Below are 144,179 nucleotides of genomic sequence, written 5' to 3' on the forward strand. Positions count from 1 at the left end.
GCAATCTTATAATCATTTAGTTCCGCAGCGGTGTGAAATGACTAATTCTTAGCTCCAATCGGTTTATACTAGACAGAGTCCAGCCAGAACCTTTACAGACATAGTCCACCTCTTCTTGACAGAGTTTCTGGATACCGTTTTCAACAGTTTGCTTGATATCGTTAGAACTGTAAATTACTGCAGCCGATGTCTTGAATGCACACTTCTTCACTTTGTCATCGAACGGATAAGGCTTTCCATATATACAGTCCAACCACAAGTTATATTTCAAAGGTCCGTTTGTTGCTACATCATCAGTAAGCTGATTGATTATGTCCTCTCTGATATCATCAAGAAAATTACAAATGTCCTTTGACTCACTTAACGTACTTGGATAATAGTAGTCTTTCAATGTTCCACGAAATGCAGACTGCGCCAAGTAGAACCCATTATCGTTCACTTGTAATGCTCCGAACACAGTCTTAGGTTTATTTTCCTGTTCAGACGTCATACCAATCGGTTGCTGCACATCGGTTTTCTTGCTTGTACTCTCACGAGCCTTCAACCTAAACCGAGGAGTCGAAATTTCTGCAGGTAGTTCAGCAGTAGGCACACGGACTTCACCTTTACAGTTTTTCGCATGTCGTCGCAAATTATCAATTCGAGTAAACCATTCATGACACTCATCACATCGAAACTTCATGCGAGATGGATTCTTCGTGCATTTGCTCCGCTCATGTCTTCGTGCATCATGGGAAAATGCGAACGACGTATCACAGTAGCTGCAAGGATACCGTGGTGATGAAGACGATCCTTTCAGACCCGATCCAGATACAGGCGTTACAACAGTAGTACCATTTCCAGGCATTCTCTTATGCACATCGATGCATCGTTGTTGCGACGAAACCTTTACTTTCTGCCGAACAGCAGGGCCTTTGCATGCCTTCATGTGCGTTTTCATATTATCTTTTCCTGCAAACTGCTTATGACATTTCTCACAAACAAACATTTTACGATATAGGTTCTTGACACATTCGCTCCTCTCGTGTCGCCGAGCATTGCTGCTGTTTGAGAAAATCTTGTCGCAATAACAGCACCGATGTTCGCTAGTTGTCAAATCAGCATCCATTGAAGTCTCCATCGAGGTCGTATCGTCGATCGTCGTGGTTTCCTGCACATCCAGCTCAGTAGTCATTAAGCTATCTTCTGCTGGTGGTATCACATCTGTTGAAATCTCCTCCAGTGTTGACATCGACGTTGTCAACGGAATCTGCTCCTTCTCCGTCGTAGCTGTCGTCAAGGTTCCCGTAGACGATGGTACAACCTCCATCGAGTTCGTCCTTAAAGTCGGTAAAGATGCCATCGAGTTCGCAAGAACAGGTAATTACATGATTAATGCACCAGAAGAAACAAACTAGGTGATCCTTACACCGACGACGTCAGTAACAAACTGAGCGTCCTGTTGTCTAGGACTCGCTTATATACATGCACCGTATGGAATAAAACGCTAGTCAAATCAAGAACCATTTACAATAATACTAGAGTCAAAACAACATTAAAATAGAAGGACCATCAACGAAAAGGCAGCACATTTGGAAGCACCGACAACGAAACGGCAGCACATTTGGAAGCACCGACAACGAAAAGACAGCACATTTGGAAGCACCGACAACGAAAAGGCAGCACATTTGGAAGCACCGAAAACGAAACGGCAGCACATTTGGAAGCACCGACAACGAAAAGGCAGCACATTTGGAAGCACCGACAACGAAAAGGCAGCACATTTGGAAGCACCGACAACGAAAAGGCAGCACATTTGAAAGCACCGACAACGAAATGGCAGCACATTTGGAAGCACCGACAACGAAAAGGCAGCACATTTGGAAGCACCGACAACGAAACGGCAGCACATTTGGAAGCACCGACAACGAAAAGGCAGCACATTTGGAAGCAGCGACAACGAAACGGCAGCACATTTGGAAGCACCGACAAAGAAACGGCAGCACATTTGGAAGCACCGACAACGAAACGGCAGCACATTTGGAAGCACCGACAACGAAACGGCAGCACATTTGGAAGCACCGACAACGAAACGGCAGCACATTTGGAAGCACCGACAACGAAACGGCAGCACATTTGGAAGCACCGTTAACGAAAAGGCAGCACATTTGGAAGCACCGACAACGAAAAGGCAGCTCATTTGGAAGCACCGACAACGAAACGGCAGCACATTTGGAAGCACCGACAACGAAACGGCAGCACATTTGGAAGCACCGACAACGAAACGGCAGCACATTTGGAAGCACCGACAACGAAAAGGCAGCACATTTGGAAGCACCGACAACGAAAAGGCAGCACATTTGGAAGCACCGACAACGAAACGGCAGCACATTTGGAAGCACCGGCAACGAAAAGGCAGCACATTTGGAAGCACCGACAACGAAAAGGCAGCGCATTTGGAAGCACCGACAACGAAAAGGCAGCACCATCATCAAAAAGGCCGCACATTTGTCATTGGCTCCAATATTCATTGGCTCCAATATTCATTGGCTCCATTATTCATTGATTCCATCAGTCTATTGATTCCATCAGTCTAGTGACTCCATCTGTCATTGGCTCCTACAGTCATTGGCTCCTACAGTCATTGGCTCCAACAACTGACTTTTGTCTCACCAACTCCAAATATATATATTTGGCTAGAATTCTACGAGTCTAAGAGACTATGAGACCACATGGCTACGAGTCTAAAATGATCTAGCTGGTTACGAGTTATACATGGCTTGCGAGGCTACAGAGCTACGAAGTTTCTAGTACACAGGTTTACATGACTGCGAGGATACAGGACCACAAGTCTGCAAGAGTACTTGACTACGAAGGTACTCGTCTACATGACTCCAGTTACCGCATCTGTCTTCGACGGAATTTTCTCTTTTGCTCCAACTGCTCCATCAGCATTATGTTATAAGATTACAAGGCCTCTTGCTTTCGTAGCTTTAAGTCTACAAGCCTCCAATGCATCATGACTGCGAGACTACGATCAATGAGGTTACGAGTCTACGCGATTGCGAGTCTTCTAGGTTACATGATCGCGAGGCTATAGGACTACGAAGCTTCTAGAACGCATGGTTACGAGACTGCGAGGCTACAATTCTACGAGGTCCCAAGACATCCAGGCTACGCGACTACGAGCCATGAGGTTACGAGACTACGTGACTACGAATCTTCAAGTTTACGAGACTGCGAGGCTACAGAGCTACGAAGCCTCTAGAAAACGAGTTTACGTGACTGCGTGGATACAGGAATACAAGTCTGCATGAGTTCTTGACTACGAAGCTACTCGTCTACAAGGCTCCAATTGACACATCTGTCTTCGATGGAATTTTCTCTTTTGCTACATCTACACCATCAGCATTATGTTATAAGATTACAGAGCTACTTGCTTACGTAGCTTCAAGTCTACGAGGCTCCAATACATCATGACTACGAGACTACGAGCCATGAGGTTACGAGACTATGCGATTGCAAGTCTTCAAGGTTACGTCATCGCGAGGCTATAGGACTACGAAGCTTCCAGAACGCATGGTTACGAGAATGCATGACTAATTGGCCGCATGGCTACGAAACTTTATGTCTCTAACTGACTACAATAGCACTATTCAGTGGTGAGAGTTAATTTATTTCATGCAAAGGTACTTGCTGCAAGCAGTTCCACTTTTCAACATCAGATGACGTCACGTTTTGCTTGCAGGTAAAATAATATTTATTTATTTTATGCGGGATGCGGGTTGTTCACTATCGATCGCATAAGAAGAATGGCATCGATAGTCTTCAAGGAGAAGGAAGTTCGTCCTTCCTGCTAGTGCTTCTCAGATTTCTCACGGTCCGCCATCTTGGATTGTGACGTCACGGCTGCCATCTTAGATGGGTGTGACTTTGACCTTTGACCGAAACCGCAGGAATGATCGCAAGCACACGGATTAACCATCAAAATATATATAAGAATTATCAGGAGCACACGGAGAAAACCATCATAATATTGGCAAGAATAATCAGGAGCACACGGAGAAAAACGACACATGTTTTCTTTGATATCATAAAATTACAGAAAAAAAATATTTAGAAATAAAAAAATTAATAAAAAAATTTAAAATAAAAACCAAAAATACATAAATAGATTCTGCTAGCTTGTAAACTTATCATTGCTGAGCAAAGATAGAGTTCTAGTACAAGCCAGAATCTATTTATGTATTTTTTGTTTTTATTTTAAATTTTTTTATTAATTTTTTTTATTTCTAAATATTTTTTTTCTGTAATTTTATGATATCAAAGAAAACATGTGTCGTTTTTCTCCGTGTGCTCCTGATTATTCTTGCCAATATTATGATGGTTTTCTCCGTGTGCTCCTGATAATTCTTATATATATTTTGATGGTTAATCCGTGTGCTTGCGATCATTCCTGCGGTTTCGGTCAAAGGTCAAAGTCACACCCATCTAAGATGGCAGCCGTGACGTCACAATCCAAGATGGCGGACCGTGAGAAATCTGAGAAGCACTAGCAGGAAGGACGAACTTCCTTCTCCTTGAAGACTATCGATGCCATTCTTCTTATGCGATCGATAGTGAACAACCCGCATCCCGCATAAAATAAATAAATATTATTTTACCTGCAAGCAAAACGTGACGTCATCTGATGTTGAAAAGTGGAACTGCTTGCAGCAAGTACCTTTGCATGAAATAAATTAACTCTCACCACTGAATAGTGCTATTGTAGTCAGTTAGAGACATAAAGTTTCGTAGCCATGCGGCCAATTAGTCATGCATTCTCGTAACCATGCGTTCTGGAAGCTTCGTAGTCCTATAGCCTCGCGATGACGTAACCTTGAAGACTTGCAATCGCATAGTCTCGTAACCTCATGGCTCGTAGTCTCGTAGTCATGATGTATTGGAGCCTCGTAGACTTGAAGCTACGTAAGCAAGTAGCTTTGTAATCTTATAACATAATGCTGATGGTGTAGATGTAGCAAAAGAGAAAATTCCATCGAAGACAGATGTGTCAATTGGAGCCTTGTAGACGAGTAGCTTCGTAGTCAAGAACTCATGCAGACTTGTATTCCTGTATCCACGCAGTCACGTAAACTCGTTTTCTAGAGGCTTCGTAGCTCTGTAGCCTCGCAGACTCGTAAACATGAAGATTCGTAGTCACGTAATCTCGTAACCTTATGGCTCGAAGTCGCGTAGTCCTGAATCCTCGCAGTCACGTAAACCTGTGTACTAGAGGCTTCGTAGCTCTGTAGCCTCGCAGTCTCGTAAACTTGAAGATTCGTAGTCACGTAGTCTCGTAACCTCATGGCTCGTAGTCGCGTAGCCTGGATGTCTTGGGACCTCGTAGAATTGTAGCCTCGCATTCTCGTAACCATGCGTTCTAGAAGCTTCGTAGTCCTATAGCCTCGCGATCATGTAACCTAGAAGACTCGCAATCGCGTAGACTCGTAACCTCATTGATCGTAGTCTCGCAGTCATGATGCATTGGAGGCTTGTAGACTTGAAGCTACGTAAGCAAGAGGCCTTGTAATCTTATAACATAATGCTGATGGAGCAGTTGGAGCAAAAGAGAAAATTCCGTCGAAGACAGATGCGGTAACTGGAGTCATGTAGACGAGTACCTTCGTAGTCAAGTACTCTTGCAGACTTGTGGTCCTGTATCCTCGCAGTCATGTAAACCTGTGTACTAGAAACTTCGTAGCTCTGTAGCCTCGCAAGCCATGTATAACTCGTAACCAGCTAGATCATTTTAGACTCGTAGCCATGTGGTCTCATAGTCTCTTAGACTCGTAGAATTCTAGCCAAATATATATATTTGGAGTTGGTGAGACAAAAGTCAGTTGTTGGAGCCAATGACTGTAGGAGCCAATGACTGTAGGAGCCAATGACAGATGGAGTCACTAGACTGATGGAATCAATAGACTGATGGAATCAATGAATAATGGAGCCAATGAATATTGGAGCCAATGAATATTGGAGCCAATGACAAATGTGCGGCCTTTTTGATGATGGTGCTGCCTTTTCGTTGTCGGTGCTTCCAATTGCGCTGCCTTTTCGTTGTCGGTGCTTCCAAATGTGCTGCCTTTTCGTTGCCGGTGCTTCCAAATGTGCTGCCGTTTCGTTGTCGGTGCTTCCAAATGTGTTGCCTTTTCGTTGTCGGTGCTTCCAAATGTGCTGCCTTTTCGTTGTCGGTGCTTCCAAATGTGCTGCCGTTTCGTTGTCGGTGCTTCCAAATGTGCTGCCGTTTCGTTGTCGGTGCTTCCAAATGTGCTGCCGTTTCGTTGTCGGTGCTTCCAAATGTGCTGCCGTTTCGTTGTCGGTGCTTCCAAATGTGCTGCCGTTTCGTTGTCGGTGCTTCCAAATGTGCTGTCGTTTCGTTGTCGGTGCTTCCAAATGTGCTGCCGTTTCGTTGTCGGTGCTTCCAAATGTGCTGCCTTTTCGTTGTCGGTGCTTCCAAATGTGCTGCCGTTTCGTTGTCGGTGCTTCCAAATGTGCTGCCTTTTCGTTGTCGGTGCTTCCAAATGTGCTGCCATTTCGTTGTCGGTGCTTCCAAATGTGCTGCCTTTTCGTTGTCGGTGCTTCCAAATGTGCTGCCTTTTCGTTGTCGGTGCTTCCAAATGTGCTGTCTTTTCGTTGTCGGTGCTTCCAAATGTGCTGCCTTTTCGTTGTCGGTGCTTCCAAATGTGCTGCCGTTTCGTTGCCGGTGCTTCCAAAATGTGCTGCCGTTTCGTTGTCGGTGCTTCCAAATGTGCTGCCTTTTCGTTGTCGGTGCTTCCAAATGTGCTGCCTTTTCGTTGTCGGTGCTTCCAAATGTGCTGCCTTTTCGTTGTCGGTGCTTCTAAATGTGCTGCCTTTTCGTTGTCGGTGCTTCAAAATGTGCTGCCTTTTCGTTGTCGGTGCTTCCAAATGTGCTGCCGTTTCGTTTTCGGTGCTTCCAAATGTGCTGCCTTTTCGTTGACGGTGCTTCCAAATGTGCTGTCTTTTCGTTGTCGGTGCTTCCAAATGTGCTGCCGTTTCGTTGTCGGTGCTTCCAAATGTGCTGCCTTTTCGTTGATGGTCCTTCTATTTTAATGTTGTTTTGACTCTAGTATTATTGTAAATGGTTCTTGATTTGACTAGCGTTTTATTCCATACGGTGCATGTATATAAGTGAGTCCTAGACAACAGGACGCTCAGTTTGTTACTGACGTCGTCGGTGTAAGGATCACCTAGTTTGTTTCTTCTGGTGCATTAATCATGTAATTACCTGTTCTTGCGAACTCGATGGCATCTTTACCGACTTTAACGACGAACTCGATGGAGGTTGTACCATCGTCTACGGGAACCTTGACGACAGCTACGACGGAGAAGGAGCAGATTCCGTTGACAACGTCGATGTCAACACTGGAGGAGATTTCAACAGATGTTATACCACCAGCAGAAGATAGCTTAATGACTACTGAGCTGGATGTGCAGGAAACCACGACGATCGACGATACGACCTCGATGGAGACTTCAATGGATGCTGATTTGACAACTAGCGAACATCGGTGCTGTTATTGCGACAAGATTTTCTCAAACAGCAGCAATGCTCGGCGACACGAGAGGAGCGAATGTGTCAAGAACCTATATCGTAAAATGTTTGTTTGTGAGAAATGTCATAAGCGGTTTGCCAGAAAAGATAATATGAAAACGCACATGAAGGCATGCAAAGGCCCTGCTGTTCGGCAGAAAGTAAAGGTTTCGTCGCAACAACGATGCATCGATGTGCATAAGAGAATGCCTGGAAATGGTACTACTGTTGTAACGCCTGTATCTGGATCGGGTCTGAAAGGATCGTCTTCATCACCACGGTATCCTTGCAGCTACTGTGATACGTCGTTCGCATTTTCCCATGATGCACGAAGACATGAGCGGAGCAAATGCACGAAGAATCCATCTCGCATGAAGTTTCGATGTGATGAGTGTCATGAATGGTTTACTCGAATTGATAATTTGCGACGACATGCGAAAAACTGTAAAGGTGAAGTCCGTGTGCCTACTGCTGAACTACCTGCAGAAATTTCGACTCCTCGGTTTAGGTTGAAGGCTCGTGAGCGTACAAGCAAGAAAACCGATGTGCAGCAACCGATTGGTATGACGTCTGAACAGGAAAATAAACCTAAGACTGTGTTCGGAGCATTACAAGTGAATGATAATGGCTTCTACTTGGCGCAGTCTGCATTTCGTGGAACATTGAAGGACTATTATTATTTAAATACGTTAGGTGAGTCGAAAGACATTTGTAATTTTCTTGATGATATCAGAGAGGACATAATCAATCAGCTTACTGATGATGTAGCAACAAACGGACCTTTGAAATATAACTTGTGGTTGGACTGTATATATGGAAAGCCATATCCGTTCGATGACAAAGTGAAGAAGTGTGCATTCAAGACATCGGCTGCAGTAATTTACAGTTCTAACGATGTGAAGCAAACTGTTAAAAACGGTATCCAGAAACTCTGTCAAGAAGAGGTGGACTATGTCTGTAAAGGTTCTGGCTGGACTCTGTCTAGTATAAACCGATTGGAGCTAATAATTAGTCATTTCACACCGCTGCGGAACTAAATGATTATAAGATTGCTGGCTTTCTCAAATGATCCTGTAGTAGAATAGAAATTATGTAATAAATATTATGTTTGTAAAAGAACTTGCAGTGTTTAATTCCTCGAACCTGTTACTATTATGTTAAATTGATGTTATATTTAATTTTTTTTTGCATCATCCAAGATCGAACCGAGGACGGGAATCGATCGAATCAATATGTAAATTAATGAGTGATTTATTTAATGAATTTTGAAAGTTTTCCCGAATTTCTAGCTAAATAATTACGGATTTTCAAGATGGCGGCCAAATGACAAGATGGCGGGTGTCACAGTAATAAATTATAACTGCACTCTAGCGGATACGAACTAAACTAACATGTCATCGGCGCACTCTAGCCGACGATACAATGATGATGGCTTCCAGCATCGAAGACAAGATGGCGGACATGACATCATACTACCTGACGATATATATGCTTTGAAAAAAAAAGTGGTGGGAGTCAGTATGCCTGCGTCCACTGTGAGGGAAGGATCGGTCATCATTTTTAATTTTTTTGCACTCGTCGGTTTCGAACCGAGGACTCCGAGCTCCGTGTCGTAAATGTTTTTTTTAAATATATTTATATTAAAAATATTATTTAATTTTTTTTATAATTTTAAAATTTTTTTCATTAAAATCGGATAATAAATTTAAAGATGGCGGCCGTAACGGAAATTGCAGCGATGACGTCATAATTCAAAATGGCGGATAACACAATGCTGGAATGTTCGAGAAAACGAAATGATGTCATCCAAAATGGTGGATCCAAGATGGCCGTCGGGGTCAAGGTCAAAGGTCAAGGTCACATCCTGATAGAGGCTTAACTGAGGCTTGAGTTAAGGATGCTTAAGCCTCTATCAGGACATTTCTAGCCGCTGGGATTTTTAAGGACTAAAACGGGAAATTTTCCCTCGAAACGGGATTTTTTCCCTCGAAAACGGGAAATTTTTTCTTAAAACGGGAAATTTTGAGTCATTTTGAGGCATTTTTGAGGAATTTTGAGGAATTTTTGCCGCCGTGACGTCACAAATCCAAGATGGCGGACACCGGCACCGGCACCACGCGCCAGCGCCAGATCTAGTACCGGCTATTATATACTACTCCCGCGAATTTTTCCTATCCCTACCTATAAATGTATCTACTTCTCACTAATTCCAAGAAAAAGCCGCTCAGGAGTTCGTCCTAAAAGACGCTGGCGGTAACGAAATTTTCCCAATAAGAAATTTTCCTTAAAAGCGTTGACATTCATCATTTTCCTTAAAGAGTTTTGGCCTAAACGATATTCGTTCTAAAGGTTTTGTCATCAAACATCGTTTATCCCAAACGTAAACTGCTCTAATGGAATTGTCTCTATGCATCGTTTTCCTTACAGACGTTGCGCTAAATTTCATATTCGTTTGTCATACAGACGTTTACCTTAAATGTTTTGTCTCTTAACATCGTTTGCCTTGAAGACTCTCTAATCATTTTTTTGTGGAAAGGCATCATTCCTTATTTATTGAAACGCCTTTAGCGCAAACTACGTGTGTACGGGCAAAGAAGAAAAAAATATTATATAGGTATAATAAAAAAGCTTATAAAAAATTATTTTATTTTTAGTGCTTTTATGGTTTTAATTACAAAAACGATATATTAATTAAGCGTCCAGATAGTGTAACCATTAAAGGTCATATCTTCTTTTAATCACATCAATAACTTTTAATAGCTATGCCCTTAACTTTCACCTAAAACGTTAGTTATTTACAATGCCGTTCACAAGTGTTGATTAAATTTGCATTGAAGTCCTCGGGGCCGTAAATTGTACAATCACTACTCTCGTGTAGCGAGGGTTGGGTTCGATCCCATTCTTCGGAATGACTCAGATTAATGCATAGCGAGTTGGTAACCCAGTGATCTGGAGTCTGATCCTGTCGAGCCTCTGTGAACGTTCATGCGACATAAAGACCTATATTTTTATACTTTCAGTTATGTGTTTCCCTAATGTCAGACATCTCTACGTGCCTTACTAACATACTTTGCTTTCTTACATGAAACATATTTCTGAAGACAATAGAATTAGGCAAAAAAAATTTTCTGTGAATTTCCAAAAAACATTTTTCACAGTCAAAAACTGTTTCATTTTTAAATATGGATACCTATGTCATTGAACTATCATTTAGTTCTATCGGAAAGATCTTAAAGATAAAGAGCCTGTAGATCTCCACCATTTTAAAGTTATTTTTATCGTCTGATTTTCAACAGTAAAACGATCCCTGTATGTCCAGTCTTTTTAGCACCTATGGGACAACCACAGACATGTTCCAGTGGAATAGAGCCATTGGTATTTATTTTGTACTACAATGTTTCGAATTTTACTTGTCAAATAATAAAACGTATATTTTTTCTTTAATTTTCTTAAATATTGCAATTTCAAATATAAAAATATTAATAGGCAAAAAAAGTTTCATTTTTTACTGAAATAATTTCAACGTTATCGTGAAATATTTTCGTGCATAAGATATTTAACTAACAAACCTCTGGGTATGTTTTGCCTACAAGCCATATTATGGTGTAAAGAGTCTTCGTTTGAATTACTTACAGGTATTTTGTTTTTAATTCTTGCGTAACGCATGAAGGTAAACAAATGATAAATTCTTCCCCGTTGGCGTGCTTCTCAGCGTGAGAAGAGAAAGTTAAAACACGCCAGCCTTGTACGAGGGTCATTCCAAAAGGGAAGACCTAAGATGCACAATTTTTTTTGCCTAACCTAACTAAAACTAAGTGTATTTTGGAGGGGTCCGGGTTAGGGAGGGACCTAGGTGCGTCTCAGGCCGAAGCCTATACGCCTAGTCATGCTGGGATTAGCCATGCAGGGAGAGGGTCACATGCATCATGTGCTAGGAGGGGATTAGCCAGCCATGGCAGCGATTGGCGCCATGACTAACTCCCCTCACTCTTAAATCGAGACTATAACTAGAGATAGGTTGGGCCCAGGTAAAACCTGCATAGTAACAGGGAAAACCCTGGACACATTCATGCGGGATGCAAATTGGCATGCATTACGTGTAGGAATTTACTGGAGACAGAGGATGGTCTGGATGAAGTGTTGGACAGAGTAGAAAAGAGTTTACCATGCGGGGGTTGGGCACTTGGACTCGTGGTCCGCTTTTCTATTTGTCCAGTACTGGATTTAGTGACCAGGGACGCAAGCGCCCCTGGTGGTGAGTGGTTGCTAAGATGCACATAAAGTTCTGCCATTCCCGATTACACCCGAAAAATTCACCTTCGTCCAACTTCGGGGTTTGTTTTATTTTTGGCGCAGGAAAAATGAATTCAAATATTAAAAGTGGTCGGTTAGGTTAGCTACATTAAAACACTTTAAAACACTATGGACGGTTAGTTAGGTTAGTATAGCTACATTAAAATAAACAGAGAAATATAAATATATATAAATAAACCCGAGTTTGGCCGAAGGTGAATATTCGGGCGAGTTCGGGCAGGGACAGAACTTGATGGACATCTTAGGCTTCCATTCCAAAAGTAAGGAAAGTGTTGCTGTGAGGAGCCGTGCAGTTCTGCCAACACCCCCACCGCCGCATCATGGACCCGCCCGTTCCTTCACCAGTCCGACGCCAACAGCGAGCCGCAGAGGTCGTCTACTGTTCACAGCGCGGCTTGGAACTACAGAGCCCGCCAAGTGCGAAGTTCGTAGTGTGAAAGGGTTTTTGAATGGGAAAAAAATTGTTTGTCTGTAAAGTCTGTTTACGGACGAAAGTTTAACGTGACAACGTCATAACAAAACATTGATGAAATGATTGCATACTTTTATTAATAAAATTGAATCATTTTTATTGAATTATCACTATTTTGTATGGATACAAAGAAGGAGTGAAATTAAATCTACAATTTAATTGATAAATTTACTTTTATATGCACTCATTAATTCAAATATGTTTATTATTTTAATGAAGAGATTATTTTAAATACTACTTTTATACATTTTTGCTATTAAGCTTCTTCCAATCTGTGTTATTCTGTTAAGGACGTTGACTGGTTGCCAAGAACTCTAGTAAAATATGAAAAATTGCCTATCTAAATGCACGGATGTATGACAAGTAGCATCTTCTGAATTTTCAGGCGAATTTGACCGTATAATCCACCTTTGTCCCTCCAGGGTAATGACACGCCTTGTCGACCCTCGTCAACACAGCTGGGTGCTTCACTAATGGGGATTATCGTAATCCCTTGTTTGAAAAGAGGAAAGGAAGCATCTCATGCTGCTTGTCCTGGGGCGGGTCGGGGTGTTATGGGGAGCTCAGGAAAAACAAATGGTGGAATTTGTGAGTACAATAATTTAATTCAATAAGTTATAGATATCAAAATGCTACACAGAATTTAAAAATAAATACTTTGATATTGCGAACTCTGCAAAGTGGTACATATAATTAAGTTTTCACAGTGCCATATGTGTTTATTTTCTCTTGCTTGTTTGATAAACTTCTCCGTTGAACATGCATGTAAAAGGCGTCGTACACATTAGTAGTATATAATAGGGGTTCCGACGGCTGGCGCCGGCGCGTGGATTGTGATTGTCGGTCCGCCATCTTGGATTGTGACGTCACGGCGGCCATCTTGGATGACCTTGACCTTGACCTTTGACCTTTACCCCGGCGGCCATTTTTGATCCGCCATCTTAGATCCGCCATTTTGGATGACGTCATTTTGTTTTCTCGAACTTTCCGGTGATGTGTTTTCCGCCATTTTGAATGACGTCACCGTTGCAATTTTCGTTACGTCCGCCATCTTTAACTTTTTTATTTATTATCCGATTTTAACGAAAAAAAATTTAAAAATTATAAAAAAATTCAAATAATAAAATTTTAATAAAAGATTTATAAAAAATATATTTTTACGACACGGAGTTCGGAGTCCTCGGTTCGAACCCGGTGAGGGCAAAGAAAAATAAAAATGGCGACCGATCCTTCCCCCCGTGGTGAGTGCTAGCAGACTGACTCCCACCACTTTTTTTAAAGCATATAGATCGTCATCTAGTATGACGTCATGTCCGCCATCTTGTCCTTGATGCTGGAAGCCATCATCAATGTATCGTCGGCGAGAGTGCGCTGACGCCATGTTAGTTTAGTTCTTATCGGCTAGAGTGCAGTAATCATTTATTACTGTGACACCCGCCATCTTGAAATTTGGCCGCCATCTTGAAAATCCGTAATTATTTAGCTAGAAATTCGGGAAAAGTTCCAAAATTCATTAAATAATTCACTCATTAATTTACATATTGATTCGATCGATTCCCGTCCTCGGTTCGATACCCGATCGATGCAATAATGTTTAATCTTATGTAAAAAAATAATAATTTCAATAAACCATGTTAAACTTTCGTAAAGAGACTTTAAATCCTCTACTACCATCATCCTATCAGACGTCAAGACTACCATATTGGAAATTCGTAATTTTAATGCTAGAGATTCGGGAAAAAGTTCAAAATTCATTAAATAAATTTGTAATCTATATACTGATTGATTGTATCGACTAAGGTCCTTGGTTCGACCCCTTGTCGATACAAAACAAAATTAATATTTTAAAAAAGTACCACTAAAGTGTAAGGTTTGAGAAAATAAAAAAACACCGCAAGTTCTTTTACAAACATAATATTTATTACATACATACTACACTACTACAAGTACAAAAAAAACACTGACAAATTACTAAAGTTTTTTGGATTCCTCGATTTCCGCATCAGCCACCCACGAATTAAAGCGAGGTGGAAAGCCCCACCACTTGACGTAGGACCGTCCATTTCTTCGTTTTATAATCTTCTCCACCAAGTACGTATCGGGATACAACGTAGGCTGAATCTCTTCGGCATAGAAGCCTCCATGGATAGGTTTGTGGTCCAAATCTTCGAGGTAGTAGGTCCTAGGCTCTGATTCACGAACATGTGTCACACGGAAAAGTTCGGGACTCCAGTTTTCAGTGAAACCTTTCTCGAAGATACCTTTCTGCTTGGAGATTCGCACAATGTCACCGACGTTAGCTTTACGCTTTCAAGGATCTTTCTTCTTCGTCTTGGAAAACACTGTTTGAAGCAAGCGATTGTCCGTTACGTCCTTTGGCTTCATTTTCGTGGTAGAGTGCACCGTGGAATTATACTCGCTTATTAGTTTCGGCAAGATGTCAAACCACTTTTAATTTCCGTTAGCCGTGAACTGCAGCCACATCTTGGAACGCAAAGTTCTGTTAAACCTTTCGACAACGGAGGCTTTGACGTTACTAAATGTAGAGTAGTGTTTGATGACATACTTCTTCATCAAAGCCTTGAAGGTTGCATTGTAGAATTCTTTCCCAAGGTCCGTTTGCAGGTGCGACGGTACACGTCCATCACGCAAAATATTGTTCATGGCCTTGGCTACGTCAGTTGCAGTCTTTGATTTGACAGGTCTAGCCCAAGCGAACTTGCTATAAACATCGATGACTGTCAACATGTACTTGAAACCTTTATTCAATCGGGAATACGGTATCATCTCAACAAGGTCCGCCTGGAATAAATCGTCAATTCCACGAACTATGACTTTGCGACGAAGGTATTTCCGTCTAGCAGGAGCATGAAGTTCGCGAGCGATTCCGGTTCGACTCATTGTATGTAGCCGGCTTCCCTCAGTTCTTCAAGTATGGAGACTATTTCGTTGATGTGCAAATAGTTTCCTACGCTAAGCGAAGCATGTAGAATTCTAAGGCGATCAACTAATTCATTAGGGTCATCCCAATATACATAGTCAAATATCTGACCACTTTCTAGCTTTTTTAAACTTTCGCCATGTATTGTAAGTTCACTGAAGAGATTAGCGAGAATGTCGATTTTTTCATGATCTACGTCTTTATATACACCACTATCTGGATCGTTATCACGAAAATGTGCATTGGTTAGCTCTAGCAGTTTTTTGTACTCTTGTAAGTCTTTGTGAGAATATCCTTTAGGCTCCCTGCGAAACAGCAATTCGTACAGACCCGGAGTCCCGCGCGTTTTGTACTCTGCTACGCGTACGATGTTTCCTGGTAGAAAGTCTATTTCTTTAGCACCGAGGTACCACTTATTATATTTTCTGTACACTCCGTAGGTCGTGTCATTATTCCGGCTCGTAAACGATATCAGGTATGGTCGGACCATTGCATTAATTTGATGTCCCTTTTTCGGTATTTTTTTCTTGTGCATCGACTCTGTACTTGTTAAGTCCTCTTCTTCTCGATCCGGTTCATACTTTCTCTTCTTTACAGTCGGCATTTCATCTTCAACTTCCGTCTTCACAATGATGGCTGGTTCTTCCTTGTTTTTAAGTTCGTCGAGGCGACTAGTGATTGGTTTAAATATCTCCTCATTTTCCATCTCACGTGCAAGTCTGGTTCGTCTAGCAAGTAAATATTTTTCACGAACAGACTGTATAGCTCGATGAAGGTCGCTGGCCAGGTCCGACATTGTACTGGCTGAAAACTTATTGCAAGACCTCCTTATATACTTTTTTATTCGATCGCAGAAACTTCTTTCTTGTGTTTGGCTAAATCTGAATTTGTTGGCAAGTGAGATAGTGATGCTTTCAGACTACTTTGAAAAGTTCTCAGATCGTCACGTCTTTGTGCATTCGATACTTCGATCATGTCGCGAATGCGAGAATCCGAGGCTTCCACACGCTGGTCGATGGCAACGAGATACTCTAGTAATTCGTTTTTCACACTTTCCACCTTTTGAGCCAGTAGCGAAATGTATTTGCGGATATCGCTGTCATGAGACTTGAGAGCAGTACGTAAGTCTCGACTGCTGCGTCCAAATTTAGAAATGCTATGACTCATGTTTGGCGATAAACTGATCGAAACCTCGTCTGTACCTGCCCTTATATAGCGGCCAGTCCTTTACAATGACTAGAAATCCGTGCTCGTGTTTCCAACACAAGGAGCACATGTCTTTGAATTCCTGGAACATCATGTCGGTGTTTACGTGATCGTCATAAGCGTGGCGTAAATTAAGTTCGTCCATGCGAAAAAGTACTATGACATTCGCGTTGTCTCGTAGGAGATGTTTTGGTATTCTACTGTACGTCTGACACAGGTAAACGCAGTCTACCTTGGAGTGTCTGCCCATGGAAAAGTACTCTTGTATTTTGCCTTGTTTCTCGCACATTACATCGTCGAAAACAAACACGGAATTGGCTTTTGCTTCGCTTGGAGGTACAACATCGGTATTATCGCTAAACGGAAAATACTCCAGACCATCCACCGAGCGTAGAACAGTTGCTAGGCGCTGGTACTTTGGCTGTTGCAACGACTTGGAATACAAGTAAACGTTCTCGAACCGAAGACCGTTTGGCTCTTCCAGTAAACTCAGTAAAACACACGTCTTGCCGCAGTTTGACGGACCCTCCATTATGCAACGTACGGTGGAAGGTAATAATATACCATGTCGTGATTCACGCGCACTAAATACATCGTCTTGCGTAATGCGTACGGGCAAACACACGTCTTGCTTGACGACCTGCATTGTACTAAAGTAATTGTATAAAATCAAACACATTTATACTTTCTGCTCAGTTGTGCGTAATGACTCGAAGAGGTAAGAACAAAAAAAAACGTCGGCGCGGGACTCGTGAACTCGCTGATAAACAACCTACCATTCGAGCTACACATTCCCGGCTACAGATTCTGCGGCCCCGGCACTAAACTAGCGAAAAGGTTAGCTCACGGTGACGTGGGCATTAATTCACTCGACGAAAAGTGCAAGCAGCACGATATCGCATATTCATTAAGCAAGGATCTGGAATCCAGACACCGGGCCGACGAGATATTGGCACAGGAAGCCGAAGATATAAGTAAATAGTCGAACGCGGGACTCGGAGAGAAAATCGCAGCGTGGGGCGTATCTAAGATCATGAAGGCAAAGACGAAATTAGGACTGGGTGCTCGTCAAGCCAGCTCTATCAAGTCAAAGACTAACTCACGCAAGACCAAGAAGCGCAAGACTGGTGCAGGCGTGCAAAAAGCCAAGCAAAAATTACAGACTCTCGACAAGAAGATTATAGGAGGATTTCTTCCTTTGCTTTTGCCTGCATTGGGTGCTCTCGGCGGCCTCATCGGTGCAACGAGCGGTATAGTGCGGGCAGTCAACACTTCGAAGAATGAGCGCAAGCAGTTAAAAGAAGCACAGCGACACAATGCCAGCATGGAAGCCATTGCCATCGGTAAAAAAAAAAAACGGCGCAGGACTCCACTTGCAACCTCACAAGACAGGACGAGGCATGAGGAAGAAACGAATGAAAAAATCCTAAGTTCATTGCCGAAACGTCCGCTCACCAATATAGATTTAATAAAGTACACACGCAAACTGAAAATACCAAATTTCCGCGGCGTGTTTATGCGAGATACTTTGCCCAGCAAGCCAAAGACACGTGAGCGCGCCATAATTAATTTAGACACGTCGTCGGGTCGAGGCACGCACTGGGTGGCGTACATAAAGTCCGGAAAAAAAGCTACTTACTACGACAGTTTTGGAAATTTACGGCCTCCGCCTGAACTGCGACAGTACCTGGGCCGGTCCACTACGTTGTTTTACAATTACGAAACGGAACAGAGGCCTAATCAAACAAACTGCGGACACTTGTGTCTTCGCTTTTTAAGAAACAAAAATTAGCTGACAAATATAAATTGCTACTTAAAGGTTGTGCAGTGATGTTAATTTATTAGTCATGTCGATAACACTTACCTTGACAGGTCACGCATCTGAACTGCGGGCGGTTCATTTCCCGCCTCTGGATTTAGACGGAGAATGGTGTATCGGACTCGTAGACTTTCAAACGTATAATGCTATACCTAATATCGACGAGGAAAACTGCAAGATTTGCTTCCTGAAAAGCGGTGGGTCCGCTCATGAAATACAGTTACCTGTTGGCTCTTATGAAATTGACGACATTGCAAATTACATCAGGGATATGTTACCACAGGATGTAGACTTTCAACTGCGTGGAAATCCAAACACTCAAAAAAGTATTCTAACATGCAGTGAAAATGTCGACTTTACGAAACCTGGCACCATAGGTACCATGCTCGGATTCGAATCTAAGGTGTATGATACAGGAAGAACGTACGAATCTACGCGCGCAGTAAACATTTTGCCTGTGAATGTCATAAGAATAAACTGTAATTTGGCAAGTGGAACGTATCTCAACGGAAGACTAAGCAACATGCTGCACGAGTTTTCGCCGATGGTCCCACCAGGATATAAACTGGTAGAAGTACCGCAAAGTATCATTTACGTTCCAGTCGTCGTGAAGTGCGCACACGAAGTGGTCGTCCGAATCGTTGACCAGCGAGGACGATTGGTGAATTTTCAAGACGAAGAAATTACATTACGTCTACACTTGAAGCGATGGGCATAAAGTTCGTAACACCGAACAGTTATAAAAGAAATCGTATTGCCGTGAATAAGAACAGTTCTCTACCAGACATCGGTGCATTAACACCTGACAACATAAAGTATCTTCTCAGTATTGGACAAGTGCCGAATAAATATGGAAGACGAAATCCTCAACGTGGAAGATCCGGTCATTTTTGAAGACAGCATTACGAAAATGGAATTGCACGAGTACCAGCCTTTCCTGCTCGGACCGTACGCACTACCATCGGAAGTACGCATTGCAGTACAACACCAAGATATTTGTACTTTACCTTCGCAGTCATTTCTACGTATAAGAGGCACGCTTACAAAAGCGGATGGTACGCACCCGACAACGACATCAATATCCTGCAATGGTATTCTTCACCTAATTGAGCGCATTACATATGTTCTCAATGGCGTCGAGGTAGACCAGACGAGAGATGTAGGCATAACATCTGCTATGAAAAATTACCTTTCGCTCACTCCAAATGAACTGTCTGCTGCAAAGATGGCCGGTTGGGCTCTCGAGGATGAATATAAGCTTCCGGTTTATGCCGAAGGGAAGTTCGAAGTTTGTGTTCCTCTGTCCATGCTTCTCGGATTCGCTGAGGACTACAAGCATATAATCATTAATTCGAAACAAGAGCTCGTACTGCTTCTAGCCAACACGCACATTAATGCAATTGTCGCCGCTGCAGAAAACCCTCAAGATGTCTCGCTAACACTACAGTCTATCGAGTGGATGCTGCCCCACATCCAAGTGAGCACCGTTGAACGAGTCAAGATGTTGAAGAACATAGAAAATGGCAAGAACTTCGATGTGCCATTCCGATCCTGGAGCCTGGAAACTTATCCTGGCTTGCCTCATAGTCAGCGTATCAATTGGATAGTAAAGTCCAACTTCGCTACGGAAAAACCACGATACATCATCGTTGGGCTTCAGACCGGAAGACAGCTCAATGCAGGAGTAAGTCGCTCCGTATTCGATAACTGTCAAATACGCAATGTAAAAATATTTTTAAACAGCGAAAGTTATCCGTACGTTGACATGAACATGGATTTTGAAAGTGGAAGATTTCTTCTAGCATATCAAATGTATGCCAAGTTTCAGCAAGCTTACTACGGGCGGAGACAGTCACCGATACTAAGTCCCGACAGTTTCAAGAACAAGGCTCCGTTAATGGTGTTTGACGTTTCCAAACAGGATGATCGAATAAATTCAAACATCATCGACTGTAGGATCGAGATAACGACTAGCGGAAATATTCCACCAAACACCTATGCTTTTTGTCTGATACTTCACGATCGGCTTTCATCGTACAATTGTAGAGACAAACTTGTGAAAATTCTGACATAAATACCGTTTCGTTTTCGATATTAATTTAGTTACGACCAACCGTTGCTAGCGACAAGATGTACTGCAACCTGCAGGGTTTCCAGAGCCAAAATGGATTCGTGCTCAAGGAAATTGCCGTCACTCACGACGGCCGGACTCGAACCCGCAGTTTCCGACCCCCGTATCCGTGGAAACTACTAGACGAAAAAAGTAAACGGTCGAACGAATGGTTATGTAAATATTATCACGGACTAGAGTGGGACGAAGGAAAAATTCCGTACCACCAAGTGAAAAACACACTTCAAGATTTACTACTGCAAAATCCGCGTGGTATAATCTACGTTGCCGGACCCGAACAGAAGAAATGGCTACGAGAACTGTGTGACGACGGAGCAGCTGAAATCGTGGATATACAGACCGACTACGGCTGTCCTTCCCTGCGCAAACTCTGTTCAATGTACGACGTTAAGCATCCAAACGACAAGTTTGAACATGTCTGTGCCTGCACAAACTCGCAGTTATTGCAGAAATGGCACACACAGTGTTAGTAGGAGCCTGCATATATAAATGGTGTACATCCGTACGTGCCTTCAGTTGACGTTCGACCTGCAAGAAGATGTTTACGTTTCATCCTGCTAACGTGTACGTGAGCGCAAGACCTAGCTTCAGCAGTGTCGAGTACAGCTACTGGGATTCCGGGTATCTACGTACATATACAGAAACCTGTGATGGAGGCGCTCAGCATTGGCGGTTTGCACACTTACCTGTGTCCTACGAACCGACTCAGCAGCTGGTAGATTGTTGTGAACCTGGAAACTGTGCCGTCTATCACATGAGACCACACACAATCCTTCCTGCTAGCATCGCTGAGGTAGTCGCCTCGTCTGCATGTGCAACACCAAACATGGACGTGTTGCAACCTGTTGCGACCTGTGATGCTTCTACGCAGACGTCCAAACGGCGTGCATCTCGTCGTCGCAGTTCAGGCAGTGAATCTGTCCCAACTATCACTGAGCCTAAGCCCAGGCGTAGACGTGGTCACAGACGTCACCGACCATGTCTTGTCGGAGTTGTCGACGTCGCAGAAGATGACCAGCTGGAAACCTGTGTTCCTGATCGCGTGACCGGAAAACCGGTTGGAACCGGAATCAACGAACCAGTTGGAACCGGAGTCGACGAGTCAGTTCGTGCGGCAATAAAGACTTTGCTTGTGAAAATGCTTGATTCCTTAACCTAATATGTATTTGTGTACTCTTTATAAATAAATGTGTAAAACTTGAACTCGTGTGTTTTTATTTCTACAATTTTTAGGTACCTAATAAAAAAAATTTAAATGCAGACAATATTTTGACTCATGCAGTATACCAGTAGACCACGGTTATATAAGCGAGGTTCGGACGACTGGACCCACAGTTCACCTCTGGCCGCGGTGCAGTACGGACGTGCTCTCTCCATTAAGTTTCGTGAGATTTAGTTATGTCGACCGGAATAGACTGTTTACCGACAGCAGCGGGGACCTCGATGACAGCAACGATAATGGAGTCGGAGATCCCGATACCGACTGCAGAGGAGACCACGACAGCGGTGGAGATCCCGATACCGACTGCAGAGGAGACAACGATAAGTGCTGTTCCATCATCAGCTGAAGTTTCACCATCTGCATTCCAGACTTCAATTCATGAAGAGCGTGCATCGCATCAATGCAAATATTGTGACGCATCATTTACTAGAACTTCAAATGCGCGCAGACATGAAAGGAGCAGCTGTCAGAATAATGCTCAAAGAATACTGTTTCAGTGTATAAAATGTAATAAACTAATTTCACGTCTCGACAGCTTACATCATCATTATAAAAAATGCTCCGAGAAAGTTTAGTTCACGTTTAATGAACATGGTTGCTGATCCGACTCATGTGTTGTACCGGCTAATGAGACTATATAAGTGATATGAACTTCAGTCCGTCTCTGGCTGCGGTGATGACTGGATCGGATAGACATTTAAAGTCATGTAAAAGGCTTAGTCCGTACAATAAGAAGACTGTTTCAATCAAGAAATCCACAAAACTTTAGTAATTTGTCAGTATTTTTTTTTTACTTGTAGTAGTGTAGTATGTATGTAATAAATATTATGTTTGTAAAAGAACTTGCGGTGTTTTTTTATTTTCTCAAACCTTACACTTTAGTGGTACTTTTTTAAAATATTAATTTTGTTTTGTATCAACAAGGGGTCGAACCAAGGACCTTAGTCGATACAATCAATCAGTATATAGATTACAAATTTATTTAATGAATTTTGAACTTTTTCCCGAATCTCTAGCATTAAAATTACGAATTTCCAATATGGTAGTCTTGACGTCTGATAGGATGATGGTAGTAGAGGATTTAAAGTCTCTTTACGAAAGTTTAACATGGTTTATTGAAATTATTATTTTTTACATAAGATTAAACATTATTGCATCGATCGGGTATCGAACCGAGGACGGGAATCGATCGAATCAATATGTAAATTAATGAGTGAATTATTTAATGAATTTTGGAACTTTTCCCGAATTTATAGCTAAATAATTACGGATTTTCAAGATGGCGGCCAAATTTCAAGATGGCGGGTGTCACAGTAATAAATGATTACTGCACTCTAGCGGATAAGAACTAAACTAACATGGCGTCAGCGCACTCTCGCCGACGATACATTGATTATGGCTTCCAGCATCAAAGACAAGATGGCGGACATGACGTACTAGACATGACGTACGACATACTAGATGACGATCTATATGCTTTGAAAAAAAGTGGTGGGAGTCAGTCTGCTAGCACCCACCACGGGGGAAGGATCGGTCGCCATTTTTAATTTTTCTTTGCCCTCACCGGGTTCGAACCGAGGACTCCGAACTCCGTGTCGTAAAAATATATTTTTTTATAAATCTTTTATTAAAATTTTATTATTTGAATTTTTTTATAATTTTTAAAAAATTTTCTTTAAAATCGGATAATAAATAAAAAAGTTAAAGATGGCGGACGTAACGAAAATTGCAACGGTGACGTCATTCAAAATGGCGGAAAACACATCACCGGAAAGTTCGAGAAAACAAAATGACATCATCCAAAATGGCGGATCTAAGATGGCGGATCCAAAATGGCCGCCGGGGTCAAGGTCAAGGTCAAAGGTCAAGGTCACAACCATCCAAGATGGCCGCCGTGACGTCACAATCCAAGATGGCGGACCGACAATCACAATCCACGCGCCGGCGCCAGCCGTCGGAACCCCTATTATATACTACTCACATTCTATGTGCGACATCATTTGAAACTAGAAGGTCTTTTAAAAATAACACCGAAAGTTCACGCAGCAACATTTAGGCCCTACATAGTCTGCCTGCCGATGTTGCAGTAAAATAAATCATAAATAGTAATGTAAAGCAACGTATACGTGTATTTATTTATGTAGGGCCTATATCTACGCGTATCTACAATTCACCTTCGGTATTTCTAGAATTACTGAGTTGTCTCCGTGTATATCTCTGACAAAAACAAGTTATTGTTTGAACGCAGAATCAAGGCTTGATCCCTGTGCGTAGTCGGGAAGCTTACAAAGTCACGTGGAGTACACATTTGTACCACAAAAAAAAATTAAAGAAAGGGGTTGGGATTTATAATTAATGAATGCATCACAGTTGCTTATAATAAAAGCGTCGTTTTTAAGGCCACGCTAATTGAACTTTTAAATTAGCAGTTTTTTCGTTTATGCAAAACTTAAACAAAATTGCTTACATGAAAAGTTTATTCAATTAGTGGGGTTTTTCTTTCGGTCTCCATTCGATTTATATGAATAATGTAGTTGCCTTGAGTAAGATATACCTAGGTTTTTTTTTTTGCTTTGTGGCATAATTAATTTTGTATGTCTTGCTATTTTGTGTGACATCCACTTTATCAGTTTTTATGCCACGCAGGTGGCATGGATTTATCCCCTAATTTCCTGTCTGGTTTCTTAGCATCTTTCGCACTTGACCAATCATACTGCAGTTCTCTATCTAAGGCGCTTCCGTGATCACTATAATACTGTACTCGTACTTTTAACAAAATGCAATACATGTCACATTTTCAGCGTCTGTGAGATTGAAAGTAATGAATGTGGCATTAAGGTATGTCAATACTAAACTACCACATATAATTATGTAATATTTGGTGTAATACACAACAAAAATTATTGAAAATCATTTTGAATTTTATTTGACTTTAAATGTAAATATGTCGCACGACTGTGGTATTACAGTTGTTTATAGGTGCCGCAATGTAACCTCAACTTTTTTGTAAGATCTACTTCTGGCTTAGATCTACTTAATGCGTATTATGCATCTTCCGATTGAAAACATTTTCTTGTGGTAGTCACATGGCATTTCCTGCATGGCAATACTATTGTTAACATTTGGCGGAATTATACATCATGACCTGAAAAAATGTCTAAACCAGAAGCAGATATACCACAAAGGCTGAAATTGCCATGTGGTATGTAAAGCGTGAGTGAATATTCCACCACTGGATTTTTATAAGTTATTACTGGTGAAATAATCGTGTGTGTAAATAAATATTCAAACACTTCCCCTATATTTTTAGTCCGTAGGCTGACTTTGTAGAGGGAATGAGGATGGCTTAGTAATAAAACAACATCAACCTGACATTAAACACTCCCATCACGCTCATGCATGTCTCACGAGAAACTCGAACCCATGACCCCACCCTCCGCAAGCTGGTGAGTCTTCTACAGCGAAACGTATTTCAGCACTGTAATGATCCTTCTGACACTAGCAGAGATGACTAAAATATCCGTAATTTTCTGTACCTGAACCAAAATCTACTTCGTACAAATTCCCACCAAACGTCACTTTAGATGAGCACGTACGTACTGTGCTGTAAATGTTATATTATTTACTATATTTTTCATAACTGGTCATCCAGATATTTTTCGTAAGCCTATCTGTAAATAATAAGCGTGTGTAAGTATCGTTTGAGAATAAAAGTAAAGATCAGTACTCCACTAGTCCCTATATATATATATATATATATATATATATATATATATATATATATATATATATATAATACTTGAATAGTTGAAGTCGTTTACGTTTTATTGCACATTATAGGCAATTAACTTACGAAATTTCGATTTGAATTCGAAGTGAAGACATTGAACAATGAAGCCTCCCTTTAATCCACAGTCAAGTGAATGACATCGTAGTTGGTTTGGTTACATCTTGTTGTTGTATGTACTTGAACGTGGGGAAGGATACAAATGGCCAGGGACGCACTAACTTTCTTGAAGACTTACGACGAGCGAGCTACATATCAATATCCTACTATTAAAACGGCATTGTTCATGTTATAATTTGCTATTTGAATTTGTAAAAACATTGTTTTCTAACTTCTATTAATCCAATAATGACTATTAAATTAGTGAAAATACACAAATTAAGTGAGGATTTTTTTTTGTCTCGTGAAAAACAGTTTTAAATATTTAATACAATAAATTATTCAGAAATGAGCTGCCCTAAAATTTTATACGGACGGAATTGCGATTATGCAATAGCACGGTGCATTTCAAAACCACATATAATAAATATGGGCAACTGTGTTATCATTGCATGTTTCAGGAGAGTAAAAAAATAATTTGCAAGCTGAATAAAATATACAGTATGCAGCATACATATAATCATTGCAATATTTTTTTAACCTTTTATCATGATTATAATTTCACAAATATATATAAATATATATATATAATTATGTAATTCTAATAAATTTGCATTTATACTGATATTGTAGATACACACATTTATTATACGAGCATACTTCAAAACGGTTTCGAAGGTCACCATAATGAGCAATAAATTTCTTCGCTAGAAAATTTTCATTTCGGTAAAATTCTTATTCCTTCGAAACAAAATTAAATACGCCAACGTATTACAAAGTGTATTAAAGTAATTTTGAATTTTCTTTTCATTAATTTTTCTGTTAAAAAATTACTGTTCATTCCTGCAAGAAACATAAATCCTTTCTCTTACCACAGACATAATCTGAAACACTTGCACGACCTAAGACAAATCTTTGTACCTAGTAATCGTTATTCCGAAGGCGGCAAAGCATGAAGAAATCTACTTATAATTTATATAAGCAAATAAATTATTATTTTATATGTTATTTAGAAGTCATTACGTTAGTGTGTAGTTATTATTAATTCAGCAACAAGCCACAACATGTTGAAAATTATTTTTCACATAAATTTTTTTTACAGAAGCTGATCAGAGAATGTGCGATGTAAAAAGGAGAGAGAGAGAGAGAGAAACATGTAGGCTTTTAAATTGCGTTATTAGGTACTTTATCTGTTGATAACCTTTTTTAGGCATTCAAAAACAAACATACCTACAATATCTACAATAGGCCTACATATCTGTACATACAGTACACGCATATCTAAGCTACACATTACCTCCCAGATCACATCAAATACTTTTTTTTCTTGTTTTATGTTTGTCAAGCTGCAGTTTCTTCTTTGCATCTTGAATGTATGGCGGATCTTTGATGCTCAGCCCTCGAGCTCTCCGCGAATCTATTATTTCAGGCAGAAGACACTCCTTGTAAAATGTCTGAAGTTTTGGGAGCATTTTACTCAACCAAAATTCTCTACTTATTCTAACTTCGTCGATCAGTAAACCTGTAAAATAATCCATATTTTTAATATGAAGATGACTTGTGTTATGAGTGCAACTGAAACATACACAGTACTTGTAATTTATCAGAATAATAGCTGTTAATTGTGATTAACCAAAAAAATTCAAATATAATAATTTCATACTATATATTGGCCTACTATAAATTGGGTAAGCACTATTATTTTTAGATTAAGAAATATGAATTAAAGTTTAAGTGAGTTGTTTTATTATTTGTATGGCGTTATGTCCAAAAGACTTCACTGAATCAAGATTCCCCACTGCATCAAACATTCAAAGAACGTATTATTTGTGTAGATTAATAACTTTTGTCTAATTAGATATTCACTTATTTTAATAATAATAATAATAATGTTTGTGATTAGTTTCGTGAAGTAAATGCAACATTAATTCAAATATAACAACTCGCGTATAAATTATATAACTATAACTTGTTCTACGTCCTCAGATATATTATGCTAATGTATGTATATACTGTAGGCATGTGTGTATTCAGTAGCGTAAACTTATATTGCCGAAATGAAGAGCGATGCGACGCACATATGGTCCCGGTCCTACATTTTACTGTACACTATAATTCTACACTCTTCGCAATGCTGCAAAATATTTACAGCAATATAAGTTATTGTATATTAATATTTATATTTATAATATACAGACAACTGGAGCAATGTAACATATACGTTTAACGTTTAATTTTGTATGGGTATACTTTTTTCCTCCTTTTTTTAAATATGAACGCAACTGAGCGTAATAGATAATTACGTAGTATTCTGGCTGATTTACCAACAATACTTGCTTTGCGCAAATAAGGTGAAATCATTCATACATTGCAAAATAGTTTTCTCACTGGCCCTACAATAACTGTTATGTATATGTTGTCAGATAACACGCAGGCCCAATGTATCAATGGTTTGTAAGCAAATTTTTATTTGTCTGTACGCTCTCTCGCCGAGATTGCGTGCGTAATCACACTTAATCTGCTAAATATAATAAATATTTCATTTCTAAATAAGTATACGAATTCGATAGAGGTATTTTAATGAATACTACTTACTATGTTGAAGTTTGGAAAAAATATCCAACTTTACCGGTCCCTAGTTAAAAGCTATGACTATATTTTTCTTCTCCAGATATTGAACATTTTGTTTACCATATAATATTAATGATACATGTTTTCAATCATATTTAAGTCCGCGACGTGTATATAAAGCAGTTAACGAATGTTATGCTGAAGTTGTAATAACTTTGGCTATTCATTATAACTGGTTTATAATCAGTGTCACACAAATTGCACACATAGTAAACGACATAATTTTATTTGCATCGTCAGTAACATGGTAATATACACATATAATTTGGTGGCCCACACTGAGGTGATATGGTAAACCAGTTTGCAAAATCTGTTTTAGGGTCTAGGATTCAAACTGAGTATTGTCAAGAACGAAGGGGGAAAATATACCAGAGTTTCGATGTCGTGGTGAGTCACGACCTACAAACTGTAAACAGCTCTAGGAAGGCATTAGTACCGCCCCCCCTCCAGGCACCAAGGCAGCTACCTGACAGCTTGCCTCCCTTCCTGCCCCCCTCACCCAGCTAGCCATCGCTCATCAGAGATATTTGCCCCTGCCAAATTATTTCAATACAACAAATATAATATTATAGCTTTCCTATTACAGATAGATAAATGCGGTCTGAAATTTTTTTGATATAAATAATTTGCAGAATATGCCTTAATATTCATTTTATATATAAACCGGGCAGCCTGTTTACAATAGAGTATTGAAAAATGAACAAGTCGTTTAAAAACTATGTGAAAATGTTATTTAAATAGTGGGTATTAACGCAAGTGTATACCTGCATTATCTGCATTTTGGTTTTTATTTCACCTTTTTATCTTATTTAGTGCCTACATAAAATGTTATTTAGTTAACATTGATTTTCCTATACTGGCAAGATGCCAGCGCCCGACAATCCAACAGCCTTAAGGATAGGACGATAATAGGAAAAGTAGGAAACGAATGGGAGTGTTTCAAGTTTAATGTGCCTCGAAAAAGTCAAATCGATGGTTTTTCCAATCGAGTGGAAGAGAGATAGATGCGGCGCAAGCGTACAATGTGCGTAACGGGACACTTTTTCGTGCGTGCAGCCGGCGTTCATAGATTTATTAGACGTTGTCATGTCAAAAACGTCCTCCCTATCGAAATTTACAGACAGAATACCAAGGTTAGTTTCAAAAATGATTATCCACGTGCATCTTAAAGTAACATTTATCGCTGAAAACTGCAAACGTCTTCCCTCTTATACATAGTTTGATTGTTTATTATAAATTATCCAAGGAAACCTTTTTTCTTGACTAGTATAAAACGCAACGTGGCCATATATAGCAATGATATGGTGCTATCATGTTAACATATTGTTTTAGAAATATATAATATTTAATTCGCATTAATAGTTTTTTTTTATTTTGAAGCAACAGTCTGCCTGCTCGTCGTTTATAATAACATTTAATGTAACTCGCGGTGATGATAGACATGACCTGAGATAATATAGGGGACCTCAGCAGCAGTGAGTCTTACGTGGCAATGCACAATGTCAGGTTCAACTCCGAGTTAAATAGGGCAGATAGTGAATATCAACCACGTGTTGGGTGCCTGTCTCGAGTTGGTTAAGAGATCGGTTATCAGTCGACTATTGATTCGAAGTGCAACGCTACATTATTTTCGTGCACTCTTGTAAGCTACCGTTTCCAGTACCAAATAGGTATGTTAGTATTAGCAATTAGTAATTTGCATATAGCCCAATTTAAATATTTTATTGCTGCCTCTTATTTTTAATCACATGCATTGAAGCATAGTTTTTGTAATATATGTAACTTATTTCGTAAAATATGTATGTATTAGTTGTTTTCATATTTTTAACGGTAGTTGTTTTATCGATACTCGTTCTTTTTATCTCGAATTCAGAAAATCAAATAATTTAAGTATGTACGTTCGGTATTGAACTTGTGTTATTGAAATTATGTTTTAGAGTTCACCAAAGTAAATACGCATGCCATCAAATGCAAGAGTCCAGGCTTGTGAACTTTGGTTCGGGCCATCCGCTACAGATGGCAGCACTGTGGTTTCACTTTCCCGTTCCATTCACGAGGCTACTCCCTCCAAATGCCGTACACCGCGATCTCATATGTTGCACGTCGAAAAGAAGATGATTGTTATTAATCCCTACTTCCCTACTAATATTATAAATGTGAATTTAAGTTTGTTTGTTACGTTTTAACGCGAAAATTACTGAACCGATCATCATGAAACTTTGTACACATTTTCTTGGAGGTATTAGAAGTAACATAGGATACTTTTTAATGAGAAAAAAAAATTTTTACGAAATATAAAAAAATGTTTGTCAAAAAAAACTCAAAATCTAGCTACTTTAACGCCATTAAGCATTCCAGTTATGAAGTTCCAACCCTGAGTACTGTAATACCGTTGCACTGTATTATCGAAGGTCAAAATTCAAAATTCAAAATTATTTATTTTTGTTACAGAGAAATATACTCTATTGATTAATTTCTATTGTAATGATCTCCGATACTTATATAATGGCTTCAGAGCGAGCGAAGCCGCGGGTGAAAGCTAGTGTTGCTATAAGCATGGTAGTGGCCCACGGGGCAGATGGCAGATGCAGGTCCCTCGCGGCGCGGCCGTGTGACGTGGCAGGTCGCGCGGGGCAGACTGCGGCCCACACAGGGGTCATCTGTATTCCGGACGGGTCAAAGGGATCCGTGGACCAAGGAGGAGGGAGGGGGGTGTGGTTGGATCCCAGCCAGGAATGGGGAGGGGGGTGCAGGGGGGTGAGACGTGACAGAACGGTCGCGCGAAGGGGCCGGTGAGGAATGAATAATGGAGAGACAGACGCGACATATGAAAGCGGAGGGTCGAGCGAAAGGACAAAAACTCACAATTGAATTAAACAGATGTCTTGTTTTCGGAAATGGGGTCATGAGGGGAGATTTATGCCCCTGAGGAAATTGAAATTTTACCCCGCTCCGCCGGTGCGCTCCTGCTGCTTGGTGGGCCGGCGGGCCGGTGGGCTGAAGTGGACCGCAGACGTGGACACGTGTCCGGGGCCGCAGGAGCCGTTATCGTGGAAGTGTTGTATTATCCGGACCGGCGAGGCAAAACCCGCACCGCAGTGAACCCGAGGGTCGCTCTATGGGCAAAGAACGACTGTTTCTCTATCTGACATTGTGAAACAAAAAAATATTTTACAACACACACTATATTTCGACTATTTTCTACGTAGCCACCATGCAGACATAAACAGTAGTCATAGCGTAACACCAGCTTTTCTTTGCCTTCTGCATACTCAGTCACCGCCAAGTTGTCGGAACAGTCAATACCGTTTTCTTTCAGTTCGTTGTCTCTTCCATAGTGGTTCCTGGCCAAAGATTCCTTCAATTTGGGAAATGATGGTGGTCACAACTGAATGTAGACCTCTTCATCATGAACATTCGTTTGCCCGCCACTAAACCATGATGCAACGTTTTCGAACTGAAACTACATTAATCACCATACATGTGTATGGTTGATGAGTTAAGCAAAAATGCATATGAGTTTTGCCATATTCCCTAATAACTACGAAAATATGTACTTTATCATTTTTTTTTCATAATAAATAATTTAAACATGCAGAAATTAAAATCGTTGATCTGATACTTTATAGAATTACTTTTTCTTTGCTTCCAATTTTTTTTAACGATATTTTTCCTTTTTTCCCTTTTTCAATATTCACTCAATAAATAAAAACCTTATATATTGATAACTCAAGAATCTTCTTGACGACTGATGTTATATGTTTTTTTTTACACTTCATATTATTCCAATCAGTTAAATGTATGTGTTTTACTTGAGTTATTTCAAACATTATGAAAGATGAGCAAAATATATACAACAACCATTTATAAAAATTACAAATCAAACATGGTTTTTGAAACAAGTAATCATTAATTTAAATTGCATATTCTTTAACAAATTATCTTAAAATATTACAATTCCGTTTGTTTAAATTATAATATGACTTATCTTTACGATAAAAATATCAAAAATTCTTCTGACGTTCAATATAATACATTATTTTAACAAATTAAATAATAGCTTTATATCATTTTATCTCGATAGTTATATGTTCTACAAAGTTTAAAAGTAGGCATTTCATTTTCATTTTCTCCGGATCAATTGAAATGTTTAGTTTAAGTACGTACTTACAGTTTCTAAGCTTTGGCGCTTGTATAGATAAATAAATATTACAAAGGTCAGTATTTAGAACACCAAATCCTTATGAGGATAATAATATGTCAGAATTTCCGTGTAGAATGCATACCAATAAACAAAGAATAAAATATTGTGATTTTTTTATTTTAGAACGGAAAAAAAATTGTGTCTTCGAAGTGAAATTCTAAAGTTTTAGTCATTCAAAATAGATTACTCTAATGTTCCGGCACTGAGTCAGAACAATTTCTTTGTGATTGATGTATTAATTTCATCTCTGCGTTTCATGCTTCCTAATAAAAATTTACATTTTTGTGTGACCATAAACCCGCCCCACATTAAAAACTCAGTGCTAATTTAAGATGTCTCCCTGAAACTTTCCTAGCAGACTGAATCTTAGCTTCATGCAAGAACGCAGAGTTAAAATCCCTCTTGTGAAATGAGATTCGGAAACATGTTACTTATGGCCTATCGTTTAAATTAAATATTTTATATTAAATCTTAAGATTTAATGTTTTATTAAATATGCAGAGAAAATTTGAATTTAAAAATCAAACTAATGAATAGTGGTGTTCTGAATTAATACCTGCGGATGATAAAAATTTTATCGGTAATATCATCATCATCTAGAAGCACACCATTTTAATATTAAGTACATTAAGAACATGGAATTCTGTGTTTTCATACTGGCAATGCCCAAGAAATTCAGGTCTAAATTCAAGGAAACTTAACTCCTTAATTGCATGTTTCAACTGAAGTTTCTTTTTTTTAATAAATAATATTAATTATTGTTCAAGCCAAATCCAACTTTTGTTTTTTACCTCACTTTCGTAAGAAAATCACAATTTTAAGTGTTAACCAAGGGATCATAATCAGCCTCTATTACCGCGTGAGACAATAAAGACAAAAAATTTAGGTCGTTAGTAATATATATTGTTAGGTCCGAGGGTAAGATCCAGGTTGAGGTTTTGGATTTCAATAATGAATGTTTTATTTCAAGAAAACTGATTTCTAACTAAGACTGAGTTCTAGTAATACAACTTATAAATCTAAAAATAATCATAAATGACTAACAAAATGGAGAGTAGTAATAGTCATTCCTGCAATCTGGGCATGCTCGATCAAAATGCAATTGAAATCAATTGGAGAAAATGCAATTGGAGCAGTTGGAATACTTGGAGGACTTGAAACATTTGAAGCACTTGAAACATTTGGAGAAATTGGAGCAATTGGAGCATTTGGAGCTTTGAAGTACTTGGAGATGTTGGATAAATTGGAGCATTTGGAGATTTTGAGCACTTGGAGCTGCTGGCCAATAAGAGAATTGGAGCATTGGATATCTTGGAGCAATTGTAGCTTTGGAGCTCTTGGAGTAATTGGAGCATTAGAGCAGTTTGATCTTTGGAGCACTTTGAGAGCATTGACATTTGGAGCCATAGAAAGTTGAAGCATTTAGAATTGTTGGAACCAAAGTTGGATCCAAAGACTGTTGGAGACAATGACTTTTGGAGTCAATGACGGTTGGAGCCACAGACTGTTGGAGCCACAGACTGTTGGAGCTAATGACTTTTGTAGCTAGTGACTTTTGTAGTCAATGACACTTGAAGCTAAAGACTGTTGGAGCCAATGACTATTGGAGCTAAAGACTGTTGGGGCCAAAGACTGTTGGAGCTAAAGACTGTTGGGGCCAAAGACAGTTGGAAGCAAAACATTTGGAGTCATTGCATCCTACCGCATCTTGCGACCGATCGTATCCTACTGTTGATTCTTGATCGTTATTTCTGTAGTCAGGTCGATTGGCCTCGTGTTTCGGAGACATCTGGTCTATAGCCTGACACTGTACATGGCCTGGCTTAGTGGTCCGAAGATATTTGTTCTAAACACCTAACATTGTACAAGACCTGGTTGGATGGTTTTCCATGTATCAAAAAATTAGGCATAACGACAACGTATTTATTTCGTTGGACAGGTTACTTTTTTGAGTCTTTTTCGTAGAGATAATTATTAATAAACTCCACAAAAGTTAATGGGAAACATTATTTAAAATTTATTTTAAGTTTTAGTTAATCTTATTGCTGACTGTGAATCGTACCAAGGACGGGAATCCATCGAATCAATAATTATTTTAATGATTAATTTTTTGAAGACTTTAGGATTTTCCCCACATTTTTAGCTTAATAATTACATAATTTATATATGACAGTAAATTTTTCATCATCGGCTTACTGTAAACTGAAAGATGAGGAATTTAAGCCTCTTTCATAACTTTCCACCATATTATTTGAAATTCATATTTTTTCCATAAAATTAATTTTGTATCGTTGAAGTATCGAACCAAGGACAGGAACAGATCGAATAATCAGTATATTAAGTGATATTTTTGATGAATTTTGGAATTTTTCCTAAGTTTCTAGCTAAATAATTACGAATTTACAAGATGGCGCCCAAAAGTCAAGATAGCGGGCGTCAAAGTAATAAATAATTACTGCACTCTAGTGGCTAAAAATTAAACTAGCATGGCGGTAGCGCACTCTAGCAGATGAAAACAAGATGGTGGCCACCAACAGACGAAAATAAGATGGTCGCCTCCAGCAGACAAGAACAAGAATGCGGACATGAAGTCATACTAGCTGACGATATATATATAGTTTTGCATTAGTGGTGAGGGGTCAGTCTGACGGTGGCTTCCATAGCGGATTTATCTGTTGCCATTTACTGCCCGGGCCTACCGCGCATATAACTCGCTGTCCGCCATTCTCCGCTCCCACAGCCCCTTACCAGACATGGATAGAGTGCGCCTCTTCAAGGCGTACATTGTACCTATCTTGCTTTACTCCTCAGTAATATTTCCACCAAATAAAAACATGCTTCAATAAATTACTCAGAGCAACACTCGGGAAATACAAATATGTAACTAACACACAGCTCCATGCCCTCGCAGACACACAACCACCACGCTCACTTGTAATACAATACGCAGACAGATTCTTTAAGAAAGCAGCACAACACCCGTCTACACTTGTACGAAACATCGGCAAACACAACATCACCAGACCTCACCCTCATAAACTCATCACAGAATACCACCCAGGCAGGCCACCCTGACTGGGCAGTTCTCAAGAATCTTAACATCGGTCAAGAAGATCAGTGCAGTGCAACGGACGCCCACCACAGTGCCGGTGCGACGCACTACCAATTAACGCCGCCCATAGCGACATTGCCAGAAATTGAGTGTATATATATTGAGTTATCTATCTACCTGTATGCTTTTATCTTTTCCTCCCTTTTCTCAAATTTAATTAATGTGTATAGTGTATATGAGTGAAGAATAACTTCCATACCCCAAACATAGAGCCCCGGGGCTCCAGACAAAACCAAAGGTTTTAAACTTTTCCTTTGTATATACCGCTTATATTTTTCTGTTAACCTCTGTGAATTTTGTATATACCAGCAAAGTGTAACTTGTATTTAATAATCATGTATTTTTAGGCAAAAGAGCACTGTGTGCTGGCGTGTCTTGTAAACCATTGTCAAAGAACTGTGAAGTGTAAAAATGTATAGTAAAAATATTTTGAATTGAATTGAATTGTTGCCATTTTTTAGTCGAATGACCTTGTCGGGTTCGAACCAAAGACTCCATGATTATTTTTTTTATTAAAATTTAGTTAGTTTATTTTTATCAATTTTAAAATTTTCGCCGTTAAAATCGTATAATAATAAAGAATTTTTAATTTGGCGGAAAATTTTCTAAATGGTGGAGGTTTTATATTAGAATTTTATTTTTTTTAATATTTTATAAATTTTTTTCCTTGATTTTCTAGCATAAAAATTACGGTTGTTCAAGAAGGCGGCCTTAACAAAAAAGTGCAACGTTCCAGAATCCAAGATGGTGGATGTGATGTAAGTAAGGTATATTTTTCTAATTTTAGTTAAATTGTAACTAAGATTTTTAATTTTCATTAATAAATTGCATGTTTACTCTCGCCGGGAATCGAACTGAGGACTGAAATCGATTAACTAAAAAATTTAAGTAAGCAATTTTTTTTCGGATTTTTTTAGTCGAAAATTAAAGATTTTATGTTTACGATCAAGGTTAAGGTCAAAGCTACCCACCTGGGGCTTATTGGAAGCTTGCCATGGAAAATTTAAGCCTAAATGGGTATTTAATTTCTTTCAAAGCAAAAGTATTTTTAGGCATTCCGAATTTAGAATTTTTGAATTTTTAAGGGATTTAAACAGGAAATTTTCTTTAACAATGGGAATATTTCCCTCGGAATAAAGAAATTTCTAGGAATTTTGAGTCATTTTTGAGTAATTTTGAGTCCAAGATGGCCGCCGTGACGTCATCCGAGATGTAGGTTCCAAGGCAGCAGACACCGCCACCACCACCACCACACCCAGAATCCAGTCCCCGGACATACACTTATATACTACTACTGTACGTATATCAAACTGCGCTTGATCACTCATTCGTAAGTTGCGGCTGTAGAACGTAGAACCGCCGTCAATACGTCCTCCGCCCGAGTGGGTGCGGTGACCCCGTGACCACATCTCTCAAGGATCACCGGCGGGTCAGGAACAGTGAGAAATTCTCGCTATAAAACACTTCAACGGAAATTAGAGATACGTGAGAAGGCCGTCGATAAAGGTCGTAAATCTCTTTTCTGATGGATGTTGGGCGGCGTAAGGCCGCCTAAACTAGCCGGTCATCAGACCGTTTACATGATCTATACAAACAAGAAACCTATCAACTACGGGGGGAACGACCTAGAAGTCGTACTAACTGTAGCGTCTTCTTGACAGTCTAACTTTAACCTGCGTTATTAACTTATTACTTTTTACCCTTTTGTAAAGCAAATTTCCTTTTTTGTTCTATCAAACATATTTATACCTTTTATTGAAATTAATATTTAAGCCAGCTAACGTTTCAAAATATTTTAAAATAATCAAATATTACTTAAAAACATTTTTAAATCATTAAAAACGCTTTTTTGTGTGGAAATTATTAATAAATCGAACGGAGGGAAAAATTATATTTAAATGGATTTGGCTTGTATTCAAACAAAATTTGATTTCTGTAGTTTCCTAGTTTCTATGAGTAGTTTTGTGATATGCTTTTAGTGTTGTTTGTACTACCAGTTGACAAATCCAATATTTACAATTAATTTATATTAACGTGATTCCAACTCTTGAACAAACTTATGACAGCTCCAGTTATTTAACTCGTTAGCAAGAGTTTAATAAAATGACTAGCATTTTAAAACTCATAAATAATATTGAATGTTCATGTGGTTAATAGTTCATTCATCTACACGGTTTGCTGAAATATAATTTAGTTTTAACGGTTATAAAATATATATATGTATATGTATATGTATAGGTATATATATTAGTGTAGGATTCTTGCATAACTATATGAAGCCAAAAAATTCTTGAATAAAGACAACATTTGAAACATTTTTAGAAAAATTTTCATGGTCGTCCCTTTCTGAAGACGTGAACGCTTGTCGTTCGGACTTTGCATGTCATTTAAAAAAAAAAAAATGTTCCTCTTTGGAAGTAAACGAACGTTTTCAGAGAGGCAATCGGTATGTTTGTGTAGAATATTTGGCCCGCCTCAGAGTCGGGTTCCTGGTGGAAGGAAGTGTTCGCCCGGAGCGCTACGGGAGCTGTGGATGTCGTGTGGCGCCCCTGGCGGCGCCAGAGCGAACCACTACCGCCCGACCAGCGAGGCCAGCCTAGGAGACTCTGGCCCGCCATCAGGCCCAATGGGATCACAACAGCGCGACGCGACGGCGTGATGCGAACATGGCGACGCGACAGCCAAAATATCGCGTTATTGCCTACATAAGATTTTTACCCGCGCGAAAACCAAAAATAAACTTCAGATATAAAATTTGTATTGCTGTTACATACGCACCAGTTATCAATGCTTGCAGTATTTTTTAAATATCGATATGTTGGAGAGAAACATATTTAATTCAAATATAACATTCAATTGTAAAAGACGCTATGTATAAGAACATTCAATAGATATAATTTAGAAAACAAAACTATATAAAAAAACTAGAAAAATTTAATTATTACCAATGCATCAGTGTTGCCATCTTTCGAAAACACAAATCTGACAAGCATTCAAGTATAGCCGCGAAGCCATTGAAACAGGAAGTAATCCAATCAGGAAGTCTGTCTTGTCCGTCATTTTTGACGCGTTGACGTCATAGATGTCAGACGTGATCGATTAGGAATTTTTTCGTCCCCGCCCGTCGCGCTGTTGCGATTCCAGCGCAAGTGTCGCTCGTGCGACTTCGCAGTGAGAACGTAAAATAAAATGCTAGGTTTTCACGACTTGTGTTTTGAAACGTCGTTACCCAACCCAACCAACTTTTTCCTCGAGGTGAAAAAAAAAAACGACCCTCCAAATAAACTTCGCGAGGATTGTATTTAAAAGACAGAGCGAACCTAACTTAACTCTTACAAAATACGAATGAGCACGAACGTGAATTATTCGGGCGTCTGATTCCAGGTTAGTGGACGGTTCGTTTCAAGACAGAAACGATGCCGCTACTGTGTTCCAGCTCCCATACACTATACGAGTAGTATAGTCGCACAAATGGCGTCATGGGCAGGCAGCTGCGACCACCTGCAGGTCGTGGAGACCCGTGTGCGCTCTTCCAGTACGGGTCGTCACCACAACGCCGAAATACCACAACGCCGAACGTACAATAACGCCGAATACCATAACGCCGGATGCCAAAGTGACCGTAACGCCGACAGCTAGAAAACTGCTGTGTACCACAACGCCGAAATACAGCAACGCCAAAAAATGTTGCTGCGGGGAGGGGGGGTCACAGGAGCAAAATGAAAAACAACTGAATGAATTTGTGTGTGGTTCTTATAATTTATCTTAATACCGAAATACCACAACCTAACCTAACATAACCTAGTCTAGCCTAACCTAGCCTAACCTAACCTAACCTTTATGGTAGTCCTGCAATGACATTTTTCGGCGTTAATGTATTTCGGCGTTATGGTAATTCGGCGTTGTCGTAATTCGAGTTGTGGTACACAGCAGTTTTCTATCTGTCGGCGTTGTAGTCAATTTGGCATTCGGCGTTATGGTTTTAGGCGTTATTGTACGTTCGGCGTTGTAGTCAATTTGGCATTCGGCGTTATGGTTTTAGGCGTTATTGTACGTTCGGCGATGTGGTGCGTCCCCTTCCAGTAGCGCGAGGCCGGCGCGCCTTGGCCGCCCGCTGTGGTAGTCTCTCTCCAGGCGCACCGCGAGTGAAGGCCCTCCCCGCTACAACCCCGGTCTGCTCCGGGGCGCGTCAATCATTCATGCGCGCGGCCAAATGAACATTCACGACTCGAAGCGTGGCACTTGGACAGTCCGTCTGTCTCTCTCTCTCTTTTTTCCTCCTTCCACTTCCCCCCCCCCCGCCCCCGAGTTCTATCACTCTGACTCCGGGACGGCAGTTCTGCCTGTGTATTATTAAGATACGCTGCCAAGTCCGTGTCACGTAGGCTATGTCGTCTCACATTCAACAGTTTTTTTTGACATGTATTCACGGTGGCCATATCCCAACTGTCATTTTCCTAAACTCACGTTGTGTTTGTTTACAAACACTGACAACAATCGCATGAAGTGGTTTAGAAACTCTGATTGTTGGAAAAGGAAGGGGGGCAGAAGGGTTAGTAGACCTTTGGAGCTTCTTTTGAGAACTATCAGAAAAAAAACAAGTTACATGGCATAGACTATATCTACTTCTAGTCTAGGCAGCTACAAAAACCGTTTTAACACACTTCATGTGGACGAAACAAGAGGCATGCCCAGTAACATGTTTCTACTCGCGTTTCACACGTCACGCGATGAAGACTCGTATCAAAGATCTCACGCGTAGAATAAATAATCAATCAGTGATCTGCGCCCCACACAGATAATTATAAATAAAAGAAATATAGCAAATTATTGATATAAAAGTTACAGAATTACACACTAATTAAAATTGTAAGATATAAATCTTCTAGCGCCTGCCGACGCTATAGCCAACCTTAGTTAAACAAAGGCACAAGGAAAGTGGTGGAATAAAATATTTAAGGTAAAATAAATCAAATTAAAACCGATAACCAAAGATTTTTTTTATAAAAACCAGGTAATTTAAAAAAATCGTTAAAATTAACACAACAGCATTAAAGAACACAGAAAAGATATGCCAGAGGTATGACGATGCCACAAACTAAACACCTGACGACGTCGCCAACATAGCGAGCATAGCGCCCTGTGCGAACGCAGCTTAAAGGAGGTGTCTGTGTTGTGCGCAGAGAGAGCTGTGACCGCAGTGTCAGTCGTCACGTCTAGCCAGCCCGACAGCTGAGCGAGACAGCACGGGTGCTACACAAGCAAGGAGGAAACTGCACCATCCCACCGTCTCAACACTGCGTCTAGTGAGTCTTCCTCTGTGTGGTGTTCAAGGAAGAAAAAACTTTGTCAAAGGAACATGAAGTTACTGTGACAAGCTAAGTGGTGTCAGCTAATTATTTGAGACTCCCGTCAACATAAGATTTAAAAAAAAAGTTGTACGGGTTCTAGTACCTGTATATTTTTTTTCTATTTTATGTGTCAAGGTTAAGTTCTTGAAAACTATTTAGCATAAAAAGAAATAATCTCAGATTTTGTTGATTTTTCCATGATCTAACCAATTCAGACCATTTTTTGTTTAAAAATGTTTTTAATAAAAAATACCTGACTGTTATTTTATGCGATTACTAGCAGAACCAGGTCAAAGTTGTCCTGACAGTATTTATTTATATTTAAAATGGATGTATGTTTGTATTTAATATATACCTAATTTTTATGTAATTTTACCACAGTCACAATTACTATTTTTTGTTATTGAGGATTAAGAACAGTAAAATTTAATGTACCTATTTTCATGGCGATCGGTTGAACAGTACAGAAGTTGATGCGCTGCAGCGCCATCTAGCGGCGAATTACAAAGAAATGGATAGCATTAAAACACCTCTTCATGAAAAATCTCTTCGGCGTGCCAACTTTCGGCCAATTTCATGGCGATCGGTCAAACTGTGTCTGAATTTATTGACGTCATGCATACCAACATCCTATTTTATATATATAATAATTGTTCCTATAGCTATATATTTTTTTGTAGTTTCATATTTTTACTGAAATCTCTTTGACAACATTGGAACAATATAAAAAATTTAATATTGGTTTCTAATTTAATTTTTTTTTTTTTTTTTCAGTTAATGACAAATTAGTTAGCTGGCTCCATAGGAGTGCTTGTGAAACCATTTTGGCTCAGTAATTCTCTTTTTTCATTTTCTCTCATACATTCGTTCTTTCAAACTTCTCGTTTTGAATAGTTCCATGTTAAGATTTCGTCCACATAGAGACCAGTTCGCCCGTCAATGGGAAGAGAAACCTCACTCAGAAGGAAATAAATTATAATGACCTCTGGAGCTACGATGCTAATGGTTTTTTTTCCCTCTTCAAAGGCCCATTCTGAAGTAGCAGAGAAAATATTTTCTTGTGAAAGAGAATATGGCTTAACTCTACCAAAATTTTACCTCTTTTCATGTTTTCTCGGATACCGGAATGTATGTAAATGTTTAAAAGGATCACCCTAGTCTTTTATCTTTCACAGCCCAAAATAATGAACCACTGAACTACTGAGGCAATTAGACGGTGTGCGGGGTATTAACTCGCTCGATCAAGACTCATTGAAATTTATATTTCTCGTTTATGGGCAAAGGCAGAAATATGGATGTACTTTTAAAAATTATAAATGAATGCGAGTCAAGAAAAAACATTAAAATTATTTTGCGTAAGCTACTGAAACGATTACAAATCACAGGATTGATAAAAGTAAGGTTAAGCAGCATTTCGTAAGCAAAAATTGTATAGTTTTAACTAATTACATCGATGAAACGTGTTTTTTTGTTTGTCAAGTGATTTCCTATAACTCCAGAAATTTTATTTAAGAGCAATTATTTTTTAATTCGTGCAAATTTATTAGCATTCTAAACACAATTTTTTTGAATGTGAAAATATTTAGGTAAATTTAAAAGAAAAACACGTTTTACTTGTTTTAAACGTTTATAAAATAACATCCATGTCTAAAATGAAACATATCATTATAATTTCAATATTCTATGTTTAGCCGGTTGGGCTGTAAGTGGAAAAGGCAAATGCTGAGATGGCCGCTCCTTCTTCAGTTTCACTGTTTTAATGTTCTGTCTCTAATGGCCTTGTCGTCAAAATAGACTATAACCAAATACGTTCAACACTTTGGTAAAATATTTTTTTGAAGTGAAACTTTTTTTGCTGAGAGGGATACAATTTCGAGCTATACGAAAATTCTAATTGCATGAGGGGAATTTGGGGGGGGGGGGGCGGTAGAGGAGGAGACGGCAGGGGAGACGTAGAAATGACGCAGTATACTTACACACTTGCATACCTGTACACTTGCATACCTGTACACTTGCATACCTGTACACTTGCACACTTGCACACTTGTAACCTCGCACACTTGTAAACTCGCACACTTGCACACTTGCACACTTTTAAACTCGCATACTTGCACACTTGCACACTTGCAAACTTTCAAACTTTCACAGATGCATACTTAAACACTTAATACTTACACACTTTCACAAATGGATACTTGATCACTTGCATACTTGCATGGGAAGCCTTCTTTTCACGGACGAGAGAGCCACACCCGAAGTTCCCCGAAGTTCATGCTCGCTTTTTTTTTCGTTCTATCTCATTGTATAAACCGGTCTGGCATTAAATTTTGCGATCGATTAGGATAGGTTAGCCAAGTAGTATACGAATGACGGTCCTGCGCCTGGCGCTGGCGCGTGGTGCCGGTGCCGGTGTCCGCCATATTGGATTCTAACATCTCGGCGGCCATTTGGATGGATGTGACCTTGACATTTGACCACACAGCGAAACGGGACACAACGTAACGGGGCACAACGTAACGGGACATAATGTAACGGGACAAGTAGATCACGGTGTCCATCTTGGATCCGCCATTTTGGATGACGTAATTGTGATCTCGAAACATTCCGGCGTTGCGTGTTCCGCCATTTTGAATGATGACGTCACCATTGCAATTTTCGTTATGGTCGCCATATTTAACTTTTTTATTTATTATCCGATTTTAATGAATTTTTTTAAAAATTATAAAAAAATTTAATTAATAAAATTTGAGTAAAAAATAATAAAAAAACATATATTTACGACACGAAGTTCGGAGTCCTCGGTTCAAACCCGACGAGTGCAAAAAAAATTAAAAATGGCGACAGGCTCCTTCCTCAATAGTGGTTGCAGGCAGACTGACTCCCACCACTTATTTTCAAAGCATACATATCGTCACCTAGTATGACGTCATGTCCGCCATCTTGTCTTCGTTGCTGGAAGTCATCATCATTGTATCGTCGGCGAGAGTGCGCTGACGCCATGTTAGTTTAATTCTTATCCGCTAGAGTGCAGTAATCATTTATTACTGTGACACCCGCCATCTTGAAATTTGGGCGCCATCTTGGAAATCCATAATTATTTAGATAGAAATTCGGGAAAAGTTCCAATATTCAATAAATAAATCACTCATTAATTTACATATTGATTCGATCGATTCCCGTCCTGGGTTCGATACCCGATCGATGCAATAATGTTTAATTTTATGTAAAAATAATAATTTCAATAAACCATGTTCAACATTCTTAAAGAGACTCTAAATCCTCTACTACCATCATCCTATCAGACATCAAGACCAACATATTGGTAATTCATAATTTTAATGCTAGAGATGCGGGAAAAAATTCAAAATTCATAAAATAAATTTGTAATCTATATAATGATTGAAAAGATTGACTAAGTTCCTTGGTTTGAACCCTGGCCGATACAAAACAACTTTAATATTTTAAAAAAGTACCACTAAAGTAGCAGGTATGAGAAAATAAAAACTCCGCAAGTTCTTTTAAAAAAAAAACTTTTATTACATACATACTACACTACTACAAGTACACAAAAACACTGACAAATTACTAAAGCCTTTTGGATTCCTCGATTCAAACAGTCTTCTTATTGTACGGACTAAGCCTTTTACATGACTTTAAATGTCTATCCGATCCGTTCATCACCGCAGCCAGAGACGGACTGAAGTTCATATCACTTATATAGTCTCATTAGCCGGTACAACACATGAGTCAAATCAATAACCATGTTCACTATACGTCTCGGAGCATTTTTTATAATGACGATGTAAGCTATCGAGACGTGAAATTAGTTTATTGCACTTATTGCACTGAAAGTGTATTCTTTGAACATTATTAGAACAACCGCTTCTTTCATGTCTGCGAGCATTTGAGGTGATAGTAAATGATGCACCACAGTATTTTCACTGATGCGAAGTACGCTCTTCATTAATTGAAGTATTCAATGCTGATGAAACTTCAGCTGATGGTGGGACAGCACATATCGAAGTCTCCTCCAGTGTTGTCAGAGGCGTTGCCAACGGGATCTGCTCCACCATCGTCGGCGCTGACGCCATGGTTCCTGTAGTCGATGGTACATCCTCCATCGAGTTCGACGTTAAAGTCGGTAAAGATGCCATCAAAGTCTCAAGAACAGGCAATTACACGACTTAGGCACTAGAAAAAAACAAACTAAATGATTCGTACACCGTCGACGGCAGTAACAAACTGAGCGTCCTGCTGTCTGGGACTCGTTTATATACATGAACCGGTTGGAATAATACGCTAGTCAAATCAAGAACAATTTACTAAAATACTAGAGTCAAAACAACATTAAAAAATAAGAAGCACCATCAACCAAAAAAAGGAAGCACATTTGGAAGCACCGTCAACGAAAAGGCAGCACATTTGGAAGCACCGTCAACGAAAAGGCAGCACATTTGGAAGCACCGACAACGAAAAGACAGCACCGCCATCGAAAAGGCAGCACATTTGGAAGCACCGACTACGAAAAGAAGCACATTTTGGAAGCACCGACAACGAAAAGGCAGCACATTTGGAAGCACCGACAACGAAAAGGCAGCACATTTGGAAGCACCGACAACGAAAAGGCAGCACATTTTGGATGCACCATCATAAAGGCAGCACATTTTGGATGCACCATCATAAAGGCAGCACATTTTGGAAGCACCATAGAATAAGGAAGCACATTTGGAAGCTCCTAAAACAACAAAAAAAAGGCAAAAAGGAAGCACAAGTTACGAGATCTAAGTCTTAGTTAGAAATCAGAATACAAGAAATAAAAACATTAAATTCTTATAATTTAAATTATTTATTTTATTTCTTTACATTATACAAAAGCAAGTAAAACAAGCCATTATTGTATGTAGCCAGCTTTCCTCAGTTCCTTGAGTATGAAGGATATTTCTTTGATGCACGAATAGTTTCCTGCACAAAGCGAACCATGTAGAAGTCTTAGCCGGTCAACCAATATGTTTGGATCTTTCCATGATGTGTAATCATTCTCTTCTACAACCATCTTCCTTGCACCTTTATAATAAATATTATGATCTCTGGTGCCTTCCGTTTTACCACCAACCGCAGGGTAACTTTCATGTTTGAGACGGTGATTATCACAAGCTTGATCAGATTTATTTAATATATCACGTCGTTTCCATCGTTTCGGTCTCAGGACACCGCCACATTCTTCGATCTTGTCTGCTTTAGGTGCTTCATCATAGTCTATGTCTTTGTCAACAGCCTCAGAGTCACTGTAACAATCACCGTAGAAGGAATCGTCTTCACCCAATTTACCGTAATACTACGATGTTGATGATGTCGAAGTGTCTTCATCGTCTTCATGCTTCCTTTTTAGGAGTCCATCATTTCTACGAAGTAGGAAAGATCTACTTGAATTCGGCTGGAATATATTCTCACTTTTCACGTTAAGGTTTCTTCCATTGTCTTCATTCTTCCGTAAATCATCAACCTCCTTCAATTTAAGTTCTTTGTCGAGATCGGAAGAGCCAAGAAAATTATTGTCGTAATGCAGATCACTCTTTCTTAGTCTAGTAGGTTCATCGTTGTCCTCTAGCTTGTACGCAGGCTTGGCGTTACAAGTTCTGCCATGTCTTTTTAAGCTCTCTCTCCGCGTAAACGACTTGCTACATCGAACACAACTTATCATATTGCGCAGTGGATTTTTAACACAGTCATTCTTCTCGTGTTATCTTTTATTCTTTCTCAAGATAAACTCTTTGCTACTAAACTTACACCTATGTTCTTTCGATACAGCGACAGATCCCAAATCGGAATTCATATTAGTTACTGAGACTAATGCCAGATACCAATTGAGTGTTTTTAATTAGATCCATTATTAAATAGAAATTTTTTCATATTTCATCAGCGAGAATTAATATATCTCATGCAAAAGTACTTTATGCATGTAGTTCTGCTTTTCAACAACAGATGTCGCCACATGTTGCTTGCAGGTAAATAATATTTAGTTATTTTATGCGGGATGCGGGATGCTCATTAGCGATCGCAAAAGAAGGATGGCTTCGCTAGACTCCAAAGAGAAGGAAGTCCGTCCTTTCTGTTAGTGCTTTTTAGATATCTCAGAGATTATTTGACTGAGAAATGATTTTTTTTTTAAATTTCCACCTAATAAAAATATTACAAAAGTTGATTAAGTAGCAGAAATTCACTAATTAAATATAACCTTAAATAAATTAACATGACTCATTAAATAGAAAAAATCCTTCATGAAGAGATCAATTGCTCATCTGTAACCAGAAGCACTTGCAGAAAACCATCAAAATTTTGTCAAGTATAATCAGGAGCACACGGAGAAAACCATCAAAATATTGACAAGAATACTCAGGTGCACACGGAGAAAACCACCATAGTATTGACAAGAATAATCGGAAGCACACGGAGAAAACCGCCACATGTTTTCTTTGTTATCATAAAATTACAGAAAAAAATTAATAAAAAAAAAAATAAATTCAACAACTGATTCTGGCTTGGACTAGAACTCTATCTTTGCTCAACTATGAGAAGTTCACATGCCGGCATAATAATTTTTTTAATTTGTTGTGTTTTTTTTTTATTAATTTTTTTCTGTAATTTTATGATAACAAAGAAAACTTGTGGTGGTTTTCTCCGTGTGCTTCCGATTATTCTTGTCAATATTATGGTGGTTTTCTCCGTGTGCTCCTGAATATTCTTGTCAATATTTTGATGGTTTTCTCCGTGTGCTCCTGATTATACTTGACAATATTTTGATGGTTTTCTGCAAGTGCTTCTGATTCCAGATGAGCAATTGATCTCTTTATGAAGGATTTTTCTATTTAATGAGTAAATAAATCTGAACAAGCTTGTGATGATCACCGTCTCAAAAATGAAAGTTACCCTCAGGTTGGTGGTAAAACGGAAGACACCAGAGATCATAATATTTATTATAAACGTGCAAGGAAGATGGTGGTAGAAGAGGATGATTACACATCATGGAAAGATCCAAACATATTGGTTGATCGGCTAAGACTTCTACATGGTTCGCTTTGTGCAGGAAACTATTCGTGCATCAAAGAAATATCCTTCATACTCAAGGAACTGAGGAAAGCTGGCTACATACAATAATGGCTTGTTTTACTTGCTTTGGTATAATGTAAAGAAATAAAATAAATAATTTAAATTATAAGAATTTAATGTTTTTATTTCTTGTATTCTGATTTCTAACTAAGACTTAGATCTCGTAACTTATGCTTCCTTTTTGCCTTTTTTTTGTTGATGGAGCTTCCAAATGTGCTTCCTTATTCAATGGTGCTTCCAAAATGTGCTGCCTTTTCGTTGTCGGTGCTTCCAATTGTGCTGCCTTTTCGTTGTCGGTGCTACCAAATGTGCTGCCTTTTCGTTTTCGGTGCTTCCAAATGTGCTGCCTTTTCGTTGTCGGTGCTTCCAAATGTGCTGCCTTTTCGTTGTCGGTGCTTCCAAATGTGCTGCCTTTTCGTTGTCGGTGCTTCCAAATGTTCTGCCTTTTCGTTGTCGGTGCTACCAAATGTGCTGCCCTTTCGTTTTCGGTGCTTCCAAATGTGCTGCCTTTTCGTTGTCGGTGCTTTCAAATGTGCTGCCTTTTCGTTGTCGGTGCTTCCAAATGTGCTGCCTTTTCGTTGTCGGTGCTACCAAATGTGCTGCCTTTTCGTTTTCGGTGCTTCCAAATGTGCTGCATTTTCGTTGTTGGTGCTTCCAAATGTGCTGCCTTTTCGTTTTCGGTGCTTCCAAATGTGCTGCCTTTTCGTTGTCGGTGCTTCCAAATGTGCTGCCTTTTCGTTGTCGGTGCTTCCAAATGTGCTGCCTTTTCGTTGTCGGTGCTTCAAAAATGTGCTTCTTTTCGTAGTCGGTGCTTCCGAATGTGCTGCCTTTTCGATGGCGGTGCTGTCTTTTCGTTGTCGGTGCTTCCAAATGTGCTGCCTTTTTGTTGACGGTGCTTCCAAATGTGCTTCTTTTTTTTTTTGTTGATGGTGCTTCTATTTTTTTAATGTTGTTTTGACTCTAGTATTTTAGTAAATTGTTCTTGATTTGAACAGCGTATTATTCCAACCGGTTCATGTATATAAACGAGTCCTAGACAGCAGGACGCTCAGTTTGTTACTGCCGTCGACGGTGTACGGATCACCTAGATTGTTTCTTCTGGTGCCTAAGTCGTGTAATTGCCTGTTCTTGAGACTTTGATGGCATCTTTACCGACTTTAACGTCGAACTCGATGGAGGATGTACCATCGACTACAGGAACCATGGCGTCAGCGCCGACGATGTTGGAGCAGATCCCGTTGGCAACGCCTCTGACAACACTGGAGGAGACTTTGATATGTGCTGTCCCACCATCAGCTGAAGTTTCATCAGCATTGAATACTTCAATTAATGAAGAGCGTACTTCGCATCAGTGAAAATACTGTGGTGCATCATTTACTATCACCTCAAATGCTCGCAGACATGAAAGAAGCGGTTGTTCTAATAATGTTCAAAGAATACACTTTCAGTGCAATAAGTGCAATAAACTAATTTCACGTCTCGATAGCTTACATCGTCATTATAAAAAATGCTCCGAGACGTATAGTGAACATGGTTATTGATTTGACTCATGTGTTGTACCGGCTAATGAGACTATATAAGTGATATGAACTTCAGTCCGTCTCTGGCTGCGGTGATGAACGGATCGGATAGACATTTAAAGTCATGTAAAAGGCTTAGTCCGTACAATAAGAAGACTGTTTGAATCGAGGAATCCAAAAGGCTTTAGTAATTTGTCAGTGTTTTTTTTTTGTTCTTGTAGTAGTGTAGTATGTATGTAATAAAAGTTTTTTTTTAAAAGAACTTGCGGCGTTTTTATTTTCAAACCTGCCAATTTAGTGTTACTTTTTTAAAATATTAAAGTTGTTTTGTATCGGCCAGGGTTCGAACCAAGGACCTTAGTCGATCTATTCAATCATTATATAGATTGCAAATTTATTTTATGAATTTTGAATTTTTTTCCGCATCTCTAGCATTATAATTATGAATTACCAATATGTTGGTCTTGATGTCTGATAGGATGATGGTAGTAGAGGATTTAGAGTCTCTTTAAGAATGTTGAACATGGTTTATTGAAATTATTATTTTACATAAAATTAAACATTTTTGCATCGATCGGGTATCGAACCCAGGACGGGAATCGATCGAATCAATATGTAAATTAATGAGTGATTTATTTATTGAATATTGGAACTTTTTCCGAATTTCTATCTAAATAATTATGGATTTCCAAGATGGCGCCCAAATTTCAAGATGGCGGGTGTCACAGTAATAAATGATTACTGCACTCTAGCGGATAAGAATTAAACGAACATGGCGTCAGCGCACTCTCGCCGACGATACAATGATGATGACTTCCAGCAACGAAGACAAGATGGCGGACATGACGTCATACTAGGTGACGATATGTATGCTTTGAAAATAAGTGGTGGGAGTTAGTCTGCCTGCAACCACTATTGAGGAAGGTGCCTGTCGCCATTTTTAATTTTTTTTGCACTCGTCGGGTTTGAACCGAGGACTCCGAACTTCGTGTCGTAAATATATGTTTTTTTATTATTTTTTACTCAAATTTTATTAATTAAATTTTTTTATAATTTTTAAAAAAATTCATTAAAATCGGATAATAAATAAAAAAGTTAAAGATGGCGACCATAACGAAAATTGCAATGGTGACGTCATCATTCAAAATGGCGGAACACGCAACGCCGGAATGTTCGAGAACACAATTACGTCATCCAAAATGGCGGATCCAAGATGGCCACCGTGATCTACTTGTCCCGTTACATTATGTCCCGTTATGTTGTGCCCCGTTACATTGTGTCCAGTTACGTTGTGTCCCGTTACGCTGTGTGTTCAAAGGTCAAGGTCACATTCATCCAAGATGGCCGCCGTGACGTCATAATCCAAGATGGCGGACACCGGCACCGGCACCACGCGCCAGCGCCAGGCGCAGGTCCGTCATTCTTATACTACTTAGCGACATTATAAATACTTTATAACATTTTGGATGGTTGGTTATATTAGGTAAGTATAGCTACATTAAAAATACTGTAAAATCATTTTATGGTTGCTTAGCTAATAACTTTTTAATATGTAGCTATCCAGGGCTAGGAAACCGTTTACATGATTTCACAGTATCTTTACTGTAGCTGTCCTAACAAAATTAACCGTCCACAATGTTTTAAATTATTTATAATGTAGCTAACCTAACCTTTTACAAGTAACAAAAAAAAAACCTAAAATGCACGATCGGAGGTTTGGCTCTCTCGTCTTTGAAGAGAAGGCTTCCCTACTTGCATACTTGAATACTTGCACACTTATATACTTTCACATTTACATTCTTGCGCAATAGCATAATTTAGCGCCCTCTCGCATACTTGCATATGTATTTTTTTTATCTGCGACCTTAGCCAAAAGAATTATTTTTTTCTATACTTAATAATATATATAATAAGCAAGAAGTTCACTTCATTTGCACGTGGACTCCATGCAAACATTTTTTTTTAATTTCTGTGCTTTGATAACCTACTGATGTATACAAGTTTGTATTGTTCTCAGGTTTCGTCCTAAAATTGTTTGTAGGTATAGATGCATTCCAAGCATTTAAATTTTTTTTTTCCCTACATCGTTGTAAAGCGCGACCTATAAGTCATATAAGAGATGACAAAATTATGACTTTAATTTTTACTCTAAACGGAGTACTAAGATTTTAGACATTCTTGTAAGTTATTGGACACAGTATGTATTAAAAAGGAAATTACTTTACAATTGGAGGTAAAATTTTGTATGGTACGGAAACATTGGAGCACGTATCATACTCGAAATTATGATTTTTTTTTTATTTTAGTTTCTACGTTATAGAATTTTTAAATAGTCAGACTACATAAGGTTCACTCGGAAACAAAAAATTAACAAGTTTTGTCACTTTGTATTTTCTTGAACGAAAATATTTTAGTAAATAATGGTCGTAAAACAAATTTTAGTCCACCCGATATCTAAATGAAATAATCCTGAATAATTTCAAACACATACATTGGAAAAAATATATAATTTTAAAAGAAGGCTTGGTTTTATATTTTTTCAAAATACTTATTTATAATACAAAGTACATCAATTTAAATCAAGAGTTAATTTCATTTGTAACGAATAATACTGACTTATATCAATTTTATTATTTATAATCGTTTATAACACTTAAACATCTAAATGAACTTATAATATCTATAACGAAATTACTTTAATCAAGTGATTGTAATGTAATGAAGGATTATAGATTTTATCAGTTGTGAACTATTGGAGTTCTTGCGGTGTAGATATTACGAAAGTCTACACTGCCAATAATTATTATAATACAATAAGAATATTCTCAGGGTTTTGTCGCCTATTCTCTCTGCAGTAAATCTCAGGAACGCTGCTGCTGGAGTGACTATCCAGACTGCTAATCCAGCTAGCACGTCACTGCATTGTATTACTGTCAAAAGAGTAATTGTTAAAAGGAAGTTTGGTAGTGTTGTGTAACGAGTGACAATTTGCATTACCTATGACCTGGTCTGTTTTAGACGTAATTTGACATGTATCATAAATAAAATATGAATAACTGGAAAACATGCGATTTTAATGTGTTCTTTGATATTGACGTGAAGTTACTTTCAATCATGCAATTCAGCTAGAGGAACAACCAAAATCATTTTCAGTGTATGTTAGCATTTTTGTCAGACCTATGTGTCAGTAACTAAATGTAAATGAGGTCACAGGAACACATCGACTACCATGCCGGGTCTAGCTAGAAGCTGTCGGAGGCTTGAGGCTCTCTTCCTAGGACCTTCAGGTGGTCTACCGCGACGCTGGAACACTGGACGCTGGAAGCTGAAATTGGCGAGCTACCAAAGATCTGATATCGCCGGAAGTCTGGCAGAAGAATCGGCTTCCCTCTCGTCCTAAAAAGTCTGTTTTAATTTGGATCGGTCTCACCAAACGTCGTGGCCGATCGTAGCTGGCGCTGACATCAGTCGTCCGGAACCACTACGGGGACGAACGGGACCGACGTGGATGTTGGCACTAGATGTCGCCGATACTCCCTATCTCAGACTTATTCAGTCCAGAACTATTCTCGCAAATCATAATAGGGAGAATTCTGTATAGCACACGACCGCGGATGATGCGAGTCTTCAATTCCTCGGGCGGCAACCAAGGCTTTGGTTCGCCCCAGCCCAAGAAACGTCTTCCCGCTGCAAGATGGCGATGGCGTCTCCCCTTTCTTCTTCCTTCTAACTATTTATTTTCCGTCCCTAGCAACCAAGGAGCTATATAAAAAATCAGCAAACCAAATTAACTGCATAGTGAAATAAAACTTGGATATTAGCGTGTAAGAGTGCTGAACTAAGGCAAATGAATAAAGTTTCCAAAGAATAATGCTTAGATGACCCTGAAGTTAAAAAGTGTGTTGTCTCTGGCAATTAGATGTGTTATATACTTAGGTTAACTTTGGTTGTCCTCTTTACAATAAAATAATTCAATACATAAGATCGGCTTATGAAATATACAATTAATATTACAATAATAATCAAAATAATAGTAATATAACTGTAAACAGTTGTACTGGTTACACAGTTAAATTAAAAACATAAATAAAACGTATAAAAATCCATGTTGGCATACATGTATTCATGTATTCTGGTATAATATTCTCTGGTAAGTGGGAATTTTGGTTATGGATATGAGTCTTCAGGTTTACTTACTACACACCACACTGACTGGGCTACGGCACAATTCACAAACATCGGGCGGCCTAACTCCTCGGGGAAGCCTTCTTTCCACAGAAAAGAGAGTCAAAACCCGAAGTTCATGCTCGCTTTTCTTTTTTCCGTATCTTTTATGTAGCTATCCTAACCAAATCAACCGTCCACAATGTTTTAAAGTAGTTATAATGTAGCTAACCTAACCTAATTGACCATTAGTATCCTTTCATCAACACATTTACAATGAACAGAAAAAAAAACCGAAGATGCACGATCGGCCGTTTGGCTCTCTCGTCTGTGGAAAGAAGGTTTTCCCATCTCCTCGAGGCACGTGCCACGCTGACGTCACGAGGCGACCGAGGACGGATACCAGTCGCCCGGCACGACTGCAGCTGTCGGAGGCAGTTTCCTCGCGCGGGGTCCGTGATGCTGTGCTTCTGCAGACCTGCGTGCTCAGCGATTCCACCGGTCCGACATGTCGACCATGCCGGACCGCTGCTAGGCCCGGCGTAATTCGATTTATGAGCGGAGAGCGCCGGGCAAGACGACCCGAATGCCAAGCAGCTGCTTCGGCCTTCTTCGGACCCTCTCTCTCTCTCCAAAGTCGGGACTGACGTCTGCCGGACGGGCATCTTGATTCATCTCGTCCATGGGGAGCACCTTCTGCCTCACCCCCCCCCCCCCCCCCTTTTCTCCTCCTCAACCATACCACCCCCACCACCACCCACGACCATTTCCAGTCATCCCCTTGCTTCCAGTTCTGACCGTTGTTCGTCCTTCACTCTGATTGACTCTGGACCGAATAAGTAAACCTCCTGAGATCTCTCCGTGTGATCAAAAGCTACCCATAAAGTCCTATGCCCCTTTTTTTTTTTTGTTATTCACTCTGATAAATTTAAAAAGGCTTGTTTTTAGTACATTCCCCACTTAGTGCAGGCTACAAGCTTATTTATCATCAAAAACAACCACACACTATTTTCACCCATATTTTCAAACAAAGTGCTTAAATCTGTTTTGTAATCGGCATATTTTGTAATGACTTTTTTTTTCTGAAGGCGAAATACGAGCGAGAACTTTAGAAAAAGAAGGGGAAAAAATGAATTGATTCACGAAAATCGTGAACATTAAATAACTTGTGGATGATTAGTTTATACCATAATTTTCATTCAATCCTTTGGTAATGTAAACAATCTTGTTTAGAGTATGAAATCAATTTTCAGTAATTTTTTAATTACTGAAAGTAAAGTATTTTGAATAATTTTTCCTAAGACTAAAATTATGTTTAAAGCAAAATGTTTATCATCATTTAAAAGTTTAAATGTTTGTGTGTTTGCAATTTCAAGCTCATTATTTTTTTTTTATTGGAATGAACTATTTAGCTTCGTACGATGTCTATTAATTTTCTTGATTTTTGGTATGTGAGATCACTAACGCGTGCCACTTCGGGTATGATTTCAATTATTAACTTTACATTATTATTCTAGTGATTCAGAGTCTACTATAGGTATAAAAATAAGATGTATTTAAGTTATAACGTATATATTCGGAATCGTTTCAGATATAATAAAATTAAAACTTTATCTACTTCATCTACTTGCTTTATCTACCCGAGCGAAGCTGGTTACCGGTTCTAATATTGAATAATTAGACAATCATAGACACTTCTATTTTAATTATGTGTCTTGATAATTTGATGCGCCTGATTACCATACACTCGATATTTTAAGATGATATTAAGTTGTTGTTTGCAAAAGATGGAAGTTCTGTCTGGCGTTATGAAAAAAAAATTCGTTACTTTTAAAGGTATGAGCCATCTACATAATTTTCAGAATTTGATATGCGTGTCTTGTAGAAGCGAGTTCACATACTTAGCAGAAAACGAGCTATGAATTGCTCGTTAGTGGCGTGTGTTGGCAGCACTGTACGAGGTTCAAAAACCGTTATGTTGGCAGTACTTAGTCTCACCTGTCGACTCCCTTTTCCATTCCGCTGAGAGGCTGTTTAAAAGCGCTCAGGAACTGAGTAAACTTTAAATGAAAGAAAGAAAGTATGTGACATGCATGGAATATGGGACTGTACGAATATAACACCCTATGTACGGCGTTGCTTGCGTATATCATTTTATTTTTCTCTCGTATCATAAGGAGAATTTTTTTATTACTTAAAAATTTTCGGATAAATTTAGTACATCTATTGTCTCAGAATGAGTAATGCGTAGTGTCTCCCGTGACTTTTCATTGGATGAGACATGTTGTTGCTACTGAACGCTCAATTGACTCCAGAATAAGCTAACTTTGTTAGGTTTTTTTATTCCGTATAAATCAGGTTTTTTCTATGCCAAGTGACCAAGTTATAATAGTTATTAAAAATAAAGGGGGTAAATAAGTCCAGTTTATTGATGAAAACCAAAACAATAGTATTAAACAAAAGTAATTTTTACGGTCGTAAATAAAAAAAATCGCATTACTTGAGTAAGAAATTTAAGTTTAGACAAAAATATATTCTATAATAAAGTTATATTTTTTAACAACGTGATTATTTTATTAAACTGTGGATAATTGATTTTAAAATACACTCTTATTTTTAGCATTGTTTTCATTAAAATACGTGTTTTATATTTTTGATCTTTAAACATCTTAGCTCTCGGTATATGTCATTAGGTAAGAGTAATCTCGTGGAAATGGAACGGACGTCGATGACCGGAAATGTGACACAAATATGGCGGACCCACGTGTAGCAACATAAAACGCTACATAGACAATTTCTTAAAAAATTAGGGTACACACCAAACGAATTGGTGTGCCAAATGAAACTTTATGATAGTACAACAACACTATAATATATTTGGTACACAAAAATAATCATACTAAAAATAAATCCCAAGTTTTAATAAACGTAAGAAATCTGGCATTACAATAATAGCAAAACTTATTGTGCCTACCTTTTTCTAGTAGTACTGGTGGTGCAGTGGTCTTGTGAGCGCTTGGTAATCTCAAGGAACATGATTCAAAATTCGTAACTGAAAATGGTGTATTATTTTTTAATAACTTTATAACATAATAATATTGTAAAATAATGTTGAATCACCTAAATTGGGTTAAGTATGTTTTGAAGGAATTTTTAACGGGCTGATTTCAGTTGTTTAAGCAAAAACAAATATAAAAAATATAATCAGTGATAAAGAATGTGTTTTAAAATGTTTCAGGTTGATATTTTTGTAATTTTATAGAAGTATAACTTATAACATGTACTGAAACTTTATAGTATTAATTTTTTCATTAATTTCAACAAGATAGGAACTAATTTAATAAAATTCCTGGTCGTAAATCAAGTCCAAAGCCGGGATCTACTGGACTGAAACTTTAAGTTTGAAAAGATGCCATGTTCGTAATGTTTTAGAGAACCAACAAAATGTTAAATATATTTGACTTCATGTTCATCCCAACACATTTTTTCTGGCTAATAAATTATAAGTATTTTTATAGTTATTATAGTCTATGTCTATTAAAGTTTACAAACTGTATTCCATGATAGTTTCACTAATATAAGGTTACTTTGGGATACAAATACGCTTAGTACATATCCTGATGTTCGCGAAACATGTAGCGGTGCATGTTACCACACGTGAGTCCGCCATTTTGACGACTTCAGCTCCTAGCATGCGCCTTGGACTTTGAACCTGTGAAATTTCCGTTGTGTAATGCGCGCTTATTTCATTGCATTTCTGGTGCATACTAAAATTTCACCCTCAACGTGTCTAAAGAAATGTAACCTCAAAAATGCCGGCAATGATAATTCCGATCTCGGGGGGTTAAATGTCACATGTTCAGCTTTGAGGGATTTACATGCGACACGTCTGGTAATCATGTTTTGTCGGCTAGCCCCGAGATATCAATAGCCCTGTGAAATATTGTAAAACAGAATTATAGTTAGGTTTAAAAAAGGGCGGGGGCAATGTTTACCGGTTTTCCTCAAACTTATCATCGCTGCATTAAACAATATGTTAAATTTGGTGTCAGAGTTTTATGTTATAAGTTTATTGGCAACATGAGAACACATAAATTTCCTCTTTACCGATGTTAGATTTTTACACATAACTGGAGATTACTGAAAGACTCGTTCACAGTTTTTTGAAGTAAAACTTTTTTGCTGAAGAGATAAAAAATTTCAAGCGTAACGAAAATTCCGATCTTATAAAGGGAAATAGCTAGGTTTATGGTGAGGGAACGGGGTGGGAGACAGCAGAGAAAGATTAATGACGCAGTATACTTGCGCTCTTATGCTCTTGCGCTCTTGTTCTCTCGCGCACTTGCTCACTTGCGAACTTTCATGTGCGCGGTTGTTTCTTGGGGGTGGACGTCGCGCTATCCCCACTCCGGGGCGGTTGGTGCGGGCGGTGATCGCTGGAGCAGCCTTGAGCGGGCTCCACGTGGCGGCGTGCGGCTCAGGTTGAACCCCGCCATGCTGCAGGGATAGGCGGGTAGCCTGCGCCTGACGCCACCCAGACTGTAGGGAGTATTAGGGCAGAGGGCAACACAACGGGGTCTGAGCTTATTGTTGTGAACCGCGCCACGGGCCATATTCTAAAGAAAATATTATACCTTCATGTATGTGTTATTTGTTTAATTACTTGTGTAAATCACTATTGTTAAACGTTATGTGAGTATTGTTTTAGCTGTGTAATAAATAATTTCTGCTGGTATAACGCTTTTCACGCTTTAGTTTGACATGGGTAATTATTTGTCACGAATTTTTACTTTATTAAAGTAAATCACACACCGTTTTATATTCACGAGGCCACGAATATGTAAATGTGTTAAGTTCAACTAAGAGGCGTAGACTTGTCGTAGTGCTTCCGGCCGTTCGACTGCAGAGGCACTCCCAGGGAGCCTAATGTTCTGCTTGTTCACTGACTCTGAAGCTGCCAACTGCTAGGGTTCACATACCCGTCAGCTGCGATAATGTCAGATACTTGTTGTTGCACCTCAGCCTACTGCTGATTTCTGGGACGACTTACACTGCGTGGCACTTAACACTAGGTGAGCAATTTGCACTTTTCACACAAGTCATATCACTAGAGACCTGAAAAATTCTTGGGTTCATTTCGTGTTATGCTAAAATTCAAATAATTATACCTTAGTGCTGTTTCTGCCATTGGTCCACTGATAATCTTGGAGGACTGAAGGCCAATTAGAGACCCCTCACTCATTGAAGTGTCGAATCACCGGCCACCCAGTCGAGACGACTCACAAGTTAGCAGCCAATGAACAGTTGGCATTTCCCCGAGTGTGTAGAGTATATTGGAGTCTATCCTGGAGGTCATTGAACCCGCGAATTTTTCCGGTCTCTAGGTACCTACATATCACGTTTCGGAGTGAACACAACAGAGGGATAAGAAATAAACGTTACGGCTGTACACTCCGGAATAACATTTAAATAATTATATGCTCTGTACCTGCTTGAAAAACAGAGATTATGTAGTGAGAATATTTAAACACATTATGTAGGTATTTACAGCTGGCACGGCCTTCATGCATAATAATTAAACCAATTTCGGGAGCACCCTTTTCAGTGGCAACCTCTCTATGTTGCCGTGTTGATTCTGCAGTGCGGATTGCTTTTCGCGAGTCCTGCCAAGAAGCAGCAGCCTTCAGCAAATCCATAATTCTGTTAGCGCGCGCCGTGGGACGAATTGTGCAAAAGGGCATGCCAGTTCCCCGTTAATTGGTTCCTCTTCCTGAAGACGGCTAATTGTCCCACCTTCCTTTTGTTTCGTGCTACGCCGGCCAATTTGTCTTTCCTTGTCCTCGTTATTTACTTAGCGACTTCGCCCGTGAGCAATCTGGGAAATATGTCTTCAGAAATTAAAGTACTCCGATGATAATTGATATGCAAAGCTAAACACGGTAAATTAAATAACTGACACATTTTAAATTATGAACACAAGTACGAAGGACGTTCCGAAAGTGAGTTTCATCATTTTTTAAAGAGCAGACAGTACACCAGGTGACACACTCGCCATAAATCCACACCCGTTGCTGGTTCAACGACGGAAGTAGTTTCAGCGGAGGAGGAATGGGCGAAGAAGGAATGGCCCGGCGTGGCTGGGGTTACTCGAGGTACAAGTCACGAGGCAGGCAGACGTGTACTGACCTCGTGGTCGCCCATGGAAGTGCGTGCTGTTATCCCAGCACTGGAAGCCGCACTCTCATGACAGTCACTTACAAGGCAATGCTGAGGTGGAGCAGGCTGTGCGACAATTCCTTGCATCGCAGGCCACCGAGTTCCACCGGAGCGGTTTCTTCAAACTGATTGCACGCTACGAGAAATGTCTCAATGTCGGGGGTGACTATGTCGAAAAATAGTGTAAGCTTTATAGTTAATGATGCCATAGTGTATTTTTTTTGCAATAAATTTTTCGTGTAAAAAAAAAACGAAATTTACTTTTGTAAAATCCCTCGTGGTTTATAAATGTATGTCCGAGGACATGGTGTAGGGTGTGGAGCTGGAGCCAAACGCTTTCTTTTTATTTTTGACGTCACGATGGTCATCTTGGATGGCTTGACCGTGACCTTTGACCTTGACCTTGACCCCAGCTGCCATTCCGGCTGACTACGACCTCGGCCACAATCTTGGATTATACAGAATGTGTCTGAATCTGAACAACAAACTTCAGCTAAGGGTTTATTATGTAAAAATAAATTGATAACATAGATATATGACGTATGGTCTTAAGTGCTTCCCAAGACTGACATACGCCTGTGAAGTTCAGCTGAACAAATAGAATTTTTAAAATAATTAAGAAGCTATTTATGATAAAGCCAAGCTAAATGCCTAGTTGAACAAAGTTCTACTAACACTGGAAATCTTGTCGCTGAAGTAAAATTATTTAATGTAAATCCCTGTTTTGATAACACATTTATTTCTCATATATTTTGGGGACGCGGAGTAATTATGTTGTTTTTACAGTAACGAAATAGGGTGCTTTTTGTATTTCCCTATATCTCGCCGTTTGCGCGAGAAACTCAAATAAAATTTAGAACTAAATACTTGGACACCTGACACGTGCGCAATACTCACAACACTCAGTTTAAAACAGTTGCCTAACACCAGGGGCACTGATGGTTTATATACATACAAATGAAAGTATTTCGAAGAAAACATTGAACTAATAGTTAAACTAAAACAACTGCAGACGTAACTTAAAGCTAATAAACGTGAATGCTGAACAAACCATACGTGTCAACAAACACCATAAGAAAAATATGTGGTTGCACCTTTATTTGTGAGAAGATTTTGTCATAAAACATTACTTGTTAAATAAAGGATGTTTTACCTTAAGTTCCACAGTTCACTGAAGATTGCATTTTAATATTGGAAATTTTAACAACTGCCTGCATTTATATTAACTTAAACACATAAATACAACTACTTAGTGCCCATCAATGCTATGATACATGTATGTATTCCGGCGATAAATGGGTCATACTCATTCCAATGGCTGTATCTTGATACGTGGTGACTTCCTGACTTCCATAATTGGAATGCAACCATCGCACTATACATGCTAAATTTTGTTAACTGGTGGTACTTACAGGAAAAATTCCTTTTATTAACAAGTAATTTTTTATGGCAAAATCTTTCCTCACGATTAAAGATGTGACCACATTTTTTTTCCTCTTGTAGTTTTTGATGGCATGTATGATATGTTCAACATTCACGTTATTGTTCCTTAAATTACAACTACAGTTGTTTCAGTTTAATTATTACTTCAATGTTTTCTTCGAAATACCTTCTTTTGTAAGTCAGGCAAGGAAGTATTTCGTTCTAAATTTTATTTTAGTTTCTCGCGAAAACGGAGGGGTATAGAGTAAATTTAAACTATGACCATAGAATTATAGAAACGTATGTCCGAGAACAGATTAATAATCCACTTTTAATAACCACATTTTTTTGCTTCACAAAAATTTATGGGAAATATAGCTGTTACCCTAAACTATTTCCATTAAGTAATTTTACTTCAACGACAAGATTTCCTATGTTTGTATAACTTTGTTCAGTCAGCCACCACGCAGATGCCTGGCGTTTGTCGTAAATAGTTTGTTTATTGTTTTCAAAACACTGCCGGTTCATCTGCAACTTCAAAGACGTATGTCATGTCATATGCATATGCTTAAAACTTATTTTTATGTGATAAACCTGCAGCCTTAGTTTGTGGGTTGAGTTCAGAGTCAACCTGTAAGTCCCTGTAAGTGGTGGGGTGACAGTTGATTCAGGGTATCAACGAGGATGTACCTTTCGCCGTATTTAATCTAATGAAATCGTTGGAATTCGAACCGAGGACTTCAAGGTCCATGACATAAGTTCGTTTTTGTTAAAATTTTGATAAAATAATTGTTTTTATAATCATATTTTTTTCCGATATTTTGGATGATAATTACGGATTTGCAATATGGCGGCTGTAACGTCATAACTCAATATGGCGGAATGCAAAATGGTGGAAAGTTCTAGCTATTATAATGCCGAAATTCAAGTCGATGGAATGTTCTGGAATCTAATATGGCGAAATCCAAGATAGCTGAAAGTTCTATAAAACAAAGTGGCTAAATCCAAGATTTCGTTAAGGGTCAAGCTCATCCAAAATTGCGGCTGGGGTCACGGACAAAGGTCATGGTAAACGCCATCTAATATGGTTTTCGTGACGTCACAAATTCAAGATGGCGGTTGGCTCCGGCTCCACACTCTACACCCAGCGCTTTAACATACATTTATTAACTTAGTATTTTGTTTCCAAAAAATTTGTAACTTTCTTTGGTATCCTAAGAAGTATAAATTTATCTTTGTATAATTTACATAAATTATGTTCGTAATAAAGTTATCTGATTCCGAGAGATATATTTTTTATGTCTTCTTAATTTCAAATATTTTACAAGTGAAAACTAAGCCTTAACATAAAATTAATAAAATTTATGTCTAACCACAGTAAAATAAGCAGATTTATTCAGAGTAATGCATCTTTTTCATTATTTACAAACATAATTCAACTCTTGTACCTAACTACATGGACGGGAAATAAACATAGATATGTTTAAATTTGTAATTCATAATGTCCTAAGTTTTTTCTCTCTAGTTTATTCAGGGTGTCTAAAAAAATCTCTACTAAAATAACTCTGATTTTCCCTGACCAAAAATTTTAAATTTCCCTGACTAACAATTTTTCAAACAATTTAGTTATTTTGCCATTTTCCACTTTCTTTATTGAAACAAAACCATGCGCAATCAATTTTATAACGTTATTAACTATGCACTAAAACAACATCTAAAAAATGCTGCTGACAGAGTGAAGCATGACATTGTCCCCAAAAATTGATGTTACTGGGAGATTTACATAAGGTGTTAATGATTTCAAGTAAATTCCCTGAATTTCTCAGATTTACCTGTAATTACAGAACGTGGACCACATGTTATTAAAATTCCATATTAATTAAGTAGTTCATAATTATGTTACACTTCACAGACAACATAAATTTACTTATTCATATATTTCATAAAACAAATTTACAGCGATCTTTAGAAAAAGAAATTTCCAAAATTTGTATTATTTCTACATGAAACATTAACAACAATAATTTTCTTATAAAAATGTTGGTTTTTGGATGAATAGTTAACAGATGAAGTGATTTATTTAATATTGAAGTAAGTTTTTATTAACTTTTGTAAATTATGTACTTATAAGTTTTCCTTTAAATTCAAATTTTTTCACTTTTTTAATATATAGATTTTTTCTGAAACAATGTTACACTGTATCTATCTTGTTTTTAAATTAATTGCTCTTTTTAACATTCAACTTTATTGAAACTAATGTAAGATTTTAAAGTTATTTTTTATTTATTTATTTGTCAGTTGTTACCATTTTTAATGTTTACATTAGTTAAAACACGACGCGTAGTTTAAAGTGACTAAATGCACTCACATACAAGCTTGCTTTTGTGAGTGCTAAATTATCTGTTTAATTTAGAGAATTATTGTCAAAGATGTAAAAAAAAATTTGATGGTGAACAAAATTATTTATTTACTATACGTAATTCGGCCACTGGCTGTTTAATCAAGGGGGCGGCTTATAAACCAGGTGAATTTTACATCAGAACACCGCAAAAACACAGTCCTCGCTTAGCATTTGAACTTAAAACACCCTACCAAATAGTCTTTGTTTAAACATGCCACTCAGATGAACTTAAGTAATTTAAGTTGGTTTTTCTTTTCATTCCTTGATATTTTTAATGGGTGTGCCCGGTGAGGTGAATCTCAGAATTTCCACAAGGGTGACATTAGCCAAAGTTTCCGTAATCTGGTGAGATTTGTCAGAGTATTAGCATTATGCTTTCCCCCTCCACCAACCCTTTCCCCCTCCAAAATCCTTCACACTGTCTTTCGTCACCGCTCCATCTCCTCTTTGCTTCATTGCTCATTAGTCTCTTGTGACGTCCGCGTCGAGGAGACGTGGAGTCGTAGTTTAATCCAATAATCGTAGTCATGTCCCTACGAGCATAATCGCTCTCGGCCAACTGAAGAGAAACTGAGCAGCCAGGCGTGCTCTTTGATGAGGACAGCCTCTGTTGTCAGCAGGAGAGCTGTCTTATGTGTTAACACATATCAAGCTACAAACTTCATGCACAGGATGGTTGGTAGAACTGAGAACTATTTTTTTTAAATATATTGCATTAGTGGACAATAGCTAAGTTCCTTATCTGCATCATTCGTATGGACCCAGTAGTTCGAGTGTGAGGCAAAGTTCCTGACCAGTAAACTAAATTCGTAAAATAAATTGTGCAAAGGTTAAGAAATTTTATATTTTTGTCATGTAGTTTAAAAAAAACTAGTACCAATAGTGTTATTTGACACCGATGTTTCTGCGTGGACTTGGATGGGTCATTGACCGACCGACCTCTGACGACACGGTGGCCATTTTGGTTGACCTCGACTTTTGAGCTAGAGCCTTGACTTTTAACATTGAACTTGACCTTCACCTCAGTCGCCATATTGTATTCCGCCATCTTGTCATCGAGTGCCCAATCCCCAAACGTTGCATTTTACGTTATGCCCAACATATTGGATGTGTATGATGTCATCGTTGCACTTTGCGTTACGGTCGCCTTCTTTGATTCTATAATTTTGCAATTTCCGTTATGCACGTCATTTTGTTGTCGTTTTCTGTCGTCACGATAGCCATCCTTTTTTTCTGTTCTGCTGAAGGCCGCCATCTTGGACTCCATACTCCATCATCTTTGTTTTTGGTGTTTGTTTCTAGAGAGCATCAGCATCGCTCTGTCTCGTGCACATAAGGTCGTTGTTCCATTACCTTCCAGAACTTTTATGGTCCTTATCAACAAATTAATATTTATTTTTTATGCAAACCGTACAGCCATCGAGACATTTACCAGACAGAATTAATTAAGGAACATAAAAAAATTATAACTTTTTAACTTAACAAGCATAACTCACTAGAGGGAGTGGCCACCATTCCAGGTGCGCTAATTAAAACACATCACCTGCTAGACAACGCCGCCGCCATCTTGTTTTCAGTAATATATACATGGAGCACTAGAGTACACATGCAATATGCTAAAGGGCATTGTCGCCCTTATAGTTTAATTTTTATCCGATAGAGTGCAGTAGTATTTATTACCGTGGCGCCCGCCATCTTGTCAGCCATCTTGGTGTACATCTTTAAATTCTGAAATTTAGGTATATATTTGGAAATTGGTTCAAAAATGTTAAAAAAATCATTTGTTAAAATAATAATTGATTCGTTAGATATAAGTCCTTGGTTAAATTTTTGGTTTTTGCAATAACATATAAATTAAATTACCAGAAAATTACAGGTTCAATAAAAAACAAAGTTACAAATATAAAGTATATTACAGAAATTCTACAAGTAAAAAAATAACTTATAAGCATTTATCGATGTCTACAGTCTTCTAAGAGAGTCATTTTAATGCCTTGACATGTTTTTCGAGATATCTCGACATGACAGTCGATTAACCAGTCCCTTCCAGTTGTTGGATCGGATCAAACAGTAGTTGGCCAGGAATATCCAGTCTACTTTCTACCATGTGACGAAAGCGAATATTGCATACAATGAGAATGCATATAATGACAGCAAAATGCTGCTTTGTTTGGATGTTATACTGCTTGAATTTTAATTAATTAATTAACTTCTTCAAGCTTATTCAATTTATTGCATTACAAATTCCACTCAGTTATGAACAAGGCTTCATCTAGTGATTTTGAATGTGGCCAATTTTTTAATACGCGTAATTCAAATACTGTAGATACATTTAACAAACTATCAAACGGTAACAAACAAATTCTTTTACTTTGGGATGTTTGCCACATTATAAAATGTTATTTAATATTTACTCTGTAGTCTAAATTTTCTTGAATTCACATCAAGAAGGAAGGGAAAAATTATTCCGTCTCTTATTATTTTTAATTACGGACAAATTTTCCTGAAGAAAATATTAATTAATTTTAAAATGTTATTTGAAGAAGGTTAATTTGGCTATGACAAAAAAATAACAGAATATTGTATTGCAGAAATATTTTGGTTCTGGCACATATATTTATACCTTTTTTTACCAATTAATTTTAAATTGTTGTTATTTAAAGAGTTTAATTTGACAATGACCAAATAATAAAAGAATATTGTACCCTTTTATCTCCGATGTGTGGTTTAATTGCCATGCTCCTGCTCTGAAACACTGTTTGTAATCCTTCCTGCTCTGACACACCCCTTGTAATCCTTGTCAAGCCTGACTGTTGCACTTCTCCTCTCCTTAAACTTTCACTGACGTCACAATTTCCTGACCCTGCCCCTTTTCATCCCTGGCTACCGTCGAGCTTAAATTTATTTAAAGTTAGTTCCCGATCCTCTTCAAACACGCCAGTCACAGGGTGTTTGAGCGTGTTTTGAATCCAATCAGGAGATTTCCATACAGATTACTCCCGGATTAATTAAAATCGATTTTTTTTTTTAGATCTTGTTACTAGTTAGGAACAACCATCGCACAAGTTGGCGAAGCTCTGTGTTCACTATGTACAACCAAATTTGATCAAACACGGGGTTCTTTAATTAATAAAAAAATATGTATCATAGTGCTGTCCAAATACTCAAACTTCAAAATCTTTCCTGTTTGTCATTTCTACTATCAAATAAAACATTTAAATATATTACTATTTTTTCTTAATATGTCGTAATTTTAAATAGATACAAGCCAGGCGGCATTTAAATGAAACTTTATGCAGTTTAGGATAGGGATGAGATTTAAAATTTAATTCAAAGTTTTTTTTTTACATATTCCTAGCTGTTATACTCTCAAAAGTCAACATTATACTTTATGCTGATAATTTTATCTCCCATTTTGTTATTAAGCCACACGATCATAAAACAATAATGGTATTTTATAACAATCATTAAGTACTTTTTTAAATAAATGCGCTATGGTTGTAGCTGTAACATTATTTCAAAGCCCAATCATTCATTTCTTATTCATTTTTATATAAAGAAAATAAATCAATCATAGTAAGAGCAGTATTTTTAATGTAAAATCAACTTCTGCGTAGTTTAAAGAACATTGCCAATTAAGAAAACCCACCATTCATACTGTTCGTGCGGACTGGGCCAAGTCTATCGCATTTATCACTCGGCCTTTTAAAACACTTTTTACTCTGCGAATGTATTGGAATCTAAAAATTAGTCTTAGTCCGTGTGAAAATACTTTAGCAAAATGTTTTCCCAGGCAGCTGGGTATCGGCTAGGAGAGAAATTATTTGCTATTCAGCTAACTTGCTCTTCAAAATCACAATCTAATTCATTTTTAGCTGCTCTGACACTGGATAAAACTGCATGCGGCATGTGGGTTTAATACGCTATGTTTCTGGTCACCTTATAACAGTAATGGTAAAATCATATTCTTAAAATTGTATTAAAATGTACAAATTAATATATAATTGTTTATTATTCTTAAAGGTAATCAAATGATAACAGAAAGTTAAAAATTAAAAAAATTCTTAACAAGCTTCTGCTTATAGTCTACATGCTTCGTTGTGAAGTTCATTATGATTGAAATTTTTTCAAAGTACAGCATTGTGGCGTGATTACAAACAGCTTCCGAAGAAAATGTTGATGTCAACTTGACAGAACACATGGCAGACAGATTCAACAATTAAGTTGCATGTATTTGTCATTTTACCGAGTTGTCATCAATCTGTAAATACCTCTTGAAATCTGAGATACTAGGAGGTTATAAGGCGCCTAAGGAGTCCGTTAAAAAATTAAGATTTAATTTAATATAAACGAAATGTTTATTTAAAATTAATTTCTTAAATATTGTGCAAAAGAATTATTGCTGATTTATAAAGTATATAATTTATACAGCATATATGTATATTATGTATCTGTGCTATTTATCAATAATTTTAGCAGCAATAAATTGACTATAAAAAATTGGTTGTCTGTAAAGTCTGTTTACGGACGATAGTTTATAACGTGACAACGTCATAAAAAAACATTGATGAAATGATTGCATACTTTTATGAATAAAATTGAATCACTTTTATTGAATTATCACTATTTTGTATGGATACAAAGAAGGAGTGAGATGAAATTTACAATTTAATTGATGAATTTATTTTTATTTGCACTCATGAATTCAAATATGTTTATTACTTTAACTAAGAGAATATTTTAACTATAACTTTTATACATGTTTGCTATTTAACTTCAAATTCGTCAAAAATGTTTTACGCTTTTTCGCAATTACACTTTTAACGACGAAGTTTGTTCGTCGTGAAATTAAACGTAGAATTTAATAAAAATGCCCTTGCAGTTAATAAAATAAGTATTAGTAAGTTTAAGAAATGATTTCGGCTTTAATCTCCAACCCAGACGCTCGTGGTGCGCTGAGGCCGAGATTAAAATTCGTCGAGAATATTTTACGTTTTTATGTCTTCCAGTGCTCAAAATGATATGCAATTGTGGCCCCGGGAACGAAATTTTATTTATAATTAATTAATAATAACGCCCCTCGCGATAAACAAAGGAAAATATGTATTAACGAGTGCCTGGTTGTCGCCGAAGTGGATAGATAGCGCGATTCGTTCGGTTCGCGTTCGTCACCGTAGATGTAAGCACCATAGGGGAATAATATTATTTCGTTTTTATAATACGATTTTATAACAAATACGCATCCCAAATACACCAAACTTATTTATAATGTGTTACAATATTTTTTAAAACATTGTGCAAGAGATCCCGGGTGTAATTTGAATTATTATGTGTAACTGTAAAACACCATTGTTCGTACAAAAACGTATTTGAAAATTCAAAATTACTTTTAAATAACCGTACCGATCGTGCTGAAAATCGGTGGACGATCGTTAAATTACGTAATATTAATAATTCAAACGACGAAAACATGATTGAAAAGTAAAATCGATGGTTGTTCCAATCGAGTGGAAGAGAGATAGATGCGGCGCAAGGGTACAATGAGCATAACGGGACACATCGTAGTGGGACAATGTACGTTACGGGACACTTTTTCGTGCGTGCAGCCGGCGTTCATCGATTTATTAGACGTTTTCGTGTCAAAAGAATATAATATAAAAATTCAAAAGGACGTACTTACAAAAAAGCAAATCCGCCTTAAAAACTTTCGGGCAAGCCAAGAAAAGTCAAAACTACCAACGAAATTTTAATATAATTGTTAACATCAAAGATATAAGTATATTTAAAAAAAAATTAAAGAAAAGATTTGTTGAAGGGGCAGAAGTTTTAAATGCATATAATCAAAAGATTCTTAGTGAAACAAACTTATATTTACAAAAAAATAGGAAACTTTATCACCGTTTTTCGTTTAGAGTTATTCATAAGGCGCCTAGTGATGAATTCAACGAACACTTTTTTTCAATAATTAAGTCATGTTCCACTTATGTGTCTGTATTTAAAATGTTACGTTTTTGTTATACTTCCATTTTATATTTTACACGCCGTCTCTATGGAGTGTGCTAATATTTGTGCTTTTTAATACGCTTGTCTCCAAGACAGACATCTATTTGGCGTTACAGAGTCAGTGAGTCAGTGAGTCAGTGATGAACGAAATAAGGATAATGCGTGCGGAAAGTACAGTCAAATTTGGGGCACTAAATGTTTATTTTGTGTCCTTGACTTTACTTCCGATGAGGAAAAAACCTCCTGGCTTAGTAGAACCCAATCATTATTTTTTTTTTTTTTACTTTTGATAGATTTTTTTTCCTTTACTGTGAAATGAAAAAAAAAAAAATTGACAGATTTTTACTCGACTTACACATTTGTTCATATGAACGTGTGATACTTTCCGTATATGCGAATTGCCTGGCATTATGTATGCGATGTTTTCTTGAATTTATATCGCGGTTTTCTCCTTGCGTCAAGCCACCCGGCGGAGACGCAGCGAGGTGGTGTGACGGTGAGATATTGGACTTACAGCCGAGAGGACTATAGCTGGCCCGTTCTCTCCATCCAGATTCAGTTTACCCGTGATGCCTTGCAATAGCCTGGAGGCAGTTCCTTCTCCAGTGCCCTGATTCGTGTGGTTTACCACCGCCTGTAGTTAGCTCGGTGTCAGCAAGTCCTAACACTCGAGACAAATGTGAGTGAGTCTTACAGTTCTCGCCAGACATGTGTTGATATCTCACCTCGGTAACGAGAAAATTTATATGTTCTCATGTTGCAAGTACACTTTTAATACGAAACTCGGACACGATAATAATGCCGAGAGTTATAAATATACGAAAATTGTGTCTTCATTTACAATTCTTGACGCGAATAAACGCACCCGCCGCTAGAATTCGTTGCCGGAGCAACTTCGTTGTCTATCGATTTAATTCGTTTTGCAGAGCGAAATTGCGAAATTTTAAACTAAATGAAACGGCTCCGATAAAAGCGAAAAAGTCTTGGGAAAATACTAAATCCCGGTTTTTGGACCTGATTTTCGACAAGTAATTTTATTTAAATAATGCTTATCTTGTCAAAACTTATATAACAATCGATTTTAAAGATTTTTCCTGTGGATTTTTGAACTTTGGTTCGCACCATCCGCCACAGATGGTAGCACCGTGGTTACACATTTCCGTTCCATGTGATTTCCGTTTCATTCTCGAATTTACTCCTACCAAATGCCGTACACCAGGAAGTAAGATGTTACACATCAATAAACAAGTAAATAAAATCGTCACAGCAGACTTCAATGTCCAAGTAGTTACATTAGTCGTTATTTCAAGCATTTGGCAGTTCTCTTCCAGAGCCTATTAATTTTATTTTATGGATTTTTTTTCTGAATCGTGTTTCTCTAACACATAAGGATGCTTCATATTCTGATAATTAAATCAACTTTACAAAACCTTTCCTCTTACAAAAGGGGAGGGAAGAAAAAACACTGACGCTAGAAAATGTCCCTTTTGGCTTATTCAAAAAAAGTCGTGAAAACCTTATAATGATAATAATAATCGTGGTGATATATTTGTAATTCACAAGTTTGATGCGTTCAACAAGCGGACGACTTCGGGATTTCTAATGGTTTTGCAGTGTGAAAATAAGTGCAATTTGGACCTCCCTTGTCCCACGCTCTAATGGACTGAGACCTGATCACGTTTTACTCCGTGAGACGAACACTCCGACCTTCGAGTCATTTATCAGTGTCTCCTCGACAGTTAATGCTCTTTTTTTTTCAGCGCGAGGACGACTCTCTGCCTGCTATCTGCACTGCCTCTTTGCCCAGAAAGGAGAGAGGAGAATAAATCTCATTCCGATACTCGCGCCCGATAGATCTCCATTCGGCACCGCTGTAAGGGAAGGTGCCCGCGTCTTATTGATCTGTTTACGGCTCTCTAAGACAAGCGCCACTTGAGAGGATGGTGCGAAGATTTCCGAACGACATCACATTCAAGCGCACTTGACGTCTAATATCAGTAAACAAAGTTCACGGAATGTCAAGACCGTAAAAGCACTTGATAAAATGAATAAATTATGCATTTCAAAAACCTATTTTGATGTTTAGCAGTAACACTAAAAACTATCGCTGTTTTTTTTTTTACAATACTCGTTTCCCGACGTTATAATACAAATTCTTAGTTGAAGGTGTGCATTGATAAAACAAGGTTTACTAACAGGGCGTTAAATATGTGATGACTATTTTGGCCTAAAATGATTTTTTTCAGTGACAAAATATTTTTACTGCGAAAATATTTTTATACATCAAATTATATTTTTTTTACTTCGTTTATCGTTGAATCTATTGTGTAGGTTTTTGTTCCCATATTTTTAAATGATTTACAACAAACTATTAGAAATCTTCAACACTTTATTGAGTTTAAAGCACAATAGCTGTTTATTCGTAACAACATTCTTCATACTGAACGTGTAGATAATAAATAGTGGGGCATAATATCTGTTGAACGCTGTTTGCTTTTAATTTTATATCTCGAAATTGACTGCATAGCATATCTAACACAATGTTCATCGAATCTTTAAGGCATTATATTTAACAATTATAACTATTAAGTTTCATCTGCTCTCACATACAAATGCACAATTACCCACTTACCATTAAAAATGAATAACGCTTTGATATGTAAGTAGTATAGGAATGCGGCTCCGGGGCCTGGAGTCGTGCTGTGGTGCTTGGTGCAAATGTTCGCCATATTGAATTGTGACGTCACGGTGGCCATAATTAACTCAAAATTCCTCAAAAATAACTCAAAATGTCTTAAAATTCCTATAATATCCTTTTTTGAGTAGAAAATTCCCATTTTAAGGAAAAAATTCCCGTTTTTATTCCATAAAAATTTAAAAATTCGAAATGTCCTAATTGAGGCTTAAATTCCCCATGGGCAAGCCTCCAATAAGCCTCTATAAGGGAGCTTTTACCTTGACCTTTGACCTTGACATTTGACCTGAGCTTGACCATAAACTTGAAATATTTCATTCTCGACTGAAAAATTCGAAAATAATTTCACAAAATACAAAAAAAAAATGTTTACTTGAAATGTTTTGTTATCGAATCCATTTCAGTCATCGGTTTTGATTCCCGGCGAGATTAAACATACATTTTACGTATAATTTTTTTTTAATTCGTTATTAAAATTTAACTAAATTTTAATAAAAACTTGCTTACATCACATCCACCATCTTGTATTCTAGAAACGTTGCACTTTTCGTTATTCCCGCTATATTGAAAATCCGTATTTATTATGTTAAAAATCAGAGAAAATTTTAAATTCATAAAAAATTTAATTAATATTTAAATAAAATTTTTAAAATAATACAAGTTTAAACACGATGAAGTCATTCGATTAAAAATTGTGATGGCTCCTACCTACACAGAAAAAGCCACCTGCAGACTGACCTCCCATCACTAATGCCAAGACATATATTACAACAGCGAATATGACGTCATGGTGGCCATCTTGTTTTTGTCGAAGGCTGTCATTATGGATGAGACATGTTGTTTTCATAAGCTGGAGTGTGCTATCGTCATATTATGTTAATTTTTACCAGTTATAGTGTGTAATATTTATTAACAGACAGTCAACTGTCGCGATATCTGCCATCTTGTTGGCTAGTTGGATGTCATCTTTAAATTCCGTTCTTATTAAGCTATAAATTCGCAAAAAAATGCCAAAAATCATTCAAAAAATCACTTATCAATATATTGATTGAATCAATCGATTCCTGTCCTTGTTTTAATCCTTTTTGGATGCAAAGATGATTATTTTAGGTAAAAAACACTTTTTTATTTAAACATTATCAAAATACTAAAATTGGCTTAGATTCCTTATCTACCAGCCTCCAGTAAACCGGAAATACTATCTTGACCACCATATTGAAACTAGGTAATTATTAAGCTAGAAATTCGACAAATCAGAAATCAACAAAAAAAAATCATATATAATATACTGATTAATTCGATCGGTTCTTGTTCTTAGTTCGACCCTTGCTCGATGCAAAAATGTTGATATGTCACGTGTATCCGAACCACAAGGACGTCTTCGTCGATACTTATTTTATATTTTTAAATATGACATATTTCAAGCACACAATACAAGAGACTCTGAACTTTCAAAACTACAACATGGATATAAATAATTATAAGAAAATATAAAATAAACCTAACCATGGTTATGCGCTTACTATTAGACAATGAATCCTTTAAAAGGTTTTACGCTTACAAGACCAAGAGGTGATGAAACATAAAATTTTCAGTTTTGATTACCAAAATACTACGCACATTTAACGAAAAGGACGCATGATACTATCTCATTAGAGGGATACCTTCTCGTCACAGAGATACAATTTCATCACATGGATACCATCTCTTCACATAGATACGATCTCGTCACGTAGATACGATCTCGTCACATAGATACGATCTCATCACAGATATACGATCTCAATACAGGGATACGATCTCATCAGAGATTTGTTGGTTGTCTCCGTGTGCTCCTCATTATTCCTGTCAAAATGTTGCGGTTGTTCTCAGAGTGTTTCTGGTTGTTCCTGAATAAATAATCGCTGCATGCATTTTTTTTCGATATGAGGTATGCAATTGTATTCAGAGTTTCGTTGCTAAATTCCTACTACTGAATTAAAACGAATAATGTTATTTTACCAGGTGGAATTCAGCCAGAAAAGATTTATTACTCAAACGATTACTTTGTCTTGAGACAGCTGAGAACACTGACTTGCAATTCGATATTTCTTCTCCTTAAAGGCATAGCGAAGCCCTCCTTTCCGTGCGATCGTGAGTGAGCATCCCGCATTCCACATGAAAAATAAGTAATATTTACCTCAATACATCACATGTTGACATCTGTTAGCAAGAATATGAACTACTTGCAACAAGTTTCTTGTATGATATAAATTTATTCGCGCTGGTGAAATATTAGACATTCTATATAAGTGATTGTTCCAGTTTAAAACACTCAGTTTGCATGTGTTATTAGTCGCAGAAGCTAACATTTATCCTGGTTCGATGCCTGCAGCGTTTTCGAAAGGACACAGCTTTAAGTTCTCCAGCAAGGAATTTTTCTTGATAAAGAACGTATGACCACACGAGAAGAATGACTGTGTCGATAATGCACTACGCAAAATAATAACTAGTGTTCTGCGTAGCAAGTCATTTACGCGTAGAGAGAGCTTAAAAATACATAGCATAACATTTAAAGCCAAACCCACTTAGAAGATAGACAGCCCTGGAGCTATATTCTAAAGAAGTGTGCTGCATGATGTAAATAATCCTCATTTCTTGAAAGTGATTATGTTCATAGATCTCCTGATATCGACAAACAACTTTAATTGAAGGATGCTGACGGTTTAAGGAAGACTGAAGACAATGGAAGTATTATCACCATGAAAAAAGAGAATACATTGAAGCCAAATTCAAGTATATCCACCGTATTTCGGGAAAGTGATAGGCACTTAAAATGAAGCTTGAAGAGGATGAAGAAGCTTCAACGTCAAAGTTTTCGAAATCGTACAGTAACTAGGTGGACATGAAAATGTGTTTGTCGTCGTTTAGCTATGATGATGGCGACATTTTATTTTACGTCATGGGAAGATCCTAACATAAAGTTCTATCGTCTGAAACTGCTAGTGGCGTCCATTAATGGAGGAAACTACTCGCTAAACAACTATGTATCCTTCATACTCAAAGGTCTAAGGGAAGCTGGCTACATATAATTATAACTTGTTTTATTTTCAGGTGTATAAAATTTTAAAAATATATATTTTGGATTTTAAAAATGATTGTTTTATTTCTCGAAATCTGATTTACGGTCAAGAGTGTGTTCTCGTAATAAAGATTCCTTTTTATGAATATGCTCCCAAATTTGCTTCCTTTTGTGAATTTGCTTCCAAATGTGCTCCAAATAAGCTTCCTTTTTATTGTGCTTCCAAAAGTGATACTTTTTTTTAACTGTTCTTCCATATATGCTCCCTTTTTATTGTGCTTTCAAATGAACTTTCATTTTTAAATGAGTATATATATATATATATATGTGTGCGTGTGTGTGTGTGCTTTTTTATTGAGCTTCCAAATGTTATTTTCCATTTTATTGTGCTACCAATTTTGCTTTTTTTGTACGTGCTTATAAATGTGCTTTCATTTTTATTGTACTTTCAAATGTACATCCATTTTTAAATTTTCTTCCAAATACACTTCATTTTTTATTGTGCTTCCAAATGTGTTGCCTTTTCGTTTATTGTCAATCGTTTAAACTATACTCAAGACAAATGATTTAATGGTTTGGGGATGCCTGGTCTAAATGCTGGACATTGGACATGCCTGGCTGCTGACTGGACATGCCTGGCCTCTGACAGGAAATGTTTGGCGCTGTGATTCGAACCAACACACCTCTGACTTCTGGGTTGGAAAACATACCAGACTGAGAATTAAATAAGGTATATAACACATAGCACTGGCTCCCGTGTCAAGACGTATCGCAAGTTTCGCGAATAGTGGGCAGAATGCACTGCACTATTAGTCCACCCACCTCACAGCGGCGTCGTGAGGGAGAGGGAGATACAGGCGCTGGCCCTATATCTCTTATTCACTGGCGGCTAACTTCTTAGAAGAAGGCATCGAGAAGCTTGTGTTACGATATGACAAATGTCTCGACCGTTTTGGCGAGTATGTAGAAAAATAAGTTCATAAGACCCTGCTGTACTTTTGGTGATAAAATTATTATGCTATGTAAATTTGTCTTTTTTATATAGCCCATCGGAGGTTGAACAAAATAGCCCTCGTAGTTTAAAATTATGGTTTGGTAATAAAAAGATTCTATAGTCAACGTTTCTACTCCATTAGCGAAATCTAGTGGCAGGTACTGGAACTAAGTGTGATTCGCGTCCAGAAATGTAGTTGAAAACACGCTTGCATATATTTATCACGCTCGGCATTAATTTTAAGAATTCTTCGTTTAATATCGTGTCCGATTTTCGTATTGTAAGTGTATTTTTAACACTAAAACACACTGATCTGCTCGATGACGAGGTTATATGTTCCACATCCCTGGCGAGGAATGAAAGACTCTCTCACATATCAAGGTCACGCAGAGCAGCCTTCCAGCGCTCGGCTCGAAGCAGACGAACACACAGAGCGCCATTATGTTGACGGCGTGTGCACTGTGCGTCCAGGATAGCCGCGGCCACTGCACGCCTGCAGCAAGCGCCCGGGCGAGTGTGCATTTTCAAGTATGCCTGCGGGTGTTAGTAAAAGTATGGCTCATTAAGTGTTTCCAAACTTTTTTTTGGGATTATGGTGATGGTCAATACACGGCTATTGGTGCACGGTATGTTTTCTTAAATATGTAAATGTTGACCTTTAAATCGGTATATTTTGAGTTTATGGCTTTGATAATATTATTGACGTATGAAGATATAACTCTCGCCTATTAATGAGTGTCACATTATTTCAAAGCGAAATATGTGAAAAATCATATAGTCTGATGTTATTGTACCACTGTCGATTACGAATTACAAGCTTCTAAGTTCCTCATAGTAAGACCAATTTCATATTTACTTAATAATCAAATTGTTTCTGCAATATACGATAACAGATTTCCTCAAAGATTACTTAGATTAAATTTTTTAATATTGAGCTATTTGGCCAACTTAAACATTAGGTATGTGCAATTACATAATTCTACCTTAAATAGGTTAGTAAGGTGTAAATATGGTTTAAAATAATTAATCATTTCACCGAAGCTAATCAAGCGTAAGAAAAGAAATTGGTATTACCAAAACTAAAACACAATATTAACCATCTTGCGAAATACTACACCCAAGAGATATAAATGAGGTCAGTTTGATTTTAAGAAGAAAAGGGCTTAATGACAAATTTATTATAACTAGAGGCGAGAGACTAAGAATGAATGTTATTCTTTTTGAGTTACAGATTGTACTTTATTATGTAAAACGTTCTTTAAGGGGGTGGAAAGAGGGTAAGTTTGGTTTTAGTTAAAATTATTATGCCCCTCAAAGTAATTCACCATGATGTAAAATATTGGGTAAGAATATTAAACATTATAAACCTAAATTTTTTTTTTTTTTTTCATTTTTCGATATTCCTCCTCTAAGGAGTGTAAAAGTAATGGGTTTGGTTTTAAGAAGAAAAATGCACACCTAGTTTCAAATCAACAAAAATAGAAGGTAATAAATCAATAATGAACAACATTCGCCCAGAGTAACTGTATTATTCCAAAGTAATATTACTATGACAAAGTTTCACTTGACACGCCAATATTTTTGGTATATATTTCCCGATGTCACAAACGCAAACATATACGGGTGCTACTGCCACCTGCGTGAGTCCGCCTCATTGACAGCTCCGGCTTGTGAGTACCAACATCATAAAATAATAACTTTATTTTCCAGCATTCACCAGTAGTCGTACAGCTTAAGTCTACAGCGCTCGGAGGCTATGACAAGTAGGCGGGAGTGTCTGTGACGCCTAACCGTGTTGTTGGAATTTGAGAACACGGATGTTGGCGGAAGGCGGGTTGTGAGCGGTAGTCACGACAAGGCGAGGCTAGTGCAGAGTGAGAGTAGCGCCCTTGGGAACGGCTACCGCGGACGCACGCTACACGACGTCCAGCGACTGCTGCGAAGAGCCCGAGCGGCCTCGCAGCAGGGTTATTGTACGTACCAATATTGTGGTACTCGTGTACCATGCACCATTATGCAGTCATGGTACGCAAAATGTATGCGATATGAACAGTCAAACGATGTTTTATTGTTTTTTTTATGAAAATAATACTCTAAATCATATTGTCAGTATTTTAAGTTCATGAATATGAAAGCGTTTATAAATAACTAATTGTGGTACACGGATTTACACGGGTTTATAAAGATTTTCAGCAAAGCAAGTTTTTTATAATCACTACAAAAAAACTGATATCTACATCAAAGTTCTAATTTTTTTTATCTGGCCTTCCTATTCCTATTCGATAATATTGCACAGACTAGATTTAGTACAGAAAATTTGGTTTAATTGCAAGATAAATATAAATATGTGCATAATAGATATAAGATAAATAAGTTATATAAGGTAACATATCTATAACACACGTATGTACCACGAGCCGACGAGACTATATTCTCCCACTGTTTAGTCTTACTTTAGCAAAGAAAACATCCAATTCGTCTTTTTTTCCAGTTTCAGTTACAAGTACGGTTGTATGTTATAGAAACTATTTTTGTTTAAAAATAAAAATTACCTATTTATATTTTTAGTAACGTAGCTTTATAACAGTGAAACAATTTTTGGTAAGGTTCCTTATTGTGTATCAGTAGTATTTTATAATAAAATATTAAAACAAAGAAAGGAATTGGTTGTATTTGTAATGCAATGTTGTGTAATTACCAAAATATATTTTATTATAAAAATATGTATAAAACATTGATGTTGTGTATATCAAATCTAATTTTATTTTAACGTCAATTTTTTTTAAAAAATCAAGCAGTTGAATGTGTTTGTGATTTAAAAATGTATATTCACCAATATATACTATATATATATATATATATATATATATATATATATATATATATATATATATTAATTTGAGACAATGTACTATAAAGATTTGATTATTCTTGATACACAATAAGGAACAATTGCCGATATTTTTTTTTTTTTAATCATTCCAACAGATTTAGAGTTTATGTTCCTGCCAACAAACAAACTCACACTGTTTATAATATTATTATAATAGATAAATTAGATAATATTTCTTTTGATTCATGGACTATATTATATAATCCATGATTAAAGCAATGTGTATTTACATTTTTTTTATTTTTTGTGCTACCTATGTATGTGTCCTTTTGTTTGCATTTCATGGTTTTTGTATATGTATGATTTTGTTGGTATGTAGTGATAGTATTAGTATGTTTGTGTTGATGTTGGCATGTAAATGAGTCGTAAGAGTCGGCGCGGACGGGACGGCCTGTATTGGGCGCGCGGCGGCGCACCGCAAGTCTGGTCGCGCGCCGCGAGCCGCAGTCCCGGCCAGCGGTCCTCGCCGGCAGGATGCTCGTCCTGGCGCGCCTCGTCCTGGCGGGCCTCGTCCTGCGAGCCGCCCCCGCCCCCCGGGTCCTGGACGGGGCGGACTACGAGCTGGTGTTCCCGCGCGTGGTGGGTCGCCGTCAGACAGGTAGGCGCTCGCACTCCAGGTCTTCAGTCCTCCTCCTCCCACCAGGGCTCTGTTCAGGGGACAGGAACAGTTCATTGTTATTTAAACGATTCGATCAACGGGAAATTTTGATTTAGTTCAATTCATTGGACATAGGCCATTGCAGTTTTCCACCGTATGTCACGGGGGAAAAAAAATTGGTTGTCTGTAAAGTCGGTTTACGGACGATAGTTTAACGTGACAACGTCATAACAGAACATTGATGAAATGATTGCATTCTTTTATGGATAAAATTGAATCGTTTTATTTTAATAATAAAATAATAAATACTTGAAATTATTTTACTAGTAATCAGATTTTTAAAATGCAAGAATAATTAACCTTTATTGCTGAAATTGTTGTTGTAATAAGCAATGAAAACCACATTAACTTTTCGTTTCACTTTATAAACAGTCGACGAAACAGTTCACGTGTAGATGACTTGAAATTAATTTTAAAAACTGGCGTTTAGCTATAAAGTTTAAATATAATTACGAACAAGTTTTATATAAATAAATTGTAATCAAATATCTATCATCAATTATATGAATCACCATAATTGTTCAGTTAATTGTCACATAACCTATTATTACTGCACTCGCCGACAGCGTAACGGAACACAGCGTAACGGAACAATGAGCGAAACGGGACACAGCGTAACGGAACCATGTGCGTAACGGGACACTTTTTCGTGCGTGCAGCCGGCGTTAATCGATTTATTAGACGTTGTCACGTCAAAAAACATTAATGCAAAATCAGAAATAAAGTGAAAACGTAAACCTACAGATAGATCCAACAATGAACCTGAACATGTATTACGGGCAACACAACTACTCCAGCGCAGACGAACACATTCGGACAGATGGATATCAGACAGCGCATTAATGCCGTGGAAGGAATTCGGCCGTGAAAAAAAAAACGAACGGACGTACACGGTGGGCCATAACAATGTGGCGTCTTTCTGTTCCCATCTCTCCCCTCTATACGGGGGCCGCCTGGTCTGGCGCTAAGGGTCACATTGGCATGAGCATCACGAGCTTCCTCGTGCAGTATTCGCGGTAATGCGCCTCTGTTAGACTTGGAGTGGTGACCCTTTCATTTTATGATGGGATATTACAGATTAAGGGTTCCTGCACGTCCCTATACCACTTGCAATACCGTATGTTGAATTTTTTATACTTAAAAAACGCCCGTGAAAACACACCGTTTTAACCTTTTTCATTGTCCAATAAATTCACGTTATAGACGAAACCATGGAACTAAACTTGTATAGAAACTTTTTGTTACTCTGAGTCATCCTTAGACGATATACAAATGTTATCGTGGACTTTTCTGTAGGCCTCTTTAATACCTACAGTTCTGTAGTATATTAATTTGATGTACCATCCATGTGTAAGTCAGCGTAAGCCATGCAAGCGCCTTGAAAGCATCTTTTTACGATTTTATTAGAATACCTCAATATTTCTCTACTATGATAAAATTTATTTGATGTATTAAAGACATAAACCTTAATTTTATAACTCTTAGACCAGTATTCCAAGACACAAAAATAAGTTTTAGGTGATGAAAATGCTATAGGATTCCTAGTGCACTATAGGACATGACAAGTTCCTTAATTTTAGAAAGCTAACTGTTGTGTCATATCCATTGCCGTTCTGTTTCCCGAATTCCGCGCATGCGTAGAACGAACGTTTTCGTTAATTTCGTCCAGATGGATGAACCTCATCTGGCGCCATTAACTCGTATAGGTATAGTCATTATTGTGATCATCGTGAGACGTACCAAGCGTGTTTTGTGAGCCAAATGAAATATTATGATAGTGAAACTATCCAGGAATGCATTTTGTACAATTTATTGGTTAATACAACAAATAATAGCAACTTTAAAAGTACTTGAGAAGATATATTTCACGCGATAGTCCTGCTGTTTTAAAACTTTTAGCATAACAAATGTATTTATCGAAATTTGTCAAACGTCCACAAGAATGCAATAAAAATCGTTTATAGCATCGTGCATAACACAGTAAATTAAAACGGTTGCTTTTTCGTTACCTAACAGGGATTAGTTTTGGACACGTTCTGTAATACGGCCTGCAAGTTAGGTTACAGGTGGTGCTTATTCGCTAACTTACACGAATGTCTTGGACTGCCGCCTTTGAAAGCTATTGGTAATCAGACACTTTTGATCTATCTGGAGCTTTTTGTAAATAGTGCGTTAAGGGGGGGGGGGAACCTCCCATTTCAGGTCAAGATTTTATATTTACAGTAAATACAGATAAACTTGTAAACTTTTTCCAATTGTTTAACTTTCACGAAACTAAAAATATATACAGCGCATACTTTTTGCATAATTAGCTGCCAAAATTGCATTTTTAACGTTTTTGGGTTGTACAAATAAGGAGAATTTAATTTATTGCAGAACTGAAACTTCTTAGGTTTAACTGCAATGCCACTGTCTACTTCAAGAAATGGTTTGAATTTCTTTCAGAAAATATTAATTAATTTTACCTGGCATTTCAAAATTCTCAAATTTGTTAGGATTTCGACAGCCAAGAAACATGAAATGATTTTTTGTGATAAAAATACAAACCATATCATTAAATAACCAATGGCATTGCAGTTAAACATAAATGTATCAGTTCTGCAAAAAATTTAATTCTCCTTATTTGTACAACCCAAAAACGTTCAAAATGTTACTTTGGCAGCTAATTATGCAAAAAGTATGCGCTGTCCTATATATTTTTAGTTTCGTGAAAGTTAAACAATTGGAAAAAGTTTACAAGTTTATCTGTATTTACTGTAAATATAAAATCTTGACCTGAAATGGGAGGTACCCCCCCCCCCTTAACGCACTATTTACAAAAAGCTCCAGATAGATCAAAAGTGTCTGATTACCAATAGCTTTCAAAGGCGGCAGTCCAAGACATTCGTGTAAGTTAGCGAATAAGCACCACCTGTAACCTAACTTGCAGGCCGTATTACAGAACGTTTCCAAAACTAATCCCTGTTACGTAACAAAAAAGCAACCGTTTTAATTTACTGTGTTATGCACGATGCTATAAACGATTTTTATTGCATTCTTGTGGACGTTTGGCAAATTTCGATAAGTACATTTGTTATGCTAAGTTAAACAATTAAAAAAAGTCTAAAAGTTGATCAGTGATTCATATAAATATCAAATCATGACTTGAAATGGGATGCACGCCCTTAACACCGGGAAGCCTTATTTCACAGACGAGAGAGCCAAACCACCGATCGTGCATCTTCGGTTTTTTTTTTGTTCATTGTAAATAAATACGGCGGTGTTGATAAAAGGATACTAATGGTCAATTAGGTTAGGTTAGCTACATTATAAGTACTTTAAAACATTGTGGACGGTTGATTTGGTTAGGATAGCTACATTAAAGATACGGAAAAAAAGCATGAACTTCGGGGAACTTCGGGTGTGGCTCTCTCGTCTGTGAAATGAAGGCTTGCCAGGCGGGTGAGGCTGTGACGAGACCGGTGGCGCTGCAGGCGGCGGGCGCTGGAAGCGGGACGAGCCGGCGGGCGATGACGTGAGCCTGGTGTCGCTCAAGGACTGGCTGCTGGAGCTGCGGCCCAACGCCGCCATAGAGGTCGCACCCACGCTGGAGTGGCACTCGCCCGACGGCTGGAGCTCCACCGAGGTTGTGCGGCCGTGCAGCCTGCAGGTGACCCGTCACACACACGCTAGACAGCTGCAGTATTCCTATGTGAATATCTGGCTTTACCTTCCTTGTCACACACATACCCTAGACACCAACACCACACCGGGAAGCATTCATTTCACAGACAAGAGAGCCACACCCGAAGTTCCCCGAAGTTCATGCTCGCTTTTTTTTATTTTTGATTTCACAGTATCTTTAATGTATCTATCCTAACCAAATCAACCGTCCACAATGTTTTAAAGTATTTATAATTTAGCTAACCTAACCTAATTGACCATTAGTTATCATGAGTTACAATGAACAAAAAAAAACCGAAGATGCACGATCGGGCGTTTGGTTCTCTTGTCTGTGAAAATAATGCTTCCCCACCAACACCAGACAGAGGCAATATTACTGTATGAATACCTGACATTGCATTCTCCACCACACACACCCTAGGCACCAACACTAGACAGCTGCAATATTTCTGTAGTAAAAACTGGCTTTGCCTTCCCCGCCACATACAACCTAAACATCAACACCAAACAGCTTCAATATTCCTGTGCGATTACTTGGTTTTGCCTTCCCCGTCACACACACACACACTCACACACAAGACATCAATACCAGACAGCGGCAATATTACTTTACGAATACCTGGCAATGCTTTCTCTGCCACACACACCCATCAACACCAGACGGATGCAATATTCATGTGCAAAGTATAATTCTCAAGATAACAATTTGAGTAAAACTCGTTATTCCTAATATTAGCACTATTTTTAAAAAGAAATTAAACATACTCTTCTGTTTGTTTAGTCAGTACACACATATGCCGATATCAATGGAAAAAAAACTTTATTTTATTTTCAACGTTTATAAGTGAGACAGAATATACCAAACATGCTACTCCGAGATTATTTGTCAGTTTAATATCTTAGAATTAATTTGATACTTATATTGTAATAAAAATTAATTGAATGCAAATAATTTTATTTTATTTTCGTCTAAGTTGAATCGTAAATATATGTAACAGTAAAGTAATATGCGGAAGCGATGTGAGGTGTTGTCGGGAAGGGTGTTGGTTTGGGTTGGTTTGTTAGGATAAATGTAGGTGGAAACTAGTCCAGTTCAGCCGGTTGCTCACCAATCTGGATGAAGGAAAAACAACGTGTTAGTTGAGGAACACATGATCGCCGTAGAGACCGGAAAAATTCGCGGATTCCTTTTCGAGACAGGCTGGAATCCAAACTCGTTCAGCTTAATGCTGCGTCGGTGATTGGACCGCAATTCACCTGAAGGACTCTTGAGCCAATGGCAGACACTCAACAAAAGAAGTTTCAAATCATAAGAATCGCAGTAAAACAAGGTGTCCCGAGTAGGTAGCCAATGACCAGGTGATAGTTGCCCGGGTACGTAGAGAATCGTGGTGTCTATCCTAGTGGTCATTGAAGCCGCGAGTTTTTTCCAGTCCCTAATGATCGGACCAGAGCAATGGACAGTTGTGTCCCATTTACTACAAAATTTCGCAGGGTAGTTTCCCTGGCCGCGGGGTGGGGGGAGGTCCACGATGGTGGAGCAGCTGTTGTTGGCGGGGTTGAAGTCGCAGCCGGCCGCGCACTCGCACTTGTCTTCGGAGCCGCACACCGTGTCGACCAGGTGCATCGGGCACTGCCCCGTCTCGCGGCACGGCTCGCCGCACGTCACCCCTGGGGGCGACAACACACGTACTGTGCATCACCGACTGACAGGCTGCAGAAGCCCCTAGAGCCACGGAGACTGGTGCACAGGTGGGTCGCGTGCGCGGGGTGGGAGACTCGCTGGTGGCGCTCGCGGTGGACGGCGACGGCATGACGGGGCTGGTGCGGGCGAGCGGCGAGGCCTTCTTCCTGAGCCCGCTGCCCGGGTCTAGCGGCGGCCACGCGCTGTACCGCGCCGGCGAGCCGCGGGACCTGTCGCGCGACCAGCAGCCCCGCGCCAGGAGGCAGTCCTACTGGAGCAGCAACGTCTCCGAGGAGAGGCGGCCGCCGCACTCCCTGGACGACGTGGGCTACTTCCTGGACGCCGTCTGGGAGCGCGACAACACGCCTCGTGAGTACAGCACTCTCGCACTCTCGTACCCTCGTGCAGTCAGTGCAGAGATGCTCCGAGAAGCCCTCCACGCTGTGGCGCAAGATGGAGTGTGAGTCAACTTCGTACTGAGCCACGCCAAGGAACAGTACCACTGGCCTTCCCTGCTAAAGGATGAGCTGTAGGAGTTAAACTACTTCCTGGATGCCATGTGAGTACAGTACCGGCTCTTGTACACTTCATACACAGCTACACTAACAGACAGTACCACTGGCCTTCCCTGCTAAAGGATGAGCTGTAGGAGTTAAACTACTTCCTGGGTACAGAGCTACACCAACAGACAGTACCACTGGCCTTCCCTGCTAAAGGATGAGCTGTAGGAGTTAAACTACTTCCTGGATGCCATGTGAGTACAGTACCGGCTCCTGTACACTTCGTACAGAGCTACACCAACAGACAGTACCACTGGCCTTCCCTGCTAAAGGATGAGCTGTAGGAGTTAAACTACTTCCTGGATGCCATGTGAGTACAGTACCGGCTCCTGTACACTTCGTACAGAGCTACACCAACAGACAGTACCACTGGCCTTCCCTGCTAAAGGATGAGCTGTAGGAGTTAAACTACTTCCTGGAGGCCATGTGAGTACAGTACTGGCTCCTGTACACTTCGTACAGAGCCACACCAAGGGACGGTACCACTGGCCTTCTTTGCTAAAGGATGAGCTGTAGGAGTTAAACTACTTCCTGGACGCCATGTAGGAAGTACAGTACTGGCTCCTGTACACTTCGTACAGAGCTACACCAAGAGACAATACCACTGGTCTTCCCTGTTAAAGGATGAGTTGTAGGAGTTAAACTACTTCCTGGACGTAATGTGAGTATAGTACTGTCTTCTATGCAGTCAGTACACACCTACATCGCGACATAGGTATGCATATCTCAACAACATATTGTTTTTTATGTTTGGTGAAATAAAGTGCATCTAGTATTACCAATAATTTTTAAGTTTATCAGATTACTGAAAGTTGTACGAAACTACCAATTTGCTAATTGAGTTGGGCCAAACAATATAATTTTTTTTTGCAGCAAGTAAATGCATGTTTCGTCAGAGACAAAAAAATATTAATGTATTGCATTTTTAGGCTGGTCAAGCAGCATTGCCCTATAAGTATGTGACATACTAGGCTCAACCACTCAGTTCCAAGGATAACCTCTATAGTGTTCATCAATACTTTCCCACTGAAACAGAATATACACAACAAAAGTATTAATGTGTTAATAAAACATTGTAACTATAACTAAAATTATGTTATATTCGCATATTATATATGGATGTCTTAAGTGTATAATTGTCCACTATTAAAAGCACTAACTTTTGGAAAATGTATTCATTTCTCACTCTTGCACTCGAATTTTACATTTTCGGTACAAGTGAAACCTCTGCTTTGCCTACACAGTGCAGTGCAAAGTAGCCGTAATCACTCCAGATAAATGATGCGATGGTTCTTTACTACAGACCACGGCCGATTTCTTCCCCACACTTGGCGTATACCGTATGTTTCCGTCTCTAAATACCTCGTCGACTAGATGATAAACCTGAACACCTTTTAATACTAGGTATACTCGGTGGCCGTGAACTCTTAGGCATTGCACTCAGTGGCGATGTACTGGGGTTTATCCTAACAGCTTAGTATTACTCAAGTGTGTTCAGCTTTCAACGTTCAGAGCCACTGTAATCTTGGAGGTCCCATCACCTTAAGCCCCTGCGCATACTGCGGGACGTAAAACTCTCTAACAAAACCTTTATAGCCTCAGTGTGTTGATCAGTTTTAGCTCCAGCTTGGTTGCGGCGAACGGGTGAGTGTTAAATGTAGTGCTGCACTATCGACAATATTCTCAGACAAGTTTCTTATTCAGACAACACCGAGATATGGTATGCTATAAACTGTATTTTCATTACAGCAGGCCCATAGAAAGTTCCAGGCGACATATATACGTACCATTCTTAACGCGAAGCCTTTTCGTGGTGTTTCATGTACTATCTATAGGTTGGCTTTTGAAGCTGGGTTGATTCACTTCAAAATTGTGGATAGTATTTTTTTAAATCTAATAAATGTTTCAGGTTATAAGCCCATAGGCGGAGTATTCTTCAGTGCTTACCTCAACTTCCAAATTCACTGGGACTCCTCAGTCACCGAAAATACATGTGGTCTGCCAGACTAGGACCCGAGCTGTGTTGCCAATCACTGCATCCGCTCATCAAGAGTATGGACATCCCATGATAGGCTTCCTCCAAGCGTTCGAGCCAACCACTGCCATCAAAACACCAGCTCCAATCTGATCCCCTTGGCTTTAAAGATACTTGCATTATATTAATTGGATCAGCCCGTGGCACTCCTAGTTTCCCATGGCACTGTAAGTATCTTCCAGGTGGTGAGTTTTAAACTAAATTTGCATACGACCAGCATAACCAAGATTCACTTGTAATGAGGAGTAATTGTGTGAACACTCGATTACCATGCTAAGCGGGTCAGTCCACCTCCGATACTCCACTTGCTATAAGCTTGCAGCCGTTACGATCCGACCAGCGCCACACACCTCGAAATCAACTCACAACCCTCCACGTTGAAAGGGGCTTGTGGGACCACAAACACATGAGTTTCTCGAGGTGTATCCCCCCTCTAGGCTGCTCCATCGAACCAGTTAGTGGGTGTGAAGGCCTGGCTAGAGCCGCTCATCGCACCACTCACGCCAACTCTGTCCACGATACCGAGGGATAGCCTTGGATGCAACGTCAACATACCATTGGGATGGGACATGCAGCCTTTTGGCCAGGTCAGGAGAAATATGGAGCACAGAAGACATGTCCAGTTCTCGCCCTCCTGTTCCAACATCAAAATGTTATGTTATGGAGACACCACCTGAGAGCTCGGGGGGTTCTAACACCCTCCCACCACTCTCCCTCGGGTGAGTTTTTTGTGACATGCTGCCCACAGATCTCACCAGAAGATTCTTCTCTACTGCAATTGGGGATGTCTGAGGAATGGGGATCTCCACAGAGCCCTCTTTGGTAAACGCTACTTGCAGCACGAGGGAGCAAAGGATGGCCATAAGGGACGAGAGGCACCCTGTCTGTGAACCTGTTGGATTCCATCTCTGATAGTGGATCCGGCAGCATCTCCGACTCCTCAACACTCTCCCAGAAGTCCCAGGCAACGGACTGACGTACAGAGACGCAGAAGTGACGGGTTGGTTTCAGAGCGCCACGCCGTGTCGGCGCAGAGCGCGCCCCCCAGGTGGCTGGAGCTGGCCCTGGCAGTCGACCACTCGGTCATCAGCTTCCACGGCGCCGACCGCGCGCAGCACTACGTCATCGCGCTCATGAACATCGTGAGTACCGTAGTTGCGGCGCCTCGGCCCGTCTCTGGACACGAGCCGGCGGGGTGGGTGGGCGGGGCCCCCAGTGAGCTCTGAGCACGAGGTGGGAGGTGAGGAGGTGCGAAGTATGAGCTAGAAGAATATAGCAAATATGTAGGAGATACCGTGTAGGAGGTGAGCGTAGAAGATAGGAGATGGATATTGCTCTGCTGTTAAAGGTGCCAACAACTGTTCCAAGTGAAACTTGCCTATGTCCTTCAATCTGATGATTGCATTTTTTAAATAGTTATTCAGTGTTCCTAAAAAAAACTAATTTGGGAATTGGGGCATGTGATATTACGTAACTGTAGTTCTCAGGCCCTTGTGTAAACTTGAGCCTTTTAAAACTTTCAAAACATAACAAACACATGACAGGCCATTTTTTACTTTATATATTAATTTTAATGGTATTATATATAGTTATTAAATTATATCAACATATAGGGGCAACTTGATCATTGTTCCAATAAACAAGTTTGTGGGAAAATTAAATAAATCTGTTCAGTAGCACAAATTTCTGGCAGTTACAACCCAAACTACATCTCGCTTTTGAACTTAGATAAGAGTGCACTAAATTTTAAATATTTACAGAGCACTGTGTATGAAAAATCTAATTTAGAAATTTTATTGGGCATTTAGTTTACTTTTCCTTGGACGTTTCAATTGTTTAATTGGTGAGCGGATATGTGAAAAGAAAAAATGTATTAATGAACTAACAGCTTTTCTGTCACCTGTGGCGCCAGTGATGAATTTCAATCAAATGTATAGGTCCGTCAGATACAATGAACAGTGTACACCAACTACATATAAAAAATATAATAAAAATTCAGTTTGTCCTCTGTGTGATTTCACACATGCCTTATAGACGATTACAAATAAACGGCAGCCAGATAATTTTATTTTTACAAAGAAACCGCTTCAAAATATAATTTTTAATGATGGTGTCCGAAAATGACCTACATTATTTTTAAAAATAGAGTAATATTTTCATGAAATATATAATTGGAGTTTACACGCTACTCATCGTGCCAAATATGATCACTATTTCAAAGATATCGTTTCAGAAAATGCTGTGAGTACTGCTCTCCTGACATGCAATAAAGTAATACGCAACTGAGGTCTATCCAAATTCTTGGGTTATTTCCTGTTCGAACAAGTCACGCGTATGCGCAGAGCACCCAACGCAGGTGGACGTGAGGTGAGGAAACTAATATTACAGTCAAGAAGAGCGAAAATAAACTTATTGTTTAAAAAAATGAAAAGAAAAAACTATTTTATCGTTTAATAAAGAATAAACTAGAAATTTAAAAAAAATTAAATTTAAGTTTTTTTGTTCAACAGCCAAATAATCAACCACAACTCTGTATAACTAAAAAACGTGGGGTGCTTGAAATCATTATTTGTCTTAAATTTTCTATTAGTAATAACAATATGATATGTAATAGATTTTCTATCGCTTATTTTAGGATATAGTCATTTCGAAAATGTTAGGATATAGTCATTACGAAAATGAATATGAACTTAATAACAATAATGGACTTAAAATTAGTAATGGGGTGCTTCAGAGGTGCAATCTGTAGTATTCGTAATTGGGTACCGCGGAAATGTACCCGGGGGGGGGGGGGGGCCGATAATTTTGCAAGTGAGGTTAACCGCCACGTAATATTTGGATGCGGTTCCCTTATGCTGTACACTGCCCATGTGTTGGCATACATGCATGCAATAAGAAGAAAACTTTGAAATATACAGAAAGTAATCCATAAGACATAGTTTTGACATCAAACACGTTTCACAGTCACGCTTTTGCAAGTGCAAGCAGGCGGCCCCCTTAGTGAGGGGCTTCTTAATTCCAGGGGGGCCCGGGCCCCTCTGCCCCCCCCCCCCACGATATCTACGTTCAGGAGATGCTTGATATAATATGTCTTAAAGTTTCTATCGCTAATTTTAGGGTATAGTCATTACGAAAATGAAAGAAGAGAGCACCCCACGCTCTTAGTTATACAGAGTTGTGGTGCATTATTCGGCTGTTGGACAAATTAATTTAATTTTTTTTTTGTTAGTTCATGCAACGATAAAAGCGTGTTTTTTTAAGCTATAATTTTATTTTATTCTTTTTAGTCTCAAAATGAAATAAAAAAATTTAATATGAGTAACTAAAACAAATTTATAATACTAAATATTAGTGATTAAAGTATTTATTTCTTACATTGAACTTAAAATTAGTCATTAATATTCACGTAATCAAGTCATTTCAGATAATGCGTCAACATTACATGGAACTGTTCTTGTTGTCTTAGAGCAATCAAGTTTTTCTACTTGGAGACCATTCAGTGACTTTACGGGACTAACAGCTACATAAGCCTGTCCGGCAGCAAAGAGACGCGATCCCAGCCTTGCATTTTATGCACGGTAGATGCCCAACTCAGTATTAATGGCAACATTCGCCTTTCAGCAGTGCCATAGCTTTATTTCGCTGGAAACTGGATGGCTATTGGTTTAATTATATGTATACCATCTGTGCCGAAATCGACACGGACTGATGGAATGTCCGTATCATACACTTGATCAAGCCGGAAAAGTGGCCAGATAATTTCATATATAGTACCCATATTGCCATTGACGAACCCCGACATGGGAAACACTCTGAATTAAAAGTTTTTTTTTTAATTTTCGAAATTTAGGAGAATTACACCCACTCTCCTTTTTACCCGGGCACATTTTCCACCGAAACCCAACCTTTTGAATCGGAAACACTTCAAATCAAAATATCATTGAGTTTTAAAATTTTCGAAATTTTGGGTCTTTAACTCCCTCCCCCCTCTTAGATAACAGTCGACCCCGGGGCAAATTCCCAGCATGCTCCAACCTCATGGATATACAAAAAGTCTGGTTATTACCCATAGCTCGAAATAGTGGTGTTTTTACCCTCTGACCTCCCCCCTCCCTTAACATTAAGCTCTTAAATTATCAAAATAGTGTATTGTCACAGGTTCTTTATATGTATGCAAAATTTAAACACATTTTGACGGCTAAAAGTGGGTAAAAAAATTGAATGGAAAGATTTTATTACATATTCCATTTATTCATACCTATATGCAGGTGAAGCTAAGCGTGGTAAAAAAAAAAAAGAACTTTGTTGTTAAGCATGAACAAAAGTTAGGGTCTCTAAATTATCAAGTAAGGTTTTAACATAGGAAAAAGTATGGCACGTAAAGTGCAAGATTAATTGATCAATGTCAGTGATCACAGTTGGATAAATATAACACAAGTTTTTCAGTCGAGAATTTCATCAAATTTTTTAATGAAACATTCTTGGTGGAATATGGATTATAGTAAAACATTATTTTAATTTTCTACGTATTTTTTTTTCAATATTCAAATTTTAAAGTATAAGAATCATTAACTTTGTAACATAAAATAATCTATTTTTTTAACTTATTTGTATTAAAAAATGTGTGTGGTGTAAATATAAGATTGTAATTAACTGAGTTGTAATAATGCGTCTTTTTCTGTTCAGGTTAGTGCCATATACAAAGACTCATCACTGAGCTCAAACTTGAAATTGGTGATAGTGAGGATGATCTTTTACCAGGATGAATCTCTTAGCGAGGTGAGTGCAAAATTACTGCACTGTTTTCTACTGAGTAAATGTGAGTGTGCTTTTGACAAAACTTAACATCGGCTATATCAGGGGCAATTTATGTGAAACTTGCTTTGGCTGTAAATAACTTTTTCAGTGTATGTGTGTGATCTGTTTTGAAGCTGTGCGCTCAATTTTCAGACGCAGCATGATAAATCGTAGCTATTTTGGCCCTAGGTGATTGGGGATAATGTACCTAATGTGACCATAGCATAGGTGGTCTAGGATCAGTGTTCTTGACTTCTATCTCTGATGGGTTGGAGTCCTACTTCGGCCATATAGGTTTATAGGTAATTGGTTTTCAAGCTGTCCTTTCAAACACATCTGTCAACACATTCTGTCAAATAAAAAACTATAAGTTTCAGAGTTAACTGTTGTATTCTTCAGTGCAGCTGAAAAGAGAAAATAAATTTATTGGGCAATGTATCAACTACGAAGCAGCCTGCTAGTTTTTGTGGAGATTGGCGACAACTTACAGTACATGAGTTTAAAGTTATTCATTATCTGGAGAAGGCTATAATTCATTTAACAGTGCATTTGGAAGCAAAGATGCAGCGCAAGAAGTTAGGTTATGCCCACCATTTCGGAGATTTATAATTTTGATTCCTCTCTATTTTAGGTAGTTTATTTAACTTGATTGTAAAATCTGCCCGCTTTTAAGCCTGAATTCGTCCACATAATAGCGAATTTATTTACAGCATTCCTCTGTATCACGAGAGGTTTGACTCCTTAGAATCTCGCTGTTACATTTGTGGGCTAGGAACTTAGTACGAACGTGCGATATTTGCACAGCAGTTTTCTCACCAGCTGCAGTAGGAAAGATGGTTAAAGGGTGGTGACGTCCACTCAGACATTTGCTTTCTGCTGTTTCTTGCTTGACACTCCAGCCACCAATTATGCTGTCCCATTCAAAACCACGATACGGTTTGTTAATTGCCCCCTTCCATTCAATTCTTGTTGATAATCATATTTGCATTATGATTTAATGAATTAATACTGTTTATGTAATCATTAAACAACTTACATTTTAGCTGGATTTTGTATAACAAGTTTTAAAAGAAAAATAACTTTCAATTCAATAGAGATAATTATATTCGAACTAAGATGGCAGGGTGAGAGGCCATACTTGAAACAACACTATGATTAATAACTGATTTGTATGGATTTCTATCGTACAAGAAAGAGACCTAAGAGTATAAAGCTTGGTGAGGAGTCCGTATAACTTCACAGCGTGCCAAACATGGACATGTGATATGGACAGGTGCAGGAGAGAAACTAGAGTGGATGAACGCGTGGAACCAGAGACTGCTGTCGGGGCTGTCTCCGGACGAGCGCCATGTGTTGCCACGTGGTCAGACAGCAGGACTGTGATGGCGAGGGCTGTTGGGCAGGTGCAGGAAGGCAACTCCAAGAGGTCCCTGGAGCGCGTGAACGCGTGGAACCAGAGACTGCTGTCGGGACTGGCTCCATGTGTTGCCACGCGGTGAGACAGCAGGACTGTGACGGCGAGGGCTGTTGGGCAGGTGCAGGAAGGCAACTCCAAGAGGTCCCTGGAGCGCGAGAACGCGTGGAACCAGAGACTGCTGTCGGGACTGGCTCCATGTGTTGCCACGCGGTGAGACAGCAGGACTGTGACAGCGAGGGCTGTTGGGCAGGTGCAGAAAGGCAACTCCAAGAGGTCCCTGGAGCGCGTGAACACGTGGAACCAGAGACTGCTGTCGGGCCTGGCTCCATGTGTTGCCACGCGGTGAGACAGCAGGACTGTGACGGCGAGGGCTGTTGGGCAGGTGCAGGAAGGCAACTCCAAGAGGTCCCTGGAGCGCGTGAACGCGTGGAACCAGAGACTGCTGTCAGGGCTGTCTCCATGTGATGCCACGTGGTGAGACAGCAGGAGTGTGATGGCGAGTGCTGTTGGGCAGGTGCAGGAAGGCAACTCCAAGAGGTACCCTGGAGCGCGTGAACGCGTGAAACCAGAGACTGCTGTCGGGCCTGGCTCCATGTGTTGCCACGTGGTGAGACAGCAGGACTGTGACGGCGAGGGCTGTTGGGCAGGTGCAGGAAGGCAACTCCAAGAGGTCCCTGGAGCGCGTGAACGCGTGGAACCAGAGACTGCTGTCGGGCCTGGCTCCATGTGTTGCCACGCGGTGAGACAGCAGGAGTGTGACGGCAAGGGCTGTTGGGCAGGTGCAGGAAGGCAACTCCAAGAGGTCCCTGGAGCGCGTGAACGCGTGGAACCAGAGACTGCTGTCGGGACTGGCTCCATGTGTTGCCACGCGGTGAGACAGCAGGACTGTGACGGCGAGGGCTGTTGGGCAGGTGCAGGAAGGCAACTCCAAGAGGTCCCTGGAGCGCGTGAACGCGTGGAACCAGAGACTGCTGTCGGGGCTGGCTCCATGTGTTGCCACGTGGTGAGACAGCAGGACTGTGACAGCGAGGGCTTTTGGGCAGGTGCAGGAAGGCAACTCCAAGAGGTCCCTGGAGCGCGTGAACGCGTGGAACCAGAGACTGCTGTCGGGCCTGGCTCCATGTGTTGCCACGTGGTGAGACAGCAGGACTGTGACGGCGAGGGCTGTTGGGCAGGTGCAGGAAGGCAACTCCAAGAGGTCCCTGGAGCGCGTGAACGCGTGGAACCAGAGACTGCTGTCAGGGCTGTCTCCATGTGATGCCACGTGGTGAGACAGCAGGAGTGTGACGGCGAGTGCTGTTGGGCAGGTGCAGGAAGGCAACTCCAAGAGGTCCCTGGAGCGCGTGAACGCGTGGAACCAGAGACTGCTGTCGGGCCTGGCTCCATGTGTTGCCACGTGGTGAGACAGCAGGACTGTGACGGCGAGGGCTGTTGGGCAGGTGCAGGAAGGCAACTCCAAGAGGTCCCTGGAGCGCGTGAACGCGTGGAACCAGAGACTGCTGTCGGGCCTGGCTCCATGTGTTGCCACGTGGTGAGACAGCAGGACTGTGACGGCGAGGGCTGTTGGGCAGGTGCAGGAAGGCAACTCCAAGAGGTCCCTGGAGCGCGTGAACGCGTGGAACCAGAGACTGCTGTCAGGGCTGTCTCCATGTGATGCCACGTGGTGAGACAGCAGGAGTGTGACGGCGAGTGCTGTTGGGCAGGTGCAGGAAGGCAACTCCAAGAGGTCCCTGGAGCGCGTGAACGCGTGGAACCAGAGACTGCTGTCAGGGCTGTCTCCATGTGATGCCACGTGGTGAGACAGCAGGAGTGTGACGGCGAGTGCTGTTGGGCAGGTGCAGGAAGGCAACTCCAAGAGGTCCCTGGAGCGCGTGAACGCGTGGAACCATAGACTGCTGTCGGGCCTGGCTCCATGTGTTGCCACGTGGTGAGACAGCAGGACTGTGACGGCGAGGGCTGTTGGGCAGGTGCAGGAAGGCAACTCCAAGAGGTCCCTGGAGCGCGTGAACGCGTGGAACCAGAGACTGCTGTCGGGCCTGGCTCCATGTGTTGCCACGTGGTGAGACAGCAGGACTGTGACGGCGAGGGCTGTTGGGCAGGTGCAGGAAGGCAACTCCAAGAGGTCCCTGGAGCGCGTGAACGCGTGGAACCAGAGACTGCTGTCGGGCCTGGCTCCATGTGTTGCCACGTGGTGAGACAGCAGGACTGTGACGGCGAGGGCTGTAGGGCAGGTGCAGGAAGGCAACTCCAAGAGGTCCCTGGAGCGCGTGAATGCGTGGAACCAGAGACTGCTGTCGGGACTGGCTCCATGTGTTGCCACGTGGTGAGACAGCAGGACTGTGATGGCGAGGGCTGTTGGGCAGGTGCAGGAAGGCAACTCCAAGAGGTCCCTGGAGCGCGTGAACGCGTGGAACCAGAGACTGCTATCAGGGCTGTCTCCATGTGATGCCACGTGGTGGGACAGCAGGACTGTGAGGGCGAGGGCTGTTGGGCAGGTGCAGGAAGGCAACTCCAAGAGGTCCCTGGAGCGCGTGAATGCGTGGAACCAGAGACTGCTGTCGGGACTGGCTCCATGTGTTGCCACGTGGTGAGACAGCAGGACTGTGACGGCGAGGGCTGTTGGGCAGGTGCAGGAAGGCAACTCCAAGAGGTCCCTGGAGCGCGTGAACGCGTGGAACCAGAGACTGCTGTCAGGGCTGTCTCCATGTGATGCCACGTGGTGAGACAGCAGGAGTGTGACGGCGAGTGCTGTTGGGCAGGTGCAGGAAGGCAACTCCAAGAGGTCCCTGGAGCGCGTGAACGCGTGGAACTAGAGACTGCTGTCGGGCCTGGCTCCATGTGTTGCCACGTGGTGAGACAGCAGGACTGTGACGGCGAGGGCTGTAGGGCAGGTGCAGGAAGGCAACTCCAAGAGGTCCCTGGAGCGCGTGAATGCGTGGAACCAGAGACTGCTGTCGGGACTGGCTCCATGTGTTGCCACGTGGTGAGACAGCAGGACTGTGATGGCGAGGGCTGTTGGGCAGGTGCAGGAAGGCAACTCCAAGAGGTCCCTGGAGCGCGTGAACGCGTGGAACCAGAGACTGCTGTCAGGGCTGTCTCCATGTGATGCCACGTGGTGGGACAGCAGGACTGTGAGGGCGAGGGCTGTTGGGCAGGTGCAGGAAGGCAACTCCAAGAGGTCCCTGGAGCGCGTGAACGCGTGGAACTTGAGACTGCTATCAGGGCTGTCTCCATGTGATGCCACGTGGTGGGACAGCAGGACTGTGAGGGCGAGGGCTGTTGGGCAGGTGCAGGAAGGCAACTCCAAGAGGTCCCTGGAGCGCGTGAACGCGTGGAACCAGAGACTGCTGTCGGGGCTGGCTCCGGACGAGCGCCACGACGTGGCCGTGTGGCTGACGCGCCTGAACCTGGGCGGGCCCTCGGGCTACGCCCCCGTGTCGGGCGCCTGCGACCCGGCGCGCAGCTGTGCCCTCAACAGGGACGAGGGTCTCACCAGCGCCTTCATCATCGCGCACGAGGTGGCGCACTTGTGAGTCTTCCTCTGCGACGAGCGGGGGTCCTGGGCGCTATGTTTCTCTTACTTTCCCTAGCGTTCATCGGCAGAACTACATTCTAACAGCCGGACCTGTTTGTTGAATCCCATACTTGCTAGTGAGTGTTCACGACGCAAGAAGTCAGGAATTATACATTAATGATCATTACATTACTTTTAAAATAATCAGTTAAGAAAATTATATCTAGCGGCACAATTTGCTGAATAACACGAGTTATATTAATAGTAATACAGAGTGTAACATACGAATAAATCCCGTAGACTAAACTTTATGGAATTAATGTAACGTTGGCGGGTGAAGACTCGCCTTAATGATAAGGGATATAAGTTTGAATGATGCTATCTTGTATTCATTAAATTGTAATGCCGTAACAATCATAAAGAGGCGCCCACGTTCCTGAATAATGTTATTTTTAAAAGTAAAATAAATTTTTCCAGTGAAGAGTTTTCAACCACGCTCCTTGAGGTTACCAATAGCTCGCGCTACAACTGTGCTACTAAGCGTCTTGAGAATTTATAAGGATAAAATGTATTATATGCCAGGTTTCTTACATTTTTTTTTCAAAACTTGTGATTCCTTTTTACTATAAATATAATATTTTACCAAATATATTTCAGGGTAGTTTCACTATAATGAAGTTCCATTTGGCAAACCAATGCGTTTGTTATGCCGGGTAATGTTTACGAAAGTGACTATACACTGGTTCATGTTGCTACACATGGGTCCACCATCTTTGTGAAACATTTCCGTTCATCGACTTCCGTTCCATTTCCACGAAATTACTCCTACCCAGTGCCATATACAGAGATCTAAGATGTGTGTACTTCATATATTCCATATGTGCATATTTTCGTCGTTAAAAAAAGGGGGATTGTCTGTAAAGTCGGTTTACGGACGATAATTTTACGTGATAACGTCATAAGAAAACATTGATGAAAAATTGCCTACTTTTTAATTTTAAAATATTATTTACAGTTGTTTCCTAATTTAATTTAAATAATTTGTTTAAATATAATCACGAACAATTAATTAAAAATTAAACCGCCTTAACCTGTTTGATATTATAGAAGATTTTCACGCACGGTGGTTGGCCGGTTCTTGCACGCTCGGCTCAGGCGGAACGTGACAATTTTTCGTGCGTGCAGCCGGCGTTCATCGATTTATAAGACGTTATCGCGTCAAAAAAGTGAAGTTAACAGTGGTAAGTGCATCTAAACATAAGTAAGCTGTGAATGAATGGCCGGCGCGCGGTGCAGGCTGGGGCTGAGCCACGACGGCGACCCGGCCGCGGGCAACGACTGCGGCGAAGAGGCCATGACGGGCAGCGTGATGGCGCCCATGGTGGCCGCCACCTTCCACCGCTTCAGCTGGTCGCGCTGCTCCTACACCGAGTTCCACGACAAGGCCGCGTGAGTGCAGCACCGCCGCGCCTCTCGCGCGGGCTCTTCCTTCTCGCTGTGTGCTCTCCTCTGTGATCTCGTCCCGTGATTGTGGCTTTACCTTCCGGGTAGCCTAAGATGTCCATCAAGTTCTGTCCCTGCCCGAACACGCCCGAATATTCACCTTCGGCCAACCTCGGCTTTACTTATATATATTTATATTTCTCTGTTTATTTTAATGTAGCTATACTAACCTAACCAACCGTCCATAGTGTTTTAAAGTGTTTTAATTTAGCTAACCTAACCGACCACTTTTAATATTTGAATTCATTTTTCCTGCGCAAAAATAAAACAAATCCCGAAATTGGCCGAAAGTGAATTGTTCGGGTGTGATCGGGAATGGCAGAACTTTATGTGCATCTTAGGTCTCCCCTTTACCTACCCTGGCCTGCCCGGGCACACACGCGGTGCGCAGAGCTCCAGGAAAAACAACGCGATTTCAAAACCATTCAATTATCCGAGTGGGGTCTGCTTACGAAAACCATTTAAGAGTTCGCTGAAAGCCGAAAAGTACTTTTAATTTTGGATTAAGTTTTTTAACTGATTTTTAAAAGAGTTAAAATTGCTAAAAACGCATGTTTTCAAAGTAATTTTTAGGCGTAAAACAACCGGTACAGTTTCTTGAAAAAACTTAAGAGACTTGCAAAATACCTTTATCTTCATTTCTCCGCAATATAATTTTACAATCACCGCTAAAATTTCACAGTTATCATGTGACGACGAGAAGACTGCGTGCCAGTCCAGAGCCTTGCGCTTAGAGGCTATACCGCGCTAGAAATACCAGCGAGCGTCGCGCTTATCATCCCGTCTCACTAACACACATACACCCCTGACGAGGCGGGCCCATTAAACCCTATATCTGCTTCATGGGAAGTCTATCATTTGCAATTACCACCATGTTAAATCTGACGTAAAGATACTAATATATTAGTAAATATGAAATTGTTGGAATCTTTTCCTGTAACTTTAGCCCTATTGACCACTGACACTCTTAAGATCCTGGCAAAAGTGTACGAAGATCAAGTTTACGATGTAACTCTAAGATGTTTAGTCATCGCGTTTGTTGCGACGAGTGGGAAAAAAAATTAATTTGGTATTTTTTGGACACATCTGGTGTACCTAACACGTGGTTGATTTGGTCACAAGAACTGAGGAGTTATTTGACTTTATTTTGTTTAACATTACCAAATATAAGAGTTAAAAATTGTGTGTCTGTGTGTGTAACGTTCTGTTAATAAATTTGGCCTGTTGATATCATAAAAGTGGTGTTAGACTAAAGCATGTTGTGCAGTAGTAATTAATTATCATGGTAGTAAACTGTATTATTTTTCACAAAAATCCCTCTTCACACTACCTATCTAACCTCAGAAACTACAGTCCTGCAATAAAAATTATTCACCTCATTCTAATTCGTGTCAACCCCTAAGCTGAGTTCAAGCGCAAGACTAAGGTAATGAGCAAATGAGAGAAAATAATTTCAAATAATCACGTTCAGGTGGTGTTTTAAGAGCCTGCTTGGAGTCAGTCACCTTTCTTCATGTAACTGGATGTATTTTTGGGACGAGTCGCTAAGCATCAAGTTGCCTACGTGTCTCAGGAGGCTGACGCATTCATTCCAGATACTAGTGAGAATTGTACCGTTAAATCGCGGCATCACCCCACGACTTCAGCCTGTCTGAATGGGGAAGTATTACTTCACGCCTTAGAGACCACGGTGGTTGATTGGCTAGGTCATTCACCTCCCACTGAGATTATTACAGCGGTATAACTTGGCTGTTTCATGAGTGGGGAACATGGTGGACGTTGACGTTGGATGGTGGGTTTCCTCGGAGTACTTCCATTCCTCCCAGCCACGCATTCCTCCGATGTTCCATACTCATCAAATCACCCTTCGTCATTTCTAATTATGCCGATGTCGACTACGAGTTAAAGCCTAATTCAGTCACAAATTCCTGTCTGGCATGGTTTGTCGGCCTGGTTTCAAAGGATATTATTAGTGTGCATGTGGCAGAAGCTTCTCTTAGAGAATCACGCAGCCCTGTTGAGTTGAGCAAGGGCTTACGCCGCTATTTCAACTCATGCTCTTCATAACTTCAAACACAGTAGACGTCCATATTCAACCTGGTTTACAATACTAACCAAAACTAAATTGTCGGAAAATTATTATGACAAAATTATTATTTATTTCCCTTGAATATGTAACTTAAATGTTTGATTTATAGTATCAAATAAAAATAAAGGTGACTAAATATGAACAGTAATCAAGGTTAGCCCTTGTGATATTAAGATTATCCTTTGTTTCAACAATTATTTGTATAAAAAACTTGTTCACTATAAATGTTTGACAAATATTTGGTAAATCCAACGATTGTTTTTCTCATTCTCAATAGCTCTGTTCAATGATATATTTTTTTCAACTTTGTGTGGTAGCTACATTATCTTCTTTTATTTATTAAAATACACAAGTAATTATTTTTAATATTCAAATGTTGTATGGCTGTGAAGTTATTTATTGAGGTATTTTCGGTGATCCAGGAACTGGAAATGCCTCCTGAACACTCCTCGCTCAGTGAACGCCACGCACCTGAACTCAACCCTACAAGCCACGTACAGCATGGACGAGCAGTGTCGACTGGAGTTCGGGGACGGGTGCGTCTCACGCAGTGTTGAGTGTTTGCCTTCTTGGGAACTGTGGAATTTCAACATTTTATCACCTCTGACTAACAAGATGAATATTATTCAAAATCATGTGTTATAATATATCCAAAAAAAAGGTGTATGTGAATAAATAAGTATACTCAGCCAAGTAATTTTCTCTAGCAATACACATTGTGTGATAATACCTAATTATAATTTTTGCAACACCTATTTTTTTACCAATTAAACAACTTAGTTTGAACAGAAAATATTACACATGCTCTGACAAAAATATATACTTAAACATATATATATGTAACTATATAATTACTTCTAGATTTTTGGTTGGTAAATATTAAATATGACATTATCTCGTGAAAATATATACAGGATAATTATAAAGTCCGTGAAACATTTAAAAAAATCGGTACAGTGAAATGGCTAAGAATTATGTTAACAAATTATATACCAGGTGAAAGAAAAACTCTCAAAGTTTTTTTTTTTTCACAAGTTATAAATGTTCTATGTGTCCACCTTGCGTCACACGACACACATCTAATCGATAGTCCAATTCTGCCCATACCCGACCCAGAATATCAGGAGTGATGGTAAGAGCAGCTGCTACGATGCGGTATAATTACTACCAAGTGAAATTTTAAAATAAATTGAACAAGGTAACGCTAAGCCTGTTTATCAAGCAATGCTAGCGAGTCCTGACGACGACCAGGGTCTACCTCTCTTTATGAGTCCTATGTGATCCGCCGACAGTCACCCTTCGAACCTCCCCACGCATTGCTTAATCTTCCGCCAATGGGTGTGCGTGTGCTGTGTAGTGTCAGCTACCATGCTCCCCTAACTTATTTTAAGTTACAATTTAAATGGTCAACTTTCCGCTTCAGCTTCTAAAACACACAAAAAAAACAGCAACGTGCAATGCACGTGGGGTTCGTAACGAAACCCGTTTCTAAAATAGCTTTTATTATTTATAAATTGAAATATTTACGTGTTTAAAGGTGTCCTAAAGGTGGATATGTTCAGTTTTCTGGAGGGTTAGTTCCGCACGGTTTGTAACTCGGCGTAACGGGCAGAGCGGTGTGCGCATGCGCAGGTACTCGCTGTGCCGCGTGTTCGAGCTGCCGGAGCCCTGCTCGCACCTGTGGTGCGGCCGCGCCGGCTCCGACGTGTGCAAGACCAAGAAGGGCCCGCCGCTGGAGGGCACGCAGTGCGGCGCGGGTCGCTGGTGCGTGGGCGGCTACTGCGAGCAGGTGGACCCCGGGGTGGTCCCAGGCCGGGACCCCGTGCTGCTCAACCCCCGCCACGGGGGCTGGGGTGCCTGGGGACCATGGGGTCCCTGCTCGCGCTCCTGCGGGCCCGCCGTGCGCTTCCGCTCCCGGCGCTGCGACAACCCCAGGTACTCCTCCTCCACCTCTCTACACTGGTGAAGTGCTGGTCTTACACCACTGGTGCTGCGACAACCCCAGGTACTCCTCCTCCACCTCTCTACACTGGTGACGTTCTGGTCTTACACCACTGGTGCTGCGACAACCCCAGGTACTCCACCCCCACCCTTCTACACTGGTGACGTTCTGGTCTTACACCACTGGTGCTGCGACAATCCCTGGTACTCCACCCCCACCCTTCTACACTGGTGACGTTCTGGTCTTACACCACTGGTGCTGCGACAACCCCAGGTACTCCACCCCCACCCTTCTACACTGGTGACGTTCTGGTCTTACACCACTGGTGCTGCGACAACCCCAGGTACTCCACCCCCACCCTTCTACACTGGTGACGTTCTGGTCTTACACCACTGGTGCTGCGACAACCCCAGGTACTCCACCCCCACCCTTCTACACTGGTGACGTTCTGGTCTTACACCACTGGGGCTGCGACAACCCCAGGTACTCCTCCTCCACCTCTCTACACTGGTGACGTTCTGGTCTTACACTACTGGTGCTGCGACAACCCCAGGTACTCCTCCTCCACCTCTCTACACTGGTGACGTTCTGGTCTTACACCACTGGTGCTGCGACAACCCCAGGTACTCCTCCTCCCCCTCTCTACACTGGTGACGTTCTGGTCTTACACCACTGGTGCTGCGACAACCCCAGGTACTCCTCCTCCACCTCTCTACACTGGTGACGTTCTGGTCTTACACTACTGGTGCTGCGACAACCCCAGGTACTCCTCCTCCACCTCTCTACACTGGTGACGTTCTGGTCTTACACCACTGGTGCTGCGACAACCCCAGGTACTTCTCCTCCACTTCTCTACACTGGTGAAGTGCTGGTCTTACACTACTGGTGCTGCGACAACCCCAGGTACTCCTCCTCCCCCTCTCTACACTGGTGACGTTCTGGTCTTACACCACTGGTGCTGCGATAACCCCAGGTACTTCTCCTCCACCTCTCTACACTGGTGAAGTGCTGGTCTTACACTACTGGTGCTGCGACAACCCCAGGTACTCCTCCTCCCCCTCTCTACACTGGTGACGTTCTGGTCTTACACGACTGGTGCTGCGACAACCCCAGGTACTCCTCCTCCACCTACCTACACTGGTGAAGTGCTGGTCTTACACTACTGGTGCTGCGACAACCCCAGGTACTCCTCCCCCACCTCTCTACACTGGTGAAGTGCTGGTCTTACACCACTGGTGCTGTGACAACCCCAGGTACTTGCCATCCATACCTTAGTGACTAGTTCTAGTCTGAAGCTACTGCCACTGTGACAAACCCAGGTACCTGCCACCTGTACACTTGAGTCGGTGCACACTGTCACTGGCCTTCTGCTACTGTTCTTACGTCAACCCAAGTTATTTGATCTCCCCCTTCTCCCTTGTACACCAGTGATGACGTAGACCTCAGGTACACGAGAAACCTGGTAGAGTGATACTCGTCATCCACTCCCGGTGCTAAGTCAACCCTGGATACTTGCAATCTCCTATCAATACGTTAGTAATTAGTAATAACAGTTTGGTTTTTCTCTATGTTTGATATTGCTGCGATATTCCTTGACAGTTTCTACGCAATTAATTATACGCCCGTATTGAACCGCATTACTGCACATTTTATGTGGCTAAAAGCTGTTTAGTGGATGGACATTGGTACAACAACTAAATACAGTGCACTGTATGCACTATGATTCTTTTCTGGTGTCTACTACCGAGTAAGGAAAACAGTGCAAGTCCTCGGTATTTACATATTTCTGCAGTCTGTGAATCACTTTTATAGGCGCAACTTTTCATACATACTGCAACATAATCCTCGAGGTGAATGTCATCACACTTCAAGACCAGTAACGTACATATTGTCACTCTCAAGACAGAAGTATGACTGTGCATCTTGCATACAATAAATTTGGGGAGTTATAAGAAAGAGTTTCAGGAGGACGCAGTCTGATCTAGTTTAAAGGCAAACACTTGATCCATCAAGAATCCATACGAAAGCACAAAGCAGGAATGCCCTAGTATTCAAGGAACATGGCCAAACTCTGGCCGTTGATAGTTGTAATCATGATAGACAAACAAGTTACTTGCTGCGTGTGTTAGGCCGGAGCACGGTGGCGAGGACTGCCGGGGCCGCGGCGAGGAGATGCAGCTGTGCGCGCACCGCGAGTGTCCCGAGCCGCGCAGGGACTTCAGGGCCGAGCAGTGCCGGCGGCTGCCCGCGCTCGTGCCGCACGCCTTCAGCCGCTGGCTCGCCCACACCTGGCTGCCCCACGAGCCGCCCGCAGGTGCGCTGTTCTTCCTCCTCCTATTCCTCCTCCTCTTCCTCCTCCCTACTGCTTCCCCTCCTCCCCTCATAATCCTCTTCCCCCTATTCTCCCCACTCCTCCTCCCCATACTCCCCACTCAACCCCACCCCACTCCTACAAACTCCTCCTACCCATTCCTCCTCCCCACTCCTAACCACACCACCCCACTCCTCCTCCCCACTCCTCCCCAGCTTACCCCTCTTCACCCCACTCCACTCCACCCCTCCCCTCTTCACCACACTCCTCCTCCCAACTCCTCCTCCCCACTCCACCTCTCCCCACTCCTCCTCTCCACACTCCTCCTTCCCACTCCTACTCCTACTCCTCCTACTCCTCCTTACCCTCCTCCGGGTGTTACAAGCTACTACGTGTTTCAAATTGTCTACGAACATTATCAAGTCTTATTATCAATAACATACGTGACGAACCATGTTTCGTGTTTTTTTTTTTTTTTACAGGAATTAGAATACTAGGAGTAAAAGGGAGTATGAATTTGTTTATATATATATATATATATATATATAAACTTATCAACATGCAGCCACAAACATCAGTTAAGAAACATGGACTTTTGAATATGCTTGTATAAGATAAGCATCCATTAAGTAAGGGGATTTTTTCCAAATTTTTCTTTAGAGTGTTTCTCAATCATAACATGAAACGATAGCAATCAACTTTTTTTATTTTAAATATATATTAAGAAATGGTCAGGGACTATTTTAAAATATATCTTAAAACAAAAATACAAATTCATTGAGGATGAGGTGACGGGCGATATTTAATATGTTTATACCTAGACTGACTTCTTTGAGTTGTTTAGACGAATCAAAAAGAATTCAACATCGAAGCCTACCATAAATTAACGTGTTTGAAGACAAAGTTATAGGAGTAATTTCATTGAAAAATGCTGACTATGAGTGGTAAAATACTTAAATTTTTTGTTCAGGTATCTAGCAGCAAGGGTATGGTTTGAAAAGCCTATGAAACTGACTATATAACAAATCTATACATGTTCTACTTGTTTTTCTTTTTGGCGATTTTATTTCTTTGTAAAAATATTCTTTCTTTGTTCAATTTGGGAACCACGCCTTCTCGCGACAGAGGGAATTAAGCTTTGATATGTTTGGATAATAAAACCGAGATTTATGGAACAAACTATGAAGTAATTTTATGATGGAGGAATAATAATTTCGTAATATCTATAGGTTCTTAATAATCTTTCCATTCTCAAAATTTATAAACTGTTAGTAGAATATTGCTCACATGATAAAGCGGTTGGTTGCTAGGTATGGATTGGTTCCTAAAGCGATATTCGAACACCATTCATAATTTTCATATATGTACGCTTATAATGAAAACGTAAACTTAAAAACTAGTTAACCGAATTAAAAAAATTATTTCAATGTTAAGAAGTTCCTTTATTACAGATATAAAGATCCTATTTTTTTATTATTTGAAAATATATGTATCTGTAAGTTTGGTAACTCAACTCGGAGAAAAATGACCACATTAATAACGTTGAAAAAAGTTGGTAGATATAAGAAACTGTAGCCTTGTCGCACCGGAACTAGCCAACACGTGGTAAACACGTATGTTCGAAAAATTCCATCGCATAAAACTTGCCACTGGACATAATTTTCTGATCCCTATATTCAGTCTGTTGTTATATTTGCCATCATATCAACCCAGTCTTAGTTAAATAAATTTAAATGTCAGATATAAAAAATTAACATAGAAATTTACATTATTTTAGGTATACATTTATATAGTGGTTCTTAATAGAAATCTGGGTACCATGGATTTTTGTATTATAAACTTGTATCTGAGTTAGGAGTATAAAAAATATTTCAGAATTATTAACTTTGTTGCTATTAGAATAAAATTTGACACAGTGATTCCATAGTGTATTATATGAAGTTGCTTAAAACACGTGTTTCGTGGGTATTATTTTCGCACTTTTCCTCTGGAAATGACGTCCATAAATCAGAACATTAAAAAAAAAATAACTTCAAATATATTTAATTTCGAAATTGTATAGTTCAATGATCAGTTTTAACTAATTGTGAACTCCACAGTTAGATACATAAAGCATGTTTCGTGTAATAAGTTGTTTCGTATTTCAGCAAGCAAGAAATGCCAGCTGATCTGTGTGAGCAAGGAGACGAAGAAAGTGTTTGCCACGGGAGAGAACGTGGTGGATGGCACTCGTTGCTCTTATGATGGCGGCACCAACATCTGCATACAGGTCAGCCAACTCAACAACACCGCACTGTCCTATTTAGGTTGCTATTTACTAGCATCCTAGAGCCACAGAGAAGCTGCTGCAGGTGGCGTAACTCACCCTCTCTCTCTCGCTCTCTCCTATCATCACTGAGTGCCCACACACATCTGTAGACAAAAGTCACCTGACTTTCCATTACCAAATTTACAAATTTCCCTGAAAGAAATAAAGACAATCTACATAATTGTACCAGTTCAAAAACAAGATAATAACAACAGCCTTCACATCAAGTTGCATCATCATGTTACATAGGAACAAGGCTCGATGGTGGTCCAAGAGTCAATATAATGGTATGTTTAGTTTTATACTAGTATATGTACCATGTTTTAAATTGCTTCTGAATTTGGCTACAGAGTATTTGCTAGGATGTATTAAATGTTTTTACAATCTATTCTACCTCTTCCGAACCATGTAAATTACTATCATAACAGACCTATATTTTCTAATAGTTACTTCATTGGGTCATTCGGGTACAGCAAGCAAGTAATTTAAAACACTGTAATAATAACTGTGTTACGCCGAGACGTACGAGCTACCGCTCCTATTTAACTGTGCCGTATTGCGCGTCACAGTTTGTGCTGCAGACACTCGTACAGACACATCTGCGTAGCTGCTTTCTAGGAATTAATGCGTGACTTTGTTTAGGAACGTAGTAAGTTTAGTATAATAAGCTCGCCTCCAATACAAACATTAATGACTACAGTAGTGAAATTTAGGAAAGCCAATAATGTTTACAGTAGTACGTTAAGAGTATTATTTATGTGTACAGACGTTTTTGATAAAATATTTATATATTAATACAAATAGTATTTTTTTAATGCGTGGCATAGTTTTGGATACAAATTATTTCTATATCCAAGAAACTGCTCAAGCCATTTGTCAGTGTTTTATAAACTTTCTAAACATATGTATATATAGCATGTTACATTTAATTTGTAAATTATTTCAGTATTTAGCTAGCCCTTGTCCGGTGAAAACATTGCGTTCACATTTAATTATGCTATAAGATATCTGCTAATGTTGTTAATTGGCCCGGCACTTGGATTGTGGGCGGTGTTTGGTTCGAGTTGGTTTTCTCCACGAGTTACGAATATATTTCTAATTTTTGCCAATTGTGTAAGACCGTCAACAAAGTGTCGGAGACGTTACTGGTCTTGTTTTGGAATGACAAGGAAGTTCTAATTGTGCTTAACAACTTCAAATCTTGTGGATAAATATTTTTGCTTCGAAGGAAAAGTTTTACTTTAATTAAAACTGCTAAAAGTGTATTTATTTAGGAGTCACGTATTGTTTTCTAGAAAAAAATGTTCAGTAATCAAAGTTTTTTTTTTATTATTATTGCTGGAATCACACAAGCGGCGATGCAGATATTTCTAACCAATAACGTTCAACACATCAATGACTTTAGCACGACAACAATGGCGGATTCGACAGAGTTCCCGATTGTGTAAATATTTTCTATTTCCTTCTCGTCGCGGGCGCAGCGTTACTAAAATGTTTACCAGAATATTCTTTTTCGAAAGATGGTTAGACTAGTTATCTGATAATTTTATTATTATTCTTGTATTTTAAAGTTTTGTTTATTAAATTTATCAGTGAAATATCTGAAAACTCAGATATTTTTTTTATTACTTGAATTAAATCAACTCCTCTCGCAAACATAAGCGTTGACGGCATTGGCGTAGCTAAGGTGACTGGCGCCCCTGGCCAGACCTGAAAATGGCGCCCCTCTTGGATTAAAACAGAGGGAGGGGGGAGCGTTCAGTAACCGCGAAACCGTCGTGGCAGCGGCCACCCCCCCCCCCCTGCACCGGTGCCCATGGCGCGGGCCATCCCTGCCACCCGCCTGCTACGCCACTGGTTGACGGTTGTTGTACGTTTGGTGCGTACTTAACAGCAAGACACGTGTTGTACCACTGCAGTGCTATGGTGTGAAGTAACTGGTGTTGCGCAGGGCGAGTGCCAGCGGATGGGCTGTGACGGTGTCCTGGACTCGCCCGCCCAGGAGGACTGGTGCGGTCTGTGCGGGGGCAACGGCACCGGCTGTGTCAACGTCACCACCACCTTCCACCGCAAGCTGAGGCGACGTGAGTGCGCGTGTGCTCGCTCACAGCCTTCTTGTCTGTCTGATCGTCTGCTCGGGTGTTCATAAGATCACATACGTTGACACAACAAAAACAGGTCCATGGTTCGAGCCTATTTGCAGCGACGAGCAAATTTCCGGTTATTTCCCGGACATACCATCCACGATAAAAAAGAATGTTTTTTTGGGTCAGATTTTTTCCATGACACCACTCGCTGAACTGAAGGTCACCGTCGTTTTTTTTTCTAGAGTTTATGAGCTCTTGAACCGTGCATGGGGAAACTCACGTACAGGTGATTGATCCTTATGATGCAGTCATGGTCCTCACAGTCAAAGGTCGCCACAGGTTTTTCTCAGTGTTGTACGGTTCTTTCGGATCCTATTTCAGCTGAAAGTGCACGCCGTCACGACACATCTCTAGGTAGGTTATGGAGGTGGCACTGTATGCTGGCGCGAACGATAAAGTACCTTATTTCAGAGTTGTCCATCTGGTATGGCCGAGGGTCTGAAAGGAGTTCCGAGGACCAAGCGGGGTTGACTTAATCTTCTTCCTCCTTGTCGGCCTTGTCATCATCGTTGTCGATGACATCGGGTACGTCCATGTAGTGGACGGCAGGTGTCCGGACCTGCGGCGCGACGCGGGGTAGACTGATGTCGTACCTCGCCCGCAGCTCGTTCAGGATGAGGGGCGCCCACAGGACGTACAGACCAGACGGCGTGGAAGGTATGCCTGAAGCTCTCCGACAGCCCCCTCGATTACGTCCTTCATTGACATGACTGAAGAGCCTCTCGGTGGCGGGGTTTCGAAGAGAAAGTGCAGAAGGCCGCATGCGAGGGCCAGGAAGGCGAGAGAGGGTGATAAAAGCAAGAGTGAAGGAGCTGAGTAAGTAACTTGGGATGAAAAAAAAGGAAGGCAACATTTGCATACATGTAAAGAAATAATGGGGGAAAGGAGGAAAGTAATCAGTTATGCATGAAGAGTGAATAGCGGATCGAGGTCTCTCAAGGGAAGAGAGGGGTAGGAAAGTGTGGGGGTACCTGGAGAAGGCAAATTTTCTGCAGGAGCAGTGCCTATCTGTATTCGTAAGGGGAGAGGTATGGAGATATGGAAATGTGAGAAAGAAGCGAAGATGGTAGAAAGGAGGGTTTGATGGGGAGAAAGGCAGCTGGGCCGGGTGGGATAGGGAACAGCCACCTCAAGTTGGGAGTAAGGAGATATGCAGATACCCAACAATGATGTTTGAGTAATCCTTGGCGGAAATAAAGTTGACAAAGCAGTGTAAATAAGAAGTAGTTGTGTCAAAATACAAGGTATAAGGCAAATCCGGCAAATTACAGGCCAGCCAGCTTGATGTCCAGTGTAGGAACGCTAATGGAGAGGCTGGTGGGAAGGTATGTGGTTGAGGAAATGAATGAAAGGGTGGGTGGACGATAGTCAGCATGATTTCAGGAGAGGGTTTTCGTGTGAAATGCAGATAGCAGAATTGCTGGAAGATCTTGTTTTAAGCTGGAAACAGGGGGAAGCAGATGGGTGCAATTTTCATTATTTTCATGAAGTGTTCTATAAAGTTCAGCAGCACAAGGTGCTAATGGGGAAGGTAGGGTTGTTGGTAAAGGATAATGGGTAGTAAATTAGGTAGGAGACCTCCTTAGTGATAGAAAAGAGAGGATGAGGGTGGGAGAGAAAAGTTATGAAGAGGGGTAAGTGCTGTAAGGACTGCCACAAGGGAGTGTGCTGGGGCCCCTGTTTTTCACGATAATGATGAAAGATATAGGAGATGTAATGTAGGCTAGGATGAGAATGCTTGCAGACGATTGTGTGGTGTATTAGGTAGTGGAGGAAGGGGTACACCTACAGGGGAATCTGTTCAGGCTAGAACGATGGGCAGATGATAATGGGATGTCGCTGAATATTGGAAAGACACAAGAAAGAGGAAAGTAACCAAGGAAGTTTATAGCTGGAAGGGGCAGGGGATAAAGGAGGCAGAAGAGTATAAGTACCTGGATGTGACCCTGCAAAATAAACTAAATTAAACTTCGACGGGCAAAACGGGTTCAACGGTTGGTGAGTAAGGGGAAGAGGGCACTGTGGTTGCTTGGCAGAACGCTTCAAGGAGCAGGGAGGAGGGTAAGGGAGAAGGCACACTCCACCTTGGTCAGGCCAATAATCAAGTACCTATGTGGCAGTCATCTGGAATCTCCACCTAGTGGCAGACATAGGAGAGCTGGAGAAGGTGCAGCGGGTGATGTGTATGTGGAGGTGAAGAGAAGGGCAAGAGAGTGAAATGCAGGTTGAGCTGGGGTTGAGAAGCAGGGTGGGAACGTGATGCGGGGACCGGTCGGCCCACAGAGGTGACGCGGGTGGCGGTGCTGCCGCGCCTGGCGAGGAACGTGCGGCTGGAGGTGGACGGCGAGGTGGGCCTGCTGCTGAGGGACCGGCGGCGCGGCAAGCAGTACTCCCTGGACGGCGAGGCGAGCCTCGTGGTGGAGGGCGCGCGCTTCCACCACCTGCCCGGGGCGGGCCGCCACGCGCTCTGGGCCGCCGGGCCCTTGCTGCAGGAGCTGGTGCTGTCGGTGAGTCGCTAGCAGCGCGCGCCCAGGGCAACTACGAGAGTTCAGCGGCGACCGTAACATTATAGGGAACAGAAGTGAAGGTGAACGTGAAATGCAACGCCCTCGAGTGCTGTACCGTGAGTGTTTCATGCCTGAAATTATTCTGAAATCAACGAGTTTTAGCTATTTCTTCTCTTCTTAAATACAATACAAAAATGACACAGAAACAGTCACTCATCCGCCCTTAGTGTTTTCTTATAAAAAAAATCTTAAAAAGAGACCACAGATATCTTGAGAAGTTTTCAAATCACATGCTTTTTTTTTTTTAAAGCTCTCCGCGCCATTTGTTTGCTCTGGTAGGCGAGGCCCTTAACAGGCCTGACCTACCTGGCGTTATTCATTGCCTACTTCTTTTTTTCACAAACAATTAAGCAGTTATAACGACAGTGGCATGCATATCTAGTGCAGTCATTTCCTCGCTATACAAATACTAACTAGGCTTTAACCTCCAACTCTATTATTTTATCGTATGAAAGTGTGTGTGTATCTGCTGGAAAACAGTTTCGTAGATAATAAATTAGAAAGTATTCAGTTACAACAGTGTGAAAATGCCAATTTCGGCCATATTTATGAATCTAATTAAAAGTGACCAAATGCCTTGAAAGTCGGCATTCCGTGTGGTCTAAAAATTTGTTTGTATATTTTTAGAAAAATGGTTACAAATACGATTGGTAGTTACTTTAAATACGTGTATTTAAAACACCGCACGTCACAGGTACGCGCTAGGTGGCAAAAAAACCTTAAGAGGCCACTCCAGTGTTTCAGGGACACTACGCAACCCGCGTTAACCTCATAACATTCAATGCTATTTTCATTTTGCTTATAACTAATTAACTAATATAGATTTCTAAATGATTCTTGTTTGATATGTAAGACAACGATGCTCTTATCAAAGCCCCTTTCTTCAAAAACGTGCATAAATTATTGTTCAAACCTAGACAATACACTTATGCATATTAGTAAAGATTAGTATAAAACCATAATTTATGCACGTTTTTTGAAGAAAGAGGCTTTGATAAGAGCATCGTTGTCTTACATATCAAGCAAGCATCATTTCGAAATCTATATTAGTTAATTAGTATTAAGCAAAATGAAAATAACATTGAATCTTATGAGGTTAACGCGGGTTTCGTAGTGCCCCTGAAACACTGGAGTGGCCTCTTAAGGTGGGGTCATGCACACCATGTTGAGTTTCTTTTCATTTTCTCTTTACGGATAGCAGTGTTTATAAAAGGGTGTCTCCTGCTACCTAGTTCCAGGTGAGTAATGAGAATTGTCGCCCGCCATATTGTATTATGTCAAATTTCCTCAATACTCCTCAAAAAGAAAAACTAAAACATTTCTATAAATATTCCTATTGAGAGGGAAATATCCTATTTGTAAAGAAAATTTCCCAAATATTCCTGTAAAATGTCAAAAGCTTTAAAATTCCTAAAAGCTGCTCAAGACTCCTAAAAGCAAGCCGCCCTTAGTCGCTAAGATTAGGACCTTGACCTCGGTCACCACGGTTGCATTTTTCGTTATGGTCGCCATCTTAAAAATCCGTAATTATTATCAGTTTTAATAGAAAACAATTTTAAATTTATAAAAAAAATATATTTAATAAAACGTGAAGTCCTCGGTTAAAACCCTGTGACATTTGACTGTCTTTTAATAAATGATTTGTGTACTCTAGCGGGTGAAAATTAAACTAACATGTGAGCAGTGTCTTCGAGCAGACGAATACAAGATGGCCATAATGACGCCATACTGGATGATGTAATATCTATCTTGGAATTAGTGGTGTCAGTTCAGTCTGCCTGTTGCTTCTCTAAAGAAAGGATTCGTCGCCATCTTTAATCTAATGATATTTACCGGGGATTGAAATTAGGACTTCATGTATTATTAAAATTTTATTAGTTTTTTTTATATAAATTTTAAATTCCTTCTATTAGAGTGGATAATAATTACAGAATTTCCAAATGGCGGCCTTAACAAAAAAAATGCAACTGTGGCGGGCCGAGTTCAAGGTTATGATCTCAGCGGCTTTTAATGGTCTTACGCCGTTTTTTGGGAATTTTCAAGCCGTTGACATTTTTCAGGAATGGAATCGGGAAATTTCCCCAAAAAGGGAAATCTACCCTAGAAAAAGGAAATTTTCTGGGAATTCTGAGGAATTTTGAAACACATAATTGGCCGCCGTGACATCACAATACAAGATGGTGGCCGACAATCCTCTATCCTCAATCCTCATCCTGGACCCTGTAGTATGAACCCCTTTTATATCTACTATTGATAGTTAAAGGGTATTTTTAATGTAAATGAAACACCATACCTCTTTAATTTGTTGTTCTGTGTCAAATATTTCCAACAGATATTTACTACTGATGGGTGTTTGTAATTGTCATCACTCGCAATGATATACACCCGGCTGACGCAGGTGGTGGTGGCGGCGGGGGACCCGGCAGACGCGGAGGTGCGCTGCACGGGCAGCTACACGGTGCGGCGGCAGCAGGAGGCGGCGGCGCGGCGCTACGTGTGGGCGGAGGGCGGCTGGGGGCCATGCTCGCGCAGCTGCGGCGGCGGCCGGAGGCAGCGCACCGCCGCCTGCCGGGACACGCACACGGGCCGCCTGGCGCCGCGCGGCCGCTGCTCGCTGCTGACCAAGCCGGCGCCCGCGGCCGCCCGCTGCAACACCTTCAGGTCAGCGCCCTGCCGGCCAGGGCCGTGTTCACGCGCAGGCTGTCTGGGCCCGCACCACACACGACACCGAAGAAAAAAAATGATGCTGCGATTTGGATCTTCTTATATTCTTAAAATACGCGTCGACATAGTGTCCAGTTGTTTTGTGTGGATTAATTGCGCCGAACTAAACTCTTCTGCATAAATAAAATTTTCGATGATTTTCATTGGTTTTGGTGTCACTTAATTCCTTAACCTCTAAATACTGGTTGGTTAAACTGTCTAGTTTAATAATAAACTTTTTTTTTCAAAACAGAAAATTCATCAAAAATATGAGTTTGATAGGTCAATTAAAATAAACTACCCACCCAGACCCAGGCAAGAGGCACCCACTGTTTCACTGGAATGCTATACTTAATATATACCCCCCCCCCCTCGTTTACCCCTTAGAGAGGGCCCGCACCACAGACTCAGCCTAGGGGCCCACAGGCAATAAATCCGGCCCAGCTACTGGCATCGCACAAGAGTCCACAAGCCAGTCAACCGTCACGAACGTTTGTTGCGCCATTAGATTTCAAGCGTGATCTCGATCACATTCCCGTTCCCTTTGTGGCTTGGTCGCCGAACCAAGATCATTGGTACCGACTACCGAGGTACCTGGCGGTCCATGAGTAATGATCTCGAGCGAGATCAGACATGTCCCGAATTTTAACAGAGTTCAGGCATAATAATTAGATAATGGTAACTAAATTTCAGATCATATTTCATAAAGGTATCGAAAAAGTCCTGCGTTTTTCAGCATTGCAATCACAATCCACTTGTCCTACATGTATTAAGTGTTTGTAAAGCTGTTATTTTAGTTTATTGCTTTAATAATTTTTTTTTTATTTCGTTTCAGTTACTTTTATCCTAATTAGAGGCTTTTTTCAGCGAAACCATTTCATATCTCAGACTCTTTTGTTTAGCAACAGCTTTTTCAACGCCGATATGTTTTTCAGTCGTAGATAAATGTCATAAGAGACGAGGCAGTGATTACATGAGCGCTTATATTGTGGCGACAACGTAAACCAATTGCTTATCATGACCCAGTCGATTATAAGAACTTCGTATGCTTTTAACATTCCTTGTTGATTGTTATTTATACAGTATGCATATAAGCTTTTGTATTTAATAAAAAATAATTTAGCTAACCAAAGAAAGACGATACAATTTAAAATGGTGGGATTTTCTGGAATACAAAATAGCAGAAATTTCTAGTAAATTCCCAGTAAATTTTGTAGTAAATGGCAGTTAAGATTTTCGAGGTGAAGTTAATTGAAGGTCAAGGTCGACCAAGACGGGGACAGGACATACAATCCCAGATGGTGTCCCGGCACTGACACCGCCTCCTGCCGCAGCAGGACCTATCATAAACTGCTCACATACTGCTCGCACACTGCTCACACACTGCTAACACACTGCTCACACACTACTCACACACTGCTCGCACACTGCTCGCACACTGCTCGCACACTGCTCGCACACTGCTCGCACACTGCTCGCACACTGCTCGCACACTGCTCGCACACTGCTCACACACTGCTCACACACTGCTCACACACTGCTCACACACTGGCTCGCCTGCCGGAGAACTGCTGGCTGACGTCTCCACACACAGTCAGTGCACGTCTCTGGTGGTGGGGAGGCCAGCTACTGGACCAGTCGCCAGTCGCACCACAGTCCACTGATCCAACCATCATTCCGCTGAATGTTGCTCCAACATGTCTCGAGGAGACTGGACGATCTTCGCTCGCGACAACTCAAGTTCACACGTTTTCAGTCTGTGGCAACCGGTGGAAGTAGTAGCGAAGGAATGCTAGAAGCATATGTATTGTTGGGCTGGAACGATCCGAAGTTGTTTAACATTGGAATTTTGCCTTTATTTGTGGGGGTATATTACCCATTAAGGGAATTTAAAAACCATACCTTAGTGTTTCGTGTCAGTGCTATTAATAAACATCAAATACTTCACTATATGTACAGCCAATAATTTTTTTCTTTTCATTAATTCCGTTGTATTATCTGTGCTTTAGCAGAGCTAAGTTTCTATAAATTAAAAGCTATAAAAATGCGAAGAGCGTGGAAACTGTTGAAACCAAGATGGCGTCTCTCGTGTTTCCTATCGCTCCCAGAGAGGTTGACCTACATGAGCGCATTGCTCGGTGTGCTGGCAGCTGCGAGTTCCACTGGCGCCCGGGGCCCTGGGAGCACTGCAGCGCGACGTGCGGCTCCCGCGGCTCACAGTCCCGCGAGGTGTTCTGCGTGCACGGGCCCGCCAGCACATCGCCTGGGGAGAACCCGGAGCCGTGGAGGGGCGCCGCGGACCCCCGGCTCTGCGCCGCCGCCCCCAGGCCCCCGGCGGAGCGGCCTTGCAACCGGGAGCCGTGCCCCGTGCGGTGGCTGCCCGGCGAGTGGTCGCAGGTTGTATTGTATGTCGCGGGCCATATTCGCAATAAAATATTGTACTTTAATGTATGTTTTCTTGGGTAAATCACTATTGTTAAACAGTGTTATGTGAGTATTGTTTTAGCTGTGCAAAAATTATAATTTTTCTGGTATACTTATTGGTTTTCACGCTTTAGCTTCACATTGTAATTATTTGTCACGAATTATTATTTCACTAACTAAATCACACACCGTATTATAATTATGAGTCCACGAGCGTGTAAATATGTTAAGTCTAACTAAGAATATGCTAGTTAAAAAAAATTCATACAAATCCCGTACATAGAATATTGATTGCTTTTATTAATTAAGAATTACTGATTAATCAATAATTTTGATATCTGGAACAGTTATTTTGAAGTAATACGTGGTACCTTCCCTGCGATCTTTGCAAAACCTCTGTGCTGTGTGTTGTGATACTGTTGTAATAGTTCTAAAATCTGTGTTTCGTTCCGGGTATCCGAAAGAAAATTACGTTGTTTCATTATGATGAAGTTAGATGCCCTGTCATATTGTCAAATTTTTGCTTCAAACACCTTCCAATATATTGTGTCAAATTAAGTTTGGAGGGTTGTGACATTACAAAAAACGTCACAAGTACAACTTTTTTTTTTGGCAAGTTAAATGACTTTAAGAATCAACAAAATATTTTTGAATAAAGGACTGGTTTATGTTGAATGTTGTATGCGACTGGCCAATAAAAACGTGCCTGGGGGAAAACGAAAGTTTGACATCCATTTCCGTCACAACGATTCTTTAAAATGACGAAGTATGGCGATTAAGGAGATTATAAAATTTGAATAACTAAAATAATGGTAATATGCTAGTCGTATGTACGCAAAAACGTTTTATGTAAATGAAATAATGTTTGTATAACTTTGAATAATCGCTCATTGTTTATTTCACTATGCAACGAATATTATTGCAATTTAGATTTATATACATTCAAATTATTTAAAAGTCCAAAAATATATTAACAAGTTCAATTCCGTCCAGCACTGTTTAGTTTCAAAGTTGAGAATAAAATTGAAAAGTCCGAGATAGCGCAGACCCAAAATAAACTTTGATAGTGTGACATGGATTTTAGGTTATATGTCTCAGCAATAGCAAACTGCAAGGGCACTTCTTTCATGCAGTGGAGGTGTTGCAGCCAGAGTACAGGCGGTGCTCGTCGCTCTGGCGGTCATGCAGTCTCTCAGCATTAGATGTTCCGGCCCGCGAAGGCATTGAGCGCCCACTCTCTGACATGCGCACACCACCACGCATCACGAACGCGAACGGGGACGCAACACAACGCCGAAATACCACAACGCCGAAATACCACAACGCCGAAATACCACAACGCCGAAATACCACAACGCCGAAATACCACAACGCCGAAATGCCAAAAGCCAAATTACCACAACGCCGAAATACACTAACGCCGTAAAATGTAATTGCAGGACTGCCACAAAAGTTAGGTTAGGTTAGACTAGGTTAGGTTAGACTAGGTTAGGTTAGACTAGGTTAGGTTAAACTAGGTTAGACTAGGTTAGGTTAGACTAGGTTAGGTTAGGTTAGGCTAGGATAGGCTATGTTAAGTTAGGTTAGGTTATATTATGCTAGGTTAGGTTAGGTAAGGTTAGGTTTGATTTTGGTATTTCGGCATTAAGGTACATTTAAGAAACACACACAAATTCATTCAGTTGTTATTTCGGCGTTGTGGACAATTTTGACATTCGGCATTGTGGTAACGATCCGTCACGAAATTGACTCTCTCTGTGGCTCCGACGATCAGCTCCACACTCGGGCGCCGCTCATGCACAAAGCGCACCACTCACACATCCCAAAAAACAAAACACCGGAATTCTGGTATGAGTCCCAGCACAGGGTAACACACCCACGCACACACTTCTAGTACACTTCCGGTACGCCGTTCATGAGTTGGTGACACCCCTACTCTATTTTTCAAACATATAAAAACATACAAAAATATTTTTGTTAAAAATGACCATATTTTTTAGACAAAAAAAACAAAAAAAAATACAATAGTTTTACCAAAACAGAAACAAGCGACGTTTCGGGAACTGCTATCTGCTCCCGTCCTCAGGCAGAGACGCACATGGTACGGAAGCACAGGTGTCTTTTCGTTTTGTCGTGTTTTTGTCTCGTATCAAATGTTGTGCTGAATTATTTTGGTTTCAATATTTTTGTGTTGTCATCATTTGTGGGTCTTTTTTTTTCGTTCTCTTAGTACTTTTTTCTTTGTTTTTTCTTTGTTTGTTGACCATATTCCTGTTTCGGAATATTTTGTGGTGTTCATATCCTTGTTGACAACAGCAATTGTTTGCTTAATTTTGTGTGTTTTTTGTCTTTCTTGGGTATTTTTATTTATTTATTTTATTTATTAGTTTTTCTTCAACAGAAAAAGTTCTTAGCAATGGTGTATGTCCAAAAACTTACATCAAGTCATGCACTCCCATTGCACAAATCTTTTAAAGATAACTCTGAAAAGGGTTGAAAAGTGTTGGAAAGTGTTGGAAAGTGTTGGAAAGTGTTGGAAAGTGTTGGAAAGTGTTGGAAAGTGCTGGAAAGTGTTGGAAAGTGCTGGAAAGTGTGGGAAAGTGTTGAAGAGTGAGTTCGGGCGGTGCGCAGTGCTCGGCGAGCTGCGGCGTGGGCGTGGAGATGCGCGAGTTCCGCTGCCCGGCGCCGCGCGGGGAGCCCTTGTTCGACTGCGGCGCCTCCCCGCCCGACCAGCAGCGCGCCTGCCGGGGTCGCCGGCGCACGGACCCCCTGTGCCAGCCGGCGGGGGGCGCCTGCCCACGCGACGCCTCCAGGTACTGCCGGCTCACGTCCCTGCTGGGCCGCTACTGCGCCGTGCCCGGCTACCGCCGCCTCTGCTGCAGGACCTGCCGCCGCCTCATGGAGTGACTTCACTCTTCTGCACCTTCCGTCTGGAACCGTTTCTCAACCACGTTTGGCTAATAAAGAATGTAGTGCATTACCTACATTTGTTTACTGTTGTCATTTTATTATTTTCTATATTTCTGTAGCTTCATTAAACTATCCTTAACGTTTACGTAATTTTTGTTCATGCTCCATAACTTATATTTGTACTTTCGCAGCTTTTGTACCTACTTTTTAATTCTTAAATATGTGTTGGGGATATCTTTTTTATAAGTGGAAACTGTTTGACCACTTTAGTTTCCCTTGCGAAAACCCCATATCTCGCTAAGGCAGAGTGGTGCTCTTGCATGCATTTTTACAGCTAAGAATGGTTGGTAGTGTGGACACATCTAAGATGGAGTTTTAATCAATTTTTTACTAATCACCAGGCCGTGTTTTTCCTAGAGGTAACCTGCAAAGTCTACAAAACTTCCAGTTCCATTTAGTTGCATTGCCTGATTAAATGTAAATATAAAATTATGATGGAATATATTCTGACACAACAGACATATCTCGATTATTTTAGGTGCAGAATATTTGAAAACAAATTAAGCATCGACTAAACATCTATCAAATTGTCATAGAAAAAAGCAATCTTGGCATTTAAAAACATATTTTATAGAAAAATTTAATGACATTGGAACACCTACTGGATTCCAACTTCTATCTAGAATCTAGGTAAACATATCTGATAAAGTACTTTGGCTACCAATTTTTTTTTATTTTGATGTTCAATGAAATTACACTTAACCACCCTCGTTTGAAATCATTTAAATTAAAGATCATTGGAAATTTAAGTCAGACTTTCAGATCTTGTCTTAAGTGAAACAAAATAAATATGTTTTACATTATTGTTGCAAAACACATCAATGTTTCCGTCGTCCGGGGTCTCGGGCTCGAGTCCCGGTGCGGCTCCTAGCGGGAATGGCTGTTGTCGATGTAGTGTTTCCGGGTGGGCACCAGACTAGCTCTGTTTCTAGCCGATAGGTGGGTCGTGGGGTCGGTTGCCCCTGCGTGGCCCACTAGGACCGTCGGCGGTGTTGCGTGGGATATGAGGGATTCCCTACTTGGTGGTGGTTGGGAGTTGTATGGTTAATTGATTAGGCGCTGAATTAATGCGGCAAATGACGTGCGTCGTTTATTCATGTGACTGTGGGCTTGGTGTAATACCGTGGATTACACACCACGTCGTACAGAGGGTGACGTCACACAATACATAAGTTACACAATTACACAAAGTTATTCTGAAAAGTTACGTAGTGAAGGTGTGGCACAAGTTTACAAAAATGTTACGTGGTGGCGCGTTGCACAAGTTTACTCAAGAATGTTCCAGGTTCAAGGCGTCGCACAAAATTACTAAAATGTTACGTATTAGCGTGGCATTAGGCGGTTCTGAGCATGGTTACACAAAAGGGGGGTGAGGACGATTGGAGGCGGCCAATCCCGTATATCTATGGCTCGAGGCGGTGTTCGCGTCCACTGTAGTGGAGCGCGGACCGCAGCTAAATTCGTCCAAGTTCCCTTACGGGGTGCTGTCAGCGCTGGGGCGACTGGCTTTAATTCAAGTTCTGTGATTCGGGAGGCGGCCCGTGCCGTATACTGAAAACTACCCCGCGGACCAAGTGTGGTGCAGGGGGTTTTAAAATTTACATGGCCGGATTAAGTTATGGACCGAAAATTTGGACCGGGTACGCACGGAGAGATTAATAAAAAGAGGTTTCGAGGAAGTGACCATAATTACCAGAAGTGAGTTCAATGCAGATAATGGATGATGTCTCTCCGTGGGAGGTGCGTCCGCCCTGGTCTGCGAGTCGCGGTGTACTGCCGTTGTGTCATGGCGTCCGGCCGAGGCTCGGTGTCCCTCGCGCCAGGGTTGACCTCATTACGTTATTTTCCAAGTTAACAATAGATTTTAAGGGCGCTAAATTCCTACATTAATTATTAAGGCTAAATTAACATTACTCATCCCTTCTACAATTTAGAGTTAGTATGTTTACGAATTATGTTTTTTAAACTATACGTCACACCAGAGACTGTTCGTCTCTTGCCGGACTGCTCCAGTGGGGGTAATAACGAAACACAGGGGGTAATAATTATGTCACATGAAATACTTAACTAATCTAGGCAGAAGGCCGCCAGGGGAACACTCACACACGTATCGACACATTTTCACATGTGAGTGCCCGGGCACTCCTACGTCGCACTTTCATTAAGCGAACGTTTAACTTATATACGTAATGTTGTTTATATTCTGTGTGTGTTATATCAAAGTGATCGACTGTAATGTCGGTCTGTTTATTATGGGGCCAGGTTCTACCTTGTCTGCTGGTGGCTCGCCTGACTCGGGTGGGCCGTGGCTAGGGGTGCGTTTCGTTAGCGGGGTTGAATACTGGCGGTTGCAGGTCGGGCTTTAGGGTGGCCTTCGGTCGGACGACGTCAATGTGCATTATTTGCCTGGTGTTAGGTATAACTGCAAAATAAATGTTTAAAAAAATTATCAAAACTATTGAAAAACACAACGAAACATTTCAAACTTTTTAAGAATAATACTTTCCACCAGGGGATATAACTATCATCCCCTAAATTCTACAGTCTGCTGAATCCAGGAACTGAATAACTGCTATCCCCTAAAAATTTGTAGACTACCGATCCAATGAAAAGTACTTATTTATCATAAGTAAACTCATGTGACTAAAATATTATTATTGTGCAACCAATTTAAGGATCTTGGCAATACACTTTCACATGTCATAACACAGTCTTTGAAAGTACATAATTTCCGATTAACAGTTGCCATTTCTTATATAAGAGCGACTGTCAATTGTGGTCTCTACTCGCTACCCGAGTAAGTATATACCTAAACACAATTCAAACACCCAGCCTGGAGCAGTGTATACATAATTCAAAAATATACACTCTTAATAAATTATTATTTAAAAAACGTACTTACATCATGGATTCCTCGGTTCAAACCCGGTGAGGGCAAAAATAAAATAAAATCACTGCGAAGAATCCTTTGTCCTTGGAAGCCGCCGACAGACTGAATGTCCTCCCACCACTAATACCAAGGTATATACATAAAACCAGCTAGTATGTCGTCACGTCCGCCATCATTTTTCGTCTGCTGGAGACCGCCATATTGTTTTCATCTGCTATAATGTGCTACCATCATATTAGTTTAAATTTTACCCACTAGATTGCAGTAATAATTTGTTATTACTGTGACGCCCGCCATCTTGACATTTGGATGCAATCTTAAAATCCATAATTATTTGGCTGGAAATTAAGGAAATATTCCATAATTCATCAAAACATCTGCAATTAATATACTGTTTGATTAATAATTCAATTCCTTTCCTAGGTTAGATACATGATCGATGCCAAAAAATTAATATATGTAAAACAAAATAATATCAATAAATATGGTGGAAATTCCTTAGATAAGCATAAATTACTCATCTAACAGCCTCCAGAAAACATATGAAAATATATTGACCACCATCTTGAAAATTCAAAACAATTTACATAGAAAATCGGAAACAATTTCAAAAATCATCAAAGAGTTACTCATTAATATACTAATTAATTATATCTATATCCATCCACAGTTCGATCCTTGGTCAATAAAAAAATTATTAGTTTATTAAAATATCACATAAAATTAAAATAAAAGTACAGGTTCGAAAAAAACATGTTTTACAAACGCAATTTTTTACATAATTTATACTCTCCTGCAGAAACACTTGCGAAAGTTAGTAATCTTATAAACATTTAGTTCTGCATTGGCTTAAACTAATTCATAGCTTCAATCGTTTACTTAAGACAGAGACCAGCCAGATCCTTTGGCTACGTAGTCTCTTTCTTCCCGACAGAGTTTCTCAATACTATGTGTAACAGATGGCTTGACATCGTCGGAATTTTAAATGGGGGTATTCACTGTCTTGAATGCACACTTCTTCACTTTGTCCTAAAATGGATATGGTTTGCCATATTGCCGTCACCCGCGGTCTTGGCTTCGAGACCTGGGCGGGGCCTAGTGGGAAGTGGTGGTGTGTGGGTATGTTCCAGTGGGCGCCAGGCTAGCAAAGTCGCTAACCAATGGTTTTGGGCGTGGATACTTTCTGCCCCGGCGTGGACCACTAGGCCTTCGGCTGTGATTGAATTTGTAGAGCTAGTTATCCAGTACTGACGTGTCCCAGCCAGAGACCGTAGGTGATGGAGGGTTTTAAGGTGGGGGTAAAAACCCCCGAGGTGTAGCGGGTTCAGGCGCTACCAAAGAGTTCCTTCTTGTCCGGGTGGGAGGAAGGATGCTAGAGGGTAATCCCGAAGGCCGCTCCAGCAAAGGATTCCAGAACGTAATCCCGAAGGCTGCTCCGGAGGAAGAGGACAGGGAGAGAGAGAAGGGAGGGGAGAGGAGAGGAGAGCAGTAAAAAAACACCAATCCAATATTACTGCTGTATTTCCCCAGATTTCTCTGGGGTAAGGAACCCGCCAGGTCAACATTGCTGGAGTAATATATCCCCCAGCCTGGTACAATGGTCAGTGGCATACAGTGGCAAAATACAGTTACCCATAAGATCTCGGCACACTTCCCTAATTTAACAAATACTTTACATTACTATATTACACATGAATGCTAATTGGTGCCACAGTTTAATAGAGGCCAAGACACACCATTGTTTAGTCTGTATGTGTATAAATTATAGTTGCCATCTATGGGCGCTGGCTGAACTAACATTCCATAGAAGCACCAGGTCGGAGACATGTACAATGTCTTTCAGACAAGGGTCTGTTCCGGAAAGAGGTGGGTTTACTGGCGGGCGGTCGCAAGTCGGGCTTGAATCGGCCTCCGGCCGGACGACGTCAATATATACAGTCCAGTGGCGGATCCAGGATTTTGGTTTGGGAGGGGCTTGGCCCAGCTGAGGCTAGGCTTTATCAATGCAAACACTAAAACAATAGTGGACCCAGATGCTTTTGGAGGGGGCTTGAGCCCCTTAGCCCCCCCCCCCCCTCTGGATCCGCTACTGATACAGTCCAACCACAAGTTATATTTTAAAGGTCCGTATGTAGCTACTTCATCAGTAAGCTTATTGATAATGTTCTGCCTGATATCGTCATTTAATGTTTTTTCGACTCACTAAAACGTATTTAGATAATAGTAGTCTTTGAAAGTTCCACGAAATGCAGATTTCGCCAAGTGGAATCCATTATAATGTACCTGTAATACACCGAGCACAGTTTGAGACTTAGCTTCATGCCCAGGCCTCATCTCATTCGGTTGCTAAACATTAGTTTTTGTGCTTGTACGTATAGGAATCTCTAATCTAAAGCAAGAAGTCGAAATGTCTTCAGGTACGTAGTTCATCAGTAGGCACATGGACTTCACCTTTAAATTTTTTTCGCATGCCGTCGCAAAATGTCATTACATGTAAACCAAATATGGCACTAATTGCACCTAAACTTCGTACGAGAATGATTATTTACACATTTGCTCCTCTTATGTATTCGTGCATCATGGGAAAATGCGAACGACGTATCACAGTAGCTGCAAGGGTGTCTAGTTGATGAAGACGTACCTTTCAAACCCGAACCAGGTGATGATATTGCTGCAGTTGTACCAACTCCCAGTGTACTCTTATGCACATCGATGCATCATTGTTGTAGAGAAACCTTTATGTTTTTTCGTGCAGCTCGACCTCTGTATGTCTTCATGTGCTTTCTTCATATCATCTTAAATGGCAAACTGCTTATGACATTTCTCACAGCCAAACATTTGGCGAAGAGGATTCTTTGCACATTCTCTCTTCTCGTGTCATCGAGCATTACTGTTGTTCGAGAATATCTTGTCACAGTAACGACATCGATGCTTGATAGTAGTTTTCGAACCACCAGCCATTGAAGTCTCCATCAAGAAAGAAAAGTCATTCATGGTTTCCTCTGCAGCCAGCACTGTAGTCATTAAGCTCTCTTCTGCTGGAGGTAGCACAACGGTTGATGTCTCCTCTAGTGTTGCCAACAGTATCTGTGCCACCATTGTCGATGCTGACATCAGGGTTCTCGTAGACGATGGTACATCTCCCATCGAGTTCGATGTTAAAGACAGTAAAGATGCCATATAGTTTACAAGAACAGGTAATTACAGGACTTATGCACCAGATGAACCAAAATAGTTTATCCTTACACAGTCGCAACCAGTAACAAACTGAAAGTCCTTTCGTTTGGGATTCAGTTATATAGTACCCGTGCCTGATCGATTAATATGCTAGTCAAAACAAGAACCATTTACTATAATACACGAGTCAAAACAACATTCAAAAAAGAAAGCACATTTGGAAGCAAATTCGACAAAATAAATAGGTACGCGATACACACACTGGATACGCAATGAACACACACAATACACACGGAGGACACGAAGTGTACACACAATTACATACAGGACATGCAATTTACACACAATTACACATACTGGACACACAATGTACTCACAATTACACACACTGGACATGCAATTTACACACAATTACACACCTAGACTCAGCTTCAGGTTGATGCATATCTCCCACAAAAACTACCCCTGTCGGTGGTCACTCCTGCCTATGGAAAAGCAGTTCCGACTCAGTTGCCACCAGGTGTTAATGTGTCTCGTGCACCGCAGGACCTTCGCATATCTGCAAGCAGCATCCAGAAACATCCATAGTAATTTTTATTTAATCTTTTTTCAGCCTTGCAGTGCATGACACATTTCTTATGTGGGTCACTTTAACTAATTAATAACTTAAAACATTGTGCATTATATCACAGACTATGTTATCTCGCCAAAAAAAAGGATTTCCTAGGCCTCACTGTAATTTATCTGGTCATATGGCCTTTCTCGCCCGCACTGGGATGCAAATTTCTGAGAAATGTTTGCTATCATATTTTAGTTAATTAAGGTTTGAGGATTATCAATACCCACATTTTAACCACTAACATGGTACTTTTCGAGTTTCTTTTTCAGATGGATCACCCAATAAGAGAAATTCAGGTAACATGCCTTAATTTGCATCTGTGCATTCTGTCCAGCACACCCTTGCCGTCGTCCGGGGTCTCGGGCTCGAGTCCCGGTGCGGTTCCTAGCGGGAGTGGCTGCTGTGAATGTAATGTGTCCGGATGGGCGCCAGACTAGCTCTGGTGCTAGTCGGTAGATGGGTCGTGGGGTCGATTGCCCTGCGTGGCCCACTAGGACCGTCGGCGATGTTGCGTGGGTTTAAGGAATTCCCTACTCGGCGGTGGTTGGGAATCGTAGGGTTAAGTAATCATACGCTGAAATGAGGCAATAAATGACGTGCGTCATTTATTCAGGCGACTGTGGTCTGGGTGTAACGCCGTTGGTTACACGCCACGTCGTACAACAGGTGACGTCACAAAATACAAAAAACTACACAATTACACACAAATAAGTCTGAAAGTTACTTAATAAAACGTGGCACAAGTTTACAAAAGAAATGTTACACGAGGGTGCGTTGAACAAGTTTATGAATGTTACGTGGAGGTGCGTTCCACAAGTTTACAAACGAAAACTATCAGTTTCAAGGCGCCGTACAAAGTCACTAACTATTACTTATGAGCGTGGCACTAGGCGTTTCTGAGCCTGGTTACTCACACGAGGGGTGAGGGTGATTGGAGGCGGCCAATCCCGTAAGTCTACGTATCGAGGCGGTGTTCGCGTCCACGGTAGTGGAGCGCGGACTGCAGCTAAATTCGTTCAAAATTTCCCTTACGGGTGATGTCAGTGCCGGAGCGACCGATTTTAACTAAAGTTTTGTTCCTCGGGAGACGGCCCGTGCCGGGTGCTGAACCTACCCCACGGACCAAGTGTGGTGCAGGGGGGTTTTAGATTTATGCGGCCGGATTAGGTCCTGGACCGAAAATTGGACCGGGTACGCACGGAGAGATTAGTAAAAAAAAGAGGTTTTAAGAAGTGACTATATTTACCAGAAGTGAACTCGGTGTGGCCAAAGGATGATGTCTCTCCGTGGGACGTGCGTCCACCCCGGTCCACGAGTCACGCTGTACTGGCATCATGTCATGGCGTCCGGCCGAGGCTCGGTGGCCCTCGCGCCAGGGTTGACCTCATTACGTTAGTTTCCAATGCTACATGTTAAATAAGAGAATTTAATGACGTTAAATTCTTACATTAATTATTAAAGCTGAACCAAGGTCATTCGTCCCTTCTACAAATTGAAGTTATTATGTTTAGGAATTATTTCATTTAAATTTTACGTCACACCAGCGACTGTTCGTCTCTTGCCGGATTGCTCTGGTGGGGGTAATAACGTAACGGATGAATAATTATGTCATATGGTTTCATTGACTAATTCAGGCAGAAGGCCACCAGGGGAACGCTCACACACGTATCGATGTATTACACACTTGAGTGTCCGGGCACTCCTACGTCGCACTTTCGTCAACCAACTTTAAATTAATACGTAATACTGTTTAATAATCTGTGTTTGTTTTTATAACGTGGTTGGTTGAAATGACGGTCTGTTTATTTGGGGGGGGGGGCCGGGTTCTACCTTGGTTGCTGGTGGCTCGCCTGACTCGGGTGGGCCATGGCTAGGGGCTCGTTCCGTTAGCGGGGTTGAATACTGGCGGTTGCAGGTCGGGCTTTAGGGTGGCCTTCGGTTGGACGACGTCACTCTAAAGTTGTCCAGTGTAATTTACCCTGTTATGGTAATTGTTCACACAACATATTTAGTGTGTTGTGCATTACTGTTCTCTCTCCTGCAAACCTCAGAACACCGAGGAATTCTCCCCGCACTATGACTAGCCATACTGTATGCTGCGTTGGAGATCCCACAATGGTTATCAGACCTAATTGTCTTCCACTCTACAACTCGTAACATGCAGCAACAAATCTCTGACTTCATGCAGGGAACAGGTCACAGACATGCATAATTTATGTATAGTGAATGCATTCATTAAATAAATCGCACCAATGCTCTGGCTGTCATTTCATAGTGTTAGTAGCATCCTGTAGGTTTTAAACACCCCAGGGTAACTCTGTCTGGTCCATATGCTACTTCCTGCAAGTCACGAGGTGATGTCACAACACAGACATCACCAGAGTATCATCACTCCATGAGTTGATGCATGGGCAATCACATGTCAACTAGCGCCCGCGCAGCAATCGACCCAGCTGTGTAGGTAACTGTATTTATTAATTTTAACTTGTAACGCCCCTCGTGCCTTAACATTATATCATTTTAATTTGATAATAAAAAACCTTGGAAACTGCTGGGATCAAAAATATTAAGAAAATTAAGGTTATTGACCAGAGGTGGCACGAGGTGGAGAACAAGACAAATTTCACACTCCCTGCACACAAGCAACTTGGGAGTTCGTGGATCGTTATATAGAAGAAGGTATATGATAAATTAATACACTACATAAATAATTTGGTCTATAGGTTTCCCTGGTTTATTATGAAGACGTTTTGTTTTCACATTATTTCGATATCACAATCAAGATCTTAGCAAGTAACCAAAAATATGGGGGCGCCCCAAAATTATTTAAAACAACACATATTTAACTTTAACAAAGGAACGATTACATAAACAAAAATTTGAAGTATCACACCAAAATTTGATTCGTCCAATGATTACATAGATAATAAGTTTCGTTGATTCTATGTGTTCTTGAGGATTAAGTTATTAAGTCACTGCTCGCTGGTAGGCTATTAATTCGGTAAATGTAGCTCGTAGAGAGACAGGAGGAGATGTTTACTTTACATTATCACCCGGGTCTTCAAGGTAAGACGTCGGGCCAGGAAAAATCTCTCTTCTTAAGGGGACTAGGAGGTCGAGGTCCCGAAGAATATGCGGGGAGCAATTTGTCTCCCCGGCACTTGGACTCTGTCTGAAACACAAGACAAATTCAAAACGAATTAGACCTGCTTTCAGACAGTCATACATAGTCGGCGCGAAAGGCCAACAAACGGGAATTTGGGGAGGAAGAAAAAAGCCGGATTACTCACCAAACAGGGTGTAGTTTCAGGCTCACGAGATGTCTTGCGCCGACATCAGGATGGCGCGCACCGAGAATTCGCGGATGACCGAAAGAAACCAAATTTTTAGGAAAATAAAAAAAATTAATAAACTATACATAAAAACATGACTGGTACTAATTACTACTACTGACTGGCTACTGTACAAATGGGATCATATCCCTTAAGGCAACTGACTACATCTCTTATGTACACGAATTCACCGTTCCCGCGAAAAGCCTCTTAGCGCAGAGGACGCCGAGAAGACGTGGTCAGTAGCCGAGGTCAGTGTACTGAGTCCGGCGATGGCGGACAAAGCTTCTAATTAAATCGGGCGGTCGGCCCTAAGGAAAAATAGGGGGAAGGTTCGGCTCAGGGACGAAAACATGCGGAGGTGCCCGAGTGGTCGTAACCACGACTTCAGTTGTTTGCGCCAAAGGGCGACTGCTGTGGTCTCTCGGCAGGTACAGGAGGCAACAAACAATAGACTTCTACAGGCCGCGAGAAGGAAACAGGGCCTTATGGTGCCGCGGCGCTGCTTTCTAGCGGTGTAAAGGGTAACTAACGGAGGCGGTGAACTGCACCGCCACCAGGTGTCACTGGCGTAGTCTCTGCTCGCTGGCCACGAGGGCCGAAGTTGCTTTTTTTTGCCGCTAGATGTCGTGGAGGTCTCTGTAGGACCAGGGAGAATGTCCTTGGAGTAGGCCATCGTCTTGGCGAAGTTCACGTCAGGTCACTGCTCCTGGCTTGATTTCTCAGAACTAAGGGGGGGGAGAGAGGGGAGGGTGAACCGAAAATGCCACTAAGCTGGGAACAGAAGTCCACTGAATACTCCTTCGTATCGAGACTCGCTGGCCTCAGCAGGCCTCTAAGAAGTAGCAGCTAGCAGGCCAGAAGCTTCTCTATGCGATTTTGGTCATGTAGGGAATTAAAATTACAAACCCGGGACGTGACTGCAGGCGAGAGAAATTTCAACCGGCCTGCCCACGTCCACATTAGACTAGCAAAATATCAGATAGGCCCCTGAGAAGGTGCTTCAGTCCACTGGCACAAAGTTTAAACACGTGGCGTACACCGGCCTAACAAAGAGTAAATCGCCCCTTTAGTAATCAGATTAATTAAAAAAATAAAATAAAATTTCCAAAATTAATTTAAAATTAAATAACAAATTTAAAAAGGTGTCGGGTCGACACATGATGACGCGACTCGCCCCAGCTGAACTCGTCAGATATATAAGGGCGTCAGAAACTATTTAAGCTGGGATGTCGGCTTCCGCGAGAGTTTCTCTTGGCGACCGAGTTCGGCGACGGAGTGCGGTGAGAGTTTGGTGATAGAGTCCCACGACGGTGAGTGCCGCGAGTGCCGCGGGGGTGGCGAGAGTTTGGCGACAAAGTCCCGTGACGGAGTTCCGCGGTGAGTTGTGCGAGGAGTGCAGCGAGAGTTGTGCGAGGATCCTGCTCACAAGGTATGTGAATGCAGACCCTGTGTTTTCTATGGTGCAGACTGTAATCATAACAAGTCAAAACTTTCAACATGTAAAAAAAAAAAGATACGATTGGGTTACTATGACAATAGTGACTAGAGATAACAATTATAGTATCGTCTTTAATCGACTTAATATGTAATTACGAAAAGAACCTGATCGATTGTCGTGCAGGAAGCAATCGATTTGCTGGTGAAGAAATTCGTTCGTCTCGTAACACTAATTTGCACTCCCGCAACACTTATTGTGTTCGTTGCACCCGCACGGCCACGCACACTTCCCAGTGAGGCAATGACTGGCTATAACAGCTTGTGTGAGCAGAGGAAACACCAAAGAGGGTCGTCAGTATATATGTTTTAACATTAATATAATTTGTTTAATGTATTTTTTGGATGGATTTGGCAGGTGCATCACACTATACTCTCTTGTTCACCAATCCTTATCAGCAGTCTGGTTCAGACCACAGATTCAGTGTGGACACATTATTCCATGGCGAGAAATCAACTTTCATATATCCATTCATTCATAATTCTGGTAGATATAATCTTTCTCCGAAACCCTTTTCTTTAACTTGTTTCCCAATGTATCCCTTGGCCGATTTTCCGGTGGATACAAACACACTGTGGAGTGTCTATTTATAGAACTAGTTTATTCCAGAATGGACAATTTCCATTTAGAATACATACACATACGTTTGCCAGAAGCAACAACGTCTTTTACAATTGCTAGTGTAGAGTCATGGCAGTGACACATCCCACCCGACCACACGGTTATCATTATATACTTGTGGTGCTGGCCAACTCCAGCAACAACCATTCCCAAAAAGACTGTCACTATAACACAAATGTGTTCAAGCATAATAGTTGTTTCGTAATGTACATAAAACATGTTTTATATAACACTGATATAAAGTACTCTTTTAATACGGTAACATTTCAGTAAGTTGTGTGTATTTCTTCAGAGTCTTTCCATGCTAATATCAGCTGGTAATCAGTAGTCTCCACTGATTAGAGAGTTTCGCAATGTAACAATTTTAGCCAAGTACCTAATGTGTCGCTCTTGGGCTGACGACCCATAACAACTAATTTTTTATAGACACACAGGGCTAGCCTTACGCCCTCTCCCCTTCCCCCACCACCCAGGGTAATTTTATCAAACGGACATTTTCCACACCTTAAGCGACCTGGCATCCATTAGGCTCACCCCGGGATTTGAAACGCAATCCCCGGGTGATGATCGTTGGCATGTGATGTTCCTTATTTGAACTTGATACTTTACGGAATCATTCGTGCCTTGTGTTTGTTCTATGGCTTTTGCTCTAATTTTCACTCTACAGTTTCATCTTCATTTTATACTCTGCTTCTATGGATAGTAGCGTTGACAATTTGGTGACGTAATTTCACAGATGTGGGTGTTAACAAATTCAAATGGAGTCATGTGTTAACGCTAGCCCTGCCCTCGGTAGGCTATTTAAGTAGTATGTAGACAGTTTCTTGTTGAGTGGCAGACGTGCATTTGTACGTGTGATGAATGGCACTGTTGTGCACTTTTAGTTTCTGATGACTGACAACTTTGGGTTGTTTTTGTTTTGTTATTGTCTATAAATTTTTTGTTAATAGTAATACGTGAGTGGTACCGGGTCTGAAATGGGAGCTCATGTCTCGAGGACTGATTTTGAGTGGTCTTACACCGAAGAACCACACAAAAGCCGGCGTCAAGAAATCTTGGCAAAGTATCCCCAAATCAAGAAGTTATTTGGATACGATCCGTGGTTCAAATGGCAAGTCACAGGTTTGGTTTTGATTCAGTTTTTCATGTTTTATGTGATGAAAAATCAAAGTTGGCCAATGATATTTCTTGTTGCATATTGCTTCGGAGGAGTCATCAATCATTCACTAATGCTGGCAATACATGAACTATCACATAATTTAGCATTTGGTCACGCACGGCCATTGGCCAATAAAATGTTGGGTATGTTTGCAAATCTGCCTATAGGATTTCCATTTGCTATTAGTTTCAAGAAGTATCACTTAGAACATCACAGGTATCAAGGAGATGAGAAGTTGGACACTGATATACCAACCTATCTGGAGGCTAAGTTGTTTTGTACAACATTTGGCAAGTTTTGTTGGGTCGCTTTGCAGCCATTTTTCTATGCTTTGAGACCAGTTATCACATATCCTAAAACCCCAACTACACTGGAGTACATAAATGTCATTATACAGCTTTCTTTCAACACAGTGGTATACCACTTTTTTGGGGGTAAAATCATAGTTTACATGATTGCAGGATCTCTGCTTGCTATGGGGCTTCATCCAGTAGCTGGTCATTTTATCTCTGAACACTACATGTTTCGCAAAGGCTATGAAACATACTCATATTATGGTTGTCTAAACTGGGTGACATTCAATGTGGGCTACCACAACGAGCACCACGACTTCCCAGCTGTACCAGGCTCGAAACTCCCTGAAGTGAAACGCATTGCACCGGAGTACTACGACAATTTGCCGCAACACAATTCGTGGATCAGCGTCTTGTATGATTTTGTTATGGATCCGGACATTGGACCATATGCTCGTATCAAAAGGAAACATCGTGGTCTGAAGACATAAAAGATCTGAAGAATTAAGTGTAAATTTTTGTGTTCAAAATTGTTTAAAAATGTAGTAATTTGTGCATTTATATTTTTCTGTGACATTTTTCAAACCTCTACCCCCATGTTAAATATAATTTATTTTGGGTTATATTATTCTACTGTTATACATGCAATTAGGCTATTAGGATTTTAAAACAGACTTTAGGTTTTTTTTTGTTTTAATAGTACCTAATAAAAATGTGGTTGGTTACATTTCTGAATTCGCTATGCAGGTATATGTGTAGGTACCTACTGTTACTGTCATTCCTCAATATTGTCCTCTTATTTTAAGAGGCGTGTAAATGTATAATTTGTAATTTAATGCACTGCATTGCCATCAATAAACAGGATTCAAAATTATGCTTCCTTTATTATTAGGACTCATCAGTCACGATTGAAGAGTTTCAGAACCACTTTTTCACTGTAGTCAGTAATGATTGAATTGCATCACTGTACAGATATAAACATGGCAAAACGTTTAACTGATATCAACAAACGTGCAGAAATATAACATTTTGTAGGTAATCTGCTAAGAATATCACAATATGCTGCAAGGAAACAACAAATTATCAATTTTAGATTTTGAAAGAAGAAAAATTATATCAGTTTAGGTACTTCTTTTGATAAAGCCATTCCTCAATAACCCTGACATTGTGTTTGACTAGTTGAGAGTGTACTCATCTGGCCCTTTTTATCTGTACCATTGCTTCATTATAAGTGAGTGTAATATACAAGATAAGTAGGTAGTGATGAACTGTCAGAATAAACTAAGGAAATAACTGACTTTATTTTGAGTAAAGAATGTTATATTAAATTGGGGTAGTCACAATACGTACGTGTGGTATGATGTTGCTTATAATTGCACAAACTTGAAGTGTGAGGCTTGCAGCATTGACCGGTGATAGGTCCAGTGGATCGTATATGGTTTTTCAATTCAACAGTTGGTGTTACGTGTGGATTGCCATGATCAATAGTCCTTAAAAAGCAACGCGGAAAGGTTACAGCTGATATGTGCATCATAGTTTTCGTTTATTCCACTTAACCTTTCCCTTATTCGTTTATTCCACTTCACCATTCCCTTTTTCGTTTATTCCACTTCACCATTCACCATGTGCTTGAGATATCTTCAGTCTTAGAGTAGCTTAAAAGAAAAATAATATAAATTAACCTGTGAAACCTTTTGTCACCTGTATTTCATAACAAACACACTGTGATGTTAGCTATGTGGAAACAAGTTGATTGCTGAGTTTTCACATGTAAAGAGTCAATTCCATTCTAATTGGGTTTTTATATAAGGCTGTGAATTAAAATGTTATGTGTTTATACATTTATATTTATCTCTGCCGATGTGATATTGAAAGAAGAAAGTATTTTATATGGCGTACCATAATTAGGGGTTTTTATTCCATCAATTTTTCAGGTCATTCTCTGCCCTCCCCTCACTTATTAATTCAAACCATAGTTGAATGATTGAATGTTGTTAATCACCTATAGGCCCCATTTTTTTCTTTGTCATACCTACAAGGATACATACATTATAAGTATGATACTTTCCAATGCTTCATTATATTTATGATATTCATCTCAAGCAATGACTGGGTAGAGTAGTAATATGTAGGCCCTAATTTTCCCCTTTCATCTATGTAGATATTGGTGACTGGCCACGATATTTGCATAACCAGTGTTGGTTTCAGATAACAAAATATCAGAAGAAAAATATGTTCTTATACGTATTTAATTTATTGTCATTCTATTTTTGTGTAACAGGACCAGAAGGGTACAATATGCACTGGATAATACTACTTCTGAAGTAACAAGTATTATACTAGGTCCAGACTACCGATGCCCCCCCCCCCCTCCCCCTCAGAAGTCAATCGTATACGTTATTAATCTAATAAATGCATTTAACTGAACTTAAAAAAAAATCTTAGGAACCTGTAAAAATATGACTGATATAAAAAAAAATTTACTACTCAGTTTAATGCCATATTTCAAATTCAAGTTGTCATTTAATCATCAAATCCACATTGTTTTCATTTTTTTTTTTATGGATATTTTAATCTATTTAGTTGCATTTTTATTTTACTTTGTTTTCTCTGTTCATTTTTCATGTTGCCCAATCACATAACTTTTGAGAATTTTGTTCAGAGGGTTGGTGGAACAGTTTTATCGTCCCTGATTTTGAGTGTAAATGTTGGACTTTGCACATCACTTCTCAAACTGGACATGTTTCACAATAATTGACTCACTGTTTGGCCAGGCTGTCAGTGAGTCACCTCACATGGCCGGCAATGTAATCCAGCCTAGATGATAACTTAAGTCGCCAGTGTACAGTGGGGGACGAACAACTAGGTAGATTGGGCATTCAAAAATGACTATAGGTGGAAGGAGACTAAAGGCTTTCCACTAATAAATCGGAGCTGTGGTTTTGCCCTCAATCCATAAAGTGTGTGTGTGTGTGTGTGTGTGTGTGTGTATATATATGTATATATATATATGTATATATATATATATATATAGTTACAAGCTTTTTTTAAAAAAAAAAAATATATATATATATATATATTTTTTAAAAAAAAAGCTTGTAACAATTATTTGTAGCCATTCAGCCAAATGAAGCCCTTTCTTCCTGTGTGCAATATTTTTCCACCCCATTTTTTTCTAGTATATTTTTAAAATAATTGTAAAGTAGTCAGTGTTATTTCACTTCTTTACTAGAATTGATTCCAACTAGGCTTGGTTGTGCACTGGATGTGGCAGAATGGTTTGCGACAAACAAATTATGTCAGAAATCATCGCAAGTTGGTATTAACACAATTTGTTTATGGCAATTGCCTGCGATTTGAACGTGCTTGTAATGAAATGCCCCTCTTGAGCACAATAAAACTGAACCAAATGTACACAACATTGATGTGTGTATGACACGCAAATGTTCTATAGGTACCAGCAGATGTTTGTGCATGTAAGTCCGCTCTTACTTGGTAGATTGAAGTTCATCATGGCCCAGTCTGTGGCCGGGCGAAAACTGTACGGCTTGGCGGCATACGCGCGCACCTTAAAACATTTGGTAATTGTTCTTGAGTAACAATAGCAAATATTAGAGAACAGTACGGAACATGGAGGCATTTATTAGTGACAACATATGACAGTGTTTTTTCCCCCTGCGGTGAAGTCATGTTTATAATTTTCCGTTAAGTGTGTGCGCAAAAATGTGTAACCGTATGTATATATCATTTTACGATTTCATAAGAAATTATGCGGAAAATTTATATAGTGTTCAGATACAATCAAATTAAATTTAAGATCTATAGATTTTAACAATGACACATGTATATATAATTTTCTTTGATCGCTTGTCGATGCTACGAAGCTCAATGCAAGCTTTACTTTTGTGTCTACTAATAAAATAGTTCTCATTACACTAAATGCAACAAGAAAAAATTATTTTCGTCAAACTTAATATATGCTATTATAAACATATCTCAGAAAGGGAAAAAGGGCAACTACTTTATATTTATTTTCTATATGTTACATAATCAGTGGATGTAAAATACATGCCATCTAAAATATTTTCCAAATGAAACTTGTTAACAACCTTGCTCATAATACATGCATTTTATTAGCGCACATACTGGCTAGATTATTCCAGCAAATTTGGTATCAAGTCACTGAGAAATGGCATCCATTCATGTATTTTAAATTTTAATGGTAATATTCTTTTATCGTGGTTTTTCTGTAAATAATTTATCAAGTTTTTCTTTCTTTTCTTTCCAAACGGTTAGATGTCCCTTATTAACCCTCAAAACAGTGTTCCTACTGGTTTTTGAGAAATCACCATTTACAGTCTCACTAGCTGAAGTACCCAGTGTTGCCCGGGCTAAACACATTGTAATATAAGGAACATCACTGCCGAGTTTCAAGTCTGTAGAACACACTTGACAAATGGAAAATTTTGATTTTAAAGCCCCATTGATTGCACAATCTCGGTGCATCAAGGCTACGCATCGGCAAAACTAGGACGCCAATCTTCAGCTTCATTTTAGTGGGAAAGCAGGTAACTCCTATGCAAGATGTGATAGATGCATCAAATGATAGCGAGTTACAAATTCAAGGCAATGCCATCTATTAAGTTCTAAACTAAACTGTTATTTGCGTCTTTAGTTTGCTGTCAGCCACGAGCTTCACTAAGCGGATATGTTTCACCAAGTAGGATAGGAAGTTACCAGAATTTGATAAAATTTCATAATAGTATGTGTAACTACCTATATGCAAATCATGTCAATCCATTGCTGTGTGAGAGAACAAACAGACAAACACATTTTTGCATTTATAATATTAGTATTGATTACAATACCTGTGCATTGATGCAGCTATCTCCATGTTGTGCTTTAATTGCATTGCAGATCTTGTGGTTTTCCAAACATAAGAACGTGTATATTTTGTATTTGGGTTTCGTGACACAGTGGATGGTAAATAAAATTAAAAATTTTGAGATCCGTACTGTGCATCCGAACCCAAGCGTCAACCTTTGATAGGGATATTTTTTAGCAGTATGGAGGCGCAAAGCGCTAACTTGTTACGTGCGATAGCATGTAACCTGGTGCATAAAAGGAATTGTCATTATTTTTATCTAACGTAATAGTTTGATTTTTTACGTCAGGATACATGTGGTTGTGCGTAATAAGTTGGCGCTTTGCGCTCCATAATGCTAAAAAAAAAAATTCTGTCGATAGTTTATGCTTGGGTTTGGAAGCACAGTAGGGACTCCTTTTGTTTTGTATTTCTATTTTCCTTCCACTGGGTTACAAAATCCAAATACAAAATATACATGTACATATATACTGAGAGCCACAGAATAAAGTTGCTGCACTAAAACACAATGGTGGCTGCCACATCACTGCACAGGACTACCTAAATTAAGATGTAAACTGTAGAAAAAATGGTGATGGCTGCGTCAATGCCCAGTTACTGTAATGTAAGCCATAAATGGTAATTACCCCAGAAACCCATTGGAATTTTTCAATGCTGGTTTCAGGGAAAATACAGAAGTTTCTAGTGTTCGAAAAAGGTATTGTTGGAATTTTATTATTAATTTTCAGGAAAGCCACAACGTAAGAATAATACCATTTTGATTTGTAAAATGATATACTGTTATTAACCTATTTTTGTTTAATACAATATGTTTTGCATGTTTTAAACATTTTATTCACTATTCCATGCGTTTCCCTGGAGATGTTTTGGGCTTGCCTGGCCGTTCTCTGCTGGCTTTACGAATTCTGCATATACTGCATTTTACTAACGCCGATATATTTGGCAGCTCTTACTGTTGCCTTTTGGAGGGCTGAAGAAGACACTCTCTTTTAGCCTCTTCATCACAACATTGAAACATCAACTTCATAATTACATTTTCACTTCTGTGGATAACTTTCCCACATGTATGTAACCATCCTGTACTCTTCGTAGTCTTCATGTAACTGAACTTCCTGTAGCTGATGTTTGTAAAACAGCTGATAGCATAGTCTAACCTTCCTCGAATAGCTTACCCTGCTTCACCCTGTGCAGACATGCATAAACATCTGCCTTTACCACTATGTTGCTCTTATCTGTAGGCCTACCTATGTTCAAAAACAAGCTGGTAGTGTACATCTATCCATATATTGGAATAGTTCTTCATCAGTTTGTTTTGTCTCAAACATTTTTGTCATATCTGATGTACCACAAGTCTTATAATGCATACATCTGTCTTATAACAATTTTTTAAAAATCAGAAGTCGGCTGTGATAGTAAGACCTTGATACTTATTTTCCTTTATCCAAATGTGTGTAAACTTTTTTTGATCCTACAATGCATTTTGTAGCAACATTTAGACTGTTTAGTAACTAAAATTTAAAGACCCTGTTTTGAATAAAAGTCCCCAATACACTATAATTATGGTTTGCAGCAGCATTGCAAAGTTCACATGTGGCTCATGTATTTGAAGCACAATTTGGTGGTTGTTGCACCTACACATCCGTACGCAAGTGTTTGTACGTCACATTCAGTGGCTAATGAAAAATGTAGACTGTGTCTGGGACATTTGTTAAATTATGAGTTGGTTTTTTTTTATTTACGCACTTTTAACTCAAGTGCATTTAACTGCAAAAAATATGTACATTGGTAGCATTGTTAAAACTGTGATATGTGGTATAACATTTTAATATGTGTATGTTGTAATATTTTTGAACTATTCAACTGTTCTTCATAGATGTGAACATTTTGCTGTTGATGGTTATTTGCAATTAAGTAATACTCATTTGTTGTTGAAAATAAAGTCCCTATAGTCAACCGGCAATCAAAACCTCACAACTCCAGCCGGCTAGAAACACAAACTTTACAGACTGAAAACATTGAAAGGGTGATGTGAGACATCAGAAAACATATAGTGGATTCCGTTAATTGTAAAGAATAGGGTCTTTATTAAAAATAGAGTAATAGATATTTTATTATTGGAAGATGTTATATTTTTCTGTGTTTCTGATATCTGTTTACTTAGGGTTAAAAGTGATTAATGAATGATTGAGTTAGGAGCTAAGGTTTCAATTCAGTCATTAAATATTTTAACACTGCATTCAATTTTATGTTAGTGTTTCATAATTTGATTACTCAACGTGCATTTCTTTGAAACTTAAAACTTGTGTATAAATATGTACTCTAGCTGAAAAATAGTTCCGTTGCAGTTTGGTACATACATGTGTGTTTATTATTTATATGCTGTGTGTTAAGCTTTCAGTGTGACTTGTTATACCTTTATTTAATCAACATCTGAAATCAGTATTGCATTATTATATCAAATGTAAGTAAATGTTGATGTAAATTGTATATGATAAACAAAACCTTTTTTTCACTACATATTTTTAATGCTCCAATTTTGAGTCAAGTGAGTGCCAAAATACAAGAAATTTGGCTTGTATTAGTTTCTGTTTATTGAAGTTAGTGAAAAATAAATATGAATTACATACATTATATTTTTAATTATTTGTACATAGTGTTTTTCACTTCTTTCTGTAGGATCAGAATAATAATTTTGCAAGATATACAGTTTTCAGTAGGAAACTCTGTCACTAAGGAGTGGCAGTTGATGACTTTTTGTCTTCATTCACAATAACGTTTCTATGAAAAAATTTGTTATTTATTTGGCGTAAGCACAAATTATTTTAACAATTTTTGATGACTATGGGAGATAAATATTTCAGCTATATATTCCAGTTTTGAAACAAGACAAGTAAGATTGTGTACATTCTCGTATGCAATGTGGAACTGTCTATATGTCCTACTATTCACTCTGTAAAACAAAAGAATTTAGGTGGGGTAGTTATTCTTGGATTCTCTTTTTAATGTCGTAGAATTACATTTTATGTATTCGTCTCTGTTGATTGTGCTGTCAACAGTATTTAAGTAACTATAAATGTAAAAGTAAAAATTAACACTCTTTGCACTTTGATTGTGCAGTACATTTAGGGTGGTGGTACAATAGATGATAATTCAGTAAACTGAATACTGTTCATTTGTAGGTTCTTCTTTTTATTTATAAATTTTCTGAACTAGTTGAGTATCAAGGAATTGATACGTCTTTAAAACCTGGAAAACGCAGAGAAATTTTCATACTATGCAGTAACATAATGTCGTAAAAGTTAATGTATTTTAAGTCTAAGTTTTGTGTTCTATTAATAATCCATCTGATTATTTATAAATTGACTAAACAATTGTGTGTTAATTTAATGCACAGTCAAAAATCTTCAGTTTTTTTGCATGATCACAGTTTTATCATGTATCGTTTCAAAGTTTGATCAAGTAAATATATTTGTTTTATTTTCAGACCGGCTGTGTTAGTTATGTAGTGCTGGCTGTGTTAGTTATGTAGTGCTGATAAAAAATAACAGTGCAAACTGTGTGTTGTGGTGGTAAACAATTTATAGTCAGTTCTGCGTGTCATGTATGTACAAGGGCATATTAATAAGTAATGCACTTGTCAATTTTTAAGTAGTAAAATAATTAGTAAAAATGAAATTATTTACCAAAAAAGGAACTAGAGGGCACAATTCAAGATCTCGTGATTCCATGTATTGATAGCATTCATCAGTCACCGGTAAAATGGCATTAGTAATTACTTTGTCAGCTGTGGAGGAGCAATGAGCTGTGATTAGATTTCTTTGTGCAAAAGGAAAGAAAGTTGGATGGATCCATTCTGAGATTATGGAAGTTTATGACAAATACTGTATTGACCATACCAAAGAGTCTCGCCTCGTTCGTGAAAAATTGCAGGAATATGTTTTGGAAGTTTTGGAGCACCCATCATATAGTCCGGACCAGGCACCTCCGATTTCCATGTTTTTGGACCCATGAAGAAGTTCCTCAGCGGTAAGAAGTTTGTCGAACTCAAATGGGCCGACCGAATGTGGTTCTTCTCGCTGCCAAGACCAGGATTTTCAAACGGATCCATTGTTGGGACAATGCCTCAACATGCATGGAAGTTACGGGGAAAAGTAATAAATGGATAATACTTTCATTTCTGTTTCATATTGTCATTCATTTTTTTTTACATGTGCACTACTTATTGGTATGCCCTCGTATGTTGAAATGGTTTTTTTTAGTAATAATTAAGAGTGCTGGAACCCTGATATTTGCCTGACCTTACAAACTGCAAAAAATGTGTTGCACATATGTGGTGAAAAGATTTACTACAAAACACAAAGATGCAATGCTTATATGTGCAGTAAAAATTCCATAGAAAATAGCCTAGATAAAAACAGGTGGTATGAAAATGCAAAATTCCAACATGGCATGATGTGAAGTGGAGCTTTCGGCCTCTGAGCATATTTCATGTGGCATAAGACAGAAAAAAAAAACATTACAAGTTTTGATAAGTCACTTGGCCCATGTGAGCATTCGAATGTCACAGTCCAATGTCAGGACCAAGAGTCACACCCGTACATCACCAAGGTTATGTTCAAACAGTATGGACCACACCTAGGAAGGATTGCAGTCTGGTTTGCCAAGCACGCCACAACCCCGTGACAAGTGCGCGTGCCATCCGCTACATTTGCCAGACTTTGTGTCCTGTGTGTCACCTGCATGTTTCTCGACGACGAAAGTTGTTCGTGTGAGTGCAGGTTCACCGCCTAGTGCAAGTGGGAGTCTGGGCTAGTGACAAATGGTGTCCCATTGAGTTTCAGCTGTGAATGTAGTGTCTGCATTTATCCAAAGCCATCGTACACTCATAGCAGCTCCATTGGGAGAGGGCAAATACATTAGTAACACCATTCTTGTGCCTAATCCATTTTCATAAGTAAAACAATTTTTTTTTTTTTTTTTATAATGCTCAATGCTTTTAAAAAAATGCATTAATAATTATCTTCTTTACTGGATAAACGTTGAGAAATATTTACTCTCCATGATGAATGGAATTT

General features: G+C 40.0%; 2 protein-coding genes across 2 annotated transcripts; both read left to right on the plus strand.

Moving 5' to 3' along the window:
• Positions 1-40,795: 40,795 nt before the first annotated feature.
• On the plus strand, positions 40,796-120,639 carry LOC134533554 (A disintegrin and metalloproteinase with thrombospondin motifs 2-like). The gene is made up of 17 exons (XM_063371091.1): positions 40,796-40,817; positions 79,702-79,936; positions 83,470-83,645; positions 85,412-85,712; positions 88,950-89,080; positions 92,625-92,717; positions 97,440-97,681; positions 98,963-99,115; positions 101,681-101,794; positions 102,891-103,193; positions 105,330-105,514; positions 107,659-107,780; positions 109,771-109,903; positions 112,250-112,473; positions 114,932-115,194; positions 117,387-117,633; positions 120,292-120,639. Exons 2-17 carry the CDS (start codon positions 79,813-79,815, stop codon positions 120,565-120,567), a joined length of 3,087 nt encoding a protein of 1,028 aa, XP_063227161.1. The 5' UTR covers positions 40,796-40,817; positions 79,702-79,812; the 3' UTR covers positions 120,568-120,639.
• A 12,891-nt stretch (positions 120,640-133,530) lies between these two features.
• LOC134533224 (sphingolipid delta(4)-desaturase DES1) lies at positions 133,531-134,782 on the plus strand. The gene has a single exon (XM_063370622.1). It carries the CDS (start codon positions 133,745-133,747, stop codon positions 134,708-134,710), a length of 966 nt encoding a protein of 321 aa, XP_063226692.1. The 5' UTR covers positions 133,531-133,744; the 3' UTR covers positions 134,711-134,782.
• The last annotated feature ends 9,397 nt before the right edge of the window (positions 134,783-144,179 follow it).

This window comes from Bacillus rossius, chromosome 6, assembly GCF_032445375.1.
Source record: "Bacillus rossius redtenbacheri isolate Brsri chromosome 6, Brsri_v3, whole genome shotgun sequence".
NCBI classification, from domain to species: Eukaryota; Metazoa; Arthropoda; class Insecta; order Phasmatodea; family Bacillidae; genus Bacillus; species Bacillus rossius.

Coding starts and splice junctions, on each gene's coding strand:
- LOC134533554 (XM_063371091.1), top strand. CDS start 79,813: ATGCTCGTCCTGGCGCGCCTCGTCCTGGCGGGCCTCGTCCTGCGAGCC. Junction 83,646..85,411: donor TGCGGCCGTGCAGCCTGCAG/GTGACCCGTCAC, acceptor ACTGGTGCACAG/GTGGGTCGCGTGCGCGGGGT. Junction 107,781..109,770: donor GCACCAACATCTGCATACAG/GTCAGCCAACTC, acceptor GGTGTTGCGCAG/GGCGAGTGCCAGCGGATGGG.
- LOC134533224 (XM_063370622.1), top strand. CDS start 133,745: ATGGGAGCTCATGTCTCGAGGACTGATTTTGAGTGGTCTTACACCGAA.